Raw genomic sequence first — 121,896 nt, forward strand, 5'->3', positions numbered from 1 at the left:
AGGCCACGTCTGTTTAAGTGCTTCATAAAGGGACTCATCCTGTCAGAACCAAGTGAAACTCGCACAAAGAAATGAAAAGCCTATTAGCGGTGGCAGCAGAAAATGAATTTAATTGGCGGAACATTGAAGCCGCTATTGAGAGAGGAAGGGGCGAGGAAGGAAGGAAGGGAGGAAGGGAGGAAGGGGGGTGTTAATCAAAACGACGGCGGCGCTGTGACCCCGACGGCGTTCGAGCGGCGCGTCGAATCGGGCCGAAGAGGGATCGGCGAGTTGGCTTCCCCATCGTGTTGCGAGACGGGTTCGGAGGAGAAGGAGACTTTCCCGGCTGACTCACCACCTTTTTAATGGTTCGGAAAACAGGTCAGGCCGGCGCGGAGTTATGAAGGAAAGCGTGCGGTCGTGATCCGGCCGCGGGCCTCACTCCTCTCCTCAGAGGTCCGGCGCCGCCGCCGCCGCCGCCCCCTTTGTGAAGGTGCTCTGAATATGGAAAAGCCAGAGGCGGCGCGGCCGCTTTAGAAAGAACGCTCCAGAATTCCTCTCGTCTTTGGTACTTTCTCCCTTTTTTCTCGCTCCGTCCCGATCTTCCTCCTCGCCCCTCCCAGCCTCCGTCCTCTGCCGTATTTGTTTCGCAAAAATCCTCTCCGCTGCTTCCCCACAACCCGTGTGTGCGTCTCTTCAGAGATGCATCCATTATTAACAAACACCTCTGGCTCTCACCAAAGACCGAACCGCGGTTCAGGCCGAGCTCCTCGGCATTTTAATCACCCATAATGAGCAAAGAAATAATGAATAACGGCGCCGTTCGGGTGACGGCGATTCATTTTTGTCTTACGTTCTGCATCGGCTTTCTGTTTTTGGGGGTTCCGTCATGATTCCGTGTTAGAGCCCGGCGTGCGCAGAAACCCCGGAGGCTTTACGCCGCGTAAGAATCAATCGGGCGGCGTCGAACGCGCTGAAACACACATCGAATCGGGACCTTGTATTCCGACAGGTGCCGCGTACGCCCGCCGTCGAATTAGTCCCCGCACATTTAACCCCCCCTGCAGCGTCTGCGGAGGGGACGTGCAGGGGAAGGGAGGATTCTCAGACGCAGCGCCGTCAGCCGGGCATGTAGATGTGCAAGCGAGAGGCATCCCCGGTGACTAACATGGCCTCTTTTCATCATCTGCTTCCCTCCACTCTTTGAAGAAACACTAGAGCTGAGGGCAGAGATCTGTCAGAGGTCCACCACTCACAGGAAAAGCAAAAAAAAAAAAAAAAAAAGGGAGGGGAGATCATGTTACTCCGAGGCTGCGGTGAAAATAACTCATTATCGCCGGTTTAGTTGTGAAACTTCTGCGGCGGCACTGATGTGGAGGACAGTCGTGGAAGCGGCCCTTTTTTTTTTTTTTTTTTTTTTTTTTTTATTACTGGTTTATTTATACTGGTAAACATCAAACAGAAACAACAGCGAAAAATCAAGAGCTGATGTCCTCTCGTACTTGTGATTAGCGTTCCTCTCACACTGACAAGTTTCATTTACAACGGCTGTCACGGGCGCGTCGTGATAACGTCGGTGAGTAAAAAAATATGGAAATGAGCCGCGTTCTCGGCCGTCATCTTCGTCGTCGTCGACGTCGTCGTCCTCCTCCTCCTCGCACGTCGGTACAATCGTCGCCCGGAATCAGTCACGACGAAAATCCTATCGGCGTCGAGTCTTCGTGTAATTACGTGATAAAAGTGTATCGATCGGAACCGGAGGGCAGTATTAGGCTGAGTCTACTTGTGCCACCGAATGCTGCATAATGCTGTGTCTGGGATGAAAAGATGGTGCCGCTGTTTTACTACATTCTGTTCCAACACCTCGGGGATGTAAAGCACATTCGTAATCTCTCCCGAACCGCCGCCGAGGTAATTAAGACGCGTCTCCTTCCGTCCGTGGACCCGGAGACGAGATCGTATCGGGCGACGTGAGCGAAACATCCGTCCCCCTGTGAGTATCTCTGTTGTCGTCACGCAGTACGTCCAGGGTCAGCGCGTCCGGTAAGACGTGAACGCCTCGGGTCGTCCGGAGGTAAACGCCACCCGGCGCGTTTTAACATTTTTGCACATTATGTCGTCGCATCCGCGGTCCCGTTTGACCGGATGTTGCGCCGCGAGGAGGACCTCGGTCGGCTTTTAGGTAGAAAACAAAGTGGAATCTCCGGGAAAACCGGCGGGTCCCCGGATGGCGAGCGCCGGAGCACGAGGCGCCGTCTCCTCCCCTCACCCCCCGTCTGTTCCACAACAGGCCACAAATGCAATTCGAGGAAACAAGAGAGCACGGGTCGTCGACTCGGAATCATAAAGAGCTCTCCAAAAGCCACTCAGACCTGGAGAGCGTTTCTCTGGCCCGGCGGATGTTTGTCGTGCTCTCGAGCTGCGGCAGCTCTCCGCTCATTGATAAGCTGCGCTTGGAGCGCAGGCCGGCCCCGGTTTTGGGGTAAGCCACGTAGCAGCGCTCCCTGTAAGCGTCCGCGTTGAGCGAGTGTCTGCGGTTCACCCTGTTGGCCCCCGCCGGCACCGTCATGTAATGTCGCGGGGCCTGCTGAGGGCGGGGGCCCCTGGGAGCGGCGGTCCACTTGGGCGCGGCCGCGCCGATCCGAACCTCGGACGAGTTGTTCCGGTTCATGTTGTCGAGCTCCACGTCGGCCCGAGCTTCGGCCCGGCGGGCCTCCGGGGGTTTCTGCGGGGCGACGGCGCGTTTGACCCTGGGGGCCCCCGGCGAGGCCGGGTGCCAGCTGTGGCTGACGGCGGAGGTAGACACCGTGCAGTCCGGGACGGAGGGCTTGGTCGCGGCCGCCGCGACCGGCGGCCTCTGCTTGACCGGCTCCTGGGGCGGCAGGGAGACCCTGAGGCAGTCCTTGTCGTTCTTCTCCGGACGAAGCACCTGCTTGGAGAGGGACTTGGGGATCCCGCAGCCTTGAAGCTGCCCGTCGCTGCTCAGCGAGCGAATGTCCCCCATTTCGAGAGCCTGGCAGCAAAGACAAAGGAAGCCGCGTGAGAGGAGAAAAAAACTCCTTCGCCCACCCGTTCAATGTCAACGGAAACAAAAACGAGAACCGCCGCCAAACTGACCTTATCTACATCTCCTTGGTTACACACCCTGTAGCGCACAATGAGGAAGATGATAAAAGCGAGCACCGAGGCCACGATAATCCCTCCGATGATAACCACGATGGTGCCGCCGAGAAACTGCGACTGCATGAAATGGCACCTCAGGTACTGCGGCTCGGTGGTGAAGTGGACGCACCCGATCACCCGGGTGGCGGTCAGGGAGGTCACCTGGTCGTCGTAGATGGCGAGCACGCACAGGTCGTACTGCGTCCCCGCCGCCAGGTTGTTCACCATGATGTTCTTGCTGGTCGGCGGGATCATCCTGCGAGAGAGCAGCCGTCACCGGTAACTTGCGACGCGGATTAGAGAGGGTTAACCGAAAGGCGACGGAAGCAAATCTGATTACGCAGCTTATTGTTCGGCGGGGATGAAACGACATGACAATCATTTATCTCTCGGGACGCCGTTCAAGCTCCGTCTAGACGTAATCTTTTGTGACATTTGATTTATTGTCTCCGCGATCGCTACTGATAAAGGGTTTGCTTTTAGTAGCCGAGGACACGGGAGCGTCCTCCTCCTTTTTCTCGTCAGACGCCGGAATAACAGGCCTGACTTTCTAACGCGTCGCCGCTCCGGAACACCGAATGGGCTGCTTATTTCAATGTTCATTTGGGAAAAGCGGGTTCGCGCGATGATCCTTTCATATCTGTGATTAGGGCTAAATATGGAGGAAAGGATGGCGCAGATGAAAGAATGAAGTGTCTGTCAGTCCCTCAGATGTGCGAAGCCTCCGATGCTTTCTGTAAAACACGGCCCGACCGCTCTTTCATCTTCCCATCAGGCCGCGGTTTAGTGCTGACATTTTGTTTTCTGATTTTGTCGATTAAGCGTTCTCAATGCCGTAAATGATACACCCCGCACAAAGGGGACGGCGAGTTACAGAATCAGAAGTCAGACGCGGCGCGTCGGGCTTCCCGCGGTAATTAATCGACAACGCCGGGGGATTATTTTGCTTTTTTTTCCTCCATTCTGACATGAATTGGACGGCGAGATGTCCATGGCTAATCAAAACAATCCCGCTTTCCCGCATAGAAACCGGGGATGATATACATTTGCACATCGGAGTGGAGGGAAACGTTCAAAAAAAGCATCGCGGCACGGGGTCTCGGGCATCAATAAATCACACCGCGGGCCGAACGAAACACAAATCCGGAGCCGAGCAGGTGCGTTTAATATTTTTTCATTCATTCTTCTCGGGTTCTCGGCAGGGTTCTTCTTCTTCTTCGGTGAACCGATTTCCTGTCGATTTCTACATTACTCTTTCATATTTCTGTGTAAATCCCTGCTGATTGAAGCTAAACCACTGGTAATTTTAGGTTTCCTGAAAACGATTGGCAGATTTTTACGTCGCGTCAGTCGCCCGTTTTACCGATGACCCCTTAATCGTTTTCGAAACCACCCAAAACGACCCAAAAGACCAATTGCGATCGGAAGAGAATTTGTGACATCACACAAGGCGGCGTGACGAAACAATCGCAGCCAGGAGACGGCGTCATGTTTACGGCACATCGTTTTGTGAAAGGAAAATCGTAAGATATTTATTTCCCAGATGACTATTCAGATATTGCAGGCTGCAGGTGATTTTTTGGGGGATTTTAATTTAACAGTCGTATTTCGAATATGCACTATAATAACAGCATATTTGTCCTGGATTAAGGTGTAAATTATTACCCATGTGCATTTTATGGAGTTCAGGCGCAAAAAGGCTCCTTTTTTTTCTTTTTTCTTTTTTTTTTTTTTTTGCAACGTCTTGAATACAAAGATCGTCAAAATCTTCTTTTGGTTGCAACTGGAAATGTCTTCAAGTCCAGTTGCAACGACAAGAACAATTCAACCGGATGACCCCCACGGACGAAATACAAACGTCGCTTTCTACGTTTAATCAGATTACGATTCGTAAAGCGTTTTGAGTCCGTTTTAAATGACGACATACACTTGGTACCAGGTTCAACTCGTATACCTTTAAACCTTTAAACAAAACCTCAAGACCCACCTCCTCCAAACACCTACAGCCTTTCCCAATAATTGTATGTATGTCCTGTGTCTTCTGTCTTTCACTTGTAAAGCGTCTTTAAAGAGTACCATGAAAAGCGCTATATAAATTTTATGTATTATTATTATTATTATTATTATTATTATTACCTGTAGACCAGCGAATCGTCGTAGGTCCCGTTGTACTGGATCTGGAACATCCGTATTCCGGGAATGCTCCTCTGGAAGTTAAAGTTGATCATGGCGGAGGTTGACGTGGCCTCGGCAATGACCACTTTCTTCTCCTGGCTGGTCTTCGCATTACCCAGAGGCACCCCTCCGGCTTCCGGCCCCGTCTTTGTCACCGTGGCGATATCTGATGATCCGGGGTCGGGCTCCTGCTCCGCAATTGTGTTGTTGATAATGTGGGGGAGCTTAGTGATGACCAGATCCACCGTTTGCTGGGCTTCACCGGCGGGATTGGAGGCCACGCAGATAAAGGAGCCTGAAAGATACATGATTATCCCCTTTACTGATCATTAAATGACTGTATAATGCGCAGATAACGTACCCCGTGGAATTTTACACCAAAACAAAACCGTTAGAAGAAGCAAATTCGGTCATTCCGTTCGAAAGAGTTGTTAGAGGATGGAGAAAAATACACGGGGTTTGTTTTTTGTCGATACCAAACAGTCTGTGCTTTACTCACAGCAACTGATTGAATTGTTTGGGATAAACTGCAATGAAAGTGGATGTTTTTTTAGGTAATTACTTTGAAAGCTTATTAATAGATTTCTCCTCTGTGTAACCAGCCTCGGTAGAGGTAGACGCCGGCCTCCGAGATGTGTGGACTAATTGGGATATAGATAAAAATGACCCAAAAAAAAGAGGCAAAAAAAGGTAGTCAGTTAACCCCCCCCCCAAAAAAAAGACATTAATAGAAGGGGGACACGGAGGTCATTATTTACAGTGTCAACCTTCAGGTCGTGGTCAATCATCGTCGTGGCGACGCGCTTCCTTTCCTCCTATCCGAGAGGCTTTTTCAGTTTCTAACAGACTGTTCGGGGCTGGATTGGGGTTTGGGCTGCGGTCCAAGTTGAGAGGGTTCGTTATGCTAATGAGCGAGTTGTTTTGCGCACAACTAGGTTGAACGGGGTTGCTATGTTAATGCGCGTGTCGTCCGGGGAACAAATGTACGGATGCCGGGGACTCACCTGATATCCGAACAACCGATTGCAAGCCCTTCGTAACCCCGCAGATTACTTACCGCGACGAGATTCGACATCGATCATTAGTCGATGTGCTTATTTTCTATCCACTGTACAACGCAGGGAGGTTGTTTCGGGGCCAGGACGAGTCTTAAGCATTACTTGTTAACACGTAGCAAACGTCGCTTGGGATGCGGTCGCTTTCAAAAGGAGCGGCTAATAGATTAATGGCTCTTTGTGCAAAGGACGACCATCTCGTGTGAAAAACGATCGTCTTTAATTTGAGATTTATCGTCCTTTTCCTGCGGATAACTAGCGGACCGACCTATTCATTTTTTGTTTTTGATTATTGGGCTGATTTTGTTTATGAGTTTCCACACACTGGTTTAATTTAAACCATTTCCTTGAGGTGTAGTTTGAGTTCTTTTTTTTTTTTTTTTTTTTATCTAACTTGTTTGTTTTTCTGCTTGGTTTTGCTTTTCGTTAGAGATGTGGGTTCATGACAGCATGAACAATGTGTTAATTACTGTTTCCAAGCAGGAGATTGTCCTGTCGGAAATAAACTCATCAAAGTTAAATGCTAAAATACAAGATGAATAAAAAAAATGCTCGAAATAGACATTTATTCCAGTTCTAAATTTAATCTCAGAGGAAAGGACGAGAAGAAAACAAGATAACTTGCAAGTATTGTATATTATAACTTGTTACTTTGACACTATAGTTTTATTTGTATTTATTATTCTCACCCCCCCCTCCCCCCCTTTTTTTATATATACTGTTGATACAATTTCCTACTATTATTTATAATGGATATGTTTTACTTGAAACTCTGGCACCGCAATTTCCTTCGGGATAAATAAAGTTGTTCTTATTCTTATTCCTATTCTTATTCTTATAGGATAAATTGCTATCAGATGAAACCACATTCTTCTTAGTTTGTGTTAAATTTAACAATCGATATTCTCTTTGTGATGTTTTTTTTTTAATGCATGTTTAAATGTCAGTGTTCAATGCAAATATAAGCAGTTCATTTTGAACTGAGTTGAAACGGGTCAAAGGAAAGGGGTAGAAAAGGGTAATTATGGGGAAAATGTGCTGCGTAACTAAAATACAGGGTAAATCGGATAAAACAAAATAACTCAATTCAAACTATTTTGGAACTGGAAACATTCAGAAGAAAGGAAATGTGACAGGAGGAGGATTACATTTATCCCTATTTTACTGGTACCAAATGCATGCTTAAATAATGACTTTTTATTTCATTTTACAACATCATATTATATCTAGAATGATGTTGAAACAAAATAATTACTATCGTGAGAAAAGACCGACGATAACAATAATCGTCATCGTTTTTGTCACTGTACGTAGCTGTTAGATTAGAATTTAAATTGAATTTAAATTCTGGGCCGTGCACGCAAACGCACGGTGCTTTTATTTACGGCCTGACGAAGGGAAAAATCGCCGCGGACCAAGAAATGACAATCGGGGACGGCAAAAAGTGGTTCTCGTGGTCGAGAAAGCGTCGTCCGGGAAAACTTCAACCCTTCCATATGCGATGATTTTGAAATGTAACGCTTTTTTTAAAAGAGGACGATGATACGAATTTATCCGTCCAAGCGAGACGATATTTGTCATTCCGCCCTGAGTTAAATTAGTGTGTAAGTCATTCCTCCACACTCAGCTTTATCACTCGATGTCAACAAATACTCCAGTCCGTTGGGCTGCTTTTTTTTTCTTTTTTCTTTTTTTTTTTTTCTCGCTAAGACAAGCAAACAACTAATTTTGTTCAGTCAACAGCAACACTGCCAGAGGGTGTAAACAGACCCGAGTCCTTGACAGTGCTGATGAGGATGTCCAGCGTGCCATCGGCGTGGACCGCCGCCCTGGAGGAGTTGGACATCAGGCGTCCGTCGGGCGCCGTCCAATGGATGATGGGATCCGGGTCGCCCCGGGCTTTGCAGCGCAGAGTCACGCTCTGACCCTCCAAAGCTTGCATCTCCTGAAGACAAAGGAGGCGGTGAGCGGACGCTCACGCGTTAAAGCGCTCACGGAAACCGCTCGGATGAATCGGTCAATGCGAAATCGTTTTAACGTTTGATTTAGAAGACGGCTAACTCTGATATCGACAGCGTTATCGACGATGACCGCGTCGCGCTTTGTTTCTTTATCGATCGGAGTCATGATATCGAATTAGCGCGATTAGGAAGGCAAGCATAATCAATATCCCATAACATCGGAGCGCGGGTCTCCGAATAAAAGGCAATTTCTGCCGCAATTATGAAAATAAGGTCTGCCGAACGTGAAAGGGATGCTATAGATGCACTGGCTCGACATGGGTTTGATCAGATAATTGCATTTGGATGCATGAATCAGCCTAATCACTGTGTGCTTTCGCAGGGAGCTTCACTGAAAAGCCGTCGTGAAGCCGCAAACAGCGTTATTAAAACCATAGCTGAAAATCCTGTTAAAGGACCCTTCAAAAAGCTCTCGACAGACCGCGGTCTGATTAATTTCTTTAAGGCAAATCCTATATATACATTTTACCTTACGCGAGTTTTTACGAGCCTCCTCGCTGGCTCGCGAAGCCGATATTTGGCGTGACGCTCGGAGAAAGCGCGGAATGCCACCTCGGATTAACCGAGGGAGAATTTCTGGCTTGACTCGGAGCGAGTACCTTTAACATGTTAAGACAGCTCAATTCCTCCATTATACCTGAGAGTGCCTGGTGATAAGAGGGGGCTCGCACAGGAACTCCTCCTCTGACACCGTCCAGAAATAGCGCCCGGCGAGATGTTGCGGCGAAGCGCAGGTCTCCAGATCGTCCTCCCGCCGTAACCTCCGTAGCCAGAGCAGCTCACAGTTGCACCTCAGAGGGTTTCCTCCGAAGCTCAGGGCGAAAGACGAAGGCCCCATTATTCCGGAGGTGGCGAGGACGCCGGCCCGTTGGAAAACGGGATCCGGGGGAAGCTTCTGCAGCTTATTGGACGTCACGTCCAGCCTTTTGAGTTTCTGCAAGCCGGAAAAGGTGCCCTCCGGGATGTAACTCAGCATGTTGTGGTCCAGATTGAGGGTGTGGAGATTGGACATCCGCTGAATGGCGACCCACGGAGCGCTTTCCAAGTTGTTGTACGATAAATCCAACTCTTCCAGGGCGGTGAGGTCGTTGAAGGCTCCGATCTGGATGCGGGTCAGCTGGTTGTTGTTGAGGATGAGGTGGTGCAGCTTGGACATGCCGCTGAAGGTGTCGTTGGAGATGTGGGTCAGCCGGTTGCTGTCCAGGTGAAGCGCTCGGAGGTTCTCCAGATCCTTGAAGGCGTGAGGCGCGATGGAGCCGATGGTGTTCCTCGAAAGCGTCAGATCCACCAGTTTGGTCATGTTGGCGAAGTCTTTGCGCTTGATGCCGGTCACAAAGTTATCCCCCAGACGCATCTCCACCGTGTGCCTGTCGATGTTGGGAGGCACAAACAGCAGCCCCTTTTTGTCGCACAGAGTCGCCAGGTTGGGGTTGAGCATTTGGCAAATGCAGCGTTTGGGGCAGATCTGAACTTTGTGGGCCTTCAAGGCCACGCAGAGGACCATCAGATACAGCAGGAGGGACTCCATTTGGCTTTTTGTCACGTTAATACACCTAAAAAAGAAAAAAAAGAAAAAAGATCAGGGCAAAAAGAGAACAAAGATAGGGGGGGAGGCTGTTAGAGAATACAACACAAGAAGCCTGCGATTGTAATCTGTATCATCTCTTGGGGATCTCGCGCGCACACACACACACACACACACCGACACACGCAGACCCGGTTAGACGAGCAGGATTCAGCTCCTTCGGGCTTCGTTTTTTTTTTTTTTTCCACAATATTTTGGAACCCAATCAATGCCAGAACAAGGCCAAGATACACAGACGATCCAAATCCCGAGCAGGAAACTGAGCGAGTCGGAGCCTAAACAAACAATGAACGCCGTGCCATTAGACACGAAACTAATTAGCCACCTGCTGATTTAAGAGTGAAACATCCCCGCTAATCGCGTATGTTTTTTGGTGACAGTGGTCGCTCCCCTGATCATGCTTTTTTGATATGATAATAATGGTGCTTTTATGTTTGTGTACAGAAGGATGAAAGTCTAGTCTGGCATTCCAGGGCCTCATCAGAATTAGACTGATATCTCCCTGGATCATATCGCCAATAGGAAGGGATGATTGGGCTCAGTGCCTCGGTGAGGATGTGCTATGCTTTGCTATTGATTTTCTCTCTGCTCTCTCTGCTGCTACTCTTACTTATGACACAACTGAGATGGGGGATAAGGAGGGATCCATTTGATGAATCCTGAAACCTTGTCAGGGATATAGCGTAAACCTGAAAAAGTGGAGATCGGATCACGGCTCCGCGGGCACGCGACACAAAACGCACCGGGCCACGCGGGCTATTATATTCAGAACGGACGTTTCCAATCGTTTCGCCCGATCGAGTCATTTTCGGCCCTCCGGCGCGCCCGACGGAGAACCGATCCAATCCAACGCACCGTAAGCGAGCGAGAGTCCCCATACCGCCACCGGAGGGAAAATTAACAGGCTAACCTTTAAATGCGAAAGAGAATAGACGACTTATAATGACATGCCTTTATGTCGGTAATGTTGTCGACATCGGGTCTTGACAGCGCGCGGAAAAAAACCCTCGCCTCAGCGAGGTGCCTGTCAGCCGAATAACTTCACGCTTCAAAAGCCGTCACCTCAACCGGAGATGTGACACAGAACCGAACGTGTAAAAAAAAAAGAAAGAAAAAAAATGTAGCGGAATGAGGAAAATCTCATATCAATAAAGACGCCATCAGAGAAGGATGGGAGTGTGTTCGCTCTGCCGTGTTTGGCGGGGGAGGGGGGGGGGGGGCGCCGTCTCAACGGCGAGAGGGAAAGAAAGGAGTCCGCCGGCGTCCACGGACAACGCTTACATTTCGTCGGCCTTGAATGGAGGCGGGAAAGAGGTCACCTCAAAACGGGCCGCGATAGTTAGAGGAGAAATGATGTCATGGGGTTGGGAGGCTGCCGGGTATGACATTTTCATGAATACTGCTGATCAAGCAGCAATGAATCAATGTCTTTCCCTGACCCATTTTTACGAGAGACGACTTTACCGAGTCAAACTAAGAGTCAGTGGTGCAGAGATCAGAACCGGTAGTCATTATTAAATGCTGTCATGGCTCTCTTTAAAGATGGCAGTGAGTGCTGCAATGCTATGTGTCGTGGTTTCCAAGTACCTGTGTGGAAACTTGGATATCTACTTCTAAATGTGCGCCCCGGTGAGTGTTCATGCCGCTTTGCCAACCACCTCCCGCTCTGACCCTGAATGGCAATGCCTCTAGATGTGCAATGAGGCGAAGAGGACCTGCTACTTCCAGCCTCGAATTGCACTGAAGACGTGATATTGATTCACACTGTGGAGAGGGAGCTTTTTTTTTTTTTTTTTTTTCTGTCTTTCTTTCTTTTTTTTTTTTTTTCCACTACAGAAATACTCAGCCAAACGTGAAGAGAATGGTTGCAACGGTAATCCCTACAAATATCATTTCGCCAGGACAAAAGGATGGCCCCTCGCTGCCAAGACAGGGCAGGAAGTATCTGTTGCTGCCGCCCTAATTTGCATTTAATTACGGGTGTTCCTCGGAGATTTGCATAACAGGTTGCACTCATCTGGTACATGAACAAATAAGTAGATAATCAATCAATGCATTCATTAATCCAACACTTCATCTTTAAATGTCACGCCCCCTCAGAAAATCATTATCCTCCACGTTGGGCGGTTCATTATGGCGGGGTAACTTGAATAAACAAGAAAACAGATAATCTGCTAATGCATTAACCATAATCTCCCCCCTCGGTCAATCAAACGTTCATTTACAACCTCCGAGCGGGTCCTTCCGCGCCGAGAGATCAGGACAGACTGACGGCAAACGCCCACGCACACACACACACCAGTGGGTGGATTCGCGCCTAATAGAGGTAGCTCACTATACAGCAACCTCCAGCTATGGAAACAGACATGCGCTATATTGTAACGGAGGATATCTACGCTCTCCCAGGGGCGCTATTCACCCAGAAAAGCCTTCTGCAGCATGCTGCGTGCCATTTGGCCAGCCAGGTCACGAGGGATATGTTTTCAGATGGTCTAACTTATGCCGGAGCACATGCGAGAAAGCCTCGGCAATCCACGTCCGGGCAAGGAGTCAGGGAAAGCATCCCCGCAAGATGGATCTGATGAGACCGAGTCTGCTCGCCAGTTTCTCCGCACGGGTCGGCGCCGTTGCGTCTCGGCAGCGTCTAACCTGAGTTTTTGCGGCGAGAAGCAGCCGGACGTCTGCGCGAGCCAGAAATAAGCCGAGTTGTTGTGTGGAGGAAGGTCGCGGCGACGTGCCGGGGGAATCGCAAGAAGCAGCCAAAGCGCTGTGCCGTAGTGGACCACATATTGACCGAGCTGGTGGAAATTATTATTATTCCATTTCAAATGCGAGCGATCCTCGCGCGTTAGCGGCCCAAACATCCTGACCAAACAGCGATGCCGCCGCGGCCTTCCCAACGGCGCATCTGTGTTTGTGCACTTGGGTATGTGACGTGACGCCCCTTTTTTCCGACAAAACTCCGCCGAGGTTCGATCGCGATAACTCTCGGGCGACGGCCTCGATGCCATGGCAACACAGAAAATGTCACTTTTGGGCGAGATGCAATCAGAGGCTCATTTTCACATCATCTAACAATATTTGGAACGGCGGATCTTCGCCACGACGAACAGTTCTCGATAACAGATGACGTTCCGGTAAAAACACACATTATGTGATTACGCCGAGGAGAAGAAAAGAAATTGTGCTATCAGCTAATTCCCCGTCCGTAATTGCAGTTTTGTGCACAACTTGATGGAGAACTCTGATGTGGTTCATGTGATTTTCCAGCCAGACATGCTTATGTGTGAATGTGTACGCCAGGGGGAGAGCATACTAAGCAGACCCCAACTGCATAAATAGAAGTGCTGTTCATCAGCATTTACAACTCCCCCTTGTAATTCCAAGTGTTCTCCCCACACACACACACACACACACACACACACACAACCCCCAGCACGGTATCAGAGGAAATTCACAGATACCTTGATACGCCGGATGTCTCATGACTGCACCGACAAGAGAAAAAAAAGAAAAGAAAGAGAGACGCTTCTCAAATTTCAGACGACGTCTCACCCCGGAGACATCGAGATGCCGATCGACGTCTTCCGATTTTAATTCCAGCCTCGTTGTGAGGCGCCCCCGATGTGAGCGGCTCATGACCCGGGATTTTCTGGCGCGGATAGGAACGCAGAATCTCCCTCCACCGAACGCCACCTCTGAATATCAACGCGGCCCTCTATATCCCTACATCTGCCAACTCCCGAGTAATATTTCATGCGCCTGATAGAAAAAAAGCTGCTGAAATGAAATCCATAGTAAGTGGCTTGTTTAGGTTCTCCGATACCCCCGGGATCAGGGGGTTTTCGAGCTCGCACATCTACAAATGACTCCGTGATCCAATCCCTGCCCCTGTTTAAAGCTACTTACACATGTAGACCGAGAGCCGATGCAAATTTCTGAACGTGGCCGTCGAACAATCGCATCGTCTCTCCGTCCCCGAGCTTATTTTGTGGCAAGTGAGGGGAAAAAAAAGAGAGAATGTGGGTCAGTGAATGTACGTGGAGCCGGTCTGCAGAACAGCCTGCAAAACGCTGTCTCGCCTTCCAGAAGTTACGGCGAGTGTATAAAACCAGAATATGAGCGCAGGGGACGCAAGGAAAGGAGAGAGAGGGAGCGAGAGAGAGGAAAAAAAAAAAAACAGGCGTGGGCCCAGGTCCACCGGTGTGGCTGATCCAACGGTGCCCGAGGCGTGAATAATCTGATATGCGATAACTAACACTTGGCATAAGATGAGACGGCCGCAACGAGATCACATTTTCACTCGTCCTCATCAGTCACCTGCTCCTCACATTCATCCAATTAGCAGTTTTCTTGGGTTAATTTAGACTTTATCGCATCTCATGACTGATGTGCCATTTGCATATCTGCTCCGGATTTATCACAATTATCGAGGCCGTCTGCGGATGGAGGGCAGGCAGGCGGGCAGAAACATCTGAAATCGGCGCGTTATTTGGGGGACTGGATAATGCACACATTAAAGGGGGGGGGGGGATTATTGAAATTGAATCCAGCCAAGCAAAGAGGGTTAGAGGAGGGAGGGGGAATAAAATTTGTCATTTTTTTTGCTAAATGAGGAGAGTTTTTTTTTTTTTCCTCCCCCTGACCTTGCGGTGCAGGTCCCAGGCTGGTGGGTCTGCACAGCAACATCCCACCACCAACCACCCAACCCAAGTGTAAAACTAAACCGGGCTCAGATGGGTGCTGACAAGTACTCCAACTCAATAATGGATAGTCCCCCTTCCGAGGAGTTGAAAGGGGGGAGGGGGGGGGGGGGATCCGATTCAATCGCAGCCCATAAAATATTGAATTTACCTTGCAGATGAAACATCAACCCAAGTCAGAGGAGGATGGACACGTTTCCTCCCGCCGGGCGCATCCTGGGTGTCTCTCTCTCTCTCTTTCTCTCTCTCTCTTTCTCTCTCCTCCCTGGAAATGGGAGCGACGCCGCCTGGAGATAATTCAGGTGTCCCAAAACACGCGTCTGGGCTCCGGGAACATGTGACGGCCTGCGGAGCCGCCGATGCCCTTCAAGAAATCCACAACCATCTGATAAAGGACGACCCCCCCCCCCCCACCCCCCCCTCCGCGCTTCCCCTCCTTTTTTTTTTTTCTTCTCCCCCCTTCCTCTCCCTCCCCGGCTGCGATCCCGTCCAAGTGTAAGCTTTTCCTTCTTGGAGGGGAGGGAGAAAGAAAAAGAAAAAGAAAAAAAACACACACACGCTGAAGGGTCCCGGCGGTTGCAGCCGTGCGGGGGATCGCGACTTAACTGCGCATCCGCCTCCAAAAAAAAAAAAAAAAAAAAAAAAAAAAAAAGAAGAAGCGAGGAGGATGGGTGGAGGTGAGAAGGAGGGATGGAGAGAGAGAGAGAGAGAGAGGGTGAAAACGCCTTCTTCGTGGCGGCCGGGTTTGCAGGAGCATCCGCCGCTGGATGGCCGCTCGATGCAGCCAGATGTTCGGACCACTTTCACCTTTTTTTTTTTTTTCCTCCCTCTCCCGAGCTCAGATCGAGTTAATCCAGATTGACTGAAAGGTTGCTGCCATCCTCCATCCGCGCATCCGTCCGTCCGGCCGCCCCCTTCCTCCCTTTCCTCCCCCTCCTCCCTCTCCCCTCCTCTGCCTCCACCGGACCGTCGGCCCGCCGCTCCGGCTCCATTTCTACCTCCGACCAGAGGCGCTGTGCACGGAATGGCAAATGTGCGCGCTCCGGACTGCACACAGACCGTTTGTGTGCGCAGACGGATGCGCTGCCTCCCAGCCTAACTCACAAGGCAAGGCATCATAATTTATTCATGCAGATTGAACTCCACAGCACGAAAATGCAGCAGGCCTGTTATAGTCTCAGGGATTTTTTTTTATTTTATTTAAACGTGGCTGGAGATTTTCCACCTCCATCCACCCCCCCATCCCCCCTGCAGGAGTTATTACAATAAAACTTTATTAACCCCGGAGGCTGCAAAATTACAGCACAGTCACTGCAATACATGATTTTGATATTATTGTTGTCTCAGGTTTCCTTCCTGCAGAAAAGGGAGTAGTTCCATAGTTTGTCATTCACAGGTTAGAAAGACCTCCTTGCACGGCGTGCGAGGGGTGAGAGGTGTTTTCCTCAGCATCCTTCCCCCGAAACACCTCCGCTACCGACTCTAGTTTTACCCCCGGGGCGGAACCGGCCTTCCGGACCAGCTTATCGAGTGTGTTTGCATCAGCTGCCCCCCTCGCCCCCCGGGCATGCTACAGCGTGGAGGATGGCGCCGGATACCAGCCGTGTGATAGTACATCTGCAGCACGGTTCTGCAGACTTTGAAAGACCTGAGTCTCTTGAGGGAAGAACAGGCGTCTCTGACCTTTCTTGCATAATGCATCTGTGTATTTACTCCCAAGCTGCTAGGAGATTGTCAGATGAATTATCAGCAAGCCAGCCATTCCATCCATCCATCCATCCATCCATCCATCCATCCATCCATCCATCCATCCATCCATCCATCCATCCATCCGTGATTCCTGCAGGTGGAGGAGAGCATGCACGGTTCATCGCAATACAGCAGGCTATAAGTGAATATTCTTGTGTGTATCAGGGAGATTGTTGGCGAGAAAGTGTCGAGCTGGCTGAAACTTAAAGCCCCTGGCTCCCCTGTGGGTCTGCTTTGGCACTCGAGCTCTCGCTATCTGCTGCAATGATCCTACGGTCCTTTGTGTGAGTTGGCAAAGTACCATGCGTGTACACCAGATCCGTGTAGGAGTCCTTTTTTTTTTTTTTTTTTTAACACGATATAGTCGCCTGTTGGCAATTTTAATTTGGTCACCCCGGAGGGGGATTTCTGTTTCGGATCGATATTTTCATCCTGTAACAACATATTCGTCCGGATCAATACAGAGCTGGACCAGCTGAAGCGGTGAACTGAAGCGATGTGAGCATCCTAAGCCCTTTAAAAAGCTCGTTCAGCAGAATCGTGTCAAAATGCATCAAATTCTTTACGGATTAGAGATAACATAACGCAGGCACTTTACATCTACCTTATTATTATCATGATAAAATTCGAGACTATGCTTCGTTATGTTTGTTAAGATAGGTGCTAAATTATCTTTACATGGTTTTAGGTGAGTGCTTGGAGGTATCGAATTATTAAGGCGAGAACTCAAACTATGAAACGTTAGCCATACTTTTGTGTAGAATTTACTGGGAAGAGATGAAAACAGCCGCCTGATTGATCGTCGCCTCTGGCTGGAAATAAAGCCTGTTGGTTAAGTTATACTGTAAAAATTAATCAGCAAAAATGACGTGCGGGGGGGATGTGGGGATGGGGGATTCACTCGAGGCCGCACTGCTTCAGAAAATACCAATCAAAATCAAGGTAAAATATTTTTAAATGAATGTACCTTTTTGTTTTTTACTTTATTATTCATTTATTGTGAAGAAAAAAAAACACTAAGTCGAGCCATACATGGAATACCAGCAATGCCCAATGAGGCATGGCGTGGGTCAGAGGTCAAATTGTCCCTTTGAATAGCAGTCAGCGATGCACCGCGTCTCACCTCACATAAAACGAACAGTATAAAGTATTGATTGAATGTTGTCTTTTGTTTTCGTGGTATTTGGACCGCCATAGAGGGAACAGTACTCCATGTATTAGCGGATGAGCTGCAAAAAAAGCCGCACACACGGAACGTGAGGCGACTCGCCGTCACGGGGACCCGGCGTCCCGCCGAGAGCCGACATAGCGTCAACAAAGGGAACGACAATGTGCAACGGAATCACAATCGTGTTCATTTGGATGATCCGCAGCTGCATTCATGACATATGTCTGGCCAGACAATAATTCAAGCGGCACTACGGGCCGCTCTGCAGACGACGATCCGCGCGTGGCTCATCAACTCGACACCGAACTGGTTTCCCGCCAGCGGAAGGATAGAGGGGAAAAATGGAAATTTATTTGCGGAGCGATCGCCTCTCCAATATGCGAGAGTCCATCAAACACGAATTCTGTTTGTGCACGGGACAGCAGTCAGGTCGTAGCCTCCGCGGGGACATATGTGAGCTCCTCTCAGATGGCCGCAAACAGTCTGTGTGGAGGTGGCATGCTGTCAATTGGCCGCCGTGCCAAACGGCTGGAACTAAATTCCAAGGCGATTTATTGCAACATGAACATTTACAGCTGCCGTTTGCAGAATCGACATTCCAGTGTGCACCACAACAATTGCTATCTCCCTCTTGACATCTGTCGTGTTGTGGTGTAGAAAATCTGGAGAATGTGAAGTGGTCCTTTATGGACCCCTGTAATAAGGAACAATCGGGCGGTGGTTTGTCACAATCATACGTTTAATCGACATCTTGATATTCTCTCCCCGTACAAGGAACGGACCGCGCCGGCAAAGGGGAAATGGGTACGAATTGGTCTGTGAAATTGGAGAGAATTGTTCTAATTTTTCTGCTGAAACGGAATAAAAACAGCTGCAAGTGCTGACGAGTTCACAAAGACAGTAGACTGAGGATTTATCCATCCAACCGCGGTGAGCACGCCTCACAGTAAATAAGCATTTTGCTTGTGGGAAGTGTGAATGTCAAGGCCCGCACCCGACCCCGGGTCGGCGTCTCATCGGCGTCACAATGACGGTCCGTGATATGAGATGACACGGGCGCGTCTTGGTTTCCATCTACCTCCTTTAGCGTCCTGATTCACCGCCGAGTGTCATCCGGAAACCGCCGGAAGCAAAGATTCATCACCCGGCGACCTGTCTCGTCGCTTTTTCTCCAAGAACGGACGCGCGGGCGATTCCACGGCGTCTCTCTAATTCCCCGGCAGCTCCCGCACACGAGCAGCGATAACCTGAAGTCGGTCCTTTGATAAAGCACATGTAAATGTTTCTTTTTTTTTAATGTTTCACATAACAAGGTAGTCTCACTGAAATCAACAGTCCCTTTTCTTTGGCAGGGATCCCTATCCAACAAGGTGAGTGTTGAACTGAGAGATGAAAAAAAAAAACACCCTTGAGTGGGTTTAGCCTACATTATCAGTACACGCTCGGTGGGACCGTCTTTTCAGCTCTGAAGTCTTAAACCATTTAAAATCAGCGCATGTGTGCGTGCCGGTGGATTTTAGGTGTTTGCTAGCAGTGATGGCCAGAACAGACAAGCGTAATTGGATGTCGCGCTGCTGTTCCAAGGCCAAGTGTGCGACTTTCGTAGGATGTCAGCCGGCACTGTGGACTTTGGCTTCTCAAGTCTCAGATTGCTGGCAAGACATCTGGAATATGATTGATCGTGCGTGGGCTAATGGGTTTAGCTTGAGAAATGACTATATGGTGACTGTAGAGCAAAAATTGAAGTGTATATGTAAACAAACAACCCTTGTTATGTTTGCTTTTGAGTTCAGCTGTGAAATTGCATCTATACAGCGAGACATCAACGGTTTTTCCCACAATACTAATATTGATTTTCCTTCCCCTTGCACTAGTGTGTGCTGAAAAACATTCAGAAAACATTTAATCCTTCTTTTTTATCATCCTCGGTACTTTTTTGAACGTGCGCTGACAGAAGTGTCATGGCACAGGCTTTATCCTGTGGTCCTTTGCTAATATCTGCTGTTATATTTAACGATAGTGATCACACTCGGTTCAGACTCTTATGAATAATATGAACAAAACCTTTTTTTATTACAGCTAGCGGCATCTCATTGACACTGAGCCTTCTTCAACTTCTTTGAAGCTCCAGATTACAGCGTCTTCATAATTACAGTGAGGCGACAGTGACAGAAAATAAAAGAGCAAACTGGAGCATCTTTCACCTTCAGATCATTAAATTAACACTGAGTGGGCCAGAACTCCTTAATTATTGACAAAAGCCTACACAGAAATCCAGTTCGCTAAAAACAATCTTCCTTACCCTCGTTTCCAGACGTCTGCATTAAGTCTTGCAGATTCAGAGACAGAAAAACGAAACACTGAATCCAGTTTATTCTTTATTGGAGCGCTACGCTACTTCTTTTTCTTTTGTTTTTATTCCTTTTGAGCAATTTCACGGAACAGTAACTCTCTCATGTCACCCCAGTATGTACAGTCCCAAAGAAAATGGGACTCACTTTCCACTTAACCCTATTGACACGGCTCACACAGCCTGTTTTCATTTGGAATATTTTTGAATCGACCAGGCGTAATGATCCAAGAAACCAGCTATCAGCTGTGCCACTGTAGATATTTGGCTTGTGGATAACAGAAGCAGAACGCAGAAATCTGGGCTAAACTTCTGCTTTTTTGTGCTCATGTCTCCTTGACTTTGGCTTTGACCAAACATTTTCAAAACATTATTTCCCAGTTAGAGCTTATTTTACTTTCAGAGCAATAATTATTTCCATGTCTATGCAGTATTTACATCTGTGTGAAACTAGAAGAACACTCTTTTTTCTTCTACAAATAATGTAATGCTCTTTATATTTTCTTTATTTCTCGTCGCATGTTTTTTGTCCAACGTCTTCTGGGATCGGATCAAATCCATGAGAGCCTAGGAACCGTGCTACAGCTGTTTACTGAATGGGACGTGTAGCTTTGGATGCAGTGAAACCCAACGCTTCTGCTGCACAGTTTAATCGGGGTGAAACTTGCAGCGTTGTAACATATAACCAGCTCCAACTTCAGAGGTGAATAATTAATCCAGAAAGTAACCCAAGTGTTCATTTACACAAACATATTCTTGTGTGACTAAAGCGGTTCAGTTGTACATCGTCCAAGCATATGCCCACGTTGGAACAGTTGGAGGACGTTCATCCCTTTGATTTACCTCCAAATCGTATGTAAAATTAATGACTAAACCTTGATTGTCACACAGGGAAGTGGATCTCTATCTTTGGCCCGCATCACTGTATTTATCATCAACTATCCACACTACCATAAGTGTAACAGAAACAATGCAGAGTTTCAGCCTGACCAAGTCGGCGTTGCCTCTGCAGATTGTAATCAAACCTCCTCCCCCTACCGTCTGCATGCATTTAAAATTTGTGACTTCAAGGTAAAATCGGTGGGCGCTGTTCCAATAAATGAGCTTTCTCACAGTGTGGAAGTCAGCTGTCATCAGGGGCAAAAAAATGAAAAATGAATTATAAATCAATAATTTAATGAATAAATAAATAAGCAAGCACTTATCGCAGTTATCAGTCTTGTTTCTGTTTACCCAGCTGCATGCAAACCTACTGTAAACGGTGGTAATCTTAGGGATGCTATCGATGTATCAACTACATTAGATTGTATTAAAACTGTTCTCAGTTCTACTACCTCAGTGGTGGAACAAACTTCCGGAAGCAACAAGACTAGCATCATCTATCTCAACCTTCAAGAAACAGGTAAAAACTTTTCTCTTTCAGGACTTTTTACTGCGCTGATGCCCCAGATCAGGTTAGGCACCAAGTTAGGCTATGCAGTGTGTGTGTGTGTGTGTGTGTGTGTGTACGTGTGTGTACGTTTGTGTATGTCTTTGTCAAAAAAAAAAAAAACCTCACTAACCCAAGCTTACTGTTCTGTATAGTTCCTGTGCATCGTGTATTTGCAGTCCCTATGTCCTCTATTGTAAGTCGCTTTTGATAAAAGCGTCTGCCAAATGCAATGTAATGTAATGTAATGTAAAAACTCAACACTGGAACTCCATTGCGCCTGTGTCCACGTTGCTATGGAAACTTGCCTACCACACATTTATTTTCCCTTAAATTACAGTTGATTTTAGTCTAACCGATTTTTGAAAATTACAACAACAAAAAAAAATGTCTAGAGAAATTAGTTTCTTGTTTAACTTCAAAAAATAAAATAAAATCTTTTAAAACGACCGAAAATTTCAATCTACTGCCATAGCGGTATTTGCGAGATCAGCCAATCGGCTTCCGGAGATTTGGGGTGGCCGATAATACCGCGCAGGGATTGGCTGTCGGGCTCAGTTAATCCCGCCCACATTACAAGAACGCACAGAGCAACGTCAGGAGCAACATCGCAGATTAACAAAACATATGCCGCGTTGATTCCCATTCAAATCAACGCTGGGAGACTTTTGTAGATCTTGTAGCTAAATCACCACCGCCACCGTCTGCTAGCCAAAATTCCCACTGTGGTGTCTTGTGGGTCGACTGAAGGGCTTCGGATCTGGAACAATAATAAACTTTATTCGCCGAAATGGCAGCCGTCCTGCTCCGGTCCGTTATACACAACAAGAAGGTAAAGTTTATTAATAAAGCTTTTCTTTTTACTATTTTTGTGATTGACGCGTTTGCAAATTCCAGCTGCCTACAACCCAAGTGGCTAGCTAAAAAGTGTTTGGCACTACTTGAACTGCACGTTTGTGCGGTGTGCAAGTGGCTTACAATACAAAAAGAATTTCATTTTGTGGGCTTTTCTCCCATTAAATGTCGATTTTTCTTGCTTTTACGTGCAGGCTCCCTTGCAGCTGGGTCGCATGTGTTACTCCACGGTGGTAAGTGTATTCAGAATCATTTCCTAACTAGAAAGTGCAATGCACAACCGTCAGGAGAAACCAGTAGCTGATGAAATAATGCTATCTGCAGAAGCAAAATGGCTTTGTGAGGCAAATCGCTTTGGAAAAATGTCATGCTTTTGCTTTGCTTTACTTTTAGCTGTGTCCTGAAAAGTAAGAGCGGGGTCGGTGTAGCTCACTGGAGTAGCATGCTGTTACATCATGAGCAGAACCTTGCACTGAAGCTTCTAGCACTGAACTCTTGATAATTTTCTGATAAAGTCTATACCTATTCTGCTATTCAGACCTGTTTACTTTCTGTTAACAGGAGTGTTGATGGGTAAATCAGTATGCTCTGCAATAAGCTGTGATTGATTCTGCTTTTTGCAGGGATCTGTAATCGTCACTCAAATTATGCATTTAACATGTGCAAATCCCTATACTATACTGGGTTTGATTTATCAATTTAGTAAAACATTTCACGATATCATTTACTCGTGACCTTGTTTTTTTTTTTAAACTGAACATTCGAGAACAAGCTTAGGCCAAATAAATTCCCTGGCTATCAGATTCATTTCACATATGTGCTGATACTAATTGTTAAGTCTCACCTTTCAGATATATAGGGATATCAGAAACTCGAAAGACTGCTGAAATGTTTGTTTTTATCAGTTTTTTCCTCATGTCAATGAAGTGACGAAAGCACAATAGTTTCTTAAATGCATCAGGTCTAAAATGGTAAGTAAACCAATGAGTATGGATCACTTATTTTCCCTGAATGGCTCTCAAAGCATTTTACAACTTTCACCTTTACCTCTTATTCATATGGTAATGGTGACAGGCAGTGTAATGGCCTGCTCATTGGCAGCAGCCCGCTGTTCAGTCTTTTCCAAGGACACTTGACACATGGACAGGAGGTGCCAGAGACTAAGCCACCAACTCAGAGATTAGTGGTTGAGGGTGTTTCTTCATTTATTTTTTCCAGTTAGGGTCTCAACCTGCACTGACTTCTGGACTTTGCTCAGGGCTTTCAAGACTGCAACTGCCGAACCTGCTTGTTAAACAATCACCTTGTCCAACGACCCTGTTTTTTTTTCCTGCACTGTGTGGAGCACAACTTATACAACACGTGTTTACCCAGTGCTCTGTAAGATAAAAATTGTAATTGCCTACAGTGCCATAAGTGCCTAAATCTAACAACAACAATACATGAATCTGGAATATTTTCATCATAAGCAATTGATGTTGGATTATTAGGGTTGATACAGATGTTTGGAGTAAACATGTTCTATATCTTGAAATCAGCAGATATTTATTTGAGTCATTTACACAGTGGTTGTCGTCACAGCTATTTTCAAAATGTTAAACGGCTGAATAGTTTGCAATAGCCAGCTGCACCACTTGTATGTGTCTTGTTGTTAGACTGCATTACATATTAATAATAATAATAATAAAAAAAAAAAAGAGTTCAAATCAGGATCGTGTTCAAATCAAAACACTGGATTAAGGGGAACAGAATACCAATTTCACAAGAGATGTCACGTTGTGTGCAAGAAAACATCTAGGTGTTTGAAATGAATACAAAGCAGTTCATCGCCATTGAATATTGAGCTGACATGTTTTAATGCAAGCCATAATGTACATCAGTGAGAGGCCGATACTGGCTGTTTAGAATAAGAATAATCACCGTGCTGTCTCTCACTCATTATTGGTGTCTTAAAGATTGATAAAATGTTTAAAGAGGAACCCGCTGTTGTAGCATGTCTGAGTTCATGTAACAGAGAACAGAGCAGGGCTACATGAATGAATAAAAGCTGCACAATCATGTTTTTTTTAAGCCATTAATCAGTTTAGAATAGTAAATATAGGCAACATGGTGGCGCAGCTGTCAGCACATCCGCCTCACAGCAAGCAGGATCCCGTTTCTCCGGTTCCCTCCCACAATCCAGAAACATGCAGGGGTTTAATTGGAAACCCGTAATTCCCCAAAGTTGTGGGGGAGTGAATGGTTCTATGCCTGCGTATGTGGCATTTTAGATAATTAACGAACAAGTAAATGAATTAACACGGACGAAATGAGTGAAGACGTTCGTAGCAAAAAAGTGTATTTTAAGTCAAGTGAGTGTTTCGAACGTGTTGGATATAGTTGTGTTCCACAGGCTTCTGTCGGTGGTGAACAAATTACATATCAGCAATCAGGTCTGACAGAAATATGCCTTGAGCTGTTTTTTTTAAATTGTGGGTGACGGGAAGAATCTCACGTGTAGGGATTTTTGAAGTTCATCTTGAAGTTAAAATCAGTCTCACGAAAGCATTTCCAAGGTCTTGGTTTTACTGACGGTGGAGTTTTTTTTGAAAAAAATGAATAGGGTCTCTCATAGCGTCGGCCTCAGTGAATGGTCTTTTGTTTTGCTTTCAAGTAGCTGTAAATGTTTGGCCGGTTGTTATTCAATATCAGCAGTCTACTGGATGAAGTAGGACTCTGAAGTTGGCAGAAGCGGAAATGTGACGCGTGTTGCTTTTTTTATTTGGCGGGAAATTGTATTGTAAAATTGTTCTGACAGACATCTGTCAAGGTTTAATGAAAGAGCTCTGCTCTAACTACAGCGTGAGGGAGCTCTGCTCCAAAAAAACCTATTCCCTTTGGTACCCACTTCCATCCCACAACACCTTCATTTTGTGGATAATAATGCACAAAACAGAGCAGTGAAACTTGACAGTGTAGGCACTCTCATTAAAGTAAATGTATGCAGTAATAAGCATTGCCACTATCTTCATAACCGAGTTGGTTAGAACATGTTAAGATTGTGCCCTATAGCACTTTATAATATCTCAAATGTTCGTACAGTTTAGGTATATATTAGTGATGTAGAGCCGAGACTGAAGACCAAGACCAAAGCGGGCTGAGTCAGGCAAAACCAAGACCGTTCACACACACACAGAATAAGGAAGTGAGATGTTTTCCCAGGTGCAGAACTTGCACTCAGCCAACTGGTCTCTCTCCTTTCGTTCTTCTGCACATATATTCTTTTAGGTCAATAAGACCAAAGTTAATCGCTAAAGAACTGGATATCTCCGCATCCATTCTGCTTCTCCTCTGGCTTCTAGCGAAAGGGGGGCGAGAGAGTCTGGCAGCTGTTGTAGACAAAGAAAAAAAGCCAAACAAAAATCAAAAAGGCTGTAGCTACTTTTCAATACTCATTATATTTTTAGAAAACTGCTTGACTCGAGTAATTCCACACCAGGTATTGGATAGTGAATGTTACCTGTTATGCCAACTGAACAAAAGCCTCTGATTATATCATAATATCATAGCGCAGTATTAAGCGATGATTTACCATGATTTATCATTTATTACTGCAAGTTGTTGTTGGTTTGCAATGGCATTGATAAATGTCTCTTATCAAATTAATTGAAGTGACAGAGTTGCCAGCATTCAAAAATGACACTTTTAGAAAAACGTGTGTTGTTGTGAGTGTGTGTAGGGGGGGGGGGTTATGCGCTTATGTATTTGGGACACATCTAATGTATAACATGATAATCTGAGCTATCAACTCTGAGATTAGAATAAATGGAAAGCAAGTCAGATGACTGAAATGACTGAAATTGAGAGCTTTTGAATGTCGCGGCATGTGTTCCCATGACGGATAGACTACCTGCATCATCTCCGAATTGCTGTAACCAGACAAGACAGGGTGTAATTGTGTTCCTCCGTGCTCCTCTAGCCCACCACCAAGCTGTTCATTGATGGCAAATTCATGGAGTCTAACACCTCGGAATGGCTTGACATTCACAACCCTGTGAGTACTGACTTTGAATAAACGGGGCCGTACTACGGGAGCATATTAGATATGAGAGGGGGAGAAGCTTTAACTGGTAAAACAAGAATCCATGTTCAGTCTGCATTCTTATTTCTATTCATTGCCTCCACTGTCAGCCCCATAAAGGGGCAAAACACAAATAATTCTGTTTAGAGCTGCAGTAATTACTTGGTTCATTTGATTTGATGCCAACCAGGGATTAACTTATTGTATTGTGTCTGCACCAAGGGTTGCGTGGAATGTGACTGTACTATCAAGCAATACCAGTATTGTGGTGTATTTTTTGAATTTAAAGAAATAATTTATTTCCAAAATGTCAGAGTCCAACCTGAATTGTTGTCCAGCTTTTTACATTTTTTTCATTTTATTTTTAAGAAATGTGCTGCTCCAGTTTCTCAAAATTCAAAAGGGAAAAACCCTTTCCGAAAAATGGAAGATGTTAAAAGTAGATGTTTTTTTTACTGATGACAAACCAAGACATTTTTAATCCTAGATTTTTTTTGCGATATGAATCTGCATATTTGAAACGTTCTCTTTGTCCATCTTTAAGCCTATTTGTTTCCATCCTTTTCTGTTAGATTAAACAACATTCACCGCGAAAGGCAAAAACCTGATTTTGTAGCATAGTCTTTTTTTAACTGCATGTGACTGTAAAAATGCTTTCTTAGGAAACACACACCAGCACTTTCCAGCACTTCTTGACATTTTATTGACCAATGAACTAATTGGCTTTCAAAGAAAATAACAAACTGATTAGTACAATCTGAAAAAATAATCGTTAACTCGAGCCCGTAATTAATATTAATGGATACAGTGCATTAAATAGTAACCGCCTCTCCTGCCCTGAGTCATCTTTTCTGGATGGACTTTTCCCTGCTTCTCAGGCCACTAATGAGGTGGTGGGACGCGTCCCTAAAGCCACCCAGGGAGAAATGCTGGCAGCTGTGGAGTCCTGCTCCAGGGCCTTCCAGTCCTGGTCGGAGTCCTCCATCCTCAGCCGTCAGCAGATCTTCTTGCGCTACCAGCAGCTCATCAAGGACAACATTGTAAGAGTTCATTGTTCAAAGCACCGAGGCATTTTCCAGGGTCCGTGTACCCGTTTCAGAGCCAGTGCGTGTGGGTCTTCGAAAGAGTATTCAATGACGGACTTTTTTTTTTTTTTTTACACATTTCTTGTAATATTTCAGAAAGAGCTAGCTAAGATGATTACTCTGGAGCAAGGCAAAACTTTGGCCGATGCAGAGGGAGATGTATTCCGAGGACTTCGTAAGTAAACCGTTGACCTCATGTCTAGATAGAGCAAATGACAAATTAGCAAGCATGGATAATTCTTCTGTCTGTTGATCTTTCTAAATATTATATCGGGGAGGTCTTCTGCAAAACTCCAGCCTCCCACTCCTCTCAACCAGCGCCGTGTAGAACCGTGTGAAAAATAGGCAGCAGCTTTATTCAGAGAACTAATTGTAAACTTATAAAGTATCAAACTGAAAACCAGACTTACGTTCTGGCATGCGCAAACACATAAATAGTTTGGTCTTGGAAGAAGTTATGTGCCGTGGATTCAATTTACCACCGGTGATTGAATACTTTACCTGTTGGCAAACGTCTGTTTACATGCTCACAACACATTACTTGCTGATAATATAGAAGTACACCAAAAGCCAGTGTCCTTTGCCTTCACCAGATTTATGAGTGCACCGTTGTACAATTATTCTTTCGCACAGTAAGCCATTAGGTGGTTTCTTGTGTTCAGTCACTTTGATTTGTTTTTGTTCTGGCTTTTCATTTCTGATCAATATGACTAGAGTATGTGAACCATTTTATTCCCCCTAATACTACATCGCAAAAGCTCATGTAAATGCCTAAAATACTATTACCGACAATGCCCGATAATACCGAGTTAGCAGATTAAATGTGCGGTGTAAATGCACTTAGTATAATATATCGCTTGTATCTATGAGGAAAAAAAAAAAAAACCCTGTCAGACTGGTATGTGTCGGTCGGGTTTTAATCTTGGATTCCAGTACCCATTATTTTATTGTAGAGAGTGGAAATAATATGTAACTGTTTTCTAAAGTAGTCTTATCCTGCCCCCAAAATTGCATCTTTGGCAGACCATTATTTTTGTGTGCAGAGTGAAATAGCACTCATTTAGTACTGAACGGTATGAAACAGTAAGTGTTTTTATTAACATTACATTATAACTTGCAGTGGAAAATGTTGAGTGTTTTCTATATATTTGATATAATACATGAAAGAAGCCAATATAAATGGCGTTGTTTAGCCTTTAATTGCACTTGTTTAATAGTGCAATTGCTTTTTCAACTTCTAGCACTATTTACGACAAAATAGGGCTCAAACGTCTGCATTGTTATTTTGTACTTCAAAGACACCCTTGCATAGTTTGATATACTTAGGCTTAAAACTCTGTCCCATTATGAGACAGTGGCTTCGAACAGATAGTCCAATGACACCACATTCTTCCTGCAACACAATTTGCATTCCATATGACGATAATTATGCAGATCGCTCTTCCAGTTTCACTTGTTCACTTTGGCAGCTTGTTGTCAACAAGAATCATGTTGAGAAATTACGAGCTGTGCGCCCTTGCAAATAATGGAAGATATATTTCAGTTATTACAATACAGGCCACGGTGTAATGGACTGCCAAAGTGTTTTTGTAGTTGGTACCAATCCCAGCTTTGCAGTGCAGAGATAATTTTGGCATGCTAACCTTCCATTTATCAGCTGAACGACAGGCTACATCTGCAGGTGCGCTGCCAACATTAGACATTTTCTTCTGTGATGTGACCAACATTGCTTGAAGTTGTTGTTGTTTATTCTAAAGGAATAAATAATCAATTAACAGGCAGGGTTTTCATTTTTTGAGTAATTGGCTGTTTATTAAACGGTGGTGCAAAATGAAGCAGGCATGGTAATGTAAACAACCTAATACTTCAAATTAAAAGAAAAAAAAATGCCCTTAATTCCCTGTTTGAATTATTTGTTAATCCGAGATAATAACCCGCTTTCTCTCCATCAGAGGTGGTTGAGCATGCCTGCAGCATCACATTTCTCATGCTGGGGGAAACCTTACCCTCCATCACAAAGGATATGGACACCTACACTTTCCGGCTGCCTATTGGCGTGTGTGCTGGTATTGCCCCGTTTAACTTCCCGGCCATGATTCCTTTATGGATGTTCCCCATCGGCATGGTCTGTGGTAACACCTACCTGATGAAACCCTCCGAACGGGTCCCCGGATGCACCATGCTGTTGGCCAAACTGCTGCAGGATGCCGGCGCACCAGATGGTACACTTAACATCATCCACGGCCAGCACGCAGGTGAGCATTTGGCTAGGAGTTGTACAATTGGGCTACCGGTTTTGTCCAAAACAACGATGCAAATGCCACAATCCTGTCCACCTCGAAGCAATATGTAAATGGGAAGTTCCATCACATCGACAGCTGAAATTTGCAAATAATTCACGAGTGTTCTGGGCAAGATTTGACTCTCTGTGCCTAAGGCTTTTGCGCTTTTGCCTTACAGCTCCTAAAAAATGTATGAGATCTTTCAAGAGGACTCACACTATTTTCATGTCTTTTGTGTAGCCGTGAACTTCATCTGCGACCATCCGGCAATCAAAGCTATCAGCTTTGTGGGCTCAAACCAAGCAGGAGAATATATTTATGAGCGGGGCTCCAAAAACGGCAAGAGGGTGCAGTCAAACATGGTACTTTGCAACACAGAAGACACTTTTGTTTTATTTATTTATTGATTTTTATCAGTATATTGTATTTTAATTTTATGAATATTTGAACATATCATTTTATTATGTCACTGTCATCATCCAAATGCAATTTTTTCCAATTTTTTGTCCAACCCCTAGATTGATTTAATTAATTGTCTGTCAAAATCAATGAAAACGACCCCGATTGAACCAGAAGTAACTTTGGAAAAAAAATAAAAATCTTAAAAAATAATTTGTTAAAAAATTTGGTAGAAGCCAAAAAATGGGCATGAGAAAATACATTTTAACATACATAACGCAAGATACTACTTAAGTTACTTGTGTATGTGTCATGTAATTGACTTGACTCATTTGTGAATATTATTGAGCTGACAACCCATGAACATAAAACTGTTGCAGTCAGAGCATAAAACATAGAGCAAAACATTTGCAGTCCCAGTTACCTAGGAAACAGCCCAGTGTGTAGCTGTCTATCACCCAGATGTAAAACTGGTAATTAGTGCTGTTTAATGTTCAGTCTGAAAGAATCTCGACAGCACTGTGATATTCATTTTACATTTCAGGGTGCGAAGAACCATGGAGTCGTGATGCCTGATGCCAACAAGGAGAACACACTCAACCAACTGGTGGGAGCTGCCTTCGGAGCAGCTGGCCAGCGCTGCATGGCTCTGTCCACCGCTATTTTTGTAGGGGAGGCTCGTGAATGGCTTCCAGACCTGGTGGAGCGTTCCAAATCCCTGCGTGTAAATGCAGGTACCTTTTTTTTTTTTTTTTTTTTTAAAAAAAACATGCAAAAATGTATTTGCTGAGCATTTAAATATTAAGGACGTTTGACATAAAAAGCATATTTTTGGAGACTAAAACGTGGTGGCAGAGTGCTACTGAGCACTGGGATTAGGCAGAAAATAAACCCGCAGCGTTTGGTGTCACATTTCAATGACAACAATATCTGAAATTAGACGAGCAATACCTGGTTCCTTTTTTATTTGTTTGACACTGTTTTCGTAATAAACATCAACCACAGGAGTGTTGCCCTCAGATTGAGTTCAAAAGGGGTGACGTCCCGTTGCCGTCACTCAGTCTGACAGCCAAGCGAGGAGGTTGTGTGCATGATTCAATCCGTCTTAGACATCAATTCAGTGAAATGATGCGAAAACACCACCCAGCAAGGTTCAGTATCCAGTTGATCTTTTCAGCGGTGTCTTACTAGAATACTTGAGGATAAACAATACGCAGAAACTACAAGTGTCTTCATTTTGTTTGTTACTAGCATGACAAGCACCAACACATATTCAAATGCCTGTATGTTGAAGTTAGGCGAGATGGTGTCAGAGATTTTATGAGAGGTTTAAAATACTCAAACTAGCTATACCAAAATGACACCCAAAGTGCTCAGAAGAAGAAAAGGATGGAGTCAGCACTTTTTTTTTTTTTTTTACTCAAGCTGACTTGCATACACCTGCTCCTCATTAGGAACTTTTGAAAAAAGCCAAAAAAATGTCTGGGTAGGAGAAATTCATGAGCACTTATAGCGGTTTGGATTGAGATGATTCAGTGCAAATAAGATCGGTACAAGGGTCATCTCTTTGCAAGCAGTCTGCCATTGACAGAATGAAAACTCCAAAATAACCATTCCAAAATAACCATTCCAAATAAAAAAAAAAAAAAAAACTTAATAAATTGTTTGTTTGTTTTAAAAGAGTCCTGAGCGCTTCCCTCTGTAATGGTAAATGTTGCACATGTTTCCTGAAGGTGATCAGCCTGGAGCTGATGTGGGTCCCCTGATCTCCCCTGAGGCCAGGACCAGGGTGGAGTGTTTGATCCAGAGCGGTGTGGATGAGGGGGCCAAACTGCTGCTGGACGGGAGACAAGTCAAAGTCAAAGGCTATGAAAACGGAAACTTCGTTGGACCCACCATCCTTGGCAATGTCACGGTAAGCCTCGTAGCATGTAACGTCCAACATTTCAAAAGACATTTTTGTGATTTTGAGGAAGTGATGATTTTCTTTGCAGCCGAACATGACGTGCTACAGGGAGGAGATCTTCGGACCTGTGCTTGTTGTCCTGGAGGCTGAGAGTCTTGATGATGCTATTTCTTTAATCAACAACAACCCCTATGGCAATGGCACCGCCATCTTTACCACAAACGGTGCAACCGCACGCAAATACACCCAGGAGGTTGATGTCGGCCAGGTGAGAGAAGGTTCTATCTGAGGCTGAATAGAGTGACGTGGGAAGGATTTTGATTAACAAAAGGCTCTGTTGTTGGTGATCACTGTGCAACCTTGATGATTATTCAGCAGTGAGAAACTTTTGAGCGAAACGAAATTTGTAAAAGAAGCATTATAGTTCAAATCTAAGAAATATAGGTAGGATACGGACAAGTAATATTTCATGATGATGCTCTCTGCAGTGTCTTGTTGGCTTTTTGTTTTTATAAATGAAGCAATCTTGTTTATGACTCTATAACTGTGGCAACTGGGGTTGTCGCTTTTGCCAAGCCAGTCATAGACGGAAAAGTAAGAGACCAATGAATTTATAAAAAAGGTGGAAGGAAAAAAGGAATTGCAAGGTGGATTTTACTTTGTTTAAAATCAACACGCATTGTCGATATCAGGATCTAAATCTCGTTCTCACTTTTTGTGAAATTTATGAAGGAGAGTAATTTGTTGCCTGGGAATCACCACCTAATGTGTTTCTGTCACATGTTGCCTTTTTAATGTTCTCCATTCATTGTTATTCTTTAGCTTTGGAGAAAAATTTCTAAGAAAATAGCTGAGAAAATGGGCTAAATGTCCGGAGAAATTGGTATTGAATACATCAAATCTACACCTAAAATATTCTCTATTCAACTAACTTTGTTTGTATATATTTATCAATTTGTTTTGACAATTTCTTTTTGGCTGTCAATTGTCAATCATAACATTTTTCGCTGTCTTTAGATGTTAAAGATAATGCAGAAAAACATTTGCAACATCAGAACCAGTTAGATATCTCTATATACACACCAGTCCGATAAGTTATAAACTGATAAAATGTCTTACAACAACACTTCATATCTGTCAAAGGCTGATTTAATTTCCATCCTCATAAAACGGTTCTCCTTTCTTTTTGTTTGACTTACATTTATTATATAAGGCAATGAAAATGACTGAATGAATTACCTTGCTGCTGTGTCAGACACCCTCTTGGAAAAAACATTTTGTATGTTTCTAATGCAGTTCTAGGTAATAAAAAATGTTTTTTTTACTTTATTCTCCTGCAGAGAAATGTATAACTTTTTTATGTTTGTTTTTTTTCCAGATTGGCGTGAACGTTCCCATCCCCGTTCCTCTTCCCATGTTTTCTTTTACTGGCTCCAGAGGTTCATTCAGAGGAGACACCAATTTCTATGGCAAGCAGGTAAAATAAGTTGAACAGTGTTTCCATTTCTGTCTGGCTCCAATTTTAAGACCAGCGTATAAATCCATGACAGCAAGCTAACACATTAGTTGCCTCTTCATCTCCAGGGCATCCAGTTCTACACTCAGATCAAGACCGTGACATCCCAATGGAAAGCTGAGGATGCCACCGTGACAACCCCAGCTGTCACCATGCCAACGATGGGACGCTAAGCTACACTTTTCATCCAATATAAGCTTTCAGTGACTTTTCAAATGCCTTAAGAAGATTCCCTAGGAGGACTGGAAGAGAGGTTACTCATTTTATTGATGATTTAGATTTTTTTTTTTTCTGTGGGTTTTTTGGTCGATGTTTCTAAAAAGCATTTTTGCCCTCATCTTGAGCATGTGACTGAAGTCTCTGAGCCGTTTACATCCCCCTGAGTGAACTACTTTGTAGCCATGAATGAAGCAGTTATTTTTCAAAAATAGGTTATGTTTTATCTCACTCCATCTCCTGGGTTTCATGAAGAGATCCTGAGTTAATGACCATTCATCATTTTTTGATCCAGTGCTTGGTCTGCATTCACGCTTCCTTCAATCAACATGACAGTTTTTTTGTCTCTTGGTACTCACACCAGATGTCTTCCACCACTGTCTCCTGTGATTCTTGAACCTGCTTTTGTTTTGTCTAGAGTTGTGTTTAGCCACTAGAAAAATACATGTAAATTAATCAAATGCATCATTTAAACATGGTCACACTCATTGTTACTCCATGTGAAAGGCAAACAGTTTAAGCTCCTGAGCTTCAACAATTCATCCTTTCTGTTTATTACTCTATTTGACTGTCTTCCGAATCAGACGTAGGCTCAGTATTGTTCACATTTTGAAGTGATAACTTTTCTAGTTATAAATGGTGCAATGAAAAATTACAATACCGTTAAAACGACCTCTGGTAATGTGTGGAAATCACTACATCCTTTTTTTTTTTTTTCTTCTTTTTTTTTTCTCCCAACAAAATCTGTCCAAGCTTCTTCAAATGATACTCCCTTGATTTCTTCATGTAGGTCATTGAAACTTTAGACAACAAGATAATAAAAGTGTTTAAATGTGTAGGTTATTGTTGTTTGATTTAATAAATACAGATCAATTTTAAGATTGACCAAAAAATTTAAACATGAGATTTTAACTGGATTCAACTCATGAATCACTGAGACAACGCCCTGAAAATATCTTTTGAAAATTTATTACTACAGTATTCTATGAAGTTTGAGTTTTCCCCCAATTTTCAAGGAAAGCCAAAATTTAAAAATAAATTTAGAAGTGGGTTTGTTTAACTAACACATTTATTCAACTCAATTACTTGAACTGGCGATAAGCAGCACGCAATTAAGACAAAATGGGAGGAAAATCGAAACTAGGTTACACATTTCAAAGCTGTTCAATTAATTGGAGTATATAGAGGAGAGCGCCTGCAGGCTATGTTTAAAAACCCCTAACACGTTTTAAATAAAAAGTAAATAATAAAAACGGAATACGAAACCCAACAGGACACCCACAGAGGAGCCGGGAGGGACTCCAGCTGTGAGGTAGCAGCTACAAGCTAGCAGGCAGCCAGTGAAGGTGTCATCCTCTGTCATTGTCACTCCCAAATATGAATTTATTGTTGACATACATGTCCTTTGACGTCGTTAGTATCAACCAAGACCGGCCGGGTTGTTTATTCGTTAATACCGGTCTGAAAGTCTGAAAACAATGTTGTTAACGGTCAAAGAAGACTAGTGTTTGCCGGCTGTGACGTCATGGCGAGTTAAGGCAACATTGCCTTCAGGAGAAAACTGTTAGCCGAACATCATGGTGAGTCAGAGCACCTGTGGGTTCAGCCTGCTGGAAAGATACACTTCAGTCCACTCAAACAAAATTTTGTGTGTTTTATCGCCTAAGTTCCTTTAGGCACCCCTCCCCCCTTAATGTCACCGTCTTTGCCGAGTTGACTGGAACTTATAACAGCTAGCTGCTAGCTTGTTTTAACGTCGATGCCAAGCGCTTGTAGACCAACCTTGGAGCTAAAATGAGAAGCTAAAGTACCTGAAGTCAGCAACAAACCAGTTGTTGCGACTGTGGTTCATTTTTCATGACAGTAGAGCGAACTAACTTTGCTGTCATTATCGGACTCTTTATGTAATTTATTAATTTCTGTGGATATGACTGGTAAAATCAGCGTTAAAGTCTTATTTACTTTGCTCCCCCCTCGGCTGCTCCTTTCAGGGAGCTGATCATTTGCCTCCATGTAAACCTCTGCATCTTCTCACCAACTAACTTAATGTTTGTTTGCCACTTAAATAGTAAAAATATGTTCGTTCTTTTTGATGCAGGAAACTGCTCTTTCTGCAATATTTTCATATATATTCTGGCTTTGTCCCTGAGTTCAAACAGATGTGAAATCAAAGATAAATTTCGTTGATCCCCGTAGGGGAAATTCCTTTATCACCGCAACATAACAGATATAATGTCCAAAATAAATAGAAAGACAAGATAGCAAGACATCCAGGAATAAATAAAGGGAAATGTATTTAAAATTATTTTATGACTTAATGTTTAATGTCTATTTTATGTCTTTTGTTAATTATTATAATTATTTGAAATTAAAGAGAAAATCTGAATCAATAAGTGAAGTATGCTTCATGGCCTGCAAGCTGTTTTTCCTCTAGTTTAGCTATTCCTCTAGTTGAGTTGTTCTCAAACATTTCAAAGTTGTTTACCCCCTTTTCAGCAACCTCTTGTGCCAAGCAGCCCCTTGACTGACAGTCTAATATTTGATAGATTCCCCATCTGTCCCTTTCCTCCACCCAGCTGCCCGTTTTATTTGACTCCTTTATGAACAAGCCTGGTTGCCACATGGATCCTGAGCATGAACATGAGCTTCCCCAAACATAAAGATGAAGATCAAGTCACTCATTTTCTGTCTTCTAAGAAAAAAGAGGCTCATTTGGCACAATTTCTCCTCCTTGTTGTACACATCAGATTTCTTGATATTGGAGTTATGCTAGTGATATTTTTCTTTTTTACAACTATCCATATGTTATGCATGCTGTACGAACAGTAATCCCCATTCCCACAAGTAAGATCTATAGTAAGGAACAGTGTTTAGCAAATAGTTTACATCAGCCTTAATTTGAAGCTACATACATTTTTCCTCAATTATAAATTATAGCAGATTGCTGGAATTACATTATAAAATCCATAAACAAGGCACACCGATTTAATGAATGTTGTTTGTTGCATATGGATTTAAAAGAAGATTGTGATGCATAGGTTTATTTACACCACTGTCTGGTACAATAGGACAAATCTTTGCTATTTTTCTCTCAGTAGTTGCTGTTTATTTCCCCCTTGACAGTCCGCTCGCTCATTTTCAAGGTCATTGGAAAATGACAAGTGTAACTTGACAAACAAGGAACCATTAAATATATGCAGAAATTACCTCAGAGTAAGTAAAATAAAAAAAAAAAATGCCCAGGACAAAGAAACAAAACACTCAGATGTGAATGTGAAGTGCCCCTGAATCATTTGAATTAAAGTTGAATGCACTACCCATCGTCATACGGAGGGCAAACCAAATTTATCTGTGTTGTACATCTGACATGCTTTCACGCCTAAACAAAATGTGTGAAGAATCTCAAAAAACTACCTCTGAGTAATGATACATAATTTCATAATTTCATGCTTAACAGACAGCTCTTCTTTAGGGAGAATGGTGTTCCAACCCTGTGTAGTCTTTTAGAAACTTTGTTGAAGCCTTCTCTTGAGATGATGGGTTTTCCTCTCTAGTTGTCTCAGTTAATCAGATTCATAATATTCAGGACTGCGGGTAAGTAGTGCTCTATAAAAGCAACAACAAAAACTTAGACATGCACTTGGTGAGCTCAGACCTCCTTAAAGGTCTGTGTAATATTTCAAGAAAAATAAATGAAAATGTCAAGATCTGCCCCAAATTTAATGGATTCTTTCTTGGCTCGTTCTACGTTGCTCCAGCAGCTTTCATAAAAATCAGCAGGTAGTGCTCTTGCAATCTTTCTGACAAACAAACAGCAATGAAAAAATAACCTGGAGGTGGAGGTAACGAACCGTCCTCTGCATTTATTGTCAGCCAGAGAACAGTGGCTAATAAAATATCCTGCAACTCACTCTGTTAGTTTCCATTCATCACTGACTGTTACTGATATTATATGGGCTGCAGTCGTAGGTTTCAAATACTTTGTTTTTAATTTAAAAGCTCTGTTGATCTTCTTTTTGATGTTCTCTCATACGCTGTTATTGTACACCTCAGAGCACTTTTACGCCCGAGAATATGATGGTTTACACTAAAGACATGCAATGAATAAATAATCATGTGACAGTGATGTAGATGACTTGCTCTGGCTTAGAATGTATGTTCAGTGTTGTAAAGGTAAATGTCAATGAATGCACAGTGCATTGCGAACCGTACGCTTTCTGGTGGAGAGGAGCCTGTCTGAGCCCCTGTGACATCAGGTTCCTCAGACAACATATTAGAGATGTGAAGACATTCTTGGGTTGCTGTTTATTGATCTAACATGTCTCATACAAGACCTTAAGCCAAACATAGTGTGATAATAGTGTTTCTAAGTAAGCACAGGAGTGACTCAGCAGGGTGATGTTTGGGAAACATCCCTGAGTTGGGCTTTGCAGGTGTGATGGGGTGTGGTTGGACGCTCTGGGAAAATCATTTGTCGGCTTCTTAATCCCTCTTATTGCTCGTCTCCCAGTGCAGGTTGGCAACACTGTGAGCTGCTCTTGTGACCAGTTCACAACTAGTGAACATTAACCTTGTCATAGGGCTCTACCTAAAACATGTGTTCTTCCTCCAGAATGAAAATGGAAATCAGAGTGTTTCTCCGGCTCCTGATCCTGCTTGCCGTTTTGGAGCTGACCAGAGTCCATGCTCAGGGCTCTCTCCTGGACCTGACCAGCATCCGGAACATTCTTCCGCGACTAAGCCGCCCAGCAAATCATAGCCGCATCTTCTATTCTGTGATGTTTGATGCAGGAAGCACTGGGACGCGCATCCACGTCTATACCTTCATCCAGAGTGACTCAGGTACAGCTGGGCAGGCGGCCTACTTTCCTCTTTTTCTCCCGTGGGTTGCATGAAATCATTTGCATTGGCATGAATAATTATATTCCAATTGCTATATGTAATATTTTATATATATATATATATGTGTGTGTGTGTGTGTGTGTGTGCGTATGTGTAAAGGTTGTATTCACTTAAACCCACAAAACCATTTTTTGTTGGTGATTTTTTTGCATAATTTTTGAAGGTATTTACTCGCAACTTTTTTTGTCGTTTTTTAAGATGATCTCATACAATTTTCTGACCTTTTTTTTCTATTTATTTTACTGATCGTTTTTGTTTACTTCTTGCAAAATCAAAGTGTAATTTCCAATGTAATAAGTAAGTCATTTCTTATGTGATATAGATAACATTTTGTATATCTTTCCTATAGTTGTTAATTTCTCAATTGTTTTCAAGTAATACTTTAACTACTTTTTTTTTTTTGTGTGTGTGTGTGTGTGTATATATGTATGCGTGTGTATATATGTGTGTGGGTGTGTACATATATATATATATATATATATATGCATATGTATGTATGTTTATATGTGTGTGGGTGTGTATATATGTATATATCTATATTTGTATTCATATTTATATGTGTGTATATATATATAATACATATATATGTATATTATACTTATTTCCTATATCGTGAACTCTGTCTAGGTTTAGATGTAGTATGCATTTGAGCTTTTGCTATTAAAAAAATTCAGAATACGTTGTCAGTTAAACTATACTGGCCAGGTATTGATAGATCGTCCAGCCCTTCAGCAGACTAACAAGCTGTGTTCGATATTATTGTCTGTCTTCTGCTCTCCATTTACCCTCTCTTTTGCTCTTTTCTGTAAACCTTTCCGTTCTTAGCTTCACACAAAATAGCTTATATTTGACTTCTCATTTTGCGATGAATCTAATTTTGTCAGATTCAAGCCTATTTGCCTTGACCTTAACAAGGCATAGATCCTGCATACAGTATTTAAAGCAGATTTGTACCTTTAATGATTTTAATGGTTAATGCAATTGACGTGGGTAAATTTTGTATGTTGTAGAGGAGCTGCCTGTTTTGGACAATGAGATGTTTCATTCTGTAAAGCCCGGTTTGTCTGCGTATGCTGACTCCCCTGAAATGGTGAGTTCATTGTCAGTCCCAATCAGTTATATTGAGCCAAAGAAAAGGTCAGCAGGAATCACAATGCCAATAAAACAAAGTATGGGAATCAAAAATGACAAACTGGTGAAGGCTTAAGAAGCCACAACTGAATCACAACACTGTTTTTTTTTTTTTTTCCTCAACTTGAACATGTCACCCTGTCATCGACAAAAACAAACAAAACACAATGCGTTGGCAGTGACCTCTGTGTTTCCTTAAAGGCTGGACACTCGGTGAGGATGCTGCTGAAGGTGGCGAAGAGCTCTGTGCCTCGTGTGGAATGGAAGAGGACTCCTGTGGTCCTCAAAGCTACTGCTGGACTCAGACTGCTGAATGCCGGGAAGGCCCAGGCTCTTCTGGATCAGGTTCAGTGTGCTAATACCGTTACGTAAGATCAGACTGTGATAAAGTAGTTAAGGCAATATCGAGATTATATTAAGTAAAGGGAATTAGACAAACTCGTCTAAGATCCTAGTCCTCGTCGGCTTTAACTGCACCGTATGAAGTAGAGTCGTCATGGCCTGGTTCGATTCCCAAGCCTTCCCTAGCCGACGGAAGTGTTGTCGAGCAAGACACTGAACCCCCAACTGCTCCCCGGGCCCACCGCCCATTTTGATCCATGACGGGTTAAACACAGAGGATTCAAAACATTTTTTGCAAAGGATTAATAAAGAATTCAAAATCCATAAAAGGAAATGCTGCAAAACAATGTGGAATGGCACTAGAGAAAAAACTCCATTATTCCATGTTAGCTTCAGTGAGAGAAAGGAAAACCGACACAAAATCGAAAGGAGCCACAGATAAACACAATAAAAAATTAATGGCTGAAAAAAGTGTAATGGATAATTACCTATTAACTATTATTAGATTTGAAAGAATCTTGATCACTGCCGTGCTTGAGTGAAATAAAATAGCGGTGTGATTAAAACGCTAATTTAGCTGTGTTTTAATAAGCGCTCACTCAAAGCACCTTTTGCTCATTTCACTTTCGGATGACGTATGGAGAGTCATGTTCCGTAGCCCCTTCTCGATCCCTTTATTGGGGAAACATCTTCATTGGCACCTAAAATACCGCATCAGTCTAGCAGTAGTTATGAGGTGTTACATTGCCTGACGCTGACATGAAAATGCAGTCTCATATCCATGGAGGGAGCCGGCAGAAAAAAGAGGGGGAGGTTCAGTTTTATGACAAGCTGCACTGAAACAAGAAGAAAAATACTGTGATCATACTGGTAAAAGCTAAGCGCGGAGGCCCCTTGTGGAGGGGATAAATAGTAACGGGTGGCCCTGGGGCACCTTAGAAGATAAACGGTAGCTTATTAATCCCCTTTAGGGAATTAATTAATCCCTTCAAGCGGAGGGCACCTCTGGATGAGCTTCCATTGCAGTAGATAACATTAAGGCTGTTTTTTCCTCTCGCTCCCATCGTGCTCTGGCTCTCCTTCCTCGCCTCCTGCTCCGCCTCGCCCTCCGTAGGTTCAACATGTGTTTGATGAATCCCCTTTCTTGGTCCCAGACAACAGCGTCAGCATAATGAACGGCACAAATGAAGGTAATGTCTGCCCTGACGAGCGCCACGCTCGTCGCTTATCAGAGCCACTCATGTTCTCTCTCGAGAGTTGTGTAGGTGGCGTCGATGATCCTTCTCCTCAGCTTTATGTGCTGTAGGGATTTTAGACGACCGAAGACATTATCCATAAATTGCAGCAAATTATCTTGTGTAATGACACCTTACAAAATAAAATGGTTTTGTCATGGCAGGGTTGTAATTATGTGGTGAAAATTGTAACAAGCCTCACGCCGGGAGGCCGTGTTTTTGAATGTCAGCAGCTCAGCCTTGTTTTTGAACACAGCTCTTACTCCACTGTTTGTCATCAGACTTTGTAAAAAATGCCTGGCCTGAAATTACTGTTTTCTGTTCGCTGGCTTGCTGGTACGTTCTGCACGCACAGGAATCCTGGCCTGGGTGGCGCTGAACTTTCTGACAGGTGAGTGTTTTAAACTCATTGCCTGCAGTCTGACTCTTAACTCTGCGCATATATATCGTCTCCTCTGCTCGGCTCCGCTCTGCTACCGTACGTCTCCGTTTCAGTCTGTTTGTTATCGCAGTCCCTCGTTCACAAAAAGAGGCTGGATCCCTGCAGTTTGCGTTCCTAAAAGAGCATTGCTCTGATCATTATCAGGCTACGATTCTGTATTTCTGGGTCGCACATCAGTGCCAGATTTACCTTTGACGCAGTCTTCAAAAGCCCCTTTTTTTGTGGCTGATGGATTAAAGTATGAAATGTTTCCAGGTCACCTTTATCCACAAACTAAGAAGACTGTTGGAATCTTGGATTTGGGAGGAGGATCCACGCAGATCACCTTCCTGCCAAAACTGAGGGTTAGTTCTTTAATGATGCAAACGAACTGCAGCTCCAGTCTTGTGCTTCACCGTCTGTGATATATTTCTACGCAGAAAACCACTGAAAATGTTCCTTACGCTGATTACGTTGGGAGGTTTGACATCTTCAACTCGTCATTTGAATTGTACACGCACAGGTAACAAATTTACAGTGATTACAATTTTGAGGGATTTTAATCAAAAATGTCCGTAGACAATGAATGATATCAAATGTTTCCATTTAAAGCTGACAAATTTAGATTTTATATATATATATATATACATATATATTTGACCACCTGCGAGAAAGAATCTATTCGTGCGACATCGCCTGAAAAGTCACCAAGAGCACGTAAAAAGAAAGTATCTTAAGATTAACATTTATAAGATGAACGTTCAGAAATATCCACTCTTAGTGGAACAGTTAAAGATTTTGTGTGAAACATCCAGTTAATGTTAATCTCTCTCTATGTATACATACACACAAATACAAGTATATGTATTACTCGTGGGGTCCTGTTATATATATATATATATATATATATAATGTCCCGTTAGAGAAAGAAACTTTGCTTTAAAACTACTCAAATCTTACTTTTCATAGTGGTCTGACTGCATTGAACTGTTCCTAGTTTTAATCCCTGTTTAATTATTCTTGACATATGGCCAGGCCAGATGGGGGTGGGGGAGGATCACAATATTTAGAAGCCCTTTTTTCAGGATGGAAGTACATTTGTAATCAAAATGTTGGCTAATCCAAGCGGTGCTCATCCTAATGGCCCCGGTCCGTCCACCGAGGCGAGAAGTGTGACGCCGCGCCGTTTCAGCACGAGCACGTCGGAAATCCCGCCATTTGCTTTGAAGCGGCGATTCAAACTGGAATTCGATCGGATTCATCGGGGGGGGGGAAAAATCCCGCCATTTCACATTCACCGCACGCGTCGTTCCAAGCTGTCCCTCACACGCCGACATTCTTCTCTTGACCCGCCGTGTCACAGAAAAGACCGGCTCGGTGTTTAACTGGGCCATTCTGATGAACGGAGTCAGGAGGCTGTGAGTGACAGGAGGACGGGGCCTTTTTCCTCACTTCGCCTTTCACACGCATTGTGTCCCTGCATGCTTTGTTGCTTCCTAACAATCCTTCTGATGTCACCCAGTTACCTGGGAAATGGCCTGATGGCAGCACGACTGGGCACTCTCGGCGCTCTGGGCGCAGAAGGTACTGTTCTACGCACAAGGAAATGCTTCTGTGCACCTTATGTGCAGAGGGTCATTTGGGGCAGGTATCTGAAGGTTATTAAGAGAGAATACTGAGTTTATTCATTCTCCCTTATGGTGTCATATCACACTTTTTTGTCAAAGTACTGAGAGGAGGGAACAAAAGAAAATTGTCTTTATGTAATGTCCATCAAGTCCACCTCTAATCAGCAATTCAAGTCAGACCTTGTGATGAATCACAAAGTACTCCTGGGGAAATTGTCCTTGAGTCACAGTGACCAGCGGCCGTCCGTGTTTCTGTGACAGGAACGGACTGGCGGGTTTTCAGGAGTCCCTGCTTGCCAGTGAAGTTCGAGGACGAGTGGAGCTTCGGAGGGATCTCCTACAAAGTCAGCGGAGCACCAGACGGTACGGCGTGCTACCTTCAGCAGCGTCCGTCCAAAGCAATACCAACCCCGAACCCCTGTTTGCTGGGAGGAAAGGAAGGAATTGTACTTCCAAGTTACTGTGATCTGAACGAGTACATTCACTCACATTTGAGCTTTTCGGATATTTCATCGTTTTCATTTTTCTGAATGAGCAAAATCATTTTCTTATAACGAAATATGTTATATTTTTTTTTTTTTTTTTTTTTTTTTTTTCCCGAAGCACTGGGTTACTTATGTAAGAATTCCAAAGAAAAGTAATCCGGCAGTGAATTGTCTCAGAATTGTGAGAACTTTTTAAAGTAAAAGATTATTTTACGCTTCTGACATGAAGAAAGGCTCTGCTTTTCAGAATTAATGGGGTACGGTGAGGCGCTTCTTCAGTCCACTAGATAAGTGGAAATTTCATGGTTTTTAAATTCAATTTTATTTGGCTTGCTTATGAGGTATTTGAAAATGAAAATATGATGCATTCAATGGGTAAAAGTCATTTTGATCTCTTTCTGTACATGTTAATAGAAGATGTAGAAAACCCCTCAAAAAAAGAAATTGCTATTTCCTGAATCTCACAGGCTAACCATCTAAAAACCTTTGAGATAAGATTGAAAAAGCAGATCATCCTTTCATTGAAAGAACTGATGAGGTCAGGAAAGGAAAAAAAATACGTAATCATCTTTCAGTAAACAGATTCTGTGGCATCCGATACCCAGTTGTAACATCTGCCAAACTATTCAGACGGATCCGCTTGTGTTCCAGCATGTTTTTCCTCACCTTTTCCGTTCGTCCTTCAGGTTCCACAGGATACAAGCTTTGTTATCAGGACGTACTGAAGATGGTGAAGGGGATTATTCATCAGCCTCATGAGCTGCAAGACGCCAGCGTTTTCTATGCATTCTCCTATTACTTTGACAGAGCGGTGGACACGGGCCTTATCGGTTAGTATACATGCATATCACACACACACACACACACATTACGCAGTCACACAAACCCAGCACGATGTTGTTACCCATACCAATTCAAGGCAAGCTGGGAAATATGAGTCATCTGCGCCCGTCCCAGTGGATTCACTGAGCGATGGGGAGTAGTTCTAAGAGACCGCTATCTTCAGCCGGTCCGAGCTTAAAGGTCACAAGCTCTATTATTATATAGTGTTACGGTGATTTGCATGTAGACTCGATCCAGTGATGAATGTAGGACGTTTTAAATGTGAAGGAAGTTAACTCATTCACTCCGTTTCAGATGAGGCTGGAGGAGGCAAGCTGGAGGTCAGAGACTTCAAGAGGAAAGCCAAAGAGGGTGAGATGGAGTGAGATGCCGGGCAGTGGGACGTCGCTGTGTCTCAGTATGCGTTTGAATGTCTCGTCCAAAACAGATGACTGATTATCCAACCTAACCGCCTGGGTGTCGGTCTATTGTCTGCGCAGTGTGTAACAAGATGACCAAACATCCTTCAGTCAGTCCTTTCCTGTGTATGGACATGACCTACATCGCATGTCTGCTCAAGGAGGGGTTTGGCTTCAAGGAGAATACGGTGCTGCAGGTGAGCCACTTGTAAAAAAAAAAAAAAACCTCACCGTTGCCGAGGGCAGGAAGATGGAACGCGGGTATAAAGGAGCTTTTCTTCTCTCGAGCATCGGCCGGTCTTGACAGTGACTAGGCTTTGATTCGTGAAGATACACTCCATTCACCTTTGTTGTCACTTCTTTGTAATGGAAGGTGACCATGTACCCTGATAAGAGGCTAGAGCTAGCTGGAATGGCATATTCATGGTCTACTTAACAATGTGTGCGTAAACAACGGTGAAGCAATACTCAAAATGACTCAAAAGTGTGTATAAGGATTTAGTGGACCAGCATTACTGATGTGTAATATCACAAGATGTGTGTACAAGGGAAAGCAGAAAAAAAAAATCCACATGACTAAAAAGGTTAAAAAAAAACTGCTTCACAACAATAAGCATCATGTCACTCGTGGCAAAGGAGAGAATAGAAGGTGCCTTCATCAAGGTAGCTTTCTTTTTATAAAAGTAATATGCTGTGAATTATAGCATATCATTATTAAAATATTACTCAAATTGTGACATCAGTCAAAATAAATGATCTTCCTCATTAAAATCCTTAAAATGTCAGCCATACTTTGCCCCTCATAAAAATTGGAAAAACTTGGAGGTTAACAGATTGGAGCATTTTAAAGGCTAACATATTGACACACGCTGAGCTGGAACAAATCACTGGCAGAATTACACCTTTTTTCAACTTCTGTTTTCTATTAAATTGTAAATGAATGAAGTTGTACTGTATAATTGGTGTCACAATATTGGTCATTGGTTTTTCAAAAGAAACTTTCTATTAAAAGTTTAGTTTCCTCCGATGGAAACACAATTATCACAGAGGCTTTCCAGGTAATTCAATTTGGCTAATATTTAGATTGGCCTCTACTTGTGACACCAATAATCTTGCTCACAGTCGCGCTCCTGGAAACCATCTCCGCCGAGAGAAGAAAACCCATTTATCCACTGATGAATTTTTTAAAGAGCCTTTTAGTGTCAAACGTTCCACTTTGGGAACAAGAGGGATCATTTTATCGGAGGGGCATTTTCAATGCAGATTGCGGCGCAACTCCTCCGACCCGATCGATCGGTGGCGGCGACTTTTCAGACGTTCGGTTCGTCGGAACCCCACAGAAATTCCTCTATGGACTATTGTTCTCTAAATGGGATCATAATTCATAAAATGGGCATTGTCTTGTAATAAAGACGACCTGAAGTCAGCGATTCAGACCACAGTGTCATTAGGGAGTGGTTTACCTGAGGCTATAACTCAAGTGACAAGTAGGGCCATGTTCTGCTCTACCTCTAAAACCAGACATCTGCTGGTCATTAGGACGAAAGCAGGATGAGACCTGACGATTCTCCTGCCGGGGTGGCGACGCCGGAGCAGATGACAGGGGGCTTAATCCAGCTAAAGCAGTTAGTGGTGGAATCATCTCTATTTACAGCTGAATTATTCCATAACCTCATTCCCTTACAGCACTAATTGCCACCTGTGACTAGCATTGTTACGGCTTGTAAAATTAGTTGAAGGCACGTCAGGAGCAAATTACTGGCAAAAGTATATTATTTTTAATGAACTTCCATTTTTATTTCAATAAATACAAAAGGCATTTCAGAATTCTGTGTGTGTGTGTGTGTGTGTGTGTGTGTGTGTGTGTGTGTGTGTGTGTGTGTGTTTTTCCCCTTCCTAGCTGTCCAAGAAGGTGAACAATGTGGAAGCAAGCTGGGCTTTGGGCGCCACGCTGGACCACGTCCACAACCTGAAGATCCACTGAGGAGAACAGAGGGGGTGCTCATTAAGGAACAGCAGTAATGTGCACTACCTTAGCTAACAAGACCAGACTTGCGCCGTTTCGATTCACCACTTAATCTTGTGTGTAATTCTTAATTTTCTTTTAAAAAGCAATTCTTCCCGAGTGCTAATATAGTGAGCCATAAATGAGCCGTGTTGCTTTACAGGGGAGCAGGCGAGGCAGCCCACTTTGACGTTTAGGGTGAAAGTTTGTACACTGAAAATGCAGTTCATGGCCTTGTGCTGCGGAACATTTGTTTGTGTTTTGCAGCGATGCAATGTCCCGCGGTGTTCTGGCGATGACGACCGAGGGGCGGGTACGGGACTTGAGGTGTTTTTGGTTTTGAGTAAAAATAACGGTCGCTCATTCTCATCAGAGAATCTCTGTTTACAATGATAATCCGCGGTTATTATAGTTTCATAAAACCTTTCAACCCGTCTCAGTATTTCTTTGGGAGTACGTTTTTTCAAAAAGGTTTTTATAAACTGCCATTTCACACATGTCAAAATAAAACCATTGGCAACTAAAGACAAATATCTACAGGGTGAGTGTCAGTGATTAATCTATGTACAAAGATGATCTTTAGTCCACAGGGCAGTTAGTCTAATGCTGCCGAAGTTGCCAGCAGTGTGAGCTCTCATAATGCAGGAATCACAGCAACGCCACCACATCTTCTCCATATGCATGGCCTTCGGTTGTCATAGTCACCAGTTCATGGGGCTGAGACAGAACAACCACCGAGTCCGTGGATCCTGAAGCAAAGAAGCACAAAGAAAGAGGCAAGTTAACATGAATGACTGGACCGTTGACTGATGGTGAGACTGAAGAGAACTCAAGAGAGACGTCCTGAAAGTCTTAAAAACCGGAGCGACACCTTGCCATGCTTTTTCAAATTAATGCTGTCAGTCAGGCAACCATGAATTTACTGGCGGGCTCATATTTAATTCTGAAAGAGAATATGGTCTGAAAGGGTATGCATGCTCTGGCTGAGGCACGTGGACGTCCAAATATTGGAAGAACTCGGGATAACTGACGATTTGTGAGCCGGTCCAAGTTTAAATATTTAATGGTGACAGCCAAAATACTAAACCAATACTGAATAACCATTTAGCCCGTGGATATGCTGCTTCTACAGCAGAATGTATCAGCAGCACTAAGAGAGGAAACAATCGTCAAACGGTCTTTTGATGAAGTCCGAAGCCCGGGACATACCGGGGCCACAGTTTCCTACTGTCCTGATGAACCGGGGCGAGTGACTGCGGGCCAGTATTCTCAGATTCTCTCTGACCACCCAAGCAGAGAATCATTTGACAAATGAAAACAAGGTGAGCGCTGTGTTCTGTCCTGGAAACCAGCTGTTTAAAATGTACATATTCCTGATCTTAAGCACCTCGGTGACTGTCAAACACTGCTGTGTTTTTAGGTAAAATTTTCAGATTAGAATGACAAACAAAAAGTGCTGCCACCTGCTGGACTTGGCAGGTATTTCCTCCTGCTGGGGCTGAATGTCAGCTGACATGAAGGAGCCGTCCTTCACAGGGGCGGCTGCTGCTGCTGCTGCTGCTGCTGCTGCTGCTTTCATAGCTACCACTGCATTGTTCCTGTCCGAGATGTAAGTGCTATAAAAATATCTCTTGTTTCATAGCGGGGTGGTTTGCGCCACAGTGTTCAGGCAATGTGACCAGGCACGACAAGAAGGATAATGGGTGTACTGCATACACCATCTGATCAGCGCATTTAAAAAAAAAAAAAAAAAAAAAAAAAAAAACAGGAAAAAATTGAATCTGCTGCTCAGTGGTTGAAAATGCAATATTCCGTATAGCATGAGACACACTGCATATATAACCTTAAGGGTGTATGTTCGCGCTGTCACATGTGCTAACGCCTACCTGGTGATCTCAGCATAGCATGATGAAGATTCATGGGTTCCACGGTGGTTGTCATGGTAACTATACTGTTGCTGTTCTCGCTGTCTGCCTCCAGCAGGCTGCTTTGTGTCAGAGCCTCCCCTGTCAAGTTACAAAAACACCCATGAGTGAGCCGAAAAGTTTTTTTGTGGGGGCTCTCAAGAGTCTGTAGACGCCACTCCCAAGGTCACCTTGTTGGAAAAACCAAGACACTCTGTGCTTATTCTTCACTGTTAATAAGGGCTGAGTTTTTTTTTTTTTTTCTCCCCCAAAGGGATCGCTGTTTAATTCAAACCACATATTTACTCATTACTGCTAACTTCCGTGTCACCTTTTCACCCTTGTCTGAAAGTGTGTTTTTAGGTCTGTAGCAATTCCCACAGTCAATTTAGCAATGCACTCATCCAACTCTTATGTATAAATAACACGGCAATACCTCTCTGTTGTTGCATTGCCTGGAAAAAAAAAAAAGAAAGAAAGAAAGAAAGAAAGAAAGAAAGAAAAAGACCAGCCTCTTTGGGGAGGCTGACCTGAAAAAAATCTGCTGTTTATAATTAGTGCTTTGGCAGCATTTCCTCTTTGGTGATTCAGCGGTGGCACTTACTGCTACAGCAGTGTGAACAGGGGGAGCGGAATGTGCTGTCTGCTCTCATTGTCTCACAAACACGAGATGAATTCGAGCAGATCTTGCACAATTAGTCCATATGTTTGAACGCGACGCCCTCAGTGGGAGACACTTCATCCTGAGAGGTGCTGAACCGATTCAAAGGATGCTGGCGGGGACGAATTCGGGCCTCACAGCTAATATTACCTCCTGCAGCAACAGCGGCGGCAGGATTTTGACTCAAGTATACGGACATTTATCTCGGTAATTGGTAAGTTGCGGGCGAAATTTAATAAAGAGACATGAATGTGTGTTGTCGTGGCACTCTTGACTTATGATTATATACTTCTCAGAGGGATTTGACCCCTTCCTAAGGAAACTAATGGTCTGATTTCCGCAGCAGACTTGTGCTGCTTCTGCTTTTTTCCGATATGTTCTGCTGCCTTTAAGAATGCAAATTTAAAAACGATACATTTTTCAAGCAATCTAAATCATTAATAATTCAAGGCGCATTCCTAAATGTAACATAAACCGGCTCCATTTCTATGCACATTTTAAAATTTATGGGCCGCTTGAAGCTACATAATCCAAGGATTAGCATATTCCCTCACCACACTGCGTGTGCGTAAGAAGATAATGTAAGTGAACAAGAAAGACCTGTTTCCCTGCTTTCACCGCTGAGCCCCTCCTCTCCATGTCTCTTCCTCATGTGGACGTTCCTGCTGCCAGACTGAGAGAAAGTCTTGCCGCAAATCCCACAGTGATGAGGTTTCTCTCCTTGAAAGCACAAACCCAGAGACACATGTGAGGGGAACCCGTTTCACCGCGTGGTCTTCCGATGCCATCCACGATGCTTTTTTTGGCGGGGGGCGGGTTGAGAGGCATCTTTTCGGGCTAATTGCGAAATGATACGGATGCAAAACTGTCCCCCTCACCAGAATGGACGAGCATGTGTTTCCGTAGACTGGAATACTCGGCGAAGGATCGCCCACAGCCATCTGCTTCGCAGAGAAAAGGCTTCTCTCCTGGAAAACAGCCGCCCACCACATACGTGCATATTGTTTAAGTCTACAAAACAAAGACTTCAAGCATTCATTTCTTGCCGCGAGCACGAGATGCAAGTGCGCTGAGAGGGATTTTAAAGGCTCGATATGCTTTGAAGCTGCATCCCGCCGTCAACGCGGCCCTTTTTGCAGACGGCGGTCGACCTATTTCGACGCGGGATCACAATACAATTTTGACGACAGTAATCAGATATTGCTGCTGAAAACAGGCCAGACGTGTAAGGAAAATATAAACCCGGTAGAGCGCTCCCCCCAATAGAGGGAGCAGACTATGAAACGAGCCGTCAAAAATCTTAATGTCACCCTAAATAAAATATGACAGTGCTGTTACTCATTGCAGCAAAGAAACGGAGGCGCCAGTGCTGCTGACTCTTCAGATCTCCAGCCTGGAGGAAGCATTAAATGATCGGCCTCAAATGGCCTGTGTCAGTTATTGCTTCCTCCTGCTCCCCACCTGTGTGTATGCGTCTGTGGTTCTTCAAGTTCCCAGCGGTGGTGAACTTCTTGCCACAGTTCTTCTCCTTGCAGATGAAGGGCTTCTCGCCGTTGTGAGTCCTCATGTGAACCTGCAGCCTCTGCAGCACGTAGAAGCTCTTCCCGCAGCCCTCCGCACCACACCGAAACATTCGATCATTCCTGGCGAAAGAAGTTAACCAAACAAACAAGCCTCAGACGCCTCTGCGCGCAGGTTTCATTTGCAGCGGTGCATAACAAGGTCGAACGGGGTGACCAAAAATAGATATCCGACACAGACGGGAGTGAAGCTCCGGCAGCACAAGGACACACTTATTTCAAAGTCTCAGCTGTGTTGTGGTCGGTCTGCCTCGGTGACAAATAACCTGTGGAAGTACTACTTCAGCTGTGATCACCCTTTTAACCACTCCAGCAGAGGGAAAAAAAAAAAAAATAGTCGGCACAGCTCTGATGCATTATAATCTGGAATAAAATGAGCCACTTATTTAGATACATTTCAAACGCCTGTCATGGGAGATAATTTCCACTTGCTGCGCCCAAAGAAAGTAAGTTGAATGCATGCCCTTTCGACAGCTTTAAAACTTGTCTCTATCATTTTTACATTATTCATGTTTGTGCGCTTGGTGCACTTGATATACATGGCTTTTCTGTCTGAACACCAGAACCTGCAGGTTTTCAATGAAAGTAAATCGAATACTTCGGAACCGTTATGAATGGAAGACTTATTTTTCTAGTAAAAAAAAAAAAACATGAGGAAACGTAGGATCCAGATTTATTTTCTTTCAAGGTAAAATTATTTTATTTACATTCAACATTTAATACCCTTTTTATAGCATTTTTCAGTTTTTCAATGACGGGAGTAGAGGACTGACTGAAAAGCTTGTATCTTTTGATCTCGGGACCGGAATGAATCTTTTCTTCTTTGCCTCACAATCAGTGTTAACAGACAGTGAGCAGCATCAGAGCATCCACCCCGTGACCTACAGACCCCCATTAAAAACCCAACATGGCTTGCTTTAGTTCTTGTAAGTGCCGTAGTCTTTCACTGAATTTGTTTAGCAACGTGTCTTTTGAAAAGGAGATTGAATGAAACTTCATAAAATCATGTTACAGTTTGTAATTACATCTAGTTCACTGACTTCAAGCAAACTCCTCCCGAAAGATAGCTCTGTTTTGTTGACTCAAAGCCCGCAATCTGCTGCACGACAAGTGTTGGTCGTTCACCTCGGTCGAACCTGAGTAATGTGACGCACATTAAGGAAACAACTGGCCAACACTACTCAACACTAAAATAATATATGATAATTTCCATGAGTTTCATATCTAAACTCAGTATGCAGTACTTGGTGCTGATAGATTGATTTAATATAGAGTTCTCGCACAATGTATTCAACATCTCCAATTGCAGATTAAGGGCATAAATCAAATGATCCAATGAGTGTCAGATATATTTCACAAACGATTAAGTATGGATGTATAGACGATATGACTAAACAGTGCGAAAGGGAGAGAGAAGGATGTCAGATAATTATTTTAGAGGAGTGATTTTTTTTTCCCCTGTTATTAGTTTTACCTTACCGTTGTCTAATATTTTCCAGGGCAATGAGGAAACCAGGTGTGACACGTAATACTTTTAACATTTCAGCTCTTGAAGAAATATGACAACCTATACTTACAAAGACAGCTCGGTTAATTGTGTTGCTTGTGCAGTTTGGACTTCTCTCGGACTTGCGGAGGCCATTATAATTTCTAGCGATGTTCCTGAGGTTGTGACAGGCTTTGGACCCGGTTGTGTACGGGTGTATTTGTGGCCCAAAACGTGACAGCGTGGGACCGCTTACCTGTGTGTTTTGAGGTGGTACTTGAGGTGAGCCGGCCAGGTGAACGTCCGGCAGCAACCCTCGAAAGAGCAGCGCAGAATCTGCCTGGAGAGGGAGCGGCCGGTCCGAGACGGCGGCTCCCGCTTGTCCCCCTCCGATGGCATACCGTGTGTGTGGTCACCTAGGCAACCGGGAGAGGGAAGTGAGCAGAGTTGTGCAGAAAACAAGCCAGGAGGTGCCAGGCGGCAGGTCTCTGGAGCCCAGCTAATCATTGAGCTCGGACGGAGACCTGCCGAACAGCCGGAGCCAAGAGAAAACAACCTGGAGCTGAATGCAATCACTCCCTTTTAACCCACACACACTCCCTGCCTCCACCGCCTGCGGCTGCTTCCATTTTTCTTGAGGTGTGCCAGCAGTAATGCACCTAAAATTGATACCCTACTGCCACAGGAAAGGAAACTTGTCTAATCTAAGTTAGTGGGAGGGCAGTTATCACATCGGCTCGCAAAGAGGAGTCTGACTTCCAGTCTGCCGGTTGCAGACATTTTTAAGACCTTAACACTCTCTGAATAACATCACTCGGCGTGCTTCTATATGTGAATGCTCTATTTTCTGCTCGTGTCAAAAGACACAGACGTGACGCCGCAACCGAAAATTGCCGTTCTATTTCTTTTACGGACTTCTCTAACCAGATGTGAAGTACAGATATATAAATATTTGATGTAGAAATAGATGGAGAGCGGCATAGGTAGAGGACAGAATTGGTGATAGGAGGTGGGAAAAGAACATTCCTAATGTGAAAGCAGTTCTTTCAGCCTGTTTAATACTGCTGAAGAAGGAACACAAAATACATTTCCTATCACGTTTATTGTAAAAAGCAATTTTGTTACCGAGCAATTTTTCAAGACGTGAAGTTTCACAGAGCGGGTATGGGAACCCAACCTTAAACCGTGGATGGTTTTGTCGGACGGGGAAAAGATTTAAAGAAAACTGTGCGCGGAGGGGCGGGGATTGGATCAGCCGTCTACCAATCACCGCAGAAGCCTTCGGTGCTGATCTTTTATCGGCTTTTCGGTAACGAAAGCCTCTCCGCTTCTGATTTAGATGACGCTAAAGCAACATAAACACGATCCTGCTGAGGACTTGAAAGCATTGTTAACTCGCCTCCAAACTCCTCTTGGACACCGGCTTGGTTCATTTCTATCTATGTCTGAATTTATACATTCTACTTATTTCCTTGTTTTACTATGATTGGCAAGAATTCGGCAAGCAGAGGTTTTGAGCCTACTACCTTCTCTGTTGAGGTGTCTGGGCCTGGAAAGTTTCTGAAACGCTGGTACTAATTGAGGTGGAGGACAATAAAAAGAAGTACGTGCAGCCCCTCACCTCCGCCACTGAACCGAGCCAGGTTGGGATGTGAAAGAATAAAGTTGGATCAGACAAGATGAGAGAAAAACATGCCACTTTTCTGACCGGAACCTCGGGCAGCAATTGGGCTCAGAGGGAGTTCAAAGATCAGAGATGTAGCCAGGAGTCAGAGAACCTTGAACATCACGGCTAAATTTTTTTTAATCTAACAGGCTGCCCGTGGAGTGGAGTTAAAACGGGCTGTGATACAGCACTGGCTCCTGGTGCGATGCATCAGCTCGCCTCGGCCAAATGTGCTGCAGGAGAGAGATCACTGTCTTAGATCAGAGTCTGGAGCTTTACAGCCGAGCGAGCGAGACGAAGGTGAGGAACAGATTAAGACATCATTCTGGCGAGTCAAAAAGCCGGAGTGTTCGACTCTTCGGCGCTGACAGTCTTTCATATTAATCGATTCGTTTAATGGCATTTTAAAATTCAACAAGGCAGATCTTTTATGCTCTGCATAATAATGTGACTTTAGTGACTCGGCTCACAGCTGCCCTTTTATCGTTCATGGGACCCAAGGAACTTTTCTAACAGCTGTTATCATGGAAACACAATCAGTTCTGTCTCAAGAAACCCTTTAAGCTTATTTGGAGTAGTAACCATGCAAGTAGAATAGAAACGATGCAAGCATACGGTGAATCACTGACGGCAGGAATAACTGACAAGGACCCCGGCATATCAACTTGGGAAATAAATATGGAAAAAGAAGGTGTCAGAGGTACGACTCCCTACCCGACATGGGAAAAGCAAAACGTTTAACCAGAACAGAACAAACACTGAGCCAGGGGCCACAATCTCTTCCAAAGATCCTTTTCCATGATATCCGCAGTGATTTTGCAGCTGACGAGGGCAAAGCGGTCATGCCCATGCAACAAAAATGTTTTTCAATCCTTATCTAGGCGGCAGTCATCCAGTAATTTGTAAAAAAAAAAAAAAAAATTATATCCCAGTCATTTCCTCAATCAGATAGCATGGGTATTCTACCCATTTAAAAAGAACCATAAAATAGGCACAAAAGAATTAAGAAAAATCAAAAATTTTGATCATACTGATCAAAACTACATAACATGACTCTGATTCTATCTTGGCTAGTACTGATGAAGACATTTGCCGAGTTCCAACTGTTCTTGAGAGTGTTTTCCAAGACACATACAGCACGACAGACAAGATATCGCGTCACACTCCAATCCCACCACACGATGCAGACGGGCTGTTTTTTACAGTTGTGTATTGCATTTTGTCCATTTTCAATTAGATTGCTTCTTGTTCATTCCTCTCCCGGCCCAGAGGTCTGATTTAAAAGATGTGCAGTCTATGGCTATGCAATAAGCTTGCATTATTTTTATTGCATATTTTATTGCTCAATGCGCATTGCTTACCAAGTACATACGTTTTTACTTTATTTCCTGTGTTGTTTTTGTGGTTTTATCAACCTGTCAACCCCTTTGAATTACACTGGACTGTTTTAAAAGGCGCAAGGCAAAGATAGTTAAATACTATTAATTTACGCCACCGTTAGCAAAAAGACCTGCCAACTATTCAAATGAACATGTAAGCCTTTGGTTTTCAGCGCCTACTTTTCTCATTTCAAGGTTGCTCCTCTTCCCTGTTGTCTATGTGCATCTCACTCGGGCGTTAACAACTATTTTCGTCCGAAAAAGCGAGCTTAATGATGCATAAAAAGTAGCTAAACTATAATTTCTTCTTTTCTGCTCTCTGTGCGCACATACTGTATTTTACAATAGTTGAATTGCTAACAAAGTTATCATTCATTCATTTCCTGTTTCTGTTGCCAGACAATGGAACGAGTGTGAAATTCTGAGAGAAACACAGCCATAACAACTACCGGTTATCTCGAAGCTGCCACACTGCTGAAATCTGAGAATATTTTATCTTACAGCAGACAGAATTAAACGACACGCCCACTCCAGCTTTCTGCTGCGCCACTGTCACTCAACTGAGGAGACAGACGGGAGTCTGCGACCGCGGGAGAGAAAGAACACACATTTGCGGATCAATACTAGCCACACTCTGCATCTGACAGTTCAAAGTTTGGTCTCTAGGCCTTTCTTAGGAAAAAGAAGTTCTTAGCGGGGTGCGAAAAGTCACTAAATCTAGTCATAAAGTCAAGTGCACTGCTCTAGGATTTGCTGGTGGTGTGAGGTGGGGTGCTGCACCGGGGAGAGGCTGAGACGCACTGCATCTCTCAGGGGCGGCGTGATGCAGGGTGTTACAGCGGAGCGAACACTCCTGGTTCGATTCCTGGTCGTGTGTGGTTGAGCAAGACAATGAACCCCAAACTGCTCCCCTGGCACTGCTCAGCGGCTGCCTTCTGCTCATGGTTCATTAAATGCAGCTGATGTTGTGCTGAACGTATAACTGAATGTGACGAATAAAGTGATTGCTATGAGGCCAAGCGAAGACAGTATGACAACAGACATTTGCATTCGCTCACAAAGCAGAGAGGAATCATTTTCCAGGACTTCTCATTTTTCATATTTTCCATGACTGGAACATTCATCAATCACTTTCCAGGTTTTCCAGGATGTGATAAAGCCCTGCATTTCCATAAATTTCACTGAAAGATCTGAGGTCAGTGTGCTTGTTCTCTCCTTTTCAACATTTGGGAGGTAAAACATTTGGGAACCCTGACAGCTCTGATCACGCCGAATTCCATCTAGTTATATCACACAGAAGGAAGAAAAAAAAAAGTCACATTGCTCGCTTGCAGAGAAATTACAGTGAAGCAGCGGCAGCCTCTGTCACCTGCAGATGAAAACAGGAAAAAAAGCAGATCTCTGGCATCCAGTGAACACTCCCTCGACAGAACCATCCAGTCAGAAAACACCTAATGACTTTGTGTCAACCTGAATGTCCTCTCTCCTGTCTCGGCCTGACTTTCTGCTGTTTTTCTTTCCAAGTGTCCAGATCTAATCCTGTATCCTTTCCCCTCTCTCTTGGACCTGAAAGAGCTATGTGACTAAATGCACTTTAAATCATCATAGACGCAGCAGCGCAAAAAATTTATTGGAACATGATTGATTGTGGCATTACCAACTCCTCTAGATATTTGATATCAGATAAATTTCTCAAACCAAGGCTACAAATTCATTTTGATTTAGAGGCTTCTGATGCGACGTGTTGAGATCTCTCTTAGTCAGTGCTGATTACACCGCATTTTCATCTCCTTCCTGACCTCATTTCTCTACTTCCAGTCATTGATGTTGCCGTTTAGCAGACCAGCTGTTATTTTGCCCCCCAAAAATAAAATAAAAAAGCTCCTTCTTGCAAACAGGTGGTTACATCTTTTTTTCTAAAGAATTACAGAGACAGAAATCTCAGTAGTATCAAAAGAGAGAAATCCTGCATCAATCTTCATATTTAATCCAATGGATGAGGGATCATTCAGTTCAAGGTTCTTTTTTTTTTCTCCAAGAAATAATTATCAGGGCCTTTGCGTTTTTACCAACAAATCAGAATCTGAGAAAGTTATTGAAGTAGTTGGTACTTCTGCAACTAAAATGTTCTCCTCTCCCTAATCCTTTCATCATAAAAATGTATCCCTGCAAATTTTTCATCTCATTTTTTAATCATCCGCAAGAATGTTTTTCATTTTAGAGTAATATATAATAATGATAAAATTTAAATCAAAAAAATAAGTTTGTTTTTTCATGCCATTTTTGCAATAATGTTTTTCATTTTAGAGTAATATATAATAATAATAAAATATAAATCAAAAAAACAAGTTTGTTTTTTCATGCCATTTTTGTGTACTTTTTTTAATGACAGAAAATTTAAAAAAATAGTTTTCCGTGTTTTTCAGGTTTAACCCACATGCATCCTGGCCTTTCTGTGAGTGTGAAAAAAGCCAAATGGTATTTACCATTGCTGACGCTGGCTGCTCTGGCATCCTGGCTGGCCTTGGCATCTCTGGCAAGCTGCGCTCGTGTGGCAGCGATCAGGCTATCGTGAGCGAGTTCCTGTACGCGCAGATACCAAGGAGCGCTGCCATCGATGCCGTAGTCCCCTGACGAGACCCCTTCATCATCTTCCTCTCCAGTACCATCTGCGGCGAAGATCAGGGACTCTGATGACGCTGTAATACCTGTGAGAAAACAATCAAAAAAGTACTTCATGAATAATTTATGGGGCAATTTGAAGTAAAATTATGACAGAGAAATTACACAAATAACAAAGGCGAGTAAAACTGCAAGTGAACCATTTACTCAGCCTGTACAGACAAGATGTGGTGAGTGTGTTTAGCTTCATAATCACTGAAAAAGCAGCCTTAAACATGAATGGGAAAAGAATTCCTGATGGCATTAGGTTAAAGCATGCCCGGAATGAATGGTAAATATCATCTAAATGTGCTATTCATACAGGAAAAATTATACAATAGTTATATATTAGACGGCCTCTGACTGTAGAAATTATTTTTTTTCTAAATAGTTCTAGATTAATGGAACTATGGATGGAATGCCCATGGTCCTTAATATAAAATATGTTTGTCTTCAGGAGTTGACTTGTTCAGTCACATTTGTTATTGTCCTCAGGGGACTTAGGACTTCGTGTCAGAGTTCAAACATTGCATCTTTATTCTGGATGGTTGAGTGTACGTTGGCCAACGGTCACATGCATACAAATTTCCCATTTGAATTTCATCTGCTCAGTCGAAATGATTGTATCACAAAAAACGTCAGTCTATCCAGCAGACTGCTCTCAGACTCAAACAGACGATGAAAAAGGTGTATGTCTAGGGAACTCAAACATTTTTCCTGCTATTCTGCCAAGGCCTGATGAACCAAGACAATGTTTCTGCCAAGGATCATTTCTTTCAGCCAAAATGTTAAATACGTTTTTCTCAATGAAAACGTGTGAGGCCTTTCCTTCTTTGAGCCTTCATCTACAGTTGTGAAATGAAATCTCCAGAAAGTAGATCTGTTCGTTAGGTATGAATGTAAAACTGTCACTATTTTATGTTTCTTATCTATCAGCAAACGATTCACCTTAAAAAATTCAACTGAAAATAATTTGATAATTGATTTTCCAAGTTATATTTTACAACACATTTCTTCTGTTTAATACGAAATTGTGCTATTTTGTCAAAAACACTGAAAAAAATAGGTTTCCGATAGAAAGAGGCACTCTCAGGTTCCACTCATCAGGGAAGCTGGTGAGACAGCAAGATCTGAGCAGAAGTGCAGTCAGCCGGACCAAGTGCTCTCGAGACCAGAGGCATCACTGATGTGAAAGTTCACACTTTCACCGTTGGTCAAAGTCCACACTCAGGGAGGAGAGAATCATGATCCGGGAGGAAAAGAAGAGAGGAGTCTATTCCTGACACGAGGCGGGAGCTCTGTGAGATATATATCACATGAGTCGAACTGTGGAGGCAGCAGCTGTTTTAGAGTTCCTTTTACTGAGAACACGAGAAAACTACCACCAGCAGTCAACCTACACGAGTGAGGCTTGAGGGACATCACTCAGCATGTTATGTGTAAGTAAAAAGTCATTATGCACATTGTGTTGGCATGTAGAACTAAGTGACCTTAGGATATATTTAGAGATAGAGGGAGAGAAAGAACAGGGATCAAGAACATCCATCAAATGCTCCAAAGCTTTTAGTTGTTTTTTTTTTCTGAAAAGTCTTTGTATCAGAATTATGAGTAAAACGTTTGGGCGACACGGTGGAACAGTGGTTAGCGCTTCCGCCTCACAGCGGGGCCCTGGTGCGATTCCTACAGGGGAGGCTTTCTATGTGGAGTTTGTATGTTCCTGTGTCCTCCAGGGTTCTCAATGTCCTCCCATATTTGGAAAAAAATCCCAGATGCGTGAATGAGAGACTGAATGGTTATTTATCTCTACATGCAGTCCTTTTTTATTTCAGATTTCTGTGTGTATGTGTGTGTGTGTGTGTGTGTATGGTTGTAACATTCTTGCCATTCCCCCGAGCGTTTGACAGTCTGTATATAAACCATGGGATTTAATGGTATCCTGGTGGGGTTCCTTTCCTTGTATGTACTCACTATAATGTTGGCAGTGTTATATGTAAATATTGAAGTCAAATAAACTGAATCATGGAACACCTGCAGATACAACCTTGAGCAGGAAAAGGACTAAGGAGAGTCAGTTGAAAACAAAACCCTTTCCAGAAAACTGGGCGGTTGCTCCATGGGAGGCCAACCTTAACCTGCTGCAGTCAGCTGAGTTATCACAGTGAAACTGACAGTTGTGTGAGAGGGCAGCGATAAGGAAATGACAGAAACACAAGAGCTGGCAATGACAGACCCAGGATGCCCTGGAAGAGAGTGTCTGTTTGACACCAGAAGTAGGATGCTGTGGATATGCATCCAAATCTTCATGAAATCTGCTGACAAAATGAGAGGTGAGGGGCCACAAACCACAGGAGGCAAGGAGCTGCATTGAAATTGCAGAGGAATCAGCAGGAAGAGCCTCCTGCTGATTCTGGCGAAAGAGGGACACCAGCTGGATGCCTGGAGGAAAGGAGCAGTGTCTGGTCCAACAATGGTGACCTAAAGACTGGAGTGTCTGGCTCAGGATCGAAAGGTCCTGTGAAGGTCTTGGCCAGCTAATGGCCATCCCCTCTGGGAAACCCTGTTTAAAATGCTTATTACATTGCATTTTAATGTTGTAAAGACCTATTTAGTGCCAGTAAAAGCCCACCAATGACTGAAGACAAGAACCTGAGGACAGTTTCCATGATTTGAATGTTGGCATTCTTATGCCACAGTTTTCCAACTCTGAATGATTGTGGATCAGTGTTCCTTACCTTTTGCCAGATTAAGAAGAACGTAGGACGTGCTGTCTGACTGTTGTAAGTCATGGAGGATGGCTGGGGGGCTGGGTGAGGCCCGTGGGTGAGTGTGTGGCTGCACTACTAAAGGGCTTCGCACTGACACCCCCCTGAACTCAGATAAGGTGGGAGAAGTCTCAGACCCTGGGCTCAGTGCTGAATCTAGACAGGAAATCAGTTAGTCAGTTTATGTAATAAGCACTCCTGGACATCATTACAAGCTGGAAATAAGCAGTAGATCATTGACAATAAGAGAAATATAGACAAAGTAATTATACATAAAAATACATAAAAATGACTAAAATATTGCAGGAGGAAAACCGCACAGCTGAACGGTGTTTAACGTGTAGGAAATGTTAATTGAACTCATGAGGAGACAGAATAGAGCTGTGCTTGTTTTTGATGAATAAATACATATTTCCTATCACAAGACAGGTTGTATAAAGCACAACAATTGTAAGCAATCATTCAAAGATTGCTTTTTCCATAATATCACATCTAGCAAGTATTCTGTTGGGTAGACAGGCAGCCCAGGTAAATATGAAGGTTGCAAGCTCAACACCTGTTACACCTTGCAACGGAAGAATCTTTATGTGCCACGTCAACTCAATGGTCATTTTGCCCACATCTTGTAGAGATGTGGAAGGAAAAGCAGGTCCGGGAGGTGCTCCTAACACACCTGCGCCCAAAGCTCACCATGCTCATAATCAACCCTTATTTGCAGGAATGTGTCCAGTCCAGATACCACATCTTTGACTAGTGAAGGCCATGAAGCAGCTTCTCACCTGTGAGCTCCAGCTGGCTGCACAATGAGGTGTCAGCCGAAGCCAGCAGAGGTAAGCAGGTGTGTTTGGACTCCGTGTCCTCCAAACCCTGGACCAGAGGGATGGATGCGTTCTGGACAAACTGCACCAGCAGCTTAAAGGTGTTAACAAGACAGAGACAGCAGTTTCAGGCCACAAAAGTTGTGGTTCATAAACAAAGCTTACGTGTGTAGTCAGTTACACAGCAGCAAATAGATTACCTCTGGTTTAGAGTCAAGCTCATCGGAAAGCATGAGTCTCCCTGTGTTAAATCTGCAAAACAGGATTACCACAAAATGTGATACCTTTGTTTACCACGGAACGAAGCTATTACTGGTTTATACACAACCTACTAACCTCGAATTTGACTTGGTAAATATGATTCTCAGTGCGTCATGGGCATGAGTTCGCAGTCATGTTAAGAGTCTGGACCGACACTCAAAAACCTATGCGGTTGAACATGACAAGAATAACTTTAAGAACAACATTAACGTGTCGGCTTCTGTAGATGACAGCAACTTATTACGCTTGCCGTGTTACAAATCATTTAATTACCTTCAGAAAATGTGCGGCCAAACATAGCTAAAAAGCCAACAGAGGATTTATTATCAGAGGTGTGTAGTGGAGATATATACAGATTACTTAGCTAGCAAGGTTAGCAGTTACCAAACTAGCCACCGGGGCTAACTACATAGCATTCGTTAGCCGCTGGTCGGAGGCTGGCCTCTGAGAATGCGAGGTGAACGTGTTAAATGGTAGTATCATAGCAGAAGTGACCTAAAATTAGGCGGTTTACCTTTCAATAGTTGTGTAAGTGAGGAACTACAGCTTGAGGGTAGCTTGCTAATGGTGTCAAAGCAGAGCCGCGGCTCCGCTCTACGGAGTCTCTGTGGGAACAATGTTAGAGCGCTGCCTTTGCGATGCTAACATCCTGGGTTTTTACTGCCATCTAGTGGCAGCTTATGCGTCACTACATTTACTCGATAATAGGAAAAAAAATAAAAGAAATAAATCATAAAAAATTAAAGAAACATTTCAGAGTCCCAGTCAAATGTATATATTTTTAAGATTTAACCAAAACAAATGTCCTTTTTATATGTGGTGACTGAAACGTATCACCTCTAAGATAACTTTGTCTCATCATGAAACCACATATTTTTTATCCTTTTGTCATTCTATTTTTTTTTAATCCTTGTTAGTGTCTTTGTCTTTTTAATTGTCTCTTTTATTTATATTTATATTCATATTTATTGTTATTGTTGCGCTGCTGTGTTCCACAAGAATTTCTCCCATGGGGATTAATAAGGAATTATTATCTTATCTTATTATGTTATTTGGTTGTCTGATAATTAAAATGCTGGCTTTCATTGATTCTTTTCTCATTACACCTCTGATATCCCATTGGTTTCAGTCTGTCATTTTAATAAAATCTATTTAATCACTTAATTTGTTATTGGTGTTTGCACAGTTTATGATGAAAGAAATGTGTAAGCCCTTGTTGGGAATCTGTAATGAATTTGGAATTAATTGTAAGACACAACAGCTTTAACTTTTTTTTTCTTTCCAAAAAACTTCCAAAACTCACCTGTCAATGTTAAAGCTGTTTTGTTGTGTTAACACAACAAAGCAAGTTAAAACATTCATCACAATCAAGTCTGGGGGAGGTTTTTACAATATACAGTATTGAGATTTATTCACAGAAGGTGGCAAAAGGCCGTTATCTCTTTTTGTTTTGCTTCTCATTTTAATTTCAAGTGCTCCTTGTTGAAAGCTCTATTTAAAGGCCCTGCACACACACAAGGTTTCTCAAGTGGGCTAGTTGATTAAAGGGAAGGTCTGCTGGGAATTCCAAGGTTACTAGACTTCAAAAAACCCTGTCTACTTGTGTTGGTTTTTAATGACTTAAGAGCAACAGCGGTAATGAAAGAAGCATTCATACCGTTTGCCAAAAACACAGCAAGGTAACTGAAAAATGCAATATTTAAGAGTAGGGGAGCAAGAAAGGTAAGTACCCTTCCTGCTCTCATACTCTCAAATTTATTGTGGAAAAATAGTGTGGGGCTATAATATAGCAAATAAAAAGGATTTACAAAAAAAATGCAGTAGAGTAAAAATACACTTCCATGATTGAATGTGCTGAAAATATACTGCATATACTGAAGTTACACAGGCAAATGACAAATCTAAAGGGGCCTGAAAAGATGAATGTGGACATAAACAGAAAAAAGAAGAGCTGATACTTAGTCTTGTACAATTTTCAAGACATTTCTACTATCTTGATTTGATAACTGTGGAACATTTTGATGAAATAAAGCAAATGAACACCCAAATTTATGAACATACAAAGTGATACTAGCAGGCGAGAGTCTTGCCAGGGACCTTACTGCTAACCATTGCACCACCATAGCACCCGATAAGACCGACAGAATTCTGCAAAATGCAACATTTACATGTCATTCACATGTCAGGTTTACAAGTTATGTTACCCTAAATGCTGTTTTGTAAACTCTATTTTGATAGGTGGATTGTTATATGGCGAAACAATGTGTCTCATAAAATACATGGTATTGGGTTTTTTAAATATTATTGTATTTCAATGATGGAGTGAAAGAAAATACTTAGAATAGTTTAGTCAAACTATTACATATATACTCATGCATATGCAAAGCTAGCTTTTCTACAAATTCAGCGGCGACTTCTTTTAAAATATCTGTATGCAGGTTCCATCCCTTGGACATCTTTAGCCGAAACTGTGTGTTTTGCAAAGCTAAAGCCCCATACGTTTTTGGAGTAAAGCTGGCTGCAGTGATAGATATCTTTATGGATCCATGAGAAAATCTAACAGGGCTGTAAATTTCAGTCGATGCTGAACATGCTTCTGTTAAATGTCTTATTTTCCCATTTTACTGATGAGAATGGTGTTTGGGGAAAGCTCTTGAAAATAATTAAGAATAAAAGGCAAACTTCAGCCTGTCAGGGTTGGGCTGGTGGCCGAGCGTGCACCTGCCGTGGATTTCTCTGCGATTGAGAGTACACGTCTGGTCCCGGTTCCCGGAAATAAATGAGGCCTTAAAAACCCCAGAGGTTTGAGCCTTCACTGGTTGCAGGGTCATTCGCCGATTTCCCCCAGACTTCCCGATTTGTGGCCAGCCTTTGTCCCCCTGCCTGGTTCCTGCACGTCGTTCATCCCCCTGCCCAGCTTTTGTCCCTCGTCGATGTACGGTAGCGCCCTCCGTCCATGACCCTACGAGGCCTCTCTATCATCTGTGTATGCTAGCACCTGCTGCCCTGCGTCCCCAGACCCGGGTTGCCTGTACCTGTTCATTGGTCTAAGTGAACTTGCTGTTTCGAACCCAGTTTGTCTTGGTGTGGAGTCCAGTGTTTGCGTGTGGGTCGGACTTCCAAAGGCTGTGACACCGCCAAGTTCCACATCTCAAGTGCAGCTTGAAAATGTCTGACTTTGGGTCCATTGAGAAACAGGGCGAGTAACCGTTTCACATTAGAACATCAAAATACAAGATACAAAGCCAGAGGTGTGACTTAGGAAGTCTTTATTACGCAAGCAATGAGACTTAAACATAAAAAATACAAAGAGCCCATCAATCACATTACGCTAGAAACTTGCTACAATATTCTACTGACTTTTGATCCCAGGAGAATTTCTCTGTCTGCATTATTAACCAAGAAAAGATCCTCTTTAGAAAAGATTACCTGCAAGCCACTGTACATTTGCTTTGCATAACTCTGTAAGTAGTAACCGTCTTTTTGCTTGAAAAAAATTCCATTTCTCTTGAGACTTTTGTCCATAAAGACAGAAACATGCCAGTAAACAAATCCTCTCAACCATCTACAGCATCTGTGAAATAAAAGGTAGCAGACAAATGCACTGAGGAATCAAAGCTGCCAACATTTAGATGAGTAATTCAGTGTTCAAGCGTCTCAACTCCTTGACTCAATGTTCTTGTTTGGAATATGAAAAAGCAAAATGTCACAACGCCAATAACAGTCTATGACACAGCATTTTGCAAATACAATAAAGAAATTAGATTGTGGTGTTAAAGCACTGTGGATCCATGTAAACAGCTGATGGTATTCGTTACCCAATAAACGAATGACCTTTGGTAAAACAGAAGGCGAAAAATGTGATTTGCAAATACTTATATTGATGAGTTATTTCCGACTAAAAATTCATTGATGCTTTTGTTGTTTTTGTATAGTCACTCAGTTCAGCAGGACAGTTATACTTTCGAGAACTTCGAAAACGCTGCTTCTGACGCTGCTTCAAAATGAGGACCTCATTTTGAAGCTGTGATATAAAAGTGTTATTGACAGATATTGGTTACATGGAGCACATATGAATGTCCTAAAGGAGCACAAACATTGTTTTTCTCAAAGATGAAATGTCTCAATGGAAGATCTAAGCAAAAAATGAAGCTTTTTTTAAGGTTATGTTGATATAGTGAGGAAAAAATACAGCATCAGAACAGATATTAGAACAGATATTAGTTATTTATGAGGAATGATGTAAAAATGTTGAGGACCAGGATCAAGAGTCTGGGACTAAACCCTAATTTTGAGATCTATTTAATCAAGGCCAAGACTGAATCTGGGTCAAGGAATTCATTCCTGCAGATTTAAAAGATTTGAAATCAAGGTTTTAAAGTTCACAAACTTTTTAGTGATATGATGGTCTGGGAATACGGACGTAAATGTTTTTTTTCTTTTTCAATGTTTGGAAATAGTTTCACAGTCACACAAACAAAATCTGTTCAGCTTTTTTTAATAAGTGGACAGGAGGCTCCCTATCTTATCTCACACTGGATTAAAAACAGCACACTGAGGCTGTTTGTGGCAAATAAAAAGTAATGTACTCGAAGGGGAGACGCCGAACACATTCATCCCCAGAATGATCGTGCAATGACTCTGCGACTGCTTCGCTGGCAGGGAAAGTGGTGCACTGCAGAAGATGCAGAATCCAGCCTCTTCAGCGCACCACTATGAGACAGAGTTGCTTATTAAACACTGCAGAACATTGTCTCCACTGCAATTCATATCTCAAGTGAGATCAATGAAGGGGGTATAAAAAAACAAAGAGGGGGTAAAAAATAATTTGGGTCTTTTTTTTTTTTTTTAATTCTACCTTTTTGTAAAGCTTCTAGCTGCATTAATGCTGATAATTTGCAGTTTATAAACTTTCTGAGATGAAGACCACCATCAGGGTTAACTTGCTTAAAGCTTTTCTGCCACAACAAAAATAAAGAGCCTCAGTGGTCATTGCAACTTACTTATTCCCTGGCTGAAGGACATTTAAACAATATTTTGACTGAAGGAGGTAGAATATTGCTGTCATAATGGCGACGAAACAGTTTTTAAATAAGGAAGACAGACTGTAATGAGTCTTCAGTGTGTCAGTAAAGACTTTTCATACGTCAAAAAGGCTCTTAGAAACTGAAGAAAATGAGAGCAGAATCCAAAAGTTATGACATAATCTCACGCAGCTCTGTATTTTGTGTTATTCTGTCAGTTAAAAGTCAAAATGAGGGGAGGGTTTTGTCGAGGGCCATAAACGTTCATTAAAAGTTGAGAAATTTGAAGCTCTTTAAAACTCCCGGTGATAGCAGAAATAAAATATTAAGACAAGTAAAACCCATGCACTTAAACAAGGGGCCTTTTTAACAATAAAAAAAAAAAAAATTGAAATCGATCCGATTAACATCGCTACGTTTTAAGGATCTAAAATATTTCGGTTCTGTAACAAAAAATTCCACACATTTACCATACATGATCTTTATGACAGGTTCACCTTTATATTCAACATGACTACGTAACATAAAATTATTGTTTTTCAGAGATGTTGCTTCTCTGAATCTATATACGCACAGTTTTTGGATTAAGCATTATAATGAAATAGTGTGAAAAAAAAATCATATTTAGGATATCAATGATACTGCAATTTAAAAAAGTGTAAATGTCAGCTGTACTATGGTTAAACTACCAGTCTGCGCCCGACACCACAAATGCATTTCAAGATCAATTATGGTGTTTCCAGTTTGCCTCCAATTTGTCACCCTAGCTGCCATTAAAGGTTGCTCACAATAGTTTAGTGCAAATGCAAAGTGCTGTGACATATACTGAACTTGGATGTTAAGGCCATGATTTATAAACACACACAAACCCATCATTTGGAGCCAAACCCAGCCAAAAATGGTTGACAGGAAAGCATTCCAATGTTATATGCAAGACATCTGCTCAGTTTGTGACAATAACATTCCCAGCTGGGCTCGAGCAACATTTAAACAGTGATTTTTGGTTGAAAGTATGCTTGATGACCACGTCAAGGCGTCGAATAAGATTATATGCTGACTACATTGGACAATGACCTTACGTTGCTCTTCAGTTGTGTTGTTAACTAGCCATGGTTAACAACAAAACTTGGTTGTTAAAGATTATTGAACAGTATCATGTGCTGCAATTAGTTCTATTTCTGCACTGGGCAAGTGGATACACCCTGGATCGATCAACAATGAAAACATGCAAACTCCGCACAAAAAGGCCCCGGCCAGCCTAAAGCTAACCTCGGGACCTTCCTGTTGATAAGAGGAGTGTTTAGAACGGCTCTATCAAGCCAAACATATTAAACATAAATATATTTAGTACAACACGTTTTACACTTTGGAAAATGACTTTTCCTGACAGTGCTTATGTACTCAAAACGTAAAGCATATCATCCAATTGTTCAATACCTGATTTTTGCAAATGATATTGACTCCAAAAATCAAGTATCAGTTGAACACTCTATAAATGGACTTCCTTTGCCAGAGAGACAAATGTGGACGCACAATTAAGACAACTGACTTGATGCGTGTCCAATGAAGTCTGCAATATCATACATATAAAATTACATATAAAATTTAGACAATAAATAAATTATACATGTAACACAGATATGACCATGTATTCTGGTTGGTATAGGAAGCGGCCTGTACACAACCCTGGAAGCATCTGAATGGCTGTTAAAAGAGCTTCCAGCCAATTTGCAGCTGCCATCGACATGATGGGAATGCTAAGCTATGAACTGTCAACAGGCCACGGCCAATTCTTTTCACCTCAAGTAAAAAAGGAAAAAAAAAATTAAAACAACCACAGCAGGAACTGACCAAAAAAAAAAAAAAAAGGAAAAACAATTTAGGCACATGTTTTGTTTAAAAAGATGCTGAACACATTCAATGCAACTTGAAAATGTCATTTTCAAAGCGATAACAGTATCAGTAACGGCTGCATAAAAACATTACAAATTTGTACGCATAGAGTATTTACCAGACATCTGTTCAGCGACACATTAGAACAGAGTAATGATGCAAAACTGAATGTATTGACACATTCATTAGATGACTGATGAGAACAACCACTTTTTTAGATGGCACATTTGATACGCCTTGTTTGTGGTTGATATCAAGCATTTCGACGTTTAGCATTTTTGTGCATTCGTTAAAAACAAGTTTGTTTGTTTGTTTGTTTGTTTGTTTCTCCTCTATCCCTTCATGCTTTTAATTCAAAATCTCCCGGGGCTTCTGGACTTTGATTGCCATTGAGCAACATTGATATTTCTGTGCAAACAAAAGCGGTCTGAGAGGAAGGCAAACACATCTGGTTGCAGACAGAACATAGAACTGTGATTCAAGCCACGCTTGTCCTTGAAGCCCTGACACACCGAATCAAAAATTTGTAACCTTGTTGTAGCTGTTCGGGGTTTTCACCGTCGCTTTGTTGACAGATGGCAGCCCCAGTTTGGGTCTGTACACTCATCTGCAGCGCAAAATTTCAGAGGGAACTTTGACTGACCCTTCCCTGAAGCAAAGTTATTTTAAGTGTTGTTATTTTAATTTCCCTTTTAATACAAACCCCTCTTTTCCAGTTTCACTTTTTATATTTCTTTTAAGATTATATATGTTATCTCAATATGATAATGGCTTTTTCAGTTTCTGCTTTGAATATGTTTTTGAACTATAAACGAGGCTGACCTGTTTGCATTTTATTGTGAAACTTTTGTGGTATGTTGGGTTTAAGCCAGCCAATTGACTCAAAAATGTTAAAAGCTTGTCTTTTGACATCAAGCAGGAGAAAAATTCAAAGAATGAATTTGGCCTGAGATGTAGCCTCAGCACACAATTTAAAATGCAAACTGCGGAATGAAACATTTCCTCTGGTGCACATAAAAAACACTTGCACACAGTCAACTGGTTACCTCTTTAAGTCTTGTGAGAATTTTAAGTGCAACTTTTAACAAAAGAGGTGCGTCAATAAACGAACTATATCCAAACATTTCATTGAGAGGGTGTTTGGTGTATCAGGGCCCAAAGGCAGATGGCAGCCAATATGTAGGCCAAAATAAACTGCGAAAGGGTCTGAGGGTGGGTGAATATTGTAGAGCACATTACTTTCAGCCCATCTGTTCCTACTCACTCCAACCCCCAACCCCGGCCTTTCCCCCCTCGTCTTGGTCTAGAGGATTTGCTGTCTAGCACTAGTCGTGGTCTAATCGGCCTTTAAGCTGGCATGAGCGGCTCTCTCCTTTTCCTTTTCTCGGTCCTCCTCCTGAAGGCTGGCATGCAACTTCATGCAAATACTGGAGTCGCTGCTCCGCAGGGCCTGAAGAAAGAGGTCTGTGTGTTCTTTTAGCCGGTCCAGGTCATTCTGGGTGCGGCGGTTCTGCCTGAGTAGCTCCTTGGTGCGGAGCGTGATGTCTAACAGGCCGGATTTGCTCAAGATGTTGTAAGTGTTGCAGAAGCGCTTCCTCCTCATATCAGCGTCGCTGGTGCCATGATCATGTTGTGCTGGTGAGCTATCCCCCTCGGTTACTGATCCTGGACCAAGGGGTGTAAGGTTTCTGGATCCCGAGGTTTGCGTAGGACACAGTGAGGAAACAGGCTCTGACTGGCTGACAGCTGATAGAGGCTTCTCCGTGGCAGGAACAGTGGTTGTGCAGGTTTCTGTTACAAGGAGAGGAGGTCGGCTCTGGAACAGAGGAGATTTTGTGCTGAGGGGGGAGGAAGCAATGGGGGTGGTTGTGCCAGAATTAACAGCCCGACAGCCCGGACCTCTCAGCTGCTTCTCTCTTTGACAGTGATCCCAGTTATTGGAAGCAGAACTACCGCCTTTCTCTGACCCGGAAACAGAAGATGAGGAGGACGTGGAAGAAGATGAAGAGGCAGTTCCCCTCCCCGAGGAGCTAGAACTGTCTCCAGGATGCGGCGCAATCTTGGGGTAGGATTTTAGGATCGGAAGATACTTCTTAGGACGCCTATGTCTAGAAGGTTCTTTAGAGGCGGGCGAAGTTTGACGAGAAACAACAGGCTGGAGGAAGACCACCTGAGGCTGTCGGACAACTGGTTGAACCACCTCCACTGTGGGACTGAAGCCCCAAGGCTTCAGAGCTGGGGGATTGTCTCCAGGCTGCAAAGAGAAGCAATAATGTGCTTTAAAAAGGAGCAACAGGCCATTCCCTATTGATGTTGCTTTCTAAATATAACAGCAAACAAAGACCAATAAGGAAAATAATTGGAATACCCAGATTCACAAACCAAAATATCTGTATGTGATGACAGTGTAAAATCACATTTACTGAACTTGTGCCCAGCGTGATGGTATAATCCTATCTACATTTGTGCAGAGTTTACATCCGTACTGCGTCTTTCACATGTAGCTGTTTAACTGCCTTCGTTGCTCACTATTATGCGTGTATTCTACAGTTAGGTTACTACAATGTTACACAGGACAGTGTACTTGTTTATCAGCTTCTGATTTAATGAGATAAAACCGTTCTAAGGGCTTAATACAACTTTTAAATGTGTATAGTTCAGACATTTCTGTTGATTATTTGGCTGACTGTTTGCATAATCACAATAATAAAAAATAACCGGTCTATAATAATTCTGATCTTAAACTTAAACTTAAAAAGTTCAACCTGTATTGTTACCATGCATTTCCAAAATTTTAATTTGCAGGCACTTTTAGAAAATTGACTGAGGTCTATTAAAACACTATTCTCAATAAAGCTGGAATTATCCATAAATACAAAAAATAAACAGAGGAGGAAATTTTCACAGGAATTCTGGTTCTTGGCCATTTAACCTCAACATTTTGTGTAGTATTGAAACTTAAAAATTTTGTATAATCTTGAATCTTAGCAGACCAAAATGATAATATATGCATTGTCGTTAACAGACAGTCACAAGGCATTTATGCCATTGATAACAATTTCTATTTTCTAAATAAACTACTTTATAAGTATTTTTACAGCCCAACCATCCATTTATTGCAATTAGTTACAGAAGTCAGGATTAGGTAATCACAAATTCAACTTTTATCTCACCTGTGCGTTGTTACTCGGCCATAGGGCATCAAATGACTCAAAAGGATAATATCTGGTTATTTTCACTTGCAGTAATGCTAGTGTGCAGTTAATCATAAGACTGGCATTGAAATAATTACATAAATCATATTCTGTACCTCATTTTGCCCTCTGACATCTTCTCAGTCAAGCTGAGTAGCGTTTGACCTATATATTTGGCACAGTAGGCTAAGAATTAAGTGGAAAATACATATACCGTGCAGAGATTAGTGGAGGGCTTTGACAGAAAAGCTGCCTTTCCACCATATCCAACCCACAAATGAAAGAGTTTAATAAAGCAGGTTATATATCTGATTTAAAAAAATCCAAGTGAATAATGCTTAGATGTAATGGTTATTTCTTTAGTCACACTGGCTCTTGCCATATGCTTTTACCTAAGTCCTGTTCATTTTGCGGATTTTTGCATGCAGACGGACAGATACTGAATAACGTCCTCACTGGCAGAGCTAAATGCTGCACCAGAAATACACAATGGACACGACTAATTCAACATTAACTGGAGGGCATCTGAGCAGTGTGATGGAAGAAACAATTTCACTTAGCTACATTAAGTTTAAAACTTTAATAGAGACTTCAAAGTTCTAAATGTGAGCATTTAATGGAGGCATTGACATAACCTGTAAAACAAGCTTATTTCAGGTATAAAAGCTGTGTTTGATGTTTTACAACTGAAGAAAAATAAACCTCTCTTAACATTCTATCTGTCTACTTCCATATTGGTCAGAGAGGAGGCTGATGTGTGTCAGTTGTTTTGTTTTTTGATTTTTTTTTTTTAGTGTGACTCATTGCACCAAGCTAAACCAGCGTCCAGACACACCTGTGTGGAATATATGCAAAATAAAACATAAATGTCACTCCATATTGTGACCACTGCCTAGAATCACAAGTGACTGTGACTACCCTCAAAGCAGACACAGGAAACCAATATTGTCTCACACACTAGTTTTAGACTGCTGCTATCCTCTAACATTTTGTGTCGTAATCCTCCAAATAAAGATGCTACAAACTTGTGACTGCCACTTTGCCCACATGTGATTAAAGCATATATAGAGATGAACAGTAATTTCTTGCTCATTTTCGGGCACTTTTGAGCCAAGTGGTTTAGTTTCACACAAAGTTAATTTTGAAGAGATACCTGGTTGGTTACCATGTGAAATACTCCTTATTTTTGTGTGACTTCTTGAGGATGTTTAGGCAGCTTGACGTACATTTAATGGAAATAATTGATAACTTTTAAGGTAGATTCTTGTTGAATATCAAGTAGTGATACAACACCTGCTTTTTGGCAAATATCATTTCTTCTGTACACTTTGTCCATTTAATATTTTTCATGCCTTCTTTTTATGCATGCCTCCAGCGAGGATTCCCTTCAAAATTTTAGCTACTTTATCCGTCTACTTCCATATCGGCCAAAAAGGGGCCTGATACCCTTTATGCATATCTCTAGCTGGAAGCCTCTACAAAATTTTGATTATGCTTGCATAATGACAATAAAAACTCTTGAGTCTTTAGTCGTAGTTTATGGTAATTTCAAGTGAATTCTCACACCCTGAAATCATCGATTAAAACATTTATCACATTATGATTCATGATTTTCAGAAGCTGTGGGAGATCATTTTTAAAAATGCCTTCCTGAGAAGTCATCTCACAACCTCCCAGAATGACCTATTAAATTCCCCCTGCATATTCCAACCCCGATCTTAAAGACACCTGTCATAAGCTATGACTCGATGTTGTGTTTTTTTTGTACCTGCTTCAGGAGGACGTTGTTCATGATGATCATGGGAGAGATGCTGGAGTAAGAGCCTCCAACCACAGTCAGTTGTGAAGGCTGGGGCCCCGAGCCAGAGGTCTGTGGCCCTTGCTGCACAAAAGGGCGTGGTGAATCCTCAGAGTCTGTGGTGTCCATGGTGCTCATGTGCTCTGAGCTTGCATCTGTGTGCCACAGGGGAGTGAATGAGGTTCATTTTTTTTCTGATTAGAGCACCAAAAAAAAAAAAGAGTCCAACCGTAGGTCAAACCTGAGAATCCAGAGTCCCTCTCTGAATCAGTCCCGGACTTCATGATGCGGGGCTTGCTTGCTGTCCTCGATTCACTATCCGCCTTCCTTTTGGTGCTCATGTTTTCCCTGTTTTGCGGACAATATCCTCGGCACGATAATCTCTCATAACAACTACATCAGCATATGAGACGGTGAATCTGTAAATCAATGGATAAGAGCGAGTAGACCTTGTTTTCGTTTCTCAGAGAGGGTGGAGTTTTGCCGGGATGAAACCGGACACACAGTGTTGGATGGCAGTCGATTATGGCTGGATATGAACAGTATGATGATGATGATATGGCATATTTAGGCTAAAAAGACGGCGGATTTAGTTTTGTAACGTTATAAGCCTGTACAACATGTCAATTCTAGATGTTTGATAGGGTAATAATAGCGGAACTTGAGCCCCAAAACTTATCACACGACATTTACGTGGGGCGAACATTGTCATGTGCATTACATAGGCGTAGATTCTTTTCGTCGATATAATATCTGTGCATCGTTTTAAAATAAAAACTGACGTAAGGTAGCACGCAATTAAAGTGCAGTATGAGCTAGAAACATCTTTAGCAACAAAGCAAGAGTTAGCACTTCGAAGCTAGCTACAGTTAGCGCTAATAGTACTTTGACAGCTAAACGAATATAAAAAACACCCTGTCTGGCGTAAAGTATAAATGCAAATGCGAAATGAATATTCAAGACAATACGCGTACTTTTCTCTGGCGATGCTCCAGCGACGCTGTCAACAAAAGGTGATGAACGACGGGTTGAGTTTAGCTTGTCCCTTGATGGAAATGCCCACCGTGTCCTAACGTGTCTTCCTCCTCGGTCTGCCCGCCGCTGCTACGTCGCCGAGAACTCGCCGTTCCACGGTACTATACACGAGACATATCGCCCCTCCCCTGTCCGGCGGTCACATGCGAGTCACGACGGGAACAACCGTCATCCACTGCGCTGAAACTTCGACTTGCGGGCAGGAAAAACACAATTTAGGACCACCGGAGGCTCGGAAGTTCCTCAGGGCAACCGGGGGCAATTGTTCTGTGAGACGAACAGGATATCGGGTAGACTCATTCTTCCATATATGGTAAATTAGGGCGTGGCCTCGCACGGAGCACACTAGACATCACATTCTTGAGCCAATAAGGGCCGCCCACTTTGGGGATGTTCTCGCCGCTGATTGGTCGACGATGCCAGCAGCTAAAAAACGTGACCGCCGCCACAATGTGTGGCAAGTTGAGGACATTGTGTTCACCGAGGAGCCAGGAGGTGTGCTGCTGTACGAGCGTATCAAATGCATCGTCGGGGATTCTAGTGACGTGAACGCAATATTCTGGTCTATTACATAACAGGCTGGTTGTCCCGCGGCTAACTGAAAGTGCACAAGCTACGTTGGAGGGAGTAAACAAAAGAGTACTCTGAACAAAACGTTCTCACGTGCTGGGATGGTGATGATCCTTGGCCTGCAGCTGCAGCACGATGCTAAACTCCAATAAGTTTTAGCTCTAAACATCAGCATGCAAGCCCTGATTTCCTTTATGTTCAAGTATTTTTTTGGACAAACTAATACTGTCTTGTTAAGTTCATCAATTTTCCATAAAAAGAAATCAATGGCCACAAGTGAACCTCTGTAGTTTCTCCTGACTCTTGTCAGATAAAAAAGTGAAAGTGTCCTGAAATGCTTTCAGCCAAAGCGTGTGAGCAACACAGGGAAAGAAGGTCGCAATATTTGAAGAGCATTTTATTAAACAATGTGATCCATTTGGAACTACAAAGCAAGATTATACAGGGTGTTGCATCAGACAGCATTTTTATATTGATATGCATCATGGTGGGAAATCACATGGCAGATAGACAAAACAAACTAAATACGCCTTCCCTCCACATTGAGTGTGGTTTAATGGCCTTGTTTTCTGGGTAAATATTGGGTGTGTTTGCTTGCATAGCTGCACTTGTTGGTTTCAGTAAATGTCTAAATTATCTAGAAGAATTTTTTGCTGATTTTAAGGCAACCTGTTGGTTATTTTTAAGCGTGTCTGCCATCAATCTCAAGACATTATCCCAGTTATTTCTTTTTTTAGTGAAAATAAAAATAAATGATTTGCATTGCATCACTGTTTGCACATCTATCAATTAGCCCTGTAGCCCCCACAGTTGTTTCCAAGGTCCGTTGTAGAAAACCGTATAGTGAAGAAAATTAGATGTTTAAAAGTTGGCTCAGAGTTAAAGACAAATGACAAGAATATAGCTTGTTTATTAAAGCAGAAAAAAATGAGTAAAAATGCAAAACTGGGTACTGAACAAATGGTGTGAAGAAAGATGTTTAGATTGATAAGGACAATGAGTTGTTAGAAGTTAGGAGATTTTCTTATGCTTTTTTTAACATATTGTCTGAATCAAAGTTGGGAAAAAAGGAATTAACCTTTTTCTTATAATTCATTCTCTTATCTTAAACTTCATGCGATAGGGTGCTGTCGTACCATGTTAAATTCCTGTGTACATTGTAAATGTGTCAATAAAAGAGATCCTGATTCTGATGCTGAGGGACAAAGTTTAAAATAATCTTATCATCAAATCAATTGTAAAAAAAAAAAGCAAGTCTTCATTCAACAAGAATAACTTTTCAACATACATTAATGAGCGAGAAGATTATCTGAAAACAAGCGTGAAATTAACCGTAAAGACTATGTTCACCATATATAATACAACTGTTGTCAGATTTCTGCACACATTTAAATAAAAGTGAAGTTTTCCTGTTAAAAACTTTGTTATTACTCTAATTCATTTTGACTGCAGGCTTATTTGGAACCAATGACCATAGTGATGGTACATGTGTCTTTTCATACAACATTACATTTAACCAGATATTATTAAGTGTGCTACCACAGGTCATCTGTATTAATTACCCCCCTTTCAGATTTGAACCATATCCACTCAACCACAAAGCAATCTCCAATAGCAGTCCATTCAACCCACTGATGCGAAAACTATTAGACACTGACACAATTTCAATGTTTCGTGCTAAATGAGATCACATGTCATAAATGAAAGCGCCTATGGAATTGCTAAATTGCATTTTTTTTTTCCTCACGTTTGACTAACTACGTCAGATTTGGAAGACGTGTCGTAAACCGCAGCCTCTTTGTTAATGACAGAAAGGCCTTCAGAGTGAATTCAGTGTTTAATTCACCCGATAGATTGAACCACTTAAACAAGAACCACCAGCAACTCATCCACCAGCAATTCTCCACACTTTGATAATAAATCCAGTGTTGTTCCCCATGGCTGGTAAGAAAATGCAAAGTAGACCCCCGAGAAAACGCTGAAGTGAAGGATTGCTCAGACAAACGAGAAAAACCAGACCCCCCACAATTTTAAATATGTCAGGATGGCCGAGCGGTCTAAGGCGCTGCGTTCAGGTCGCAGTCTCCCCTGGAGGCGTGGGTTCGAATCCCACTTCTGACATCGCTGTTTTGGGCGTAGCCTTATTTGCTTCCCTGGGAGCTATAAATTCCTTCTGCTCACAGTTTGTCCGTGAAGGGTAAAAGGCAGTAGTCACATTTCGCTGATGTTGAGCTCTATGTGTAACTGACCGAGAAAATGGTTTTCTTCAGGTTGTCAACAGAACGGCTGCTATGATATCCGTCCAAAAGAGTGATTACTCCCTCAGTTTTCATGGCAACTTTGAAAGATCTACGCCTTTTTAAACCCACAGGAGGAACTTAATCTCCTGAAAGCCGTGTGGTCCTCTCGACCACGGTTGCCTGGTGGCCGACCTCCGGCTCTGGGCTGCGGTTGATTGCGCTTGACAGGCATGACGGCGAGTCCGCAAAGCCTCCCACACGAGTGAAGAAATAATTACAAGGGAAAACAAACCCGCACAAACACAACCTTTCACGTCCATGATCCAAGTTCTTGCGGTTTCAGAGGAAGAATTCAGACGTTTAAACATCGAACATCAGTGACGATTAAATACTTGATGACAAATGTTGTTAATGCCAGTAAGTAATAATAAAAGATTGTCAAATGCTTCATTAACATCACTCCATCAATCACATAACGCATAGTGAATACTATTATCTGAGGATTATTCTAGTGAGGCTGCAAATGCCCATTATAACACTACCATCTGTCTTCATTGTCTTATAATTGTAACGCTACCGTTAATGCCTGGTTCTTAACTTAGGTGAATTCAGCTACTTCTACTAAAAATGCCCTCCAGTTCCAGTTATATACACACATATGTACATATGTATGTATGTATCCACCCACTTTGTTAAACAGAATTGTGCCTTCTTTCATTCTCCCTCCTCATTTCCACATAAATATGACATGACTATATGTAACAGATTCTTCCCCCTTCTGTACTACGTCCCACTGTTGTTTCTTAAAGTTGATTTTTTTTTCCCCGCATTCAATCCCTGATATGTGAATGTGTTTAAACAATTCAATTGCAGCAACTCGCATTCAGCACAGATGTCTGAGAGACAACCAGGAGAAAACAAATGCGTCCTTGGTCATCTGAGACTTGAGAGTAAAATATCATGCGCGCCCAAAGTTTGTTGGCCCGGAAATTGACATTTATATTTTTCAAGGCAGTAAAAAAACAAGTGACAGTATAAGTGATCTGACACCAACAATAGAAAGTAAATATCGTCATATATTTCCGTTATGAATATGTTATTCCAACCCCCTTTTTTTGTGACTACATATAAGTCTCCATCTTTATGACCTTGGTAAAATGCCCTCGTCCTCATGGTTTGGAGAACATCAGATACATCTCCTCCTCCCGTCTCCACCATGTTGTATTTCCTGACTCAGGTCACACTCCTCCTGTCCTCATAGATCACGTATCCCTACAAATCCCACCCTGGAGTTGTCTTTTAATCTCCATCTGACCTCCGCCTGTGTCCTGCTGACACACAACAGCCCTCCTGTGTTCACCCCACCTTGAAATGTCTGCCCTCTCCTCTCTACATCATTCATACCTTTGCTTGCTCTCTGTCAGGGGAGTAACAAATAGACACACAGAGACACGTCACTCTCTCTCTAAGAATCTCTGAGGTCCCCCTCGAAGGGCGTGTTCATGCCGGCGCTATGATAAAATGCAATGAACTTAAAGTGGATGCACCTTCAGGGTGGTGCATTTTTAAACATTCAACCCTTTGGTTTGTCCAGATGCTCTAAAGCAAATGAAAGGACTGTAGTGTGTGTGCTTATTTAATTTGAACTATAAACTACAGGGGAAAAAAAGCAGTTTGAATGTTATACCAGCAACATAAATTACTGCAAAAAAAAAAAAAAAAAAAGCATGATGTAACTTTTCACACAAAAATGTAATGAATATATAACTAAATGATACTGTAAAAGAAGCGCAGGAGTTTTATTTTTCTCTATGGATTCTGAACAGTTGACCGTTACGGTTTGCTGTCAGAAACAAAGGGAGCCCCTGATGAATTTATCTCAGCCAACTGATTAAATTCTAACACAGACTGAGACACGTTGAAGGTCTGATTTGTGAAAAGGTCAATGAGTCAAAGACCATGAAATACCCTAAAATGGCCTTTTTATCTGCTCTGTATGTCCTGGAGGGTCGACTGTTGTCGTCCGTAATCTGCGATTGTCACAGAAGAGTGAAGAGCAATGAGAAACAACATCAGTCTCCATTAATAAGTCAAATGTTCATCAACTAACCTGACTTATTTTCGATGTTTTTGCTGTGACCTTAATAAAAATGGAGAAAAAAAGGGGTTGACAAGTAGCAGTAAGTATTTCAAGGAGCAAACGGATATACCTGCATCCACAAATGAGGTGCTCCACGAAGGTGAGTTCTACAAGTTGAAATTGAGCGCTGGATGGCCCCTTTAGCAGCTGTGAAGGGAAAACAAGAACTTTGTGTTTACCTATAAGGCTCCCCTGTCGAGTGTTTGTGATGATAAAACTCAAAATTCACTTAGAAACCTGAAGAGTGATGTTACGTTCGCTGCTGGGATGGCACGCCAAGTTCTCGTCTGTGCAGTAACCCGAACAGCGCTGAAGTGTCACGCAGTGAGGCAAATAGACATGTCCTCTGTCTCCTGGGTGCTCCTGCTCCACATCCACCAGCTGCTCCTTCGGCTTACAGAGGCTCTTTTCAAACACATCTTTTAAGTGCAGCACTGCGAGATGTGTTAAATGATTGGTCTTTATATGATCGCTAAGTCACTATTATAGCTGTTATTTTTGCTCCTGTGCAGCATTGAGTTTTGCGGGTTAATTCTCTGAATCGATGTCAATACCAATAAGAAGATAAAGGCGTGTTGGAAGTGGCAATAAATTGACACCCAAAAATTTGGAATCATCTCAAACCTATTTAGAGGCAATTCTTATAACTAGGAGCAAATTATTCGAAAAAAGCTAGGGAGGAATCACAACTGGTGGGGTGGTGTCAAGTATTTTGATATCATAAAACAATAAATCAATGAAGCGAAGGTGAGGACATGAATTTTTTGTGGAACCACACTTACCTTTGGAGACGTCCTCTGGAGAATTGGAAACCTATAAAAATATATGTAAAAAAATGAAAATGCATAATTTGAAATATCTTATATGTAGTTAATTCGCAGATTTGTCAGTAATTTTCCTGAACCTGCAATGATGACTAAAAATACTTGGGGAAACCTGGTAGAACAATTCTGCAGCGCCCCCTTGTGGTAGACACAGAATAGTGGCTGCAAAAAAGATAGCCTGCAAAAACCGTGACAGTAAAATGAATTCGAGTCCAGTTTAAAAAACAAAGAGACAGTTTATTATCGCAAAAGTGAGGGTCTTCAAAAATATGCAAAGGATAAGAGAAATCAATATCCTTTGACTCATGATAAATATTATTAGAACGCAGCATGGCTTTTTTGTTTTTCCAAACAACCCTTTCTAAACCTCGCGGCCTCCATTTGAAATCGGCAAATTTATACACCAGTGGAAAGCTGATGTTGGCTCCATTTTTCTCAAGAAAATATCAAGTGACCCCTCTTGGACTCGCTTTGCTTTCTGAGAACGTAAACGGTAACATTGGGTTCAAAATGTCACAGACAGGAGAGGACAAATGGGTTTTAGTTACTATGGTTTGAATGTAATCTAATAATATGTATTAAAGTAATTAAAGGGACTAACGGACATAAAATAAATTAACTCATTGATTCATTTTAACAGATGCGATTAATTGCTGTTTTAATTTATGAACTCAGTATTAGTAAATCTTCAATTTGGAGCGAAAATCCACTCATAAAATGATATAATCTCAGTTGCTGTTGTTATATTATTTTTGCTGTTGGAGTCTGGATGAGGCAAGTTTTTTAAAATCATTTTAAAAATGCAACCACAGAAAGACCCCATTAAACTCTGGGTAACCTGCAAACATTTTATTTGGATTAACCTAAGCGGACGTCAACAATGTACAATTTCCCCCCAGCTCTCTGTATCAAAACATTTTTCTTATCAAATGTTTTGTTTTTTTCAAACCCGATCGTTTGTTTATAAAAAAAATGTTGCGTTTTCCAGTGAGTAGTCCGCTTACTGGAGATAAGTATGATTCATTCCTTATCTTCCGCTAAAGTTCTTTCAATGACCTGTCAGGATGTAGCTTCTAGCTCGCCTTAATCTGGAGCTCTTTTTGAATACAGATTAGAAAAGTCTGGTCAGACTACACACACGCAGATGCTTAAATCACAGCATCCTGTTTTTCAGGCTTCGTGATGGATGAAGCTACCAAACCATGGAATTTCCCAGGATGTCAAGAATGTCCGAAGAAGACGCTTTACTTTTCTATTTCTGTCTTTTGCATTTATTAATCACATAGTAGTCACTGAAATTTTTTAAAAGGGATTTACGAAAAATACAACTATGGTATCCGGTGAATCATTTGGATTTTGGCTGATGTCAGTGTTTACGGGAATTTATTATATACATAAGATTTTAATCAGAATGTCTGAATCACTGCATCTTTACCAAGAAGCAAAAAGGTGCAGCGAAGTTATTCAGTCAAGAGTCACAGTTAATGCCCATTATTCTATTTAAAATGCATGACTCAAAAGTATGTTATTACAAGTTCTGTATTTTAAAGGATTTCCCAGAAAGGTGGGTTAGTATGCTGCAGCGTTTCAAAATAGAAATTGAATTATTCATAATAATTCTGCACGTCGCTGGGAAGGGCAGCAAAACACTAGACAGGTTCAAATGTATCATTTAAATTCACAAAAACAAACAGACCGAGTTACAGGTAGGGAAATGACAATATTAAGTTTTACTGGAGAAAGCATAATAAACACAACTGTGACTTTTCATCTGCAAAGAACACAAAAAAAAAGTACCAGAATCACAATTTTCACAGCTAAATATGAAGCGGTTTAATGGAATTACCTGCACGTGTAGCGGCTGCACCAGGACCATCTCAAAAAGAAGGATGAGGATGAAACTTATCATTTTATCGCAGGTGCCGAGTTGATTTTCTGGCAGTCAGAGAAGGTGATTAACAGACATCAAAAAGATGGATGTGAATGTCAAAAACATGAATTGAACACAAATGACTTAGTCAGTCTACCATCCCCTCCTCTCACTGTTGACGAGAGGAGGGGGGAGAGAAGGAGGGAAAGAAGGAGGGAGGGAGGAAGTGAGTATTTAATGCCATGAATAAAGGAACATACGCATAATATTTTTACAAACAAAAAACACCTTTATCACAAAAGCCGCAGCTCCAACTCAATGTAACCCAAATATTTTGATCGGTTAATAAAACTAAATGAGGGATAAAACATGCTTGATATGCTTGTCATATGTATGGAAATGACAAAAAAGGTGTCAAACAAAGAACATGAATTAAAGATTAATTTAGAAAAAAATATACATAACTATATATTATTAATATATATTATAATAGTAACAATAATACGAGAGATATCTTAGTTTTACCACCACTTGAACACAGTAATGTAGCCCAGCAATGCAAATCTCACCCTCAAAAAGTGTAAACACAGTTTCCTTTTTTTCTTAAATTGATTCAGCTCTTGTTCAATCGAAGAGAAATAAAGAATTAACAATTTTCAGACAAAGTATGTTACATACAGAAATCACCATGTGAGGTTCAGAACGAATTTCCATTTTCTTTAGTGTGTGTATTCTTGTTGCGATCTTTTTGTCTTGGCAACTGGACTTGAATTTCCCCATGAGGGATTAATACATTATTAGTATTAAAATAGAACTTTGAGTGTGTAATTATCTATAACAGTATTCATAGACCTTTGAAAAAGGACTGTTCGATAAAAAAATCCCAATGTAATTGTAATTTTTTTGTGCTTATATTTGGTTTTAGCTGCATACATTCAGAAACCAAAATGAAGTACAGGTGAACGGCTGCTCTTCTCAGGCACCAAGGCGTCCTTGAAATTGATTCTGCAGCCACCAGATGTTTTCACAGCCCAGGTGATAGACAAGATAATTGAGCCGGCGTGTTTTGAAAACAGGCATCTGCAGACGAGGTAACTAAGATAAACGCTACCTGCGTTTGGTTACGGTCGGCACAACTCGATTCTCACAGTCTGCAGAGGCGTCGGCCTGCTCCTCGTGAGAAAAGGCATGACGTTAATGAATACATTAGCAGGACCATTTCACAGAGGCTGTGGTGACACTTAGCAGCGGGTGAACAAGTGTAACTGATTATATCAATTAATAGCCCCATTCTGTTAAGCATGACCGCAATAAAAGCTGCCATCAATAGGATGTATAACAAAAGACACAAAGGGTAGAAATAGATGTCATTGTTACAGAACATTAAAAATAGCTTTTAAGTACATTTAGTGGTTGTGAGTCTCCCGCAGCTTTAGTCCTAGCGCACCTGAATAATAAGAAATATCCTAAATTAAGGCTACAAACTGTGTGATTTAGCACGTGTCAAACCCAAATGATCCATTTATGATTATGTTAATGGTTATTATTTATGATTAACACCAGTGTGGAGGAATTTCGGTCTTCATTCAGTGTGCAAAAGCTAAAAATTTTCCTCAGGCCATTAATTCGAAAAGGTTTTTGTGTTCCAACAAACATTTCCTTCTGTGCAGGTGTTGTCTGTGGTCAGCATATGTAGATTTTATTTTGCCATATCATTTCATCTGCAACACGATGATGTGAAAAGAAGGATGATTAATATGACCTTTACAGTTACTGGACTTTTAATTAGAATATTGCGATAAAGTTCTTTATCTTCTGCAAATACAAAAACAAAAAGTTATACATTCTGGATTCATTACATAATAAACTGAAATATTGCAAGCCTTTTATTATTTTAATATTGCTCATTATGGCTTACATCTTAAGAAAACTCAAAAATCCAATTTCAAAATATTAGAATATTATGAAAAAGTAATTTTTGTTTTCATAATTGCATTACAGAAAATAAAGAACCTTATCCCAATATTCAAATTTTCTGAGACAGTCCTGGATACAAATTTCAGGACCTGAGAAAACTCTCTTTGAATAATTCAATTTGAAATTAGTCCAATCTTGAAAGAAAAACTGAGGACACAAGTGTGTAAGTGTGTGTTTGCAGAGCCTTTAATGATTTCCTCCATGATTTTACATTTTATCATGCAAACAATAAATAAATCAGACATTTGCTTTTTGTTCTGAATAATTCCTCGGAGCTATCATGATACAAACTTTTGTTCTTAAACTGTATCACATGCCAACAGGATATGATTCAGCATGATTTTCTATTATTATGCAAGTATGTGGATGATGGAAACAGAATTTTGATTTCAGTTTAACTGTCACGGACTTAGTCCGACGCTAACTGAGAACTCGACCTCGACAAAATCGGAACCAGAATGAACCGCTGTTGTTGGGATTTTGTGCTAATTGAGGGATCCCCCTGCAAATCTCCAACCCTGGCTGGTTGTATCAGACAGCGGACGAGATAATCTAACAATCCACAGACAGTGCAAGTCAGCTAAACTTGAAAAAAGTTATCTTGAGTTTGCTTAGTCAGCACATTGACAAAATGTATGTAGAAATGTTAACGAGGACGATGACTTGCTGTAATTCTGTCAGTACATAGTTTGAGTTCATCTACTTCTCTGTAGAGAAGGCTCTCTTCATGAGCGGTGGAGGAGTCTTCCCTGCCTCGTACAGAATTTCAGGCGGAGGCGAGCTCAAGCAGCACCAGTCTGGTATGCGGCCCGATTGGTTGTAATAGTCCCGAGACACCGACCTGCTGCCCAGGATGTCCTGCAGAGCCCCGAAGATGGCACCTGGGGAGCAGCAGCGATGGAACAGATGGTGAGGTTTACACATGAATCCATAGAAGCAGCGAAAAAATGTCTTGACTAGAAAGACACCGCACATTATGAGGAATGCTTATATCTGAAAATGTTCGAGCCCAGTGCAGCTTTGAATTCTCAAAATAATTCACACGTTTCATTCATAAATATACTGCTCAAATAAATAAAGAGGACACTTAAACAACACGATGTAACTCCAAGTCAATCACACTACTGTGAAATCAAACTGTCCACTTAGGAAGCAACACTGATTCATTTTGTCTTATTTTAAGGACATTAAATCAAAGTTGGATCAAACTGTAGTGTTTTTCCACTTTCATTTTGAGTGTGACTCCAAATGCAGAGAATGGTTTAATAAATTTGATTTTCATTGATCATTTTTGTGTGATTTTGTTTTCAGCTCATTCAACTACGTAAAGACCAAAGTATTTCATAAGATTATTTCATTCATTCAGATCTAGGACGTGTTATATCAGTGTTCCTTTTATTTTTTGAGCAGTGCATATTATGATTATTTATGATGATTTGTACTTTTATTTTAGTAGAGATTGTAGTACACATCACATCTCTACTTATGAAGTGATACATATGAACGTTTCTGACCTCCCAACCAGGCGGTGCAGTTTGGCTTGGCAGGTGGCGCATGAATACGAAAGTTCTTGCTCGCCAGTACGTCTCTGTATTTGGGTTTTTCCACCAGGAGTCGGATTTCGGCCAGCAGCCGGTGCAGGAAGCCCGGCAGCATCGCCGTCCCTCCGATCACCACCAGGTTCTCAGACAGCACCTTTCGTGTGTCGATGGGGCACTGGGGAGAAAAACGAGCAAATTGTCAAATAACACTGTTAACAAATGTATTGTTGAAAATTGTAATGAGAAAGGTTAGTTCCAAGAGTCCTCCAGACACAAAGGTAAGTACTATTTCATTTGTAGATATTGGCTTTTTTGGATACATCAAGGTTAAGCGTCTGAAGAAGAGCGGATTGTTGCTCAAACCGTCATCCTAAAATTAATTTATCTTTGCTTTGGAGCTCTATTGGTGTACGGATTTTGTTGTCTAACTTTTTGTTTTCAAACCTTTTTCAGGTACATCAGCATCATAATAGTTGTTGATGAATATGAAAAAAAAATTGACAAAAGATATCATATATTTATTCTCTCGTCATTAATGACATTAAATAATCGCCGACTAAAGCTGGTTGTTGACACAAGCGCAAGCTACTGCTATTGAAGCTACTTGCTCGGTTATCAGGTGGTTTATCTGTAGCTGAAATATTTAGACCCAAAAGTGAACAAATGCGCTCTTTAACGATCACACTGAATTTTTGTGTTAAATTAAAGAGACGAGGAAGAGGCGGCAGCTCCACCATCACAGGCTGTAGTTTCTGAACATCAGGAATTAAGTGATTTTAGAGGCTACTCTTATGAAATCATTGATTAGGACTTTTCAAGAATAATTTTAGCAAGAGTCTCCCTGGAATGCATCTGACTCCATCACATATGCTGAGACACAAACCTTGACCAAAGCGTCAAGCATCAGAGAGGCCACACTCTTTTCCTCGTTGTCTTGTTCAAACAGAATCTCCATCAGAGAGTCCCTAAAAGTCACAAATAAAGATCTCATTAACAGCAGCCACAGGAAAGAGGGGGGGAAAGAGAGATGACAGTATGAGCGGACAAGTGGAAAAATACAAGCACGCCAGACAAAGACACGGAACGCGTGTCTGAGCTGAAAACGTGCATCAAAAAGAACAGCAAAACAAAAACAAGTCAAACAAACCACAATTGTCTGATCACTGCTGTTGATGTTCTTCCAATTCTGGCATTTCACAAGTTCTTGGAAGACAGCGACCATTGTTCATATGCTAGTGTTCCTTTTTTCAAAGACGAATGAAGCAGTTTAATATTTTGTCTGTCTTGTTTAAGTTGTGAAAATGTGTCAACTACGACTTCAAACTGTGGCAAGTACTTGGACAGTTTTCCTTGCAATTAAACCCCAACAAATCATATAAGAACCGCTTTCAGAAAAAGATTTCTTTAAAAAAGATAAAAAGGAGAAATGATCAACGAATAAACTATATGAGACACTCGATGGTGAACTGGGCTGTCAAATCTATGTTCTGAATGAGGGCGACAGTAAAAAGCACTACCTGATGGATCCTTTGATATGTAGAATTTTCTCTCCATCCAACGGATAATCCACATCTGGAGGGGCGGCTGGACGCTGTGAGCACATACAGACGACAATAGGACATGCACCAAAACCTGTCTTGATATGCAATTTTACAGATTGAGATGAACGATGATTTGTGCAGACGCTGAATTTAACTCGCCTCAGCAGTGCCGTCCAGGTTAAACTTGGCTTCCTGAATCTTGAGGCCTCTCTGCAGGTCGCTGACGAAGCATGTTCTGACTGCAGCAAACAAAACCAACGGTTCTGTAACCACACTGGTAGACTTGACTCGATTGGCTTTTCTATAAATTAATATAATTGTATTTGCTGTGCATTTCCACTGCATTTCGTGACTCTGTATCCTTACATGTGTAATGACAATAAAGTTGAATTTAATCTAATCTAATAATGGGTTCTGACACTGCTGATCTTATCTCGAGCTGTGTACAAAGAGTAATATTTTTTTTCCATACAAAATCTTAGTGAGCTATTTCCTTCTCTGTATGCAATTTTTTTTTCTGTCAGCAATGGTCAAATATCATCAGCGTATTGTTGGCTTGTGCTGTACGAGATCAACAACAAAATTATTAGCATTATAGATAAAATGTGTGTGTGGGGGAGGGGTCTCAATTCATAAGTGGAAAAACACACACATAAAGTGAAGGAGAAATACTAGTGACCACTGTTGTATGTCTCTCTTTTCATCATTTGAATAAATATTAAAACGATGCCACTAATATTTACTTTCACTTTGGAAAAATAATTGAATTAGGTTGTCTTTAAGTGAGGATACATGTGATCCGGACTGACTCTAAATGTGATCTTTAGTTAATGTGTCCTACAATGTTCCTCACGTGTTTAAACCTCTATTCAACTTGCTTCAATTGCTATCGCTTCAGTTGTTACACATTTTAACGGAAGAACTAAACAGGGCCTAGGAGTCATTCGGTCAAACCAACCCTTGATGTCCTCCACAGTCTCCTCTGGAATGGTCCCTAAGGAGAAGATAAAAAGGAGGCAAAAAAAAGACAAACAGACAAGAAATGAATCATTATTTTCTCTGGCTCAATTATGCAAAGATCAGCTTTCTGCTCCACTGAATCAGCACTGCAGAAAATGACAACCTCCCAAAAAATACATGCGTTGACAGTTTTTCTCCAAGAAACTTTGATGCAAAACACATTCTTAATAGAAATTTGTTTTACTTTATGCCTTTAAGCCTCTTACTGAATTAAGTTGGCGACAGTGTTCTCAGCCCTATTGTGCGCTCAACAAAAATAGTTTCATAATCAGTTTAGTCTTCCCTCGGTCTTAATTATTGATGCATTTATGTGAAGCTGCCCTCACTTCAGTGCAAATCCCAAAGTTTGAAAACAGAAATTCAGCTTCTGTTTTCATTGGAGGAAAGTGAGAGAGGAAAAAAAGTTAAAGTAGCCTAAATGTATAAATAATTCACGAATGAATAAAGGATTCACTAAAACTTCCAAGTCCCCCGCTCCCCAAAAAAACTTCATTTAATAGAGAGAGTATTCAAATCTACACCAATTACCAATGACAGCTGGTACACTTTGCCCGCCGGTGGTGTCTGTGTCCACAGTGCACTGCTCCACAAGAAGTCCATCTAATTCTCTACAACACAAGCACACAGACAAGCAAAGAGGACAATGGATTTAATCTGCACATTGAAATAGCCGTGTCCCTGCCATGGCAAATTGTGCACAAAAGCTACTTACTTATGGATAGCTTTTCCTCCCAAAGGTAAAGCCTCCCATGCAGGCAGAATGGGAGTGCACTCATAAACCTGACTTCTGAGTTACGGGATAAACTTACAATTTGGGATGTGAGTCTTATGTTTTTTTCTGTGAGGGTGCAGTTAGATTCGATGAGACAAACTGGTTAATATCTCTTCTTCTTATCAAAACTTCTCCCTCAACTAGGTATTATTTACATGAAGAAAATGTGTGCCAATGAATTTGAAGCCTCTTCAGGACAATTTTTTGTGTATGATTTGAAAGATGTGGATTGCAAAATAATAAAGGTGTTTGGTCAAAGGTATGTGATTTATTTTTTTTACATTGGCCAATTCAAGGTGTTGATAAGCTCTTTGATGATATCAAGGACCTTTAGCTGAAAGACAGTGCTGGCAGGCCACCCATTCTATTTTTGTACAGACACTTACTGTAAATCTGAGGGTTACATTACATGCGGAACAATAACGTAATAGGATTTCAATGCCGTTTTGGACGCTATCCTCAGATTGCAGTCTTTGTGTTATGCGACTCCTTACACCAAATTGACTTCAATTTTAATCCCAAATTGAAAAGCAAACACTTTTCCATTCTTGTGGAAGTATTTCCTCAAGGCAAAAGCTGCTTTGTGTCAGAAACAAAAGATACAGGAAGAACCAGGGTCTCTGTGTGGCCACAATCCATCACTAGGGCAGAGTTTATGCCCAAAGTCATGATGGCCATGAGATGACTTGGTGCAAACAATACAGAGGGCACCTGGAAAATACAAACAGACACACATAACACCAAAACCTGTGTTTGAGTATAACATTAAAACAGTTGCTTTTACTCATGTCAGAACTATGTTGAAGCGGTTGCAACTTATTCAAAGCAGGACACATAGTCAGTCGTACCTCAAACTGCTTGAAGAATACTTTGGTGAGTGTCTCTCTGAAGTGAGACGGGCAGAGGATGGACTCGATAATGACCACCCTTCTGTCGCGAGGGTTCACAAGCAGGTGCCTGATTCATGAAAATACAATTACAAATAATGCAGAACCATTCCGATTTTGTTAAATCAAGGTATCATTGTAGCTTGACTACTTAGTAATAGTAAACATAAGAATTTAGAGGCGTATGCATTGAAGAGTGTGCAATACTTATGTAGCTTTATGAACAAAGAAAGTAGTCTCACCTGAAGTATAGTATGTGGATAAACTCTTTTAGGATGACATATAGCTCTTCTGTGTTGATGTTGTACTGAACCACTTTGATGGCCTAAATGTGGGAATGTAACTGTAATTTAACACATAATTCTCATTTGTCACAAAACATAACATTGTTTAAAACACAATAATATCTCACTTGTTGTTGTCCGGGCCGCCGGATCTCGCTCGGAATTATGAACCTGGGCCCCGTTTCCCCTGCAAAGCCACATCTGTTGAATATAAAAGGTAACAGTTTATTTTATCAGACTGTTGCCGAACAGGGCTTGATAACAGACTAGCAATAACTATCAATTTTAAAGGGGAATATTAACAAAATAATAACCTCTGCTTTATTGGGTCGCACAGAAAGAACAAAGAAATCTTTATTTTCAACAAGTATCAGGAATTAAAAGAAAATAATTTGCATCCTGCTGATCTTCATGTGATTTGCTAGGGGCAAGTTTGCTGCCTGCTCCTGAAGCATTAAAAGAATGTCTCATTGCTTCGGACTGGATAAAATGAGTGCTAAACTAAAATTTAAGTGGAAGCGCTTGTATTTAAGATGCTACTCAAACGCATCGGAAATCAATCGATAACGTCAGCCCCACAGTTAACTCTAGATAAGCTTGCTTCCTTTCAAATATACATTATATTTTATTTAGCAGACTAGATATGCGTGTTGCTGTGGCTCTTCCCTTCAAACACTTCAGTTTGATGTTAGCACTTGCTGCATTGATACATTGGCTAACATAGGAGTATATCTTTGTGCTAACGCTTATTTGCGTCATCGTATGCCCTACTGCAACTGTTTCGAGTATATCTATAGATATATATCTATAGATATATAACTATAGATATATATCTATAGATATACTCGAAACAGTTGCTATAGATATATAGTTTTATTAGAAGACACTGGTATTTTGTGAAATTAATTCTTGCGATGGCTGTCGGTGGTGAACAGTGCGATGTTAGCATTTTTAGCTTTCAGCTGCGTAGACAAGGGGGCTAAAAACTAACACTCACTTTGTGTACGCTGCTCCTAAATCGATGACAATTGCAGTCTTCTCCGCCCCGCTTCCCAACCCATCAAATAATGGCATCTTAAGGTTTCGTTAAAACAACCAAAAACAATGTCGATCACTATTGTTGATGTCCGATTAACATAGCAACAGAAAATCTGAACACTTCCTGTTGGGCTGGGTTACGTCGCAAGAAACGTCATGACGTCATGTCGTAAGTGGATGCGTAATCCCATGATCAAAATATTATTAGATAATCGATTCTACAAATATAATATAATATAATATAATATAATATAATATAATATAATATAATATAATATAATATGTATGTATGTATGTGTTTGTTTGTGTGCATATACTATATATGTACATATACACATGCACACATGCATACATGAATGCATACATACAAACAGACTCTGTTTCTGACCAGCTCCCATCCATCTCCATGCATAGGAGAGACCAGGGTCATTGTCCTGGTCCTGCTGGAACTGTTTGGGATCGTTGCTCCCAAGGTTGGGGATTATTGATGGGACCTGAGATCACTAACTCTGCTGCCTGAAGGGTCACCCTTAGCCAAGGTGTGCAAGTGGTGTGTGGTGACACTGAGGCTGGTGCCTCCAGCCCCCACCAGAGCATGGCAATGGATGCCATCAATGCTACAGTCCACGTATGGTCCTCGTGCTCATCCAGTATTACCAAGCTGTGGTTGTGGCCTTCTGGAAGGAAGGGTTATAGACTAAAGATGAAATCCTCCATTTTTGCCTCCCAGTGTAGCTGTACTCTCTTGCACTGGGCAGTAGCATGCGAAGTGGCCCAGCTCCCCACGCCACAAACACTCCATCGTTCAGCGTTGGACGGTCGTCCTCACTCTTTGTCGCAGGTTGTGCGGAGCTGAACTTGGGACCTGCCTTCCCTCATCACTAGTGGCTTCACTTTCAATCTGGCGGGCAGTTGGTCTAACACTACCCATACTGAGGGTCAGTTCCCTGGCTTCCAGGATATTTGCCAAAGCTTCCCCAAGAGACCACCCCAAGGTCATGGGGGCAAACAAGGAGCGTTGCTCCCGAAGGCCAGTGGGTTGCAGCCCTCGGATGAAGGCTTGGAGGGCAAGCTCATCCTGCCCAATAATGTGAAACATAGGGTATCCTTGTCAGGCATAAGTCCAAGGATCCACTACGAAAGACCCCAAGTTCTCCCTGCTTCTCCTCTGAGGGGTGGAGAGGTGGTTCCTAGCATCTCCAGAGAAGAGACGGCGACCAAACAGTTGGTGCAGGGCCTGTAAACTGAACCATTCCTTGGGTTGGAGGTCACTACGGATGGCCCCGGGGCAACCTGGGCTCTGTGCTCCACCTCAACAAGGCCAACTCAGGTTTTTGCGTTATTGTCGAATCTTCCATTTCTCCAAACACAGTTGCCATTCTGCTATCACACTTCTGGCTCCAATGTGGCAAGGTGGGGTTTTGCAATGTGACAAACGGAGTCAAGGATATTTTGCTCATGGGATATTGCTCTTTAAAAGATACAATAATAATAAAATAGATAAATAAAGAAGTAAATGAATGTTATGCAATTTCACAGTGAAAGTCAACTTTAGTTTGCTTGAGATATATATATATATATTCAAATATATATATTCAAATTGAACCCCAATGTCATGATGAAGAATGAAGATCAGTGGCAAAAAGTTTCCGTTGAGACTCTTGTTACAGTGTGATCATTACGAAGATACCTAGGAATTCTACTACAATATTCACAATTGGGTTTTTGTATAACGTAGACTTGTTTTTTTTCATTTACATGTTTGAATTGTTTTTTTTTTTACCTCATAATATTCGACCACAAGCACCGTTTGTGTTGTTTCAAGGGTTCACTGCGCCCCTGGTGCCGATAATCTGAACTAAACGTCGGGTAAGGAGTACTATTTACTATCCAAACAAATACAACAAATAATTTACTGTAACACACGATAGTATGGAACATATTCATTATCGTGATATGATGTAACACACCAGTTATTGATCAAAAACAGGCAAAAAAAGCGAGGATGTTAACTGAGATATTAAAGATTAAAAATTACAGACCACAATTTTCAATTTTTTTCAGTATTTAAAAATTATTTTATTTTTATTTTTTTAATGCAACATCCATGGGCATTTTCCGAAAAATGAAGTTCAAACCCTCTATTTGAATCGAAGTTGTGTATTTATGATTCGACGTCAAAATAAAATAAAAAAAAAAAAAAAAAAGATAAAATAACATAAAATAAAATGACATAAAATAAAATAAAATGTGAGGCATCTGATGGGTTTGCGGGGGAACGGCAGGCTGAAGGCGAGGATTTGAAGCCTCTATTTCCTTCTGCTGGCGAAGTGCAGAAGACTTTCAGTCGGTGACGCCGAGCTGAAACAACAACAAGCCTCTTTCTTCTCCATCTGCCGATCTCCACGCCACGCCACGCCACGCTACCCACAATTTCCACCCTCACTCCCCTGCATCCTTGTGCAGAAGCTCTGCATCCACCCGGGAAATGCAACCCGCCATGACATCTGAAAGGTAAGTGCATCTATTTGCAAAACGATATTTCTTTCTCAATACCGGAGTGTGACGCGATTGGGATGGTGTGATGCGTGAAAACGCGTGAATTGCGGCAATGTGACGATTGTAAGCGGCCAGGTTGGATATTTGTTACCATAAGGAGTGAAATTGTGGCCAGTCCATATGTTTATCTCCCGGTTAGGTGATTTGGAGTGCATGAAAAATCACTAATACCTGCATTGATCACATGGAAACTGACGATATATTGATCAATATGTGGATTCGCAGTGTCTCTATGTGTCACCGTGGCATTATTGTAACATGACACAGCGGATTTTTTTTTTAATATTTAATATGCTGCATCTGTTATTGTAACCGGGTGATATAAAGTAAGAAATGCACCACGCTTCCAGCGCCCTTCGATTGTATTTAATTGGGAAAAAAGGTGCTTAAATTTGCTTTAAATGTGCGCTGAGACTGCAGAGGTCTGTTTAAAATAAAACAAAACACTCACGGATCCATCTGAAGAGGATAGAGAATCTGGCGCTATTTATAGGTGAAGTGCGGAGGGGTGCTGAGGATTGCTGTGTCAGATCCCCCTCCCCTTTCATTCACTGTGTGTGTGTGTGTGTGTGTGTGTGTGTGAAAGAGAGAGACTTGTGTTTTCTTATGTTTATATAAAAAGGAGAAGATGATGAATAAAATAGTTGAGCCACTCAAACCTGCAAAACCGGAGCGTGAAAGCAACGGCAGACGCAAATGCAGCAAATCCTTTGCTCAGTGGTTCTCAAAGGCAACATCCTGCATGAAAAATATTTGCATCTTGACATTTGATTCCACACCCACACCTTTTCCCTCGTGTGCCGAGCCACCTGTCGTCCCCTCTGTCCCGTCCGCCTCTTGACAAACGGCAGGGGTTGCGTTGTGTTCACCTGTTTGCGTGCGTCCGCTCTCACCAGGCACTGAGACGAGACAGCGATGCTAATGTCCAGGATGCTCCATCACCTCCTCCTGGCCGGGACCTGTCTCTGTATCTATGGGAACCCTGTCTACCGTCCAAACTTCAGCTCACAAACATCTGCTGGATCCACAGATGGGAGACTGTCAGATGGAAAACCTGTGGGTGGCCCGCTGCCGAATATAGGTGCAGAAGAAACGGTTGCCTCGCATGGACGCAAATCAGACCCCGAGGGGAAAAGTGCCGTGACGCAGGCAGAAAACGGGGACAGCTTTGGCGGAAAATCTGGGCTGAGTTTGACTGACAGAGATGCACACAGCCAGAGCAAAGATGAAGAGAAGGCTGGGGGAGCATCGAGGATGAGTACAGCTCAGAAACAGTCAGAGGAAAAGGGGTCTGTATTAGCTACCACGGGGGAAACTAAGCTGTCGGACATGGTTGACACCAGCGCTAAAGGGATGACAGCGCATGGATTTGAAGAATTGTCACAGCTGGAGACGTACAGCTTAAGCGAAGGTCTTGGTCAGGTGAAGCAAAAGGAGGACAAAGACACCACGGCGCCGGCCGACGACAAAGATGGCGACTCCATCCAGAGCAGAGACACGGAAACAGTCTGGCCGACGTCAACCAAAACCCCAGACCTCTCGGTCCAGATGCAGAGAGTCGCCTCCTCCACCGGCTTCCCGCTTCCATCGGTCTTCTTCTCCCCTCGCACCTCCACTTTTTTGTCAACGTGGGGACACGAGGCGGCAACGTTATCCACGCCGCCAGATCCCCTGATACCCGACATCGGCCCAAACCTGATGCCCAAAGAGGACGGCCCGGAAAGTCGGTGGACCGAGACAGTGAGGCCCAGCGGCAGTAAGTCAAATAGTCCGTAAAGTTGGAAAAGCTTTTGTTAATCACATTAATGGACAATAATGTATTCGTATACAAATTCGGATTTCATTTTCCGTCCATTCGTTGCAACAAAAAATCCCCTGCTTATTAGCTTTAGCCTATATTAGAGGCATATCGTGCGAGAGGCATTCGCTGCCAACATCTGGCTAGAAAGGGATTCAAATTCGACCCCTTATGACAAGTTTATAGCTTGAAATACAACGTCTGTGTTCCAGCTGCTTCATTTTCAAAGTAGGTCCATAAGGCAAAAGTTTTCGGCGTCGCAAATGAGGCAATTTGATTTTCGCACGGATATCCTCTGGTATATCACCACGAAGCCAGCGTGTATAAAAGTAGTCGGCTGTTTCAAATTCAATCACGGGGAGTCATTAGAAACCCCACATCAACTGGTGAAAAACAAACACAAGCAGAATCCTTGCACGGCGGCGAATGTGGTAGCGCTCTAAAATAAAACCCCAAATCTCCGATTTCCTTGCTTTGCAAGGCTCCAGGAGGCTTCGTGAAAGATAGAGGCGGAAATTAAAGTGACACGTGTCGTGGCAAGAGATTGCTTTTGACGATTGGCGACGAAGGCGGCCGCTTCTCCACGCTCCACTTTGAACCCCAACCGGGACCCGGGCTAGTCTAATTACTTTCTATTCCTGACTGAAGCCTGTAAAGAAAATAAGAACACAACTGGCAGGAAGAGAGTGGTGGCAGGGCGTGTCACCCGGGTCTTTAGAGGATTCGACCTCTCTCGGTCTATCTGTCAACCCTTATCCACAATAAATACAAACAACGCGCTCGCATCTCTTTTCTTTTTCTCACCCTTTATATTCCTTCTATTGTAGAGAAGCAGGCAGGTTATTATTCAGGGAGGCAGTTGAGGGAAATGGATTAAAGGGGTCTGTCTGAGCCAATATGTGTTCCCGCCGTCTGCAGGGGGATTGTCTGTTTGATGAAGCTTCTTCCCAACAGAAAGGAAGCTGAGAGGAAAAAAAAAAAAAAACTCAATTCCCAAAACGGTGTTACGTAAAAGGATTGCGGTCTTTGGAAGCGTTCTTTTCAGTCTTGTTTTCAAAATGCATCGGACGAAAGGAGACGCAGTTTCTCCTGTGACGGCTGCACCCGTGGTCGTCGCTTATCTCCTGAGCATTTCTCACACAAGCCTCCTTTCATTGTGTCTCAGTTGCACTGTGAACCCAGATCTCTTGAGAGCAAAACTGCTTCCAATGAGAAAATTGCATGTCCAAAGAGGTGCCGTTTTCGCAGTATTTGGCGTCACTCTTACACTATATTTGTCATTGACGCTTTCTCCAGAGTTGGAAAAAAAAAAAAAAAATCAAACTCAACTTCTTTGTACTGTCGATCCAACATGTTGGCAAAACTTGTAGCTTTTTTTTTTTTTTTTTCTGACAGTTCTGAATTAGTTCTGCTCTAAAAGCAAAATGAAATCTCCCATCATGACCCTGATTCTGCCTCTGTGCTTGTATTGACACAATGACAGTGGACACTGTGGTCCCGCTGTCTCAGGAGGAAGCCACCGAAGGCACCATGTCATCGGAGGCGCTCCCTCTCATCTTTGAGCCTTTTGAAGACAGTGCATCGGAAGGCCCGGGCGCGGAAGTCACCCCGTTGTCCGGCAGCGCTCCGGCACCCACTGCCATGGTGACTGAAGGCACGCCTCTGTCGGAGGCGGACCTGATCTCCATGGAGACAGACAGCGACGGTCCCGCTCGCTCCCCGCCCATGTTGGTTCCAGGCTGGACGTCATCTTGGCAGACGTCTGGTGCTGGGTTACTGGATCCCACCGGCCAATCGGGGCCGCCCGCTTCGCAGCATCACGCCGGAACGGAGTCGGGCCTGTTGGACAACGACCCCGACCCAGGTGAGAGAGACTTTCCCGATCTTGTCACGCGTCACCACATGAAGATATTTGTCAAGTCTAAAATTTGAAATGACATTCGTGTAGGTGTGACGTAGGAGTGCATCAGGGATCGGCTCTTAGCCCTTTCTCGTTTGTTATGATGCGATGATGTTTGCAGATGATGTTCTGATCTGCAGTGAGAGCAGAGTGAAGGTCAGCAGTAGCTAAACAGAAAATATGGGTGTGGATACAGGGAGTTGAGATAAAGAAAGTGGAGGATAATAAGTACTTAGGATCAACAGCCCAGAGCAACGGAGAGTTGAGAAGAGGCGAAGAAACATATCCAGGTGCGATGTTGTCTGGTTTAGAGACGCCGAGGAAAAGACAGGAGCGAAAGCTGGAGGTTCTCTTTGGGAGCGAGGAGGATGGATAGGAGCGGGAATGAGTCCATTAGTGGGGCGGCACATGTTTATATCGAGGGGAGAGCAGACAACCTCTGCACAAACGGATGGTGCGACGCAGGAGAGGCAACGCTTCAGGACGGGACTCCGTGGTCCACCTACACCTGGGGGACAAGGGTCGTTTCTGTTAAGACGGCGGCGTCCGGATCCAGGCCGGAGAAGACATTTTTGTAAAAACGGAAAATCCGTCTCCGAACAGAGGAAGGGGGCCTCAATGTTGTACTGGGATCAGTACCAAGATGGATAAGCGCATGGACCAGGACCTTCTGGACCCTGCAAACAACCCGGAGGGATTCACCAGCAGAACCAGCCGCCGGTAACTTCCACCTGAACTTAAGTCCATGTGATCAACAGGTTCCACTCTTTTGTTTCACATTCTGAGAAATTTGGCTTCACCTTCTTTTTTTTTTACCTAATCCAGCTAAATCCCCAAAAGTCGCACCTTCGTCCTCACCAAACGACACCACCATTAGCATAACAACCCCCTTCCGCCGAGTTTCTGCCATTTGCATAACAAGCCATCGTAACCTAGACGAAGAAGAAGCCTCGCAGATGAGGGGTGACAAGTCCAGTTGCCAAGAAAATTTTGATTCGAATTCACGCTAGATGTTCTGGAGATGAAGTCAGACTGAGATGGTTTGGACATGTCCGGTGGTGGGATAGAGGAGATCTGGGTACTCGGATGCTGAGGTTGGAACTGCCAGGCAGGAGGTCTGGAGAAGAAAGACCAAACAGGAGATGTTTGGATGGAGTGAAACACGACATGAAGTTAGTTAGTGTGAGAGAAGAGGATGTGAAGAGGAGGTTTAGAAGGAGGATGATGATTGGCTGTGGCGAACCCTGAAGGGAGCAGCCCCAAGGAAAAGAAGAAGTTTTTTCATCCACAAATTGCCTTCAAAATCCTGAGGAAATATGCAAATGTGTGAGAAATAAAGAAAGAGCCTCAGAAGACTTTAGAAAATAGTTTGCAGAAAATCACTTCAAGTCAACAGAAACTGAACTTGAAATTGCTGGGAAAAAAATATCAAACATATAAACCAGAACAACTAATCTAGATTACATGATAATTAGTGTCACGCTAGCCGATCAGTCTCGTCAAGTGTATTGAAATTAGATAGTGATGCATTTTTTTTCCTTTTAACCCCTACAAATACAATATGAAGAAGCTTTCATTGCATCCAGCCATCCAGTCGTGACTGTGTTATTCACAGTTTAGTCAGACGGCAAAGGGAACAATTAAATATCCAATACTTCATCAGGATGTTAAGTTACGAGTTGTCATTGAGGCACAACTTGTTATGTCTAATGTCCGGAGTCTAAAATGTCACCTTGGTGTCTAAAGATCCAAGTCGCAATTGAACTTTCCCCCCGTAAATACAGGGACTGTGCAGACACCAAATATCAAGGAGAACCTGTCCATCCATGGTCCCTCCGTCTCATCCATCCTGCACGCTTCGGCGACTGTAACCATGGCAACCCGTCGGCCTGCGCACAATTCGGGACCGGGGTTTGAGGAAATGGAGTCGGAGGGTAAGAGGAGTTTTGCAGCTGTGCGGAAAAAAACAAATAACAGAAACAAAATCACGATCGTTCTCCGCAGAGGAGACAGATGATGACGATGACGACGATGACGAAGATGACGAAGATAATTCGGAGGAGTCGATGGAGGAGAGTGATGAAGATTTGGCAGAGATCCCTCAGTCGTCCTCCACGCAGCCTCCGTACAGCCTGATTCCTCCACCTCCTGTTTGGGTTCAGCGAAACCAAGGGCTGAGTATGACACGCAAACCCAACCCGTCCACACCCACGAACCGCAACACGTGCACGGATCGGACTAATACACGGCTCTTTCCTTTCAGTGCGTAGCTGGGTAGAGCTGATCAGAGAGAAGGTGAGACTCGTCTCAAACTGTCCTTGACGGTCCGAAATTGTTATATCGGGATCCCGGAAAAAACAGTAGGGCAATTTGACGAGATAAATCAGGCGTCAGGCTAATTAATCAAACGTCTTTGTCCTCATTGTGTCTCCCTCCTCGGCAGGCGGGCTACGTGTCTGGGATGTTGGCCCCCGTGGGCATCGGCATCGCGGGGGCCCTGCTCATCGTCGGCGCCCTCTACAGCATCAGGATGATTCACCGCAAGAGGAGGAACAGCTTCAAGCACCAGAGGCGGAAGGTCAGGCAGCCAGAGGTCAATACCAATACATTATTCTAATCACTTATTAATCGACTGACAAATGTAGTCCTTTGTATGGGAATGCGCTGATTAATGGCGGTTAGCTCGTTGCTAATTAGGCAATTATTCATCCTCAGCAACCTTGTGAGCCCGGCACCAGCCGTCAGGACCAGGCTATGCTGCTGGCGGACAGCTCCGAGGACGAGTTCTGATTCTCCCGTCGGCGACCGACAGCTGATGCTCCTGCCACGGAGAGCCGGCGAGCATCACCATCGCTATGACGACTGCATCTCTAATCACCAAGAGCTGTTTGGCTATGACTCATCTGATCCACAGAATGTGACAGAGTGTAGGGCACCATTTGCACGGGCTGAACGCAGGTCAGCTTTGTCCCCACGCCCTTTTTAAAACGGCACTTTTCTCAATATTGTCAGGCGATGTTGGTTCTAGATCGAAGGCCCGGTAGGTTCCGATATGATGCACGTTAAACAAAACAACAAAAAAAAATAACAATAATTCAACCGCTTCTTGTAAAAAAAAAAAAAAAAAAACACATTTGCTGTGTGTCAGCAGGTGGAAAGGGAGTTGCTGGTCAATTTCGTGAAGGTTGGCCCTATTTCTGTCGAGGAACGAAAGGGCTGTAGAAAAGTTCTAACACACAAATAGTGTAAATATATGTAGTAAAGGGAAAAAAATTAGCTAACTTGAGATCAGTCACGTTAGTGTAAATATATATTTCTTGCTACCAGTTAAGATATTTAAAGGAATTGTTAGAAAAAAAAAAGAGTGAGGGAAATGTTTCTTGTCAGGAGTGAATAACCTGGTGGATATTGTGTTTGTGGGCTAATAATGTTAGCTACGGCTGGCAGCCTTTTAGCTTAGCATAGAGCTGACAAAACAGCAAGCCTAGTTCTGTCCTAATATAAGACAACATGCCGTCTATTTCCCCGTGAAGTTTAGACATTAATCAGAGTAGGAACCTTAAAAACACGTTAAGGTAATGTCATGAAATAAAAATGTTTCAACTCCATGCTCCACAGTGGAGTAAACATAAAATATCAATTTTAATTAAGCTTTGACGCACTACTACATGAACTCGACTATTTCCTGAACAGGAACAGTGACTAAATGGAGTTTCTGTAGAGAAAATGAATGAGGCCTCTTGTAAATGAGTAATATTTTGGCCATTTTTTTCTTTAAAAGATCTGCAAGCATGTTAAATTAGTGTGCTTTATAAGTACAATATAATCATTTAGTCTTTTTTTAAGCTTCGGACAGAGCCACGCTAGCCATTTCTCTACTTCCTCTTCGTGCAAACTGAGCAGCTAACATTGTTCACTCCATATTTACGGCAAATGAAGCTCAGTTGTACTCCTGACAAGAAACCGTGACAAACTAATTCCTTCGGTGAAGATTTGTGCTCATTGCAATTATTTGCATTGATGTTTGTGTTACATGTGAATCAGTTGTAAATGTTTAAATGGGAGGTCATAGTTACTGTGATAAGCGCATACGAAAACACCTTCATCCAATAATGTATGTAGCAGTAAAAAGATATAAAGATACGTCCGTTTAGAAGGACCGATCGAGACTCATTGTCCAACCTGCAAGATGTGGTTGTTCTGAAAAACATCACCCAGTCAGTCTGTCAGAAGGAAATCAAGACGCCTCTTTGGAAGAGACGTGATGTTCCCGGCTTGAAAAGCACAAACATCGAAAGACAATGGGTGGGAGATTATTTTCACAATGTGTTTCTTTGTTCAAGCCAGCTGTGTGTTAAGACACGGGATAAAGTAAATGTTAAGCCAAACATGTTCTGCTTACAATGTCCTGTTGCCAAGAGGAGGTCTGGACAATATCTTAATATACTGTACATCAAATATCATTTAACTGTGATATCATATTGTGGCTATTTTTTACATTGAAAGTTGTCATATATAGAGATCTAACTATACTTTGCCAGCCAGGGATTATAATGTGGTTATAAAAATAAGATTATATGAGGGAATTATTTTTGGATTGGAATTTTCTGGAATTCATTCAGTTGTTTTAAACGTTGGAGGAATTTCATCAACTCATGTAGCCAATAGGTAACCTTGGAATATTAGCAGCACGTGACCTCAAAATTGGTCCGAAATTCCTTAGACATTACCTCGAAATGACTTCAGAATGTGAGGATTGTCCCGAAATTCACCCCTGCCAAAAAAAAAAAAAAAAAAAAAAAAAAAAAAAAAAATCTAGACATCTGCAACTAATTTGTATAAGAGCAATACAAGAAAAGGACGTGGACTTCTTTTGTTGTTTGTTTTTAAATCATACTGCTCAACTTGCATCCATAATATAGTGAAAGTTGATTTGAGGTGAACACAGTCAATACACTAGTTTTAGACATGTCCTTATCCATTCCAAAGCAGATGTAAACGGATATAAAAAAAATCCTCTGAATTTTGGTAATTTTCCATCATTACCTTCCCTACTTGAGTACAAAGAGTTTCATTTTTTAAGAATGTTTCATTTCAGAATATTTCATTCTGATAAATTATTGGTTAATAAAATATTTTATCTGTCAGTCAAGGTAAAGACATTTTATGTGGCATCATTTGATATGCTTAAATGTACAACTGCCAGTGTATTGCAGTGATACTGTTCTAGGGTGTGATGTAAAATAGTGACTTTTTCCTCCCTTAATGTAGATATGAAACTGTGTGGCCCAATAAACCTCTTTCTGTAAATTATGGTCCCTCTCCCATCATAAGGGTAACAATCTCAAAGTGCGGTGATGTTTCGAATGAGATCCACTCCGGTTTACAGCATTAAAAAAATCAAATAATTTATTTCTGTGTTCTTTTTCCACATTAAATAAAAGCTATTGGACATTTCCAGATCAAAATCAAGAAAGGGGACAGGAGGGGGGGGAAGAACAGGGGAAACAAGTCTGACATGCAAAAAAAGAACTTATTTTGCACCTCTTTGCACACTGTGTGGATGGTGGGGGGGGGGGGGGGGGTTGCTGATGTGGAGACTGCAGGAAGCCCCCCCCCCCACTCCTTGTGCGGCGGAGCAGTTGTGTGGACTGCAGTGATTTGTGGCGTAGCATAACTACGTTAGCAGAAAAGTGGTTGCTAGGGGGAATTTATATTTGTGATGCAGAATGTCATCTTTCGATCAGGACACCGTGGGGCTGTTGGAATAGAGCGCCCGGATGACGCGGCGGACTTCATAAATTGAGATATAAAAATGCTTCTAGGTCCTGCGAACACTGAACTGGCATCTGAAAACTGATTTCAAGAGGAAAATAGGTGATTTGCCATCTGTGTGAGCTAGTAAACCATGCAACACCACAATCCATGGCTGCACGCTGATATTAATGACAAAGCCCTTCAGTCGGTGACCTAAACAGAGCCCTTTGACTCATCGTGGCAGGCTGTAATGCCCCGAAACACAGCGGAACTGTCAGTTTCTCAAAACTTTTATCAAAATGTCACATCTTCCAAATCTGAAAACCAAGACCTCCTGCAAACTGCTGTGACACAGCAAGATGGGGTCTAGTGGTTTATGTGCTATCTTATCCTTTCCTGTCCTCTCGTTCAACAGTAGTCGCTGCGCTGAAAGATCCGAACGGAGAATTGGAAGTAAGGGTCCAAAAGCGGGGGCCGAAGATTTAAACCTCAAGGACAATCCAGGAGGAGCGTGAGGGAGGGTCAATCACTGAATTCTCAACTGTGACGTAAGCAGGAAAGGCAGATTAATAGCTGGCTTCTAGACAGTCACGTATGCCTGCTATGAAATGCTACTACATCACTGTAGTTAACACCTCTGGATGGGTTTAAGCAGCACAGAAATTAAAAATAAAACATCAAATCTGATAAATCAATCAACTCCCCCCCCCCTCCCAACAGATGATTCACAGAAAAGAAAAAAAAAAAAAAACATGCTTTCGTTATATCGGGTGAGTGGAACGCTTGCATACGAAAAAGAAAACGGGTAACGTGATCCATTGTTCCAAGAGCACACAGACACAAACATACACAGGCTGTTATGAGAGCGGCAACTCCGTAAACATCTACTCTCCCTCTCGGCCGGGGGCTCCTGGGATGTAATATTTTAGCTCGGGAGGGCAGGAAGGGGGGAAGATACACCCAGATCATCAACAAGGTCTTGTCGTGTCACTCGGAGGTATCGATTCGAAAAACCATTCAAACGGCTGGTCGGAATGAATGTTTGCTTGGGGTCTTGTAGAAGCGTGTCCTGCGGTCGGCGCGTTAAAGCGGATCTAGCTTTCGGTCGGGGCACATGGCAGTGTCTCAAGTGTCTTCTGCTCTTAAGGACCGTTGGCAGGATAAACACACAAAAACACACGCACACATACGCACGGATATCAAATTGCATAATTGATGGCGAGAAAGCTTGAATTGCATTTCACAAACTGCCATGTAGTTTCCAAATTGGAGGGGATTTCAAAGAGCAAGCTGACTTTGGGGGGAGATTTGCCCCATGTGCAACAAAGCCCAAAGTAACATAAAATACAATTCCGTGCTCTTCTCTCCATGCGCATTAGGGAGCTAAAAAGACGGCCTCCTGGAAATTAGCTCGGGAAAATGAATGAAAGTCAATGGTATCAGTTGCTTAGAAGCTGAAGGTCTTAAAATACACATCCAGCCTCAAAACCGCTTTTTTGTTTTGAGTTGTGTGTCTACTCGTTTACGACACGAGCAGAAACCCAGCGTGGAACCACTTTCCTGACCATCCATGCACCGATCTCTCACCCCGCACCTCTATCACTTAGATGTGTGTTGCTGAAAAATATTACACAACAGGTGTTTTTTGAGTTTACTATCCAAAGTCGCAGAATATATGAGGGATTAGTTATGTTGATTTGATCAAGAAGTGAATTCCCGCTGACCCACCAGTTTTGAGAGCTTGTTTACCGAACTAGGCAACCGCCATAACGAGTACATTTATATTTTAAGACCTTTGACTTTGAGGTAAGCCACAGATAGCATAAGCCCGAGGCAGGTCTCTAGTTCCCTACGGCGTACACAGAAAAGGGCATTTACTTGTCATCTTACAACAGGGAGCGTAACGAACAAATGACTTTCCCCAAAAAAGCTGGCTTGTTCTGTGCGGTTTACATTTCCCGAAAAGATCAACCAATCTGTTTCCTTCAATCTATCAAGCCGACACCCAAAATTCTAGAAAAAAAAAAAACAAACAAACTCAGAACAAAAACAACAACAAAAACTTCATTTGTTTTTGTTCCTTCTTTTACTAACAGGTCCTGTTTTCCTTAATAGGCTGGAACAAAACAGAACACACAAAAAAAAAAAAAAAAAAAAGTTATGTTCTTGTGCAGGGCCTCTGGAAGAAGAGAAATAAATGTTGCAGAAAAAAAAAAAATCCACTCCTTTGTCAAAATAACACAGACACATTCAAACCAACATAGTCACGGCAGCAATTTCCATAGAAGTGCATCTGACCTTTGTTCATTTTACTTTTGAAGAGAAACCGAAGCGGTTAAAGCGAACATTTTTTTTTGCCACGAGTAGCGTGAACTAACAACGTGTAGATCACGCATTCCTTGCTGTGTATCGGGAAAAACTACCGGGGGTCGAGGTTGGTTGTGAATCGAGCGAGGACACCTGGGAAGTGCGTTGTAGACTCCGCCACGGACACGCGGCATGAGGTTATACAGGTGTATATATATCTAAATAATCTGAAAAGCGAACAAAAAAATAATAAAATATAATCTGCTAAGAATACTTGTCTATTTTCCTTTTTATCCTCGAGAGATAAAGGCCCACACGTACGCAAACACACGAATCATTCTCAAACAGGACTCGATACGTCCCCTTCCGTCTGCCGCCGAGGCCGCGAGTGTTAATGGACCGAGTGGCACTTGCAATGAGGAGAATCAGACTGATCGTCCAAAGGACTGGTGAACGGAGACAGCTAAGGCCCATTGGACCGCGCCAATGCTGGCAGTCTCTCAGAAAGACTCTGATTGCTCAGTTACTGGGACTTGTGCTGGGGTTGGCAGTGCAATTGGGGGCGCTCTGATGGATCGAAACTGGAAGCCAAATGAATGCAACTCCTCTCCGGGGTTGGATGGACTGAGACTTTGGTGCCGACGCAGATCCATCAGATGGTCAAAGTGAAAAGGTGCTAACAGGAGTGATTTTTTTTCATTTTTTTTTTTATCTGCGCCGACACGCAAGAGCCCAACCAAAATACTGGTCTGCCCAGGGCAGTGTTTTACATTCAAAAGATCCGATCGGCTTGCGTTGTACGAATTACCCTCTGGAAAGAGAAGTTGCTCGGATGTTGAGATCTTACTGAACGTAGGTTGTGACATTGACATTTATTGACCCGTCAATCTGATTTGGTCGCTGATGGTGGCCAGTGCTGCCCCGATTTAAGGTTGTATTTCTGACTAACCGACTTCCAAAGTCCAAAAGTGCAAATGAGATCATATACATGTCACCTCTCAGTCTTTTCTGATTGAATTTGGAAATCGTCCGGATATTTGTATCGGTTTTGTGAACATCGTTTGTTCGTAACATGGGTCTGGTGTAGTGTTGATGACTTTTAAATGGGCCTTTAAAAATCAGCTTTTTTTTTTTTTTTTTTTTTAAATCCATGTCAGAGATGTTTATTCCTGGACATCAGCATCGACTGCAAAACTCCAGCATTGGTCGGGCTCTACGAAATGCTCAAACCACACAGAGGAAGGGGTTCAGAGGGTTAATGGGTACACGCTGATCACGTGCACGGGTTAAAATAAACGCATGCTTATCTCTGCGGGCTTTAGCCTCGCCGGACGAGGCATGTGGTGGAAACAACTGCGCCACGTGGACAGGTTCGGGAAACACAGACAAAAAGGTGGGATGACAGTGCGGACTCATTTCCATTCAAGCATGTGTGTACACACACACACACACATTCACTCATTCACTCAGTGCTGCCCAACACGTGCATTCGGACACACACACACACACACACACACACACAAAAAGGCTGAACACTCAAAAAAAAAAAAAAAGGCTGTACAAACATACAGACTCCCCCCCTACCCCCAGCCAACATACAAGGTTAAAAAAGAAACAAAAATAAACTCCACAAATATTTTTACTTCCCAGTCTGTTTTACTGCCTCGCTCACTTGTTTCTGGTTTGCACCACCAAGTTTGTTTTGTCCTGGGTTTTGTTTTTTTTTTTCTTTTTTTTTGGGGGGGGGGGAAGGGGGGATGATCTGGTGTGATGTTATGTCCTCTGGGAGTGCAGGCGTGTGTCCTCACCTGAGCTGCCTCACACCCGACTTCCCGCTCCGTGCGCTTTCCAAGCTTGAAGGGTCAAAAAAGGTCACCTAGTCCTCACTTAAGGTCATCCCAGAGACCACCCTCACTCGCCTCCCCCTCCTCCAAAAAGTATATGGGGGAGGGGGGGCTCTTCGTGGGAAACATATGGAGGGATTTCAGTCGGTTTATACCAAATCAACAGTTGTTCAAGGTCAAGGACAAAAATAGGGTGTGTTTGCGTGTCTATGCATACCTATGTGCATACTTTTTGCAGGTTTGTACACAGGTGTGTGTGCATGTATGTGTGTGTGTGTGTGCGCGTGTTAATGACCAGGGCAGAGCTGAGACTCAAGCTGATAGTGTACGAAGGTAACAGCACATGCTGTCCTGTCCTCCCCATGTCCCCCTCTTCCTTTCATTAGCGGAGCCACAGTTTGAGCCGCAGTGCGTCCACGCCGTTCAGATAATATCTGAACAGCCGCTTGTCTCTTACAAAACCTAAGTTCTCGTAGAGCTTCAGGGCTGATTTGTTAGTGATCTCGGTCTCCAGTACAACCTGTGAACAAACACAAGGGAGTTTTATTTGGGGGGGGGGGGGCAAATAAATAAATAAATGAATAAATAGAGGAAAAGTCAAACTTTTGCAACATAGTTTAACTGTACTTGTTGCCTTATTACATTTAAAACACGCCCATTAGGTCGCCCCACTTGACAGCATATATTCAAGGTATGTCTGCGTGCTTACGCGTACCCATGTGCATATTTTGCAGTGATTTGGGAAAAACGACTGTGCGTTTTTTGGGACATTCCTGTTCGTCTTTAAGACATTTCTTTGTAAACTGAAGGTGGATCACACTTTCAACAATTTTAGACAGTTTTTGATTCAATTGAGAGAATTTTCTCATACTATTAGCTAAGGATTAAGTATAAAATGCGATCAGTCTGTATAAAGATGGCAAACTTATCCTAATTTTTAACATTAACTGATACATGTTCCCCATGTGTTGATATTTCAACAAGCTCTTTGCCATGTCAGATTAGACATTAAATTAAATTAAATCAATATTTCATGTAAAGTAAACATGCATAATTCCCCTTTTAGGTCAGGCATTAGCAAACAACTTGGTTCACAAGTGCAGAGCTGGAGGGCTGCCAGTAGGATACGTCTCTAATGACACTCTATACGTACACATGCACAGATCTTATTTCTATTTGAGCGGTAATGATTATACCCTGTCTAGACAGGTGAAAAATACATTTCTAAATGTCAGAATGGATCCATTCTTGCTGAACCAACTTCTCTGAGAGTCACTTTTGCCCGCTGCCCTGGAGCTGAAGTTGTAAAAAAACATAAAAATGAGAAAAAAAATAATAAAACTGGGAGTACTGACTAACATGGCATTTGTTAGGTAACATGTTGCTCTTATCAGCTAATGTAGGTGCCACATCAACCGCCCCTCACTGTTTCATTCACACTATAGAAATGTTTTATCATAAACAACTTGGGCTGTGACGGAGCTACCGCCTGGGAGTTGCTACCCATGAGATATGAAAAACACAGCCTGAATTCTATTACAATCAATGTTAAAATGTGAGAAATCAATTTACAAATAAATGAATATTCAGCATTTGATCAATTAAATCGGAGCATTAATTCATATTGTGCTGTAATGCAGGAGGAGTTGGTTTAGGAATTTCTAATATTCAAGCAGTCATATGAGTCAGATGAACAGCATTTAGGAGCCAATCTGGTGGGAAGTCTGACTGACACGTGTCTTCTCGGCAACCACGACAAGCTCTCTTCAGAAATTATGGGTGTGGTCTCAGGCTGCTGGAAGCTGTTCAGACGAAACCGGCCATGATCACGGATGCACAATAACCAGCTTTTAAAATGTAAACCTAAGAGCAAGATGAATCAGACAACATCTGAGTTCAATATATGATCTCCTTTTGTCCCAGTTTGAAGCCTCTGTCATTTCAGAGGAAACCTATATTGCACTTTTGCTCCTCAGCCATCTGCTGTTTTCCACCGGCTATTTGTTCATTGTATATTTTCGCAGGTTAAACCCAAACACGTGCACAAAACAGGCTCTTAAGCACAGGTCCTGACAACAACCGCACTTGTTCCATTGCATGGTTATCTCACGCTTCTCTTTACGCGTATAATTGTCATTTATGAGATAAAATATACAGCCAGGGCTTAGAATAACGTGAAATCACTGGTTTACGTTACAGCTTATCGATTAAAATAAAACAAAAACAAACGTGCCAAAATTGTTGGCCATAAATTTTAAGAGGACATTCAGCCGGAGGCGTCTTTTACTGCGCTATTACTCTCGACCTCTAATAATGACCGTGGGCAAAAGCTACTGCAACCGGCGCTGCTCTTCTTCACTTTGTCCCTGGCGTCTGTATTTGTATTTGCACGTCTGCAAAGCTGAGAAAAGACGCTCCACTCTTTTACACTCCTCTAAGACGACCAAGCTGCTGATTTTGAAATTTCACGACTTCGCCTGTGTTTCTATCGTATCACGAGTTCAATACCTTCCTTTTTTTTTTTTTTAACCAGGAACTCTCCTGTGTGCGGATCAAGTATTTTATCTGGAGTTTCAAAATATCGCAGCAAACTTTGAGTAAACATCCAGTATAGGTATAGAGTATCAGTGGGTACCCGATGTGCAAAGATCCGAGTTTCACATCGAGGCCAAAAATAAGTTGGCCAGAATGTTTCATTGTGTGAGGATGAGGAGGGAGAAAGTAAAAGCTTTTGTGTGGCACCACAGATACAAAAACACAGCAACAAAACATAGGTCAGCGTCGCCCTAAGGATGTGTTGACCAACATTTTTTCTTCCTCCGCATTTTATGTGCCAGTTTAATTATCTATGGGGGTTTTTCGGTTTGCTGTGGATTTTCAGTAACATGTGCAGACTGATTATGTTAATGGAAGTTGATGGCAGAGGGTTCGTGATTTTGTCACTTCGGTGTCAAGATTAGGTATCTCACCTCATCACAGTCCCCCTCCACCATGGCGTAGATGGCCTTCTTTACCAGATTAGTACCTGGAAGAAAAGAGACTATGTAAAGTAATGACTTATGAATAAGTGACGCTTACCTTCTTATTCTGAGGTGGAGAACATCATTTAAATAAGTTATATAATGGGGTTCAAAGCACGATGAGGCAAAATCAACTAAGTTAATCTGCAATGAATGCACGGGGGCGGCGTCTTACCGATGCTTTTCCTTCTGTGTTTTGAGTCCACGGCTAGCATGGCAATGTAGCCACGTCGGAACATCTTCTTGTGCATGTCAAGCTTACATACTATGGCTCCGACACACTCCTGCTCCACCATTGCCTGCAGTGCGGACAAACAAATTTAGAACCGTCAGGGCGCGAGCGCGGTGTCACAAAAGCAGTAACGATTTCCAAGAAGCTGCTGTCATCCCGCTGTCTCTCTTGAGATGACCCTTGACCCCACAATTTCATGCCACTTCCTCTCATGTCATTCAGGAAAGAAATAAAATTAAACAAGACATTTATGACCTTAAGGGTAGAAAGCATAGACACAAGGGGTTACTACCCCTGATATAAATCACAACTGTGTTCAGATTTTGAACTTCAAAGTCTTTAATGGACGTTGTTTTTCTTTTTAATTTTTCAAACATCCCTGTAAACTGTCCCTTGTTGCCGTGCTGTCTCTCTTCCTAATTCGCCCGGCGTGACGGGATCGACAAAGTAAGAATTTCATCGCATCGTCCGAACGGCCGTATTCTTACAAACCGTACGACAGTAGAAATCCCGAGTCTACAAATCGATGGCAAGTGGGTACGTTATCGGTATCGAACGTTTGCAGGCATTTTGTGAATTTTAAACCTGCTTTTAATGACATTTTTTCACAGACGCTGACCTCTAGACGAACGCTGCCTTGCAGACGGATGGGATGACATTACATTTACATGCACGGCGTGTGCGTTTCTCCACAGTGCATAACAGAACAGTGCCACTTGTGTTTTGACAGACAGCTGGAATTGACGTGAAATCACGGATACCACCAGGACAGAAGTGAAAGGGAAGCCTGTTAAATCCAAACTCACCAGAAAGCAGAGCTGCGGCCAGTTGTGGATGAAGTACCTGTACGTGTAAATTGAATAAGGCTCAGACAAGTCCTTAGTGATCAGTCTCATGATCCACGGCATCTGCAGCTCGGACTCGTAGCGCACATAACAAATACCGTGGCCGTCCTCTGCAACCCGGCCGGGGCAGCGGCTCAAGTCGAGCCGCGCCAGCTCAGCCGCCGGCGGCTGCTGCTGCTGCTGCTGCTGCGCTCCGCCGGGCCCGGCGGCGTCCGGCGGCTCTGCGCCCGGCGGTCTCGGGGTTTGCGTGAGGTCAAAGCCGTCCTTGTCTTCCTCGTCGGTTTGTCCGCGGACCGCGTCAGTCCTTGTGCAGCCCGGCATCCCGTTCATGCTATTGTTAACGAGGTGAGGGTGACTGCCGTTTTTGGAGAAGGGGCTGTGGCCTTCGCGTTGGCAATGCTCACTATTGTTTCTCGCCGCTAGGCCCCCACCGGTGCTGCTGTCACAGTTGTCCACGGACGGTCTCGGATTGTCGGGCCGGTTCGCTGCGTGCTGCCGGCTGTCGGCGTCCTCCGTGGGGCTAGCCAAGCCGTTTAGCTGCTGCTGCTCCTGGCTTTGCATTTTCAGGTGAAGCGCCGCCGGGCTAACTCGCGCTAGCATGTTTTTCTGCTTTTTCTTGACCGACTGTTTCACGTCGGTCGCCGGCTTCGACGTGTCCCCCGCGCCGCCGGGTACACGGTCCTCTCTGTGGCCGGCCGGCTCTCCGTCGTCCTCCGCGGAGCCCGCAACCCCTGCCCCGGGGAAAGGAGGAATATCAGCCGGGGAGACGGGCAGTGCGCTACTAGGCCCAGGCGGCACTGTGGCCATCCCACCGCATTAAGGTGGAGATTCGCGCTTGGAAAACGTTGAATACACTCGCATTCACAAAGCGAAGGGATATACAAAAACAATATACACGTTACCTCGCCGAATATTGCATAAATCCGAGGATTAACGAGGCGAAAATGTTTCAACTGGCGACGATAGTCGCTGCCTTCTCATCGATCTCCCAGCTGCCGCAAAGTGCTGTCGCAGCAAAGGCCATTGCAACACCGCACGGTGACGTTTTACGACAGTGGTGAAACTGGCGTTTTCTCAACTTTATTTTGATCAATTTTTGTCTATTTCAGCCATTTATTATTATTTTTTTCCTTCTATCACATGCATGAACATATCTTGAGAGCTACCATAAAAAATAGCCTTGGAAAAGGCTCGCGGTGAGGATTAAATATTTTTAAATTCATGTAAATAATTCATAAAAACTCTATTTCTGAAACATATTTGAAAATTGCTTTCCTGTCGGTCGTTTACTGGCAACCGGAGGAGTTCACACTCAAAGATGGTTTGTGTTTGTGCTACTTTACATTATTACCACTGGAAATAAATGTTTTTTTAATTATAAAAAAAAATCCTTAAAACCAAAAAATATACAGTTTTATGACTGATATTCCTTTTGAACCACCAAGTTAAATATATATTATATTCCCCTTGCCACTTTTTTTATTTATCTATTTTTTAATTTATTTATATTTTTTAATTTTTTTCTTCTTCTAGAATTAAACATTTCTCACAAACCTTTAATCCTGTCAACTTGTAAAATTCAGTGATTGCATACAAAATGAATGTCCTTATGTCCTGATTCTTCGTCATCCCCGTTTGTATCCCCGACATCCGATTCTACTTTGCCATGTTTGTTTGTGCATATGTATATCTGTTTATACTATTTGTGTCCTATAAAAATTTGTATAAAAAAAATATTAAGACTGAAAAATGGAAAATTATCTAGTGAGTTAGTGCCATCTACATAGCCTCCATTGTGACGTTTGATATGTTCATTTTGCTGGACCAAGAATTCAACAATCCTCAAGGACACGCCATGTGGGGGGACTTGAGGGTTGAACCCAAAGGTCACGACCCAAACTGCTCCATAGCTGCCTCTCTACCAGCAGTGGGCGCCAGGTTGAGGGATCCCTCGGAAGAGGGGTGGTTTGCTTCACTTCTTGCAACAATGCCATTGTGTTTCCAGCAGATGTCACTAGCAGATTAGTTTCCCTTACCTTTGTCATGCATTTAGCAGGACGACAAGTGAAGGACTACTCAAGACGTTTATAACTACTCTCAGCAAGGACTGGATTTAGCAATAAAGTTTTTTTTATTTTTTTATTTTATTTTTTGAAACAAATCTCTACTGATCTGTGAAAACGAGCACAAAAAATTAAAAATGACCCAGACTGACGGTTTCTGCGAAATGAATTTTAACAAATCTCAAAGAGGCAGGACTCCGACTGATTGCGTCAGTTATAGATGCAAGAACAGTAACACCAAATGCAAATTATTATGCTGCCTCCAGGGTTTATTTTTTCACGCTATGTTTTTTTTAAAAGGACATTTTTTTCAAAATAATTTTATTTATTATGGATTATCTGACTTGTGCATCCATTCTGACCAGTGAAAACTGCGGTCAAGAAAATGTTTTGCACAGTTTCACACCTCCACTTCTGCCTGTCAGTTGCACTCACAATGTCACCAAAGGTGATCATTTATGATTTGTGAATAAGTTCCAGACTCTCAACAAACTTTATGACAGCTCTTTTTTTTTTTTTTCAATAATGTATAGCCATTCTTACAGGATGTCTGACTTTGTCCCCATGCATCCTAATAAATGTGTATTTAGCCTCAATGTAACTTTTCCTCCAGAAAAGACCTGGTGAAATGAAAGTTGAATTGAATTTTCGTGCTCAGTGTACATTAGCTGTCACAAATATAAAAACAAATGTTAAATTATCATTACTGCAGAGCAGTCCAGGTCATGCTAGGAGGCAGTATTGCTCTGTTATGCACTTATAGAAAGAGGTCCAAGAGGTGGAGGACTACTCTCCAAATCCATTGTCCGGAATACACTTTGTGAACTTTCAAGTCCATTTTACCTGCAAGGTTGTATCTGTATACGTACAGATATGTTCAATTAAATAGTTTCCATCCAAGGTTCTTGTCTGCGGTAGTTTCTGAGGGGTTTCAACCTGCTCGCTCAGTCAACGCCTTTTTACCTTGACTAGCAGTCCTGGAGCTTCACTTCTACTTTGAGACTGCAAGTTACTCATTCAATCGTATGGTGACAAAGACAAGTTAAAGGAAGACACACTTAATTAAACCCGGCTAAATAAGCACATAAATTAGTCTTTCTGTAAGTTGAATTCAAGCGTTGTTAAATCACATCAGCACATGAAAGAGACTAAATGAGAGAGAGAGTGAATGAGCGGGCCCTGAAAACTCTTGAACTCCTCAGAGGAGTGAGATAATTGGCGGCGTGAAGATGAAGTAAGTTACACGTTATCGGAGAAAAGACCTAAAACAACCCCGCAGCTGCTCTTTTCCTTCACAATGAACGTGGAACGAACGTATCCTTCGACCGGCGGCGCAACGTAACGTGAAATAACACTGATGTATTAAAGGTATGGATAAGACTTAAATGAATCTAGATCAGACATGAAGTAATTCAGGTTACATTTTGAGCATTCTGGCATCAAGACAGCAACGCTTTATATTATTACAGCAAATCTAATCCCTGTGTTCGTATTCTCGATAGACAGACAGATTGATTGATAAATAGAGGCAGAGAGGCACATTTTGCTTGTCCTGGAGAGGCAGCGAGAAAGACCGGTGGAGAGACGGCCCTTTGAAAGCTAAGCCTTGGGGCTGAGAACTCTCTGAAGAGCTGGAATCAGACATGCACAATCAGTTCCCCTCTTCAAATCTCCTTTACAGGCCTATCTACTTGAACAGGCTTCTCTTAATTACTTTCTCTATCACTTCGCGAGCTGTGCCTGGGACTCTGAGCAGCATCTTGCCAGAGACACTTGGCTGGTTTGAACCCATATTTATATATCTTCTTTCTTTCTCACAATCCTGTCCCGTACCTTCTCTACCCCTCGCCGCCTCCTCCTCCTTTTTTTTTTTTTTTCTTCTCCTGCTTTCATTCTACATAGTGGCTCTTCCTGTCCTATCTCTATCCTTTTCCAAATATCTCCAGGGTGTCAGTTGCATCATGTGACTGGTGTGCTTGTGATTACGGCGGTTGGCACTCTTGCTCATCTGAGGAAGAACCAAAAATACCTTGAAAAACATGCAAATATATGGTCAATACGGAGCTCAGCGGCGAGAGGATATGTTTTGGAGATTTATACATTAGGACAACCCCGGCTGACATTGAAACCCTCCTCCTTCGAGTCTCCCTCCCTGTTTTTCTGAACCGGTCTCAGGGGCTGGAGGCCAAGCTTTGGATCCCCCCCCCCCCTTTTTTCCCATTCCTGCTTGCCTGTCACATTGGCTCACTCCCCTCTCACTCAGCTCACATCCTTGTGTCCCCCTTTTTTTTTTTTTTCCTGCCTGGCGTCTGGTCCACTAGAGCTGTATTTAATTAGTTTCTGTTGGGTTAATTAGGGGCTAAAGTTAGGGGATTGGACCAGAACAAAAGCAGGTCAGGCTGGACGGATGCAGGTGCTTCAGAGTGGTTGCCAGATTCCACCGTTCAGATTAAGATGGCTGCAAATTGTCTGGAGTATTGGAGAGAGTCACCAGTGAATTGTAAGGAGAGGACTCGCGCCGCATATGGGACGGCGGCTCCCTGTGAGCCCGGGGCCGCCATTGTTGTTCTCTACTTTATTTGCAAACAAGTCCCCCTTTTTGCGATTTTCACCGGTATCGTTTTTTTTTTTTTTTTTTTTGTCAGGGTTTCGAGCAACCTTTCATGCCTTTCGTCGCTCATATTACAACGGCTCGCATCAGACGGAGCCGATAACGTATGTGAGGAAATCACGTCTTTTGAGAGTCTCTTTACCACGTCGCCATACAAGGTGCTGAGTGGAACATTCATTCTGCTCCCGGCTACTCACTTTTTCATCCACGAGTGGCAGCTACGAGTCTCCCTTCGTTCGCTTTGTCTCTTGGCCGGGGCGACGAGAAAAACACATGAGAGGGACATCAAATGGTAAATCTGGGCAAGTGAAGTGCACATAAAATGGGCAAACGAGACCTGTGAAGTGCACATCAGTTGGCCGAGACGGGATGTAAAACGTAAAAGAAAAGGCAGTCAAGAAAAGCGTCAGGCAGCACCGCGCTGAAGGTGACTTGCGACTTACTTGGTAAATTTTTTTTTTTACATATGTGTAATATCACTTTTGTGGTAAACCACAAGACTTTTGCGAGCCAGAGAGACTATGGGCTTGTAATGAGATGACATCAATAAGTTGTCAACTTTAACTATATATCCAACTAATATATAACATGAATTTGAGTCATATTTTATCAAGCATTATGTGACCCCAACTCACCAAATACAGACACTAATGCGTCACATAAAAATTCAGAACTGGACGAACATAGCTATTTCGAGCTTGTGCGACATATTCTCCATTTTTTTTCTTAAACTTCAAATATTTTGATTTCAGAGGTAAAATGCATATTAACCCTTATATCATGTTAAGGGTCAATTTGACCCATTTCACCCATTGACCCAATGGGTCAAATTGACCCTTAACATGATATGAGGGTCAAAAATGCAAAAAAAAAGCAAGGTTAACTGTATGGAATAACTTGAAAATGAGTCGTATGAATGTGAATTTTAATTCTACATCACAGTAACAAAAAATAGACGTTAAAATTCAAGATTCAAAGCGTTTATTGTCACATGTACTGTGTCCACAGTGCATTTGGATATGTGCTGATAGAAGAGTGGAAACATTATTATAAATATGACTATAGATATGAACATGAAGAGTAAAAGAATGGTAAAATAATTGAATTAAAAATTAATCCAAAATTATTTCATTGAAAAATATGTTGATATCCGGTAAGTCCATCTGGTCTCTTAGTTTTAAAGGTTGTCCATGTTGTTTAGGTTTGGGACAACCTCTGAATATATTTCTGCAAATTGAATATCTTTGGGTTTGGTGCTTTGCAGAATGTCATCTTCAGCTAAAAAAAAAAAAAAAAAAACTGATCTGAAAACTGTGGCCCGATCAACAAATCAATCGTCGAAGTAAACAAACCTAAAGGCTAAAGATCGATTCTAAATAACTTAGTGGCAATGTTTGTCCGTTTCTTTCACCCTCTGAAGGCGGGAAGGAATTGAATGAAGCTGTGCAAGCCAGACAGGAGTTAAAGGGAGAGAAGAGGTGAAAGAGGAGAGGAGAGAAGGAGAAAGGAGAGGAGAGGAGGGCATCTCTGGCATGGCTGATGCCCCTCGGTGCGTGAGGGTCCTGGGGCCCTTTAGACAGGCGCCAACCCAGCGGGAAGTAGAGACAATCACGCAGTACCAGATTCAAGGCGTAGAGATGGAGGGATGGTGGGAGAAAGCAGACAAAGCGCACAGTTAAGAAAAGGTGTAGGACGCGAGGAGGACGAGAGTTGTTCCGGGTCGAAATGAAAACGAGAGTTTCACGGAGAAAAAAAAAAAAAAACGTCGAGCAGACGAGAAGAAAACAACCGCGTTGATGAAGAAGCGGAGGTGAGGGGGGGGGGAGTAAAAGAAGAAAGAGCGCTCGGCGGAGAGATAGCATATATTCCCTCTGTAACAGTCTTTATCACCAGCCCAGATCGTGGCGTATGAACAGTGATCCAAGTCAACCATCTGCTGAGGCTAGATAAGCCTGGGAGAGCTGGGTATTGAGCTGTCACTCAGGGAGGTGCACAGAGAAAGAAAGAGAGGAGGGGGACCGAGAAACAGAAGAGAAATAAAGACAGAACGCATGGAGAGAAATGGGAAGGGAGCGTTAGTGTGCAAGGTAGGAAAATTCAAAGGGACGAGATTTGCGCCGAGCCGCAGCGCATCCGTCTTGTTTGAGAGAGACTTAACGTCAAATAGATGTCCGGCCCTGTCCCGTCTGATCTTAAATTAATCCCCCCCCCCACCAGTTAATAAGAAGAATAATGAAGTGAGACTGTTTATCGGTTTACGTTTTCAACGACTCGTCCGCCCACGTTACACTGCAGCTGTTATTTGCTGTTTGTTATTCACGCACGCGTGCCATCGAGACGAGTTTGTACGACTATATAAAAATGCCGTTTGGCTCTTCGTTTATCGTTTAAAGCCCGGGCGATAACGGTCGGGGAGCGTCTCGGGAGGGGATTTTTTTTTTTTTTTAACCCGCGACGACGGGCCGTGAGGGAGCACTTCTGCCGGGACCCCAAACGGTGAACGACGGGTTACGAGGTGATTAAACCCACGCGCAGGTGATTCAGTTAAACCCCCGCTTAAACGTACCCCGATAAACCACTCGCCGCATCGCTATGAATGACATTAGCTTAAGCATGAGGTGCAGGGAGATAAAGATCAGGAGATGCCAACTTTTTTTTTTTTTTTTGTTGCAAGATTTTAACTTTTCAAGCCACACACACACGCCTACACAGACACAGAGTTGCTTCTAGGTGTTTATGGGGTGATACTGTGTTTGTGTGAGAGTATGAATTAAGGCTGGGAGGGGGGTCAGACCAGAGAGTGGGGGTTAGAAGGGGATTAGCTGGGGCCAGTTGGATCATTTTACAGCCGTAGGACCCCCTCTCACCCTCTGCAGTCTCCTGGACAATGAGGATTAAACTCCTCTTGTTCCTCAACTCCGAAAACGGCAGGATGACAAAGACACTATTCCTCTTGGGTCCCTGGCTGTGGCTGGGAGCTGAGCTGAGGAGGGAGGGAAGGAGCGGCGAGGAGGAGGAGGGAGGCAGGAGTAGGCAGGGGGTCCATCATAAAATTAATCCCTTCACAGTTTCCTCTGGGTGCAAAGTGAGATATGAGACAGACATGTCTAATGAAACGCTACAGTCATCTAAGGGCACAGTGATAAAAGCATATATGAAAGTAATGGAGCTTGTCATTAGTGCTTCTATTAAGCGGATCGAGAAAGTCGTGCTCCCCGTTCGTGATTGACACTCGAGATTAATCGATGAATGCTGGACTAGAAAGGCGTTCTCGCGATACTATTATCAAAGTGGTTGACATTTTGAGTATTAAATCCGTTTTTTGGGCCGCAGAGCATTAGATATACCTTACGCATATCCGACGCTCGGGAGCAAAATAAACAAAGCGATGGCAATTCCACCTCATTTACATAGGCGCAGTTGTATTGCTCACCAAGCCCAAATTCATTTGCTAAACTGAACAAAAGACTAGAAAATATATGTATTTATATATGTTTGGCTCAAACCGGGCACCGTTTTCTAACAATGACACAAGATTTAACTAGAATCAGTAGGTTACTAATTTGTAAAATCGTAGAGGTTTTTCCACCGTGGATTAGCACGTACATCCATTTATATAAGAAGACCAAGCAGAAAAATTCTTCTGAATGTCTTGTACATAAGCTAAGACAGTACAAAGTTAGCTTACCTATATCAAGGGACACTTTAAATGCAGGGAATTTGAGGGGAAACTACCAAGAAGAGCTTAAAAAAATCCGCTTGGCAGCACCTCCAACGCATGGTAGTTATGCGTTAAATCCAAAAGATGAGGGAAAACCCATTCTATCCTTGACGTACTCATTTTATTTAACTGTTGCACGTACTATTCGTCGAGAAATAGCGGGCGGACTTGGTTTTATTTCTTGAGCTAAAATCAACCTATAAAGAAGTACCGAAACTCGTAACAAACCGGCTTTGGATTTCGTAACCTCTGGATAAAACCGGTCTTTGCGGCCCCCCCCAAATGTCGTGCGCGAGCATATCAATGTTCTCATCTATTCGAGCGAATTAACACCGCGACGTATCACCGGAAACTCTTGCAAACAAGAGGTATCTAAAACGACTGAATGCTAAACCCTGTGTAAAAGCCCCGTGCCGAGCGGTGCCTGATCAAAGCCTGAGGCTACGTTCCCAAGATGGCAAACTGTCTACCCCGAGATGTCCTACTCGGATGATGTGCGGATTTTTTTATTTCATTATCTCTGGAATTATTCGCTATTCCGATCCCTTAAAAGTCAACATAAAAACATACAAAGACACAATAAGTGACATCTTTTGGCTTTTCGCTTCGGTTTCCTACATGCATCGGAGCTGCGTCTCATTTCTGACGACAATATTTGTCTGACTTGTTGACACGTGCGGATTTGCTTCACCTGTCAATTGTGAATTTTAACGGCGTTAACTTTTTTGTAATTGATTGGATTGTGAAGTTATTTTTGGATGTCTTTAAGACATTACACAGTTGAGAATGAGAGCGGCAAAACCATTAGGAATTTATACAAATCACAACGAACTAATACTTACAATTCAAATGTGTTAAGATGAATATTGTAAGAAAATGGAATTAAATCGAATGAAACCAGATATCCCGAACAATGTGAGACCTGACTTCGAGGTTCTTTTAACGTAATTACTTGTGAAATTAAGTGTATTCTGACTGATATGATGGTAAAACTGCTCCATATCCTCCATATTGATGCACTTTATGATCAACTGAAGACAATAACAATGTCTCTTGTGTAAAGAATATTCATAACTAAGCACTATAATATCTTGAGTTTTATAAGAGTTTCCTTGAGGCGATCATCGAGTAAGCTGGCTCTTCACAAACGCTTAAACACCGAGTAATATTTTAGGGTCAGGTTTGATCTAAGCAATGGATGTGACCTCTGTATCATGACTGTAACCTTTCGACGCCAGAAGTCATATTGTTCATAACGTGATCATAAGGATCATATTAACTGGTCAACACGCAAAAGGGAGGGACAATTAAAAGGGAAGACCAGAAAG

The 121,896-nt window shown here is 42.6% G+C and overlaps 9 protein-coding genes and 1 non-coding gene across 16 annotated transcripts; 4 read left to right on the forward strand and 6 right to left on the reverse strand.

Annotated features, from left to right (window-relative positions):
- Positions 1–1,377: 1,377 nt before the first annotated feature.
- lrfn5b (leucine rich repeat and fibronectin type III domain containing 5b) lies at positions 1,378–15,339 on the reverse strand. Of its 2 annotated transcripts, XM_086166675.1 has the most exons (6): positions 14,832–15,339; positions 9,030–9,945; positions 8,142–8,316; positions 5,278–5,611; positions 3,097–3,397; positions 1,378–2,992 (listed from the first exon to the last, which is right to left on the reverse strand). In XM_086166675.1, the coding sequence occupies exons 2-6, from the start codon at positions 9,918–9,920 to the stop codon at positions 2,321–2,323; spliced, it is 2,373 nt and encodes a 790-aa protein (XP_086022801.1). In that variant the 5' UTR covers positions 9,921–9,945; positions 14,832–15,339; the 3' UTR covers positions 1,378–2,320. The 2 variants fall into 2 exon arrangements, with proteins under 2 accessions (XP_086022801.1, XP_086022802.1); XM_086166676.1 differs by lacking the exon at positions 14,832–15,339 and having other exon boundaries at positions 9,030–10,020.
- Positions 15,340–22,077: 6,738 nt separating this feature from the next.
- On the forward strand, positions 22,078–34,531 carry aldh6a1 (aldehyde dehydrogenase 6 family, member A1). The gene is made up of 12 exons (XM_086166678.1): positions 22,078–22,208; positions 22,426–22,464; positions 26,190–26,264; positions 27,170–27,331; positions 27,473–27,551; positions 29,329–29,631; positions 29,899–30,020; positions 30,602–30,791; positions 31,791–31,972; positions 32,052–32,231; positions 33,342–33,440; positions 33,548–34,531. The coding sequence occupies exons 1-12, from the start codon at positions 22,167–22,169 to the stop codon at positions 33,650–33,652; spliced, it is 1,578 nt and encodes a 525-aa protein (XP_086022804.1). The 5' UTR covers positions 22,078–22,166; the 3' UTR covers positions 33,653–34,531.
- A 3,693-nt stretch (positions 34,532–38,224) lies between these two features.
- entpd5b (ectonucleoside triphosphate diphosphohydrolase 5b) lies at positions 38,225–47,616 on the forward strand. The gene is made up of 13 exons (XM_086166682.1): positions 38,225–38,537; positions 39,608–39,687; positions 39,930–40,073; positions 41,185–41,260; positions 41,661–41,696; positions 42,003–42,091; positions 42,167–42,249; positions 43,249–43,310; positions 43,616–43,717; positions 44,526–44,669; positions 44,977–45,033; positions 45,162–45,277; positions 46,981–47,616. Exons 1-13 carry the CDS (start codon positions 38,291–38,293, stop codon positions 47,062–47,064), a joined length of 1,320 nt encoding a protein of 439 aa, XP_086022808.1. The 5' UTR covers positions 38,225–38,290; the 3' UTR covers positions 47,065–47,616.
- znf410 (zinc finger protein 410) lies at positions 46,851–62,908 on the reverse strand. Of its 3 annotated transcripts, XM_086166680.1 has the most exons (13): positions 62,778–62,881; positions 62,537–62,563; positions 62,339–62,427; positions 62,203–62,254; positions 61,964–62,096; positions 61,155–61,340; positions 58,248–58,469; positions 52,973–53,132; positions 51,112–51,293; positions 50,529–50,618; positions 50,251–50,370; positions 48,972–49,091; positions 46,851–47,834 (listed from the first exon to the last, which is right to left on the reverse strand). In XM_086166680.1, the coding sequence occupies exons 4-13, from the start codon at positions 62,233–62,235 to the stop codon at positions 47,734–47,736; spliced, it is 1,347 nt and encodes a 448-aa protein (XP_086022806.1). In that variant the 5' UTR covers positions 62,236–62,254; positions 62,339–62,427; positions 62,537–62,563; positions 62,778–62,881; the 3' UTR covers positions 46,851–47,733. The 3 variants fall into 3 exon arrangements, with proteins under 3 accessions (XP_086022806.1, XP_086022805.1, XP_086022807.1); XM_086166679.1 differs by lacking the exon at positions 62,537–62,563 and having other exon boundaries at positions 62,778–62,908; XM_086166681.1 differs by lacking the exon at positions 62,778–62,881 and having other exon boundaries at positions 62,537–62,669.
- A 4,844-nt stretch (positions 62,909–67,752) lies between these two features.
- cipcb (CLOCK-interacting pacemaker b) lies at positions 67,753–75,402 on the reverse strand. The gene is made up of 4 exons (XM_086166683.1): positions 75,147–75,402; positions 74,414–74,591; positions 74,143–74,327; positions 67,753–71,434 (listed from the first exon to the last, which is right to left on the reverse strand). The coding sequence occupies exons 2-4, from the start codon at positions 74,511–74,513 to the stop codon at positions 70,517–70,519; spliced, it is 1,203 nt and encodes a 400-aa protein (XP_086022809.1). The 5' UTR covers positions 74,514–74,591; positions 75,147–75,402; the 3' UTR covers positions 67,753–70,516.
- A 759-nt stretch (positions 75,403–76,161) lies between these two features.
- On the reverse strand, positions 76,162–82,996 carry LOC147222588 (vascular endothelial growth factor A-A-like). 2 transcript variants are annotated; one of them, XM_086166685.1, is made up of 6 exons: positions 82,828–82,996; positions 80,940–80,970; positions 80,395–80,591; positions 80,228–80,304; positions 80,128–80,157; positions 79,921–80,047 (listed from the first exon to the last, which is right to left on the reverse strand). In XM_086166685.1, exons 1-5 carry the CDS (start codon positions 82,888–82,890, stop codon positions 80,133–80,135), a joined length of 393 nt encoding a protein of 130 aa, XP_086022811.1. In that variant the 5' UTR covers positions 82,891–82,996; the 3' UTR covers positions 79,921–80,047; positions 80,128–80,132. The 2 variants fall into 2 exon arrangements, with proteins under 2 accessions (XP_086022810.1, XP_086022811.1); XM_086166684.1 differs by having other exon boundaries at positions 76,162–80,047; positions 80,128–80,304.
- On the forward strand, positions 77,816–77,898 carry trnal-cag (transfer RNA leucine (anticodon CAG)). The gene has a single exon. It is a non-coding gene; the product is annotated as a tRNA-Leu (tRNA).
- Positions 82,997–84,990: 1,994 nt separating the features above from the next.
- actr10 (actin related protein 10) lies at positions 84,991–92,055 on the reverse strand. The gene is made up of 13 exons (XM_086166843.1): positions 91,871–92,055; positions 91,002–91,074; positions 90,832–90,914; positions 90,551–90,659; positions 90,306–90,413; positions 89,643–89,710; positions 89,459–89,538; positions 88,869–88,904; positions 88,070–88,149; positions 87,887–87,960; positions 87,253–87,334; positions 86,343–86,544; positions 84,991–85,709 (listed from the first exon to the last, which is right to left on the reverse strand). Exons 1-13 carry the CDS (start codon positions 91,945–91,947, stop codon positions 85,528–85,530), a joined length of 1,254 nt encoding a protein of 417 aa, XP_086022969.1. The 5' UTR covers positions 91,948–92,055; the 3' UTR covers positions 84,991–85,527.
- A 1,933-nt stretch (positions 92,056–93,988) lies between these two features.
- On the forward strand, positions 93,989–102,983 carry armh4 (armadillo like helical domain containing 4). 2 transcript variants are annotated; one of them, XM_086166687.1, is made up of 8 exons: positions 93,989–94,425; positions 95,367–96,226; positions 97,752–98,132; positions 99,953–100,102; positions 100,173–100,346; positions 100,432–100,463; positions 100,612–100,761; positions 100,884–102,983. In XM_086166687.1, the coding sequence occupies exons 2-8, from the start codon at positions 95,386–95,388 to the stop codon at positions 100,956–100,958; spliced, it is 1,803 nt and encodes a 600-aa protein (XP_086022813.1). In that variant the 5' UTR covers positions 93,989–94,425; positions 95,367–95,385; the 3' UTR covers positions 100,959–102,983. The 2 variants fall into 2 exon arrangements, with proteins under 2 accessions (XP_086022813.1, XP_086022814.1); XM_086166688.1 differs by having other exon boundaries at positions 100,612–100,746; positions 100,884–101,301.
- Positions 102,984–107,321: 4,338 nt separating this feature from the next.
- On the reverse strand, positions 107,322–113,173 carry naa30 (N-alpha-acetyltransferase 30, NatC catalytic subunit). 2 transcript variants are annotated; one of them, XM_086166690.1, is made up of 5 exons: positions 113,076–113,172; positions 112,135–112,904; positions 111,272–111,395; positions 111,046–111,101; positions 107,322–108,596 (listed from the first exon to the last, which is right to left on the reverse strand). In XM_086166690.1, the coding sequence occupies exons 2-5, from the start codon at positions 112,771–112,773 to the stop codon at positions 108,459–108,461; spliced, it is 957 nt and encodes a 318-aa protein (XP_086022816.1). In that variant the 5' UTR covers positions 112,774–112,904; positions 113,076–113,172; the 3' UTR covers positions 107,322–108,458. The 2 variants fall into 2 exon arrangements, with proteins under 2 accessions (XP_086022816.1, XP_086022815.1); XM_086166689.1 differs by having other exon boundaries at positions 112,135–113,173.
- Between the last annotated feature and the right edge of the window lie 8,723 nt (positions 113,174–121,896).

The sequence above is a fragment of the Fistularia commersonii genome, chromosome 20 (genome assembly GCF_037954325.1).
Source record: "Fistularia commersonii isolate RoL2024-O1a breed Wild chromosome 20, RoL_Fcom_v1.0, whole genome shotgun sequence".
NCBI lineage: Eukaryota > Metazoa > Chordata > Actinopteri > Syngnathiformes > Fistulariidae > Fistularia > Fistularia commersonii.

Excerpts from the sequence above, each read along its gene's own strand:
- lrfn5b (XM_086166675.1), bottom strand. The coding sequence starts at position 9,920 with ATGGAGTCCCTCCTGCTGTATCTGATGGTCCTCTGCGTGGCCTTGAAG. Across the intron at positions 3,398-5,277 it reads GACGATTCGCTGGTCTACAG|GATGATCCCGCCGACCAGCA; the intron begins GTAATAATAATA and ends GCTCTCTCGCAG. Across the intron at positions 2,993-3,096 it reads ACCAAGGAGATGTAGATAAG|GCTCTCGAAATGGGGGACAT; the intron begins GTCAGTTTGGCG and ends CTTTGCTGCCAG.
- aldh6a1 (XM_086166678.1), top strand. The coding sequence starts at position 22,167 with ATGGCAGCCGTCCTGCTCCGGTCCGTTATACACAACAAGAAG. Across the intron at positions 26,265-27,169 it reads GGCTTGACATTCACAACCCT|GCCACTAATGAGGTGGTGGG; the intron begins GTGAGTACTGAC and ends CCTGCTTCTCAG. Across the intron at positions 29,632-29,898 it reads CATCCACGGCCAGCACGCAG|CCGTGAACTTCATCTGCGAC; the intron begins GTGAGCATTTGG and ends TCTTTTGTGTAG.
- entpd5b (XM_086166682.1), top strand. The coding sequence starts at position 38,291 with ATGTGTTCTTCCTCCAGAATGAAAATGGAAATCAGAGTGTTTCTCCGG. Across the intron at positions 41,697-42,002 it reads GGCGCTGAACTTTCTGACAG|GTCACCTTTATCCACAAACT; the intron begins GTGAGTGTTTTA and ends AAATGTTTCCAG. Across the intron at positions 42,092-42,166 it reads CCTTCCTGCCAAAACTGAGG|AAAACCACTGAAAATGTTCC; the intron begins GTTAGTTCTTTA and ends ATTTCTACGCAG.
- znf410 (XM_086166679.1), bottom strand. The coding sequence starts at position 62,235 with ATGCTTTCCGATGAGCTTGACTCTAAACCAGAG. Across the intron at positions 58,470-61,154 it reads TCTTCTTAATCTGGCAAAAG|GTATTACAGCGTCATCAGAG; the intron begins GTAAGGAACACT and ends GTTTTCTCACAG. Across the intron at positions 50,371-50,528 it reads ACACATGCTCGTCCATTCTG|GAGAGAAACCTCATCACTGT; the intron begins GTGAGGGGGACA and ends TGTGCTTTCAAG.
- cipcb (XM_086166683.1), bottom strand. The coding sequence starts at position 74,513 with ATGAGCACCAAAAGGAAGGCGGATAGTGAATCGAGGACAGCAAGCAAG. Across the intron at positions 74,328-74,413 it reads GAGGGACTCTGGATTCTCAG|ATGCAAGCTCAGAGCACATG; the intron begins GTTTGACCTACG and ends TGTGGCACACAG. Across the intron at positions 71,435-74,142 it reads ACAACGTCCTCCTGAAGCAG|CCTGGAGACAATCCCCCAGC; the intron begins GTACAAAAAAAA and ends TTCTCTTTGCAG.
- LOC147222588 (XM_086166684.1), bottom strand. The coding sequence starts at position 82,890 with ATGATAAGTTTCATCCTCATCCTTCTTTTTGAGATGGTCCTGGTGCAG. Across the intron at positions 80,592-80,939 it reads TCCAGAGGACGTCTCCAAAG|TGCTGCACTTAAAAGATGTG; the intron begins GTAAGTGTGGTT and ends CACATCTCGCAG. Across the intron at positions 80,305-80,394 it reads AACGTAACATCACTCTTCAG|CTGCTAAAGGGGCCATCCAG; the intron begins GTTTCTAAGTGA and ends TTCCCTTCACAG.
- actr10 (XM_086166843.1), bottom strand. The coding sequence starts at position 91,947 with ATGCCATTATTTGATGGGTTGGGAAGCGGGGCGGAGAAGACTGCAATT. Across the intron at positions 90,915-91,001 it reads GGCGGCCCGGACAACAACAA|GCCATCAAAGTGGTTCAGTA; the intron begins GTGAGATATTAT and ends TCCCACATTTAG. Across the intron at positions 88,150-88,868 it reads GACTGTGGAGGACATCAAGG|TCAGAACATGCTTCGTCAGC; the intron begins GTTGGTTTGACC and ends TGTTTGCTGCAG.
- armh4 (XM_086166687.1), top strand. The coding sequence starts at position 95,386 with ATGCTAATGTCCAGGATGCTCCATCACCTCCTCCTGGCCGGGACCTGT. Across the intron at positions 100,103-100,172 it reads TGAGGAAATGGAGTCGGAGG|AGGAGACAGATGATGACGAT; the intron begins GTAAGAGGAGTT and ends CGTTCTCCGCAG. Across the intron at positions 100,762-100,883 it reads GGAAGGTCAGGCAGCCAGAG|CAACCTTGTGAGCCCGGCAC; the intron begins GTCAATACCAAT and ends ATTCATCCTCAG.
- naa30 (XM_086166689.1), bottom strand. The coding sequence starts at position 112,980 with ATGGCCACAGTGCCGCCTGGGCCTAGTAGCGCACTGCCCGTCTCCCCG. Across the intron at positions 111,396-112,134 it reads GGCCGCAGCTCTGCTTTCTG|GCAATGGTGGAGCAGGAGTG; the intron begins GTGAGTTTGGAT and ends TCCGCACTGCAG. Across the intron at positions 111,102-111,271 it reads ACACAGAAGGAAAAGCATCG|GTACTAATCTGGTAAAGAAG; the intron begins GTAAGACGCCGC and ends CTTTTCTTCCAG.